Source organism: Thalassophryne amazonica, chromosome 10 (genome assembly GCF_902500255.1).
Source record: "Thalassophryne amazonica chromosome 10, fThaAma1.1, whole genome shotgun sequence".
Taxonomy (NCBI): domain Eukaryota; kingdom Metazoa; phylum Chordata; class Actinopteri; order Batrachoidiformes; family Batrachoididae; genus Thalassophryne; species Thalassophryne amazonica.
The window spans coordinates 57,629,090-57,773,268 of NC_047112.1; the positions used below are offsets into that span (position 1 = coordinate 57,629,090).

The 144,179-nt window shown below is 42.4% G+C and overlaps 1 protein-coding gene across 1 annotated transcript; it reads right to left on the minus strand.

Annotated features, from left to right (window-relative positions):
* Positions 1-3,744: 3,744 nt before the first annotated feature.
* Positions 3,745-106,500, minus strand: slc5a5 (solute carrier family 5 member 5). Its single transcript, XM_034179171.1, has 15 exons — positions 106,138-106,500; positions 97,618-97,683; positions 97,365-97,416; positions 82,900-82,967; positions 81,554-81,708; positions 69,384-69,524; positions 61,658-61,787; positions 61,455-61,543; positions 43,291-43,403; positions 34,504-34,574; positions 33,937-34,023; positions 18,306-18,502; positions 11,430-11,527; positions 10,930-11,015; positions 3,745-3,810 (listed from the first exon to the last, which is right to left on the minus strand). Exons 1-15 carry the CDS (start codon positions 106,498-106,500, stop codon positions 3,745-3,747), a joined length of 1,782 nt encoding a protein of 593 aa, XP_034035062.1.
* Positions 106,501-144,179: the final 37,679 nt, after the last annotated feature.

Below are 144,179 nucleotides of genomic sequence, written 5' to 3' on the forward strand. Positions count from 1 at the left end.
TTCTTCGCATCAAATATTAAATCATGTCTATTTTTAATGATATGTTCACATATTTTAACAGTGGTTCTCAACCCTGTCCTCAAGCACCACCAGCCTACATATTTTCCATCTCCACCCTGCTCTGCCACAAGCTGATTCAGGTGTCTGTTAGTACTTCTATATATAAATAGCCAAGTGGCCTCTGTGTTCGTGTATGCGTGCATGTGTATGGCTTTGATCATAGAGAAACTGGGGAGAGCTGACATTTGCTGTTTGGTATGTTTATGTATTTTGGGTCAAGGATGAATGCCGCCAAAATGGAAAGCTGATAGGACCAATATTTTTTGGAGAAATTATGGATTAGTCAACAACACTGAACAATGGTCATTGATAATTACATTCTAAAATAAAATAACAATACTGATAATAACTAGCGCATTGCCCGTGGGGATCCACAGGCTCTATATTGGGCAGTGTTTATTAAATAGGTAGCTTACATTTTTCAAGTGTGGTTAATACATTGTGCAAAGTTTCTATAATGATTTTAACTGAAAGTGCAGGAAATAAAAATGAGAAAGTTTTGTGAATAATTTTATTTATCATTTGGCACATTTCGTTGATGTCATGTTTTAGAACAGGCAAGGTTGAGATATTGCCTTTGTTCAGAGCTTGTGTGGTTACCAGGGACTGATTCATGGTGTCATCAACATCCAATGTTCACTGTTGTTACCTAATATCTCTAATTTCTCCAAAAATATTAGTCCTATCAATTTGTTGTTTTTACTGTGTGTATCCTGGACCCAAAATACATAAACATACCAAAGGGCAAATGTCAGCTCTCCCCAGATTCTACGTGATCGATGTTATACACACACAAGCACACAGAGGCCACTTGGCATTATATATATATATATATATATATATATATATATATATATATATATATATATATATATATATGAGGGTAGGCTGAAAAGTTCTAAGGCTCACCAAGAAGGAGAAATGCCATTTCAATAAAACTTGGCATGCATTAAGTTCAACTCTTCTGATGACTGTGTTATTTTCTTCCAGGTTGTGAGGTAGTTTGTGGTTCATAGCCAAGTTTGAAAGTTCGTGGTAGAGGGAATTGGCAAAAATGGACAAAATCTGACACTGTGGTGTGATTAAGTACCTGCATAAGAAGGGGTTAAAGCCCAAGGACATTCATGCGGATATGGTTGCTACATTAGGTGATGAAGCTCCCTCCATATCTACAGTGCAGAAGTGTGCAGCTGAATTTAAGAGGGGCAGAGAGAGCCTTGAAGATGACCCAAGGTCTGGGCGGCCTGCAACAGCCACAACCCAGAAAAACATTGACACTGTTCATGAAATGGTGATGGACGACAGACGATTAATCAGCTAGCAGATGCTGTGGGAATATCCCATGAGAGAATTGAACACATTCTGCATGAAGAATTTGAAATGTCAAAGGTGTCAGCTCGGTGGGTGCCACGTCTTCTGACGCCTGATCAGAAACGCACCAGGCTAGTCATGTCGAAGGCAAACTTGGAGCAATTTGAAGATGATCCAGCCAGTTACATGGAACGTTTTCTTACCCAGGATGAGTGTTGGGTTCACCACTTTGAACCAGAGACAAAAAAACAATCAATGCAGTGGAAACACCCAAAGTCACCACCTCCAAAGAAGGCCAAGGTTGTTTTGTCTGCGGGGAAGGTCATGGTTTCAGTTTTCTGGGATGCCAAGGGCATTGTGTTTGTGGACTATCTTGAAAAGGGACAAACCATAAATGGACAGTACTATTCTAACCTACTGAGACAGTTATGCGAGGCTATCAAAAAGAAGCGACCAGGAAAGCTGACGAAAGGGGTCCTGTTCCATCAAGACAATGCCCCAGCTCACAAGTCAAAAGTGGCCATGGCCACTATCCACGAGTGTGGATTCGAACTGGTAGATCACCCACCATACTCCCCTGACTTGGCACCCTCGGACTTTCATCTGTTCCCAAACCTGAAAAAAAACTTGGCTGGGAAGCACTATCGGAGCAATGATGAGGTGATGGCTGCCGTTGAGGACTATTTTGACTCTCAAGATGAAAGCTTCTATGCCAAGGGAATCGAAGCACTCAAGCACCGCTGGAAGAAGTGTGTGGAGTTACATGGAGACTATGTAGAAAAATAACCCTGAATTTGTTCAATTCAACAACTGCATCATAGTCAGCCTTAGAACTTTTCAGCCTACCCTCGTATATATATAATTTACCATGTGAGTTCAGAATTTAATTATTAATGTCCATTGTTCACTGTTATTACCTAACATCCCTAATTTCTCCAGAAATATTCGTCCTATCAACTTTCTGCTTTCACAGTGCTCATCCTTGGCTCAGAATACATAAGCACCAAACGGCAAACGTCAGCTCTCCCCAGTTCGTTCGTGATCAAAGCCATACACGTCACACACGCACGCATACACGTACACAGACGTCATTTGGCTTTTAATATATAGATAATAATACTGATAATAATAGTGTATATATGACAACAAGAACCTAAATTTCTAAATGCATTGACAGTAAATTAACATTAAAAAAATTACATAATTAACAGGAAATAAAAGGGTTGAGTTCTTCCTCTAAAAGCTGTTGAGGTCTAAGGTTCTAAAAACATTCTGGACTCCCACCCCATTCTAAGTCATTGTCGAAACTTAGCATAATTTATTAACACCCTTGAAAAATGCCAGCTACTTGTTTTATAAACACTACCCAATCTAGAGCCCGTGGATCCCCATGGGGAATGTGCTAGTATTCCATAACTGTCCAGGCCAGGTCAGCCAGAGGTTAATCATTTGGGTAAAGGTGAAGGTCATTGGGGTCAAATGTCAGATTGCCATAGCCATTACTGCCTTCTTTCTATGGGAAGCTTTACCTCATCACTCCAATTTGGAAATTGTTTGCTGGTCAGACAAAACAAGATGATTACAGGGTCACTGTGGGGTTTTGAAAAAGTGTGACAAGAACTTTTTATGGTCTCTTCACAGGTTAACACAAAATAATGAGGATAGCTCATTAATGAGGATAGCTTCAAAGAAGAATTTATCTATGTTTGCTGCTGCATAAGTGAAAGTGAAAGGTAGACTGGGTGGTATTGCAGCAGCTCAAATCTTTGCTTCAGTATCCCCCGACAACCTTATTGTGAAAAATGTCAACCGGTAAAGAGGAAGCATGGAGGCTATGTTCAGCATTGAATGACTGTCTCACTGTCTCTTGTGCACTCATACACACTGCTTGCAATGCAGGTGTGCAGCAGAGATATGAAGACATACCAGAATGACTTCTCTGATGAATGAGTCTTTCACCTCGTCAGGGATTCAAACCACACACAAGTTTATTGCTATTTCTGAACACAAGACCTTCATAACCAAACAATCAGAGACACAAAAATGGTAGGGAAGAAAAAAAAAGAAGCATTTTCTGACTAACACTAAACAAAATAAACTAATAATAAAAGAACAAATGCTAATAGTAGAAAGTACACTACAACAATCAAAATCCCAAATTAAAGAGGTGATAAGACAGAAAAAAGTGCAACTTATACTTTGGAGGATACGACTGCTACATTTGCCATAATGAAAACATTATGAATATAAATGACTATTACTGTAGACTCAACAGTACAGGGTACAGGTCTTTTTAAATATTACTTTTTGAAAAATGAATGTTATTTGTCTGACATATTCGTGTTGAATGGCGCTTTGTTGTTTCCAATGCTTTCATTTGTCATTTTTGTGCATGGCCATCAGGGGCATCAGGTGAGGCTTTTCTGTCTTGTTGGCTTCCTGAAAAACAAATCAAGATTCTGGTCAGAAAACATTAAAACTGTATTTTTAAAATTAAATTCTCAGCCTGCTGTATATTTGTCAAGGACTTGATTTCTTTGTCACATTTTATCTTCTGTAGATGGAGATAAAGAGAGCTGTGAACACAATTGAAAGCACAGTAAAGCTTGCACTGGGGTTGTGATCAGTTTTGTTATTACACTCTGTAATAATAATCCAATGGGGCCCTTACTGGAATGCATACATCTGTTAGAGTGCTACAGGATCTTCAACCGTATAACAACCCCAATTCCAATGAAGTTGGGACGTTGAGTAAAATGTAAATAAAACAGAATACAATGATTTGAAAAACCTCTTCAACCTATATTCAATTGAATACACCACAAAGACAAGATATTTAATGTTCAAACTGATAAACTTTATTTTTGTGCAGATATTTTCGCATTTTTGAATGAATGAATGAATGAATTTTATTCAGCATGCACGCACAAGCAAAATCTCTCATTTACAAAAGTCAAGAGAAAAAAAATTAAAACGTATAGAACAAAACTCAAACAATTTACCAATTCAGTGTGGCTGAAAGGGTGTGGGCAGAAGCAAAAGCTTATAAACGCCCACCCCGTACATCAATTTCTGTGTACAAACAAAAATAAACACAAAAAACAATTACCAATCAGCAATGTAACGCAGTGAAACAAAGTAATACAACAGACAAACAAACAAAAAAAATAGCCACACAGTCAATTTACTTAATTACGCAAACTATAACAAGTTAATATATTATTTTTATACAGTCTTTTAAAACAAGCCAGTGTACTGGATACTTTAATACAATCCAAACAGTCATTCCACACACACTCTAACACCCTTTACGGAAATGCAATGACTTTTAGCAGTAGTTCGCATCTTTCTTCTATCAAACACCAAAGATTCACGCAAATTATAACTGGACTCTCTCATTTTAAACAGCTCCTGGACATGATGAGGCAAGAGTCCATTTTTAACTTTATACATGATCTGTATTGTAAAATAATCAACCAAGTCATAAAATTTCCAAAACTGAAGACGAACAAACAGTGAATTTGTTGGTTCATGATATGGTTTTTTACTTATCACTCTTATAGCTTTTTTTTGTAACAAATATTGGATTAGTATTTTTTTAATATGTATTTCCCCAAACTTCAATGCAGTAAGTCATATAAGGGACAAGTAATGAGTGATACAATGAAACCAACAGATGTTGGGGGAGAAAGTATTGTACTTTGTACAAGATAGCAATAACTTTTGATATTTTGGACTCAATATGTTTTATATGAGTTTTCCAACTAAGCTTGTCATCAACAAAAACTCCAAGAAATTTAGTTTGCGATACAATTTCAATTTCAATACCAGTACCATTCAGCAATAATTTACTGCTTAAATTTCTAGGCTTATTTCCACATATAATGCACTTAGTGCATTATATTTTTGAAATGGATTTTGAAATGGATGCCTGCAACATGTTTCAAAAAACCTGGGACCACTGTGTTACATCACCTTTCCTTCTAACAACACTCAATAAGCGTTTGGGAAAGCCCCGGTCACAACCCACTGTGCGTTTTTTTTTTTCGCTGTACGTTTTCTGCGGATGCCACGGCCACTACGTTTTTGTGAAAACGTACGGAGGCAGTAGCAAGAGGAGGGAGGGAGTACATTCAACGCACATCTCTAGGAGCGTAACGATAAAGAGAGATGACAATAATGCAGTGTGTATGTGTGTGTGTGTGTGTGTCTGCGTGCTCCTAAATTCGTACTGAGGCAGTACTTACGAAGTACGGATCTCCAAATTTAGCCCACGTTTTTGCAAGTAAACTGCACGCACGTGCAAGTACGGCAGGTTGTGACCACGGCTGAACTGAGGACACTAATTGTTGAAGCTTTGTAGGTGGAATTCTTTCCCATTCTTGCTTGATGTACGACTTCAGTTGTTCAACAGTCCGGGGTCTCCGTTGTCGTATTTTGAGCTCCATAATGTGCCACACATTTTCAGTGGGCGACAGGTCTGGATGCAGGCAGGACAGTCTAGTACCTGCACTCTTTTACTACAAAGCCATGCTGTTGTCACACATGCAGAATGTGGCTTGGCATTGTCTTGCTAAAATAAGTAGGGACGTCCCTGAAAAAGATGTTGCTTGGATGGCAGCATGTGTTGCTCCAAAACCTGGATGTACCTTTCAGCATTGATGGTGCCATCACAGATGTGTAAGTTGCCCATGCCATGGGCACTAACACACCCCCATACCATCACAGATGCTGGCTATTGAACTTTGTGCTGGTAACAATCTGGATGGTCTTTTTCCTCTTTTTCCAGAGGACACAACGTCCATGATTTCCAAAAACAATTTGAAATGTGGACTCATCAGACCACAGCACACTTTTCCACTTTGTGTCCGTCCATTTCAAATGAGCTCAGGCCCAAAGAAGGCGGCAGTGTTTCTGGATGTTGTTGATGTATGGCTTTCGCTTTGCATGGTAGAGTTTTAACTTGTACTTGTAGATGTAGCGACAAACTGTGTTAACTGACAATGGTTTCCTGAAGTGTTCCTGAACTCAAGCGGTAAGATCCTTTACACAGTTTTTAATGCAGTGCCACCTGAGGGATCGAAGGTCATGGGCATTCAGTGTTGGTTTTCAGCCTAGCCGCTTACATGTAAAAAGTTCTCCAGATTCTCTGAATCTTCTGGAACATAATACACTGGCAGTCTGAATTTAACAAATCAATTCAATTTTATTTATATAGCGCCAAATCACAACAAACAGTTGCCCCAAGGCGCTTTATATTGTAAGGCAAAAGCCATACAATAATTACTGAAAAACCCCATCGGTCAAACCCCAACACTGTCAATGTTAATTTAACACTGGTGATTTTTGCAATATTGACTGTGTAGCTCTATCCCTGCCTAGTCAGGTCAGGTCTGGGAGTATGTGTCTGGTGCCACTCGTCACCACGTCCACCACACTAAAGAACCTGGCAACACACACCCAGATAACCAATCCATCCCCATCTTTCAAACATGATCTATCTTCCACATCCAGTTGAAGTATGGGCATCATCTTGGCCTTCTCCAGACATTGGGGTCCTCAACACTGAGGCTGTACAGTATATATACACTGGACAATCCTTTCCTGACATCACACATAGGTTTCTAAAGAGAACCGGAAGAGCCATTTTTGAGATCAAAAAGTGCTGCTCTGGGTGTTGCCACCCTCTAAAAATTGGTCCGCCCTGCCTTCACTGCACATGCATCTGAGAGTGAATCTAACTCTCTACACCAAAAGCGATCAAAGGGAATAATGTGATTATTAACCATCAGATGACAAATTAGAACCTCTTAAATCATTCTAAAGTGAGTTTTAAGCAGAAACAACGTGCTAATCGGTGAATCGTTACTGAAGCTCCAAAATGATGTAGGCACAGCAGCACATCAGACTCGGACGCGCTGGTGTCATGCTCTGATCAGTCCCCTGTCATTCATTATGAAATAATGCTGAATTTATATGAAAATGATTGTTGTACAAAAGCTTCAGATATCTGTCGCTGAGACAGATGATGACTGGAGTGCAGTTTTAAGCAAAAACGAGGTGCTCATCAGTGAATCACTGCTGATGCTCAGATGATGCTGCTGATGCTCCAAAATGATGCATGCGCAGTGAAGGCAGGGTGGACCAATTTTTAGAGGGGACCGTTCAGTCGGCGACAACGGCTTAGTTTCTCAGTAATCCTGGATTGACTGGACCTAACATCAATCTATTGTTAGCTGCTGTTAACACCTTTAACATCTTCAGCCACAGACTGCTCCTTCTCAAGTGCAAGACCAACACACTGAAAAAGTCCTTTGTCTCTCAGGCCATCAGACTGTACAACTCCTCACTCAGAGGGAGGAGGAATAACAGGAAGACAGAGGACGGGAAGGAGAGAAACAGCCGTAGTAAGTAAACCCGTAGCAATTAGCATGTCTGGTATTTATAGTTATATCTGCAAACTGTTTTTTTTTTTTATTTCACTCTTGATGCTTTGTGTGCTTCTTAACCTGTGTGCCACTGTACAATGTTGCTGGAACCTCAATTTCCCTGAGGGAGTCTTCCCAAGGGATTAATAAAATTCTATCTAATCTCTAATCTATTCTAATCAAAATTAAATAGCACATAAATTTCACTTGAGGGACATACTGGAGCACAGACGTCTTAAATGATCTGCTTGGACAATTAACCACACAACAAGCTCTGTTACTGCAGATATACACACACACACACACACACACACACACACACACACACACACACACACACACACACACACACACACACACACACACACACACACACACACACACACACACACACACACACGCACACATCTTATCCAAGATGAGGTTGCAGGGATTACTGCAGATATTTGTGATAAAATGTCCACAATGGACAGACACAGTCCTCCACAAGAGTAGCAGCCATGGCTAATGGCCTCTGTGCTACCGGTGCTCTGAGTTTGAGCTCGGCTCAGCAGCACACATGAGCTGTCACTCAAAGCGACCTCATCCCTAATCATGCAAATCTTTATGGGTTGAAACATCTTAAAATAATGAGTTATGAAAATAGAAATCAGCCCCTGTACAGTTGCTATGGGGTTACATTTGCTGTTTTTGTTGTGTTTTATAAGTGTAATAAAGGTTTACAATCAAAAAATCAAAAATAAAGCGAAAAATAATTTTCCACACACATTTATTCAAAACACAGCAAATTATAATAAACAACTGTTTTGACACTTTATAAAGGTAATTTGAGGTCTTGTCTGAAAGGCTGTACAACAAAAAGGTTCAAACAATAAACACAAATGCACAGTTTGAACAATATATACAAAATGGTCTATGCGTTTTGTTTGATTCTTAGACTACGGGCACTTATTATGTCCTTTGATCATATTGTATGAAAAACAGAAAAAAGGGGAAATTTCACACTTTTATAGTTATCTTACAATGAAAGTGTGTTAAGAAATTTGTTCTAGTAGTCTATGATGACTTTTTCACCTTTTTTCAGCATCATTATATGCAAATATTACCGTTTTGTGCTTGTCCCACACCGAGACTTTTGATCTTCAATGATTAAAATGAATGGTAAAGAAATGTTTTTTCTAATGTTTTAAAATATCTCTGAATAAAATATCAGTAAAATAATCAAAACATAATTGGGGTATTCAATGTCATACAACTGTTGTGATTTTTTTAAATAAAATGTAGTTGTCCCACACTATTGCCATAATTTCCACCACAACACTGTAATGTCCCTTTAAACAGTTTGTATGAAAAATTGTTTGGGTAGTTTCTATGGAGATAAACAGTGACATCAGAGCACATGTATATAGCGCCAAATCACAACAAACAGTTGCCCCAAGGCGCTTTATATTGTAAGGCAATGATGTGGTGGAAATTACATTTACAAGGCCAATAGTGCCCGCTGTTAAAGAATCACCCTAATATGGTAAACAGTCCTTTACGCAGAGAAAGCAACAGAGTTATCCAGTAACATTCACATGCAAACTAGTGGAGCAATCCTGATAGTTACACACTCTTTGTTTGAGCACGTGAGATTGTCATCAGAGGCTCTCCGTCTGCTCCTGCTTTCACTGATCGCTGTGCGTAATGGTGCAGGGTGCACTGAGTATGTACCCAGGGGGGTATTCAAACGGGCCAACTAGTAACATATTACTCCTGAAAACGATCTTTGGCTTTTCACGTGAGGTAAATCTGCCCTACGATTGGATTTTGGAAAACCATGAACCAATTCTGATTGGACACTCACATTGCGCACGTCATCACACAGCTTCTATGAGGAGTATGAAGATGGCTGATGGCTGGCTCAAAAGTCCGCGGAGCTAGCTTTTCAGCAAAAAAAAAAAGTAAGTTTCTATCTCATATCATTCAAAAGTTATTTATAATTTAGTAAAGCTTGGTCTTAGCCATCGTATACGACGGCGTTGGCCCCAAAGAGTTAATGGATGTTTTTGCAGAAAGAGTTTTTCCTCCCCTCTGGATTCTATCTGCCTGGATTATCATTATCGCTGCTTTGTGGATTTTTTGTGTCTCCACCCTTTCTGTTATCTAATTGTGGCTCTCTTGTTCCTTGTAGTCTGCAGCTGGTTGCAACTCCACCCCCCTAGTGTCCTAGTCCTCCAGTGCTGTGGTTCCTCAGCTCCTCCTTCTGGCCTTCATTCATCATGCAAATATATTTGGTTCCTTGTACCATAATCTCATTCTCTGTGTAAATAAATCTTGTTATTCCCTATTTAACCTGTCCTTACTCTGCATTTTGGGTCCTATCAGTCAGATCCTTGATCAACTGTAACAGTAAAGGCTGTAAACACGCCTTTCTGCTCTAAAGTTGGACATTTTAACATGTGCTTCTATGGAATCTGCTCCCCTCTGGAGTCCGCCTCAACCGGCCATTCAAGGAACTACAACTTTTTCTCTTCCAAGTAGCTTCTTTTTTGTGGGGTGAAGGTTGAGACTTAAACACATGGTCAAAAAGTCAAAGCTGAGTGTTACAATGCAAATAATGCTCTTTATCTCAGTCTTCCTGTCTGTTTGTTTTGACACAAAGTCATTCCAGTGGTTCTTTGATGGTACCTGGTAACAATAAAATCCAGTTGGTCACTGGCTAGCATCCAAGTCTCAGAACCACACAGGAAGAGTGTCTATATGTAACGCAGGACAACAGGTGGTGCTGTGTAGAAGAAGACCATAACCGCTCCGTATTCTGTCTCTGTCTCCTCTTTGCACTGCAGTATTCATCCATAGCGTTCGGATTTGATGTCAAAAATTACTGTGAAGCTGGAGATGGTGAAAACTATTTGGATTATCCAGTTTCCTCAAATGATGAAACCATCTTCCAAAAGTAATTATTATGTCAAGACTGAATTTTCGGTAGTTGCCATTCAGGACCCAAGGCAGTTCTGTGGTATCGTGGATGCTCTCAGACTTGACTTGAATTCTGCATTGGTTCCATTATCATGGACAAGTGAAGTGGACGGATGGCAGCATCCTGTCCTTTGTTGTGGTCCTTTTAAGGTTGTGACAAGGTACTTACTCTGCACTTTGGTGAGAGGACTTCTTTGTTTTTCTTCAGATCCCACCACAACAATCCAGGTTTAATATGATTCCTTTTTGTTGGTCCTGTGTGCACAGAGAAATAAATAACTTTTTAATGCAAGGAAATACAATTCACCACCCCTGTCTCAAAAATAAACTCAAAAATACATAACACATTTGAACAATACTTACGCTTATGGTCCAAGTCCTATTAGGGAATAGGTGTGATTTGTAAAATTCACAATACATATTAAAATTAATCAGGAAACAACAGAAAACATTTAAAGTTAAAGTTTTATGCCAGTCATGATGAAATGTAGACCAACAATCTTACAGAAATCAGATCATTCAGTCTTACAGAATATGACAGAACATGCATTATTCAGTTTTTTATTTTTGTTTTTAAGTTGTTGATATGATAGTAATCCTGAGAGGATTACCACACACAATTTGAGTTTTATACCACTGCTTTAAAATGTATTGTGTTTATCTACTTGCCTGTTGCATAGCTCACGATCAGCCCGATTATCACAGCCGAACCTGTCGCCAAGGCACCAAAGTACAGGTAGGATATGGAGTAAAAATTATACAGGCCCCTAGTTTTGGAAGAGACAGAGGTATTATTCCATTTTATTTAAAAAAAATCTTTATGAGCTTGATATTTGAACATCTGAACATTTATCAACTTATTCAGAAACAAGTTCTTTTTGTAATATTTACAATCATCCATACATTCTCGACACTTTAAAAAATCATACGAGGTCTGTCCGAAAAGTAACAGACCTTTTAATTTTTTTCAAAAACTATATGAATTTGAATCACATGTGATTTCATCAGCCAAGCTTGAACCTTCGTGCGCATGCGTGAGTTTTTCCACACCTGTCAGTTGCGTCATTCGCCTGTGGGCAGGCTTTGAGTGAGCACTGGTCCAGCCCCCTCGTCGGATTTTTATTGTCAGGGAAATGGCAGAGCGACTGCCGCTTTGCTCCATGAAATGTTTTTCAGAAACTGTTAGAGACAGCCAGTTGGAAACCATTCGAAAGATTCAGATGGCTTTTGGTGAAGATTCTGTCAGCGTCACACGGATTATGGACTGTTAAAACCTTTTTAAAGACAGCCCACAGCGGCGAAGGGCACGCAGCACACCGAGCGGCCATCGACAGGCTGGAACGACCAGATCATTTCCAAACTGAATGCTGTGTTGATCCGGGACATTGCGTGACTACCACAGAAATGGCAAGAGAGCTGGACATAGCACTTTTGTGCCACATTCCACTGTTACAGGAGATTTTGTAATGAAAGATGTGCGGAGGAATTCGCATGTAGGCACAGAGCCGCTCATAGCGCGCAACTAAAAAACACCTCTGTGTTGGAAACCATTCGTAAGATTCAGATGGCTTTCGATGGCTTTTCAGTCGAGTGAGTATCCGAGAAATTGTGTAACAGCTGGACATGCCACAACATGTCCTGTGAGACTTCCAACACGGAGGTGTTTTTTGTTGCGCGCCATGAGCGGCTCCGTCCCAACGCGTGAATTTCTCAGCACGTCTTTCATTACAAAATCTCCTGTAACAGTGGAATGTGCCACAAAAGTGCTATGTCCAGCTCTCTTGCCATTTCTGTGGTAGTCACGCGATGTCCCGGATCAACACAGCGTTCAGTTTGGAAATGATCTGGTCGTTCCAGCCTGTCGATGGCCGCTCGGTGCGCTGCGCGCCCTTCGCCGCTGTGGGCCGTCTTTAAAAAGGTTTTAACACTCCTTAATCTGTGTGAAGCCGACAGAATCTTCACCGAAAGCCATCTGAATCTTTCGAATGGTTTCCAACTGGCTGTCTCTAACAGTTTCTGAAAAAAAATTTCATGGAACAAAGTGGCAGTCGCTCTGCCATTTCCCTGACAATAAAAATCCGACGAGGGGGGTGGACCAGTGCTCACTCAAAGCCTGCCCACAGGTGAATGACGCAACTGACAGGCGTGAAAAAACTCACGCATGCGCACGAAGGTTCAAGCTTGGCTGATGTAATCACACGTGATTCAAATCCATATAGTTTTTGAAAAAAATAAAAAGGTCCATTACTTTTCGGACAGACCTCGTATGCAAGCAATTAATATTAATAAGTGCAATGGCAAGAAAATTTGCATTTGTTGAAAGATATTTTTACCATTGTAGAAATGGAAACCATTCATTATTTGTATTGTACCTCTAATTGTTGTTTGTGCGTATGCACCAAACAGCAGTTCACAGTACTCAGCTTTCTTGGAGTCCTGTATAGGACGTTGGTGGGGGACTCCATTGTGTTGCTGGGGGACTTCAACACACACGTGGGCAATGACCGAGACACCTGGAGAGGTGTGAATGGGAGGAACGGCCTCCCTGATCTAAACCTGAGTGGCCGTTTGTTATTTGACTTCTGTGCTAGTCATGGACTGTCCATAACGAACACCATCATCGAAAGTAAGGATGCTCATAAGTGTACATGGTACCAGAGCACCCTAGGCCAAAGGTTACTGATTGATTTTGTGATCGTATCATCTGATCTGAGGCCGCATGTTCTGAACACTCGGGTGAAGTAAGTAAGTTTATTTATATAGCACCTTTCAAGAAACAATCGCAAAGTATTCACAGTAACATTAAAACAAACACACAAAGAATAAACAAACAAACAAAAAAAAAAGCAACAACACAACACTAAGTAAAAGCAATCCTGTACAGGTGAGTCTTGAGCTTCTCCTTAAAAGCTCCAACAGAGTCCATGAAGCGCAGATGCAATGGCAGTGCATTCCATAGCTTTGGAGCTACTGCAACAAATGTGCAGTCTTCCTTGGTTTTCAACCTTGACCTCGGCACAACCAGCCAGTTCTGGTCTGTGGACCTCAGAGACCTGCTTGGAGCATAAGGGTGTAGGAGTTCATTAATGCAGGGTGTCGTCTGACTGCGCAGAGCTCTGAATGCCAATGCAGGGAGGACAAAATTGGTGTTACGCGGGACCTCTTGGAAGATGTAGTAGGCTGGCCTTGCAGCCGCATTCTGGACCATTTGTAAGTGGTCCAGAGAGGACTTGCTGAGGCTAAAGAAGAAGGAGTTGCAGTAGTCCAGGTGCAAGGGAACAAAGGCGTGGACAGTCATCTCCAGCTTGGCTCTGGACACAATACTACTAAGGCGGGCAATATTCTGAAGGTGGAAGAAACAAGACTGAACAAGACGGGTGACATGTGTGTCCACAATGAGATCATGGTCAAACACAACACCCAAATTTCTGTCTGCTGAACAAACTAAGTTGGACAGAGGACTGAGGTTTCTAAGAACAAATTCCTCAGGGGCAAAAACAAAGACCTCAGTTTTTCCTGTACAAAGAGACAGATAATTAGCTGTCATCCAGCCTCTTATGACCTCAACACAGGACAGGAAGGCAGCCTGCGGTGAGAATCCTCTCACCCAAAATAAAAACATTAATTTCATGTGATAATCCAACCATCACGGTGTCCAGAGTTGCGTTGTGCTCCTGAAGTGGGCAAACAACAAAAAAGAAAGTTCCCTGGAAAGGTGCTTCGTCTGAGGGACTGAATGGCCCAACTGCCAGCAAACTTTGGAGCGAAGCTGTCCAGTGGCAGGCGCATGCCCATGCAGCGTTATGCGCGCGCGCGCACACACACACACACACACACACACACACACACACACACACACACACACACACACACACACACACACACACACACACACACACACCTGAGTGACAATTACAGCCCCACACGTGTGCATGGAGGGCACGTGCACCACGCACACGCGCATGTGCATGTAAGGAAAACAGCGCTCCGGTCTGCCATCCAGACATTTGGAGATCGGGCAGTCTGCAGCACCTTTTATGGTCATTTGACAGCAGTCTGTATCATCCGCCTGCTGTCTACATACGCTTTGGATGCCATCATGTAGGTGTGGACGAGGTACTTCGGAAGCATTCTGACAGAGCTGGCCATGCCTCTTTTCCTCCCCACTTCCCCGGATGATGGCAGTATTTGCTGTGTTGGGCATGGCTCTGGCAAATTCTTGCTATGTATTTGGTGCTTAACAAGTGGCAAACTGGGGGGGGTGGTCCCCATATTTAAAAAGGGTACCAGAGAGTGTGTGCTAATTACAGGGGCATCACACTACCTAGCCTCCCTGGTAAAGTCTACTCCAGGGTGCTGGAAAGGCGGGTTCAACCAATAGTCAAACCTTTGATTGAAGAGTAAAACGCGGATTGTGATCTGGGAGTGGAACAACCTACCAGCTCTTCATTCTCACAAGGATCTTGGGGGTGGGGGCTGGGAGTATGCGCATCCAGTCTACATGTGTTTTGTGGACTCGGAGTAGGTGTATGATTGGGTACCACGGGAGATACTGTGGGAGGTGCTGCTGGAGTATGGAATGAGGGGGTCCCTTCTCAGGGCCATCTAATCTCTGTACTGACAAAGCAAGAGCTGTGTTCAGATCCTCGGCAGTAAGTCAGACTTGTTTCCAGTGGGGGTTGGCCTCCGCCAGGGCTGCGCCTTGTCACCAATGCTGTTTGTGATATTCATGGACAGGATATCGAGGTGTAGTCAGGGGGTGGAGGGTCTTCAGATTGGTGGGCTCAGAGTCTCATCACTGCTTTTTGCAGATGATGTGGTCCTGTTGGCTTCATCAGCCTGTGACCTCCAGCACTCACTGGATCAGTTCGCAGCCAAATATGAAGCAGTTGGGATGAGAATCAGCACCTCAAAATCTGAGGCCATGGTTCTCAGCAGGAAACTGATGAATTACCTACTCTGGGTAGGGAATGAGGTCTTGCCCCAAGTGAAGGAGTTCAAGTACCTCGGGGTCTTGTTCACGAGTGAGGGAACAATGGGGCATGAGATTGGCCGGAGAACTGGTGCAGCAGGGACGATGTTGCATGTGCTCTGCCGGTCTGTTGTGATGAAAAGGAAGCTGAGCCCAAAGGTGAAGCTCTCAATCTACTGGTCAATCTTCATTCCTAGTTTTACAGTGGGGCCAAAAAGTATTTAGTCAGTCCCTGATTGTGCAAGTTCTCCTACTTAGAAAGATGAGAGAGGCCTGTAATTTTCAACACAGGTACACTTCAACTGTGAGAGGCAAAAGTGAGAAAAAAAAATCCAGTAAATCACATTGTAGGATTTTTAAAGAATTTATTTGTAAACTATGGTGGAAAATAAGTATCTGGTCAATAACAAAAATTCAACTCAATACTTTGTAACATAATTTTTGTTGGCAATGACAGAGGTCAAACTTTTCCTGTAAGTTTTCACCAGGTTTGCACACACTGTAGCTGGTATTTTGGACCATTCCTCCATCCAGATCTCCTCTAGAGCAGTGATGTTTTGGGGCTGTCGCTGGGCAACATGGACTTTCAACTCCCTCAACAAATTTTCTATGGGGTTGAGGTCTGGAGACTGGCTTCGCCACTCCAAGATTGAAATGCTTTTTACGGAGCCACTCCTTTGTGGCCTGAGTGGTGTGTTTGGAATCATTGTCACGCTGGAAGACCCAGCCACATTGCATCTTCAATGCTCTCACTGATGGAAGGAGGTTTTGGCTTAAAATCTCACGATACATGGCCCAGTTCATTCTTCCCTTAACACAGATCAGTCGTCCTGTCCCCTTTGCAGAAAAACAGCCCAAAGCATGATGTTTCCACCCCCATGCTTCACAGTAGGTATGGTGTTTTTGGAATGCAACTCAGCATTCTTCTTCCTCCAAAAACGACGAGTTGAGTTTTTACCAAAATATTCTATTTTGGTTTCATCTGACCACATGATATTCTCCCAATCCTCTTCTGGATCATGCATATGCTCTCTGGCAAACTTCAGACGGGCCTGGACATGTACTGGCTTAAGCAGGGGGACACGCCTGGGACTGCAGGATTTGAGTCCCTCTCTGCGTAGTGTGTAGCCTTTGTTACTTTGGTCCCAGCTCTCTGCAGTTCATTCATCAGGTCCCTCCATGTACTTCTGGGATTTTTGTTCACCATTCTCATGATCATTTTGACCACACAAATGACATCTTGCGTGGAGCCCCAGATCGAGGGAGATTATCAATGGTCTTGTATGTCTTCCATTTTCTTACAATTGCTCCCACAGCTGATTTATTCACTCCAACCTGCTTGACTATTGTAGATTCACTCTTCCCAGCCTGGTGCACATCTACAATTTTTTTCCTGGTGTCCTTCGACAGCTCTTTTGGTCTTGGCCATAGTTGAGTCTGACTGTTTGCTGTATATAGGTGTCTTTTATACAGATAACGAGTTCCAACAGGTGCCATTAATACAGGTAACAGGTGGACAGAAGAGCTTCTTAAAGAAATTACAGGTCTGTGAGAGCCAGAAATCTTGCTTGTTTATGGGTGACCAAATACTTATTTTCCACCATAATTTACAAATAAATTCTTTAAAAATCCTACAATGTGATTTTCTGCATTTTTTTTTCTAATTTTGACTCTCATAATTGAAGTGTACCTATGTTGAACATTACAGACCTCTCTCATCTTCCCAAGTAGGACAACTTGCACAATCAGGGGCTGACTAAATACTTTTTGGCCCCACTGTACCTATGGTCATGAGGGTTGGGTCATGACCGAAAGAGCTAGACCATGGGTACAAGCTGCCAAAATGGGTTTCCTCAGGAAGGTGGCTGGTGTCTCCCTTAGAGATAAGAAGAGAAATTCGGTCATCCGTGAGGAGCTTGGAGTAGAGCCACTGGTCCTTTGCGTTGAGCCAGCTAAGGTGGTTCGGGCATCTGGTAAGGATGCCCTCTGGGCGATCCCTAGGGAGGTGTTCCAGGCACGTCTAGCTGGGAGGAGACCCCGGGGAATACCCAGGACTAGGTGGAGAGACACTGGCCTGGGAACACTTCAGTATCCACCAGTCAGAGGTGGTTAATGTGGCTCAGGAAAGGGAAGTTTGGGTACCCCTGCTGGAGCTGTTGCCCCCAGTTCCAGATAAGCGGTTGAAGATGACTGATGAATGAGTGAGTAAGAGTAGTGGAGTAATCAGGATCAAAGGCCAGTGACCAGAATCAAAGAAAAGAAAATGTCAACACAGCCCAGATAAGCAGAGGACTTTTAGACCTTGAAGATGACTGATGAATGAGTGAGTAAGAGTAGTGGAGTAATCAGGATCAAAGGCCAGTGACCAGAATCAAAGAAAAGAAAATGTCAATAGAGCCCAGATAAGGAAAGGACTTTTAGACTTTGGGGGAGGCATGTAGTCTATGAATGCCCTACTACTCATGGAAGAATGAATTTCTTTTTATTATGTTGCCTTTTAATCACTTGAATACAAATGTCTTCTAATCATCACACAGTACTGGTACAGTGTGCGCCCAGGTGAACTCACTGACCCTTGGTTATTGGGTTGAGGTGGAGCGGAGGCAAGGTGATGGCAATGGCTGCTGTTCAGCGTGGTGTTGGTGTCTTCAGAGTTCCCTGGTGAGCTGGGCAGCATACCCATGGTCTCCGGGCTGGGTGGGTAAAGAGTTGAACCAACAGCCAGCCAAACAGAGAGACAGAAACTCCCCAATATTCCACAATAAGCCCCCTGGAAGAGCAGAAAAACAGCAGAATATAGTAGGTGGGTAAAATGTTGATCTGTTGCTTTGCAACACTCAGTTCAATTCAATTTATATAGTGCCAAATTACAACATAAGTCACTCCAAGGCGCTTCACATGGGTAAAGTCTAACCTCACCAACCCCCTGAGCAAGCACATAGGCAACAGTGGTCAGGAAATACTTGGTTTGGTCTTTTTAAGGAAGAAACCTCAAGCAGACCAGACTTAGAGGGGTAACCCAGTGCTTAGGCCATTCTAATAACAGAGATCAAATAAAGTACAAAGAGACATCAAACATGCAAAACAAAATCAAGTTCAAATCAAGTAAAAAGTGCAACTGTATATTGTTGTAAAACTCTCTCGGCATGGATTTGGGCAAGAGTCATAGATAAGTATGCATTTGGGCTTTCAGCCAGGGGTCCAGCAGGTGGCATCAAATTTTGGCTTCAATCGTAGGAGCACCTCAAACAGGATGAAAGACAGCAGAATCAATTAGCCAGAGCTAACAACACATAAAACACTAAATCACAGCAGTAAACCAACAGAATAGCACAGAGGTTACTAATTTGGTTGTCGACAGCCAGCACTTTGTTTCATCAAACAGGCTGAGAATTTAAATATAATGGGGCTGAGACATGCTCCAATGTTAATGAAACAAAGAAGGAGAGGAAAAAATGGTTCATATGCTAGTCACACGAAAGTGAAACCGAATGAGTCTTTAATCTGGACTTGAATGATTCCAGAGAATCAGACTTTTATCAGAGAATCAGTTTTATCTCAGCAGGCGGAATGAAGAACAGGTGTGTAATAAGAGTAAGCTCTGTGGCCTGCTGACTTCTTTTTAACCTTAGGGACATAGAGTAATCTTGTGTTCTGAGATTGCAGAACCCGGGACGGTACCTAATGCTTAATTAGGTCAGCCAGATAGGGAGGCACCAGTACATGAACGGCTTTATATGTTAGTCACAAAATCTTAAAATCTGACCTCACAGGGGCAGGAATCCAGTGAAGGCAGGAGCGGAGCTAGACTTTTATCCTTGGGGTGGCCAGAGGGTGGCTGAGGCTATTTCAGGAGGTTCACAGATTATTGGAACTAATTTGTTTCTCAGACAATCAATTGCAATCTAAATGCTGAAATATGTTAAAGTAGCTAAATATTATGCACATAGGAGATTAGATGTTTGTACATAATTTGCAGTTGATATAAAACTCGCATATAATGAATTCAGGTGGACCAGTGAATTTTGCCCGTTATAATCGAAATCCGTTATACGAGGTCTATTAGAAAAGTATCCGACCTTATTATTTTTTTTCAAAAACCATATGGATTTGAATCACGTGTGATTACATCAAACATGCTTGAACCCTCGTGGGCATGCGAGAGGTTTTTCATGCCTGTCGGTTACGTCATTCGCCTGTGGGCAGTCTTTGAGTGAGGAGTGGCCCACCCTCTCGTCGATTTTTTTCATTGTTTAGGAATGGCTCAGAGACTGCTGCTTTGTTTGAGAAAAATTTTTTCAAAACTGTAAGGCACAACTGAGTGGACACCATTCGATAAATTCAGCTGGTTTTCGGTAAAAATTTTAACGGCTGATGAGAGATTTTGGTCTGGTAGTGTCGCCGTAAAGACGGCCCACGGTGCCTGATGGCGATCTGCGCTTCGAGGCGGCAGTGTCTCACCGTTTCAAGTTGAAAACTTCCACATTTCAGGCTCTGTTGACCCAGTAAGTCGTCAGAGAACAGAGAACTTTCAGAAGAAGTCGGCATGAGGAGTTTATTCGGACATTCCATTGTTAACGGACATTTTGTAATGAAAGAACGTGTGGGCAGAGTCGCATGTCGGGCCGGACCCGACCGCGGGGGGTCGCGACAGGAAAAACACCTCCGTTGGAAACCTTAACGGACAAGTTGGAACATGCCCAAGCTGTTAAACAATTTCTCAGTTACTCACTTGTTGAAAGCCATCAAAAGCCGCCTGAATTTTACAAATGGTTTTCAACACGGAGGTGTTTTTCCTGTCGCGGCGCACACAGATTCGCCGAGTCGTCACGGAAGCGACTCGGCGAATTTGCGCACACATCTTTCATTAAAAAACGTCCTTAAACAGTGGAATGTCCGCATAAAGTCCTCATGCCGGCCTCTTCTGAATCTTCTCTGTTCTCTCACGATGTCCTGGGTGAATTAAGCCTTAAATTAGGATGTTTTCAGCTCGAAACAGGCCGACGACGGCGCCTGGAAGAGCTGCGCGATGTCCTGCTCCGTGGGAAGTCCTTACACCGACAGAAACACCCCATAATCTCTCATCAGCCGTTAAACTTTTCACCGAAAACAGCTTAATTTCTCGAATAGTGTCCACTCGGATATTCCTCACAGGTCCAGAAAAAATTTTGATAAAGCAACGCGCTCCGTCTCGAGCAGCGTGTGAAACAAAGGAATTCAGCCGAGAGGGCGGGACCACATCTCACTCAAGGCCTGCCCACAGGGAAATGACTTCACCGACACGCGTGAAAAAACTCACGCATGCGCACGAGGGTTCAAGCATGATTGGTGTAATCGCATGTCATTCAAATCCATATAGTTAAAAAAATAAAATAAAAGGGTCGGTTTATTATCTAATAGACCTCGTACGTATAAAATGGACAAAATCTGTTATACGTATGAAACGGACAAAATCTTTTATATGTATGTAACTGATTAGTTATAGTCAGGAGGCACAGAACAATCTATGAGGAATCCCCAGCTCCAATTAGGCTTACGTATTTTGTTGATTAAATGCCTGACCTTGAATCGGGACCTGCCTCATTTAATGACCAGGTCCAAAGTTTGTTTGAAAAAAATACATGCCTGCCTTAGATAAGCACCATGCATTTTATGCATTAAAGGATTACATTTAGTTGAGTCACTCTTTTTTCTACGTTCGCTGGAGAGTGGAAAATTAAAATCCTAAAGCCCAATTTATGCTTCTCCAGCTCCGTAAGTCCATGGCCATGCAATGACAATGACCTATGTATGACCCTTTTAAAGTTCTCTGTTGCGTCTTTATGCAAGTTACTGCAGAAACAGTGGCCTTTTCTGGGTTAATTTGTCCCTCAACAAGCTCCACTTCTTTATACAATCATCAACCTCCAAACCAATGGTACGTATAATTTCCCTCCATGAATTGCGGGTCATTTGAGCATGTTTTTCTGACTCTGTGTTGTGAAGTTGGTCATATTTGCGTATTTGATCCATAATCGAAATGTAATCGGAGTGCGCACTGCAAAAACTATTAAAATATGATGGAAAGGAAGGAGTACAACCAGAAAAGTGACAAATCACAGCCCTTTGTGGTGTCCGTCATTTAGCAGTTGCGCGAGTTTGCAGCCACACAGAGGGCTGTGATCTAAAGCAGTTTGGTTCGTCACACCCAGGGATATGTGTGAAATGTAACACCATTTTACAGTGCAGGCAGCAAGCAGCATTTTGCAAATAATCACCAGGCATGAGCATGGTGTCACGTTTTGACCCTGAGCAGGGCTTTGATTCTAGTTTTCCCCCTTTCTTTTTGTCACCATTTGCTCCTGCTTTGTTTTATTAATTGGTTATTTTCATCATGTGTTTATTCTTTGCTCCATTTTTGCTTTGCCACTTTCTTTTATTCTTTGGCCATAAGTTCAGTTCCACTCTAGTTTTCTTCAGCGGGTTTGTGTTTGCATTATTGATCGTTAGTTTATCACTTGTTAATTTTGCTTGTCTCATTTGTATTATCAGTTATGCTGTTATGTCAGGTTTTGCTTTCTGTTAATTAATTAGTCCTTGCTCGTTTTGTCATCTGGTCATCTTTTATTTTATACTTCAGTCATGAGTCAGTTCCTGTCTCGTTTCGTTGTTGTGTTTATTTTTCTTATTATTATTCTTTGATTTCAGGATTCAGAATTCATCATAGTACAGAAACAGCATTAGTGAAGGTTACAAATGATCTTCTTATGGCCTCAGACAGTGGACTCATCTCTGTGCTTGTCCTGTTAGACCTCAGTGATGCTTTTGATACTGTTGATCATAAAATTTTATTACAGAGATTAGAGCATGCCATAGGTATTAAAGGCACTGCACTGCGGTGGTTTGAATCATATTTATCTAATAGATTACTGTTGTATGGCTGGGGGGCCTGGCTGCCTTTTTGTTTCTGTCTTTTGTTTTTCCTTCCAGGTGGCTTGCATTTGGGACTGAGTGGCTGTGTTGCTGAGGTTATCAGGACCTCACCCTGATCACCTGCGGCTCGTCAGGACTCACAGCTGAGGTGCATCTATATGGATTGGAACATGGTGGCATTTAAGACTGGAGTATACAGTGTGTATTTGCCAGAGACTCGACCTTGTGACCAGACGGGTGAGATTGTCGTCTCGGGAGCCATCTCATCATCAGTGGATGCAGAGAACGTCCAGGGTTTGATGCACGGTCTGTGAAAGAGGAGGGGGTGAGGTCTCACGCTCGTCAGCACACTTCCTGAGGTATGTTAGATTTTGTGACTAACATTTATACAGTCAGTAAATGTGGTGTCCCTCACACCTTTTTATATTGAGCTGTATGTTAGTCATGTATCGGCTTCCACTGCAGTGGAGTTTTGTGAACTGGATGTTCCATGCCTGCATGTTGGGAAGCTGATTAGTAATCAAGCCAGGAAGTGTTTGCTGTTTGTACACCTTTAAGTGTTCTCTCTGTGTGTAGAGTGTGGACTCACATAATGGTTCCTTCTTCCACAGACTTGGTTTGTTGCGGCCACCTGGGGGGTGTCAGCGGGGTCCTTGGGTCCGAACAGCTTCTGGCTCCGGACCGTTAGCGCTGCTGGGAGCGCACCACGCCAGACCGCACTTTCTTTTGTTATTTTTTGTATCACTGTTATGTATTAAATTCAGTTAGCCTTTGTACCGTGCTCTGCTTATTTCATACTGGGTCCTTCAAACGCTGGTCGGTTCTCCGAGCTGCGTCCGACACATAACAGATTACAATTTGTTCATGTAAATGGGGAGTCTTCTTCACAGACTAATGTTAATTATGGAGTTCCACAAGGTTCTGTGCTAGGACCAATTTTATTCACTTTATACATGCTTCCCTTAGGCAATATTATTAGAAAGCATTGCTTAAATTTTCATTGTTACGCAGATGATACCCAGCTTTATCTATCCATGAAGCCAGAGGAGACACACCAATTAGTTAAACTGCAGGAATGTCTTACAGACATAAAAACATGGATGACCTCTAATTTCCTGCTTTTAAATTCAGATAAAACTTAGTACCATATCACCCCAATAGAGCGCTTCGCTCTCAGACTGCAGGCTTACTTGTAGTTCCTAGGGTTTTTAAGAGTAGAATGGGAGGCAGAGCCTTCAGCTTTCAGGCTCCTCTCCTGTGGAACCAGCTCCCAATTCAGATCAGGGAGACAGACACCCTCTCTACTTTTAAGATTAGGCTTAAAACTTTCCTTTTTGCTAAAGCTTATAGTTAGGGCTGGATCAGGTGACCCTGAACCATCCCTTAGTTGGGTGATTCTTAGACTATGGGCACTTATTATGTCCTTTGATCATATTGTATGAAAAACAGAAAAAAAGGGGAAATTTCACACTTTTATAGTTATCTTTACAATGAAAGTGTGTTAAGAAATTTGTTCTAGTAGTCTATGATGACTTTTTCACCTTTTTCAGCATCATTATATGCAAATATTGCTGTTTTGTGCTTGTCCCACACCCAGACTTTTGATCTTCAATGATAAAAATGAATGGTAAAGAAACGTTTTTTCTAATGTCTTAAAATATCTCTGAATAAAATATCAGTAAAATAATCAAAACATAATTGGGGTATTCAATGTCATACAACTGTTGTGATTTTTTTAAACAAAATGTAGTTGTCCCACACTATTGTCGTAATTTCCACCACAACACTGTAATGTCCCTTTAAACAGTTTGTATGAAAGATTGTTTGGGTAGTTTCTATGGAGATAAACAGTGACATCAGAGCACATGTATATAGCGCCAAATCACAACAAACAGTTACCCCAAGGCGCTTTATATTGTAAGGCAATGGTGTGGTGGAAAGTACATTTACAAGGTCAATAGTGCCCGTAGTTAAAGAATCACCCAGTTATGCTGCTATAGACTTAGACTGCTGGGGGGTTCCCATGATGCACTGAGTGTTTCTTTCTTTTTGCTCTGTATGCACCACTCTGCATTTAATCATTAGTGATTGATCTCTGCTGTCTTCCACAGCATGTCTTTTTCCTGATTCTCTCCCCTCAGCCCCAACCAGTCCCAGCAGAAGACTGCCCCTCCCTGAGCCTGGTTCTGCTGGAGGTTTCTTCCTGTTAAAAGGGAGTTTTTCCTTCCCACTGTCGCCAAGTGCTTGCTCACAGGGGGTCGTTTTGACCGTTGGGGTTTTTACGTAATTATTGTATGGCCTTGCCTTACAATATAAAGTGCCTTGGGGCAACTGTTTGTTGTGATTTGGCGCTATATAAATAAAATTGATTGATTGACTGTTAAAAGGGAGTTTTTCCTTCCCACTGTCGCCAAGTGCTTGCTCATAGGGGGTCGTTTTGACCGTTGGGGTTTTTCTGTAATTATTGTATGGCTTTTGCCTTGCAATATAAAGCGCCTTGGGGCAACTGTTGTTGTGAAATGGCGCTATATAAATAAAATTGATTTGATTTATTCTCATGTTTATGCTCTGCCCTGATTCTCTTCATAATTATACCATATTTGGTCCTAGTTGTCTGTTTGATCTTGGTTCTCGGTTTTTCCTTTTGCCCATCTGATTATGTTCTCTGCACCTGCTCACGTGTCTTTGTCTCTTTCATTACTCCACTCTGTGCTTTCCTTCCTTCACTATCTTGCACTGTGCACAATCTTTGTCTCCCCCGTCACACCCCCTTCCAGAGACTTCCACAAACCTGCTTCACATCACCCTGATTTGTTTGCTCCTTATTTAAACTCTCACAGTCTCACAGCTCACTGCCAGTTCATTGTCTTTTGTCTTACACATTCCAGCCTTTGTATTCAGTCCTGTTTTGCCTTGCTGTGTACCGTATTCTGCTCTGTGTTTTTTGTCTGTGCCTTTTGCTTCATCCCGGATAACTGTGTGCTCGTGCCACTGAACCCTGCTTGATTATGACTGTACCTCTGCTACGCTGCTTGATTACCTGTGCACCGAATCTAAGTCTGTAATAAAGATGATGATTTCTCTTACACCAAAGCCTAGTCTGGGAGTCTGCATTGCAGGTCCAGCCACTTTGGGTGGCTGGCAACCGCCCGGCCTTATACATGGTTTGAAAAAAATCGGAATTAATAACTTCAAAACAAATCGCGGCTTTAAATAAAATGACACCTGTTACAAACGTTGTATTACAGACAAGAAACTACAATCGACTAAAATGTTTTTTTCCTCCCAAAAATTAGACGTGCTGTATTCTTTATAAATTATATCCTGACGTGAAGCACAGCTGGCTGTAAAAGCTCAGCTCAGATATATGGAAAGACATTTATGCCAATAATGTCTGAAAGGAATTCCAGAGTACTGGAGAGGAGAATTCGACCGATGGTCGAACCTCGGATTCAGGAGGAGCAGTGTGGTTTTCGTCATGGTCGCAGCACACTGGACCAGCTCTATACGCTCCATCGGGTGCTCGAGGGTTCATGGGAGTTCGCCCAACCAGTCCACATGTGTGGATCTGGAGAAGGCATTCGACTGTGTCCCTCGGGGCACCCTGTGGGGAGTGCTCCGGGAGTACGGGGTCCTTTGCTAAGGGCTATCCAGTCCCTGTACGACCGCAGCAGGAGCTTGGTTCGCATTGCTGGTACTAACTCAAACCTGTCTCCAGTGCACGTTGGCCTCCGTCAGGACTGCCCTTTGTCACTGGTTCTGTTCATTATTTTTATGGACAGAATTTCTAGGCGCAGCCAGGGTGTAGAGGGAGTCTGGTTTGGGAAAGACAGAATCTCGTCTCTGCTGTTTGCGGACGATGTGGTTCTGTTGGCTTTGTCAAATCAGGACCTTTAGCGTGCCCTGGGGTGGTTTGCAGCCGAGCGTGAAGCGTCCGGGATGAAAATCAGCACTTCCAAATCCGAGGCCATGGTTCTCGAGCAGAAAAAGGTGCTTTGCCCTCTTCAGGTCGGTGGAGTGTCCTTGCCTCAAGTGGAGGAGTTTAAGTATCTCGGGGTCTTGTTCACGAGTGAGGGACAGATGGAGCGTGAGATCGATAGACAGATCGGTGCAGCATCTGCAGTGATGCGGTCGCTGTATCGGACCATCGTAGTGAAGAGAGAGCTGAGTAGGGGGGCAAAGCTCTTGATTTACTGATCGATCTACGTTCCGATCCTCACCTATGGTCATGAGATTTGGCTCATGACCGAAAGAACGAGATTGCGAGTACAAGCGGCCAAGATGAGTTTCCTCCGCAGGGTGGCTGGGCGCTCCCTTAGAGATAGGGTGAGGAGCTCGGTCACTCGGTAGGAGCTCGGAGTTGAGCCGCTGCTCCTCCATGTCGAAAGGAGTCAGTTGAGGTGGCTCAGGCATCTTTTCCGGATGCCCCCTGGACGCCTCGCTGGAGAGGTGTTCCGGGCACGTCCCATTGGGAGGAGGCCCCGGGGAAGACCCAGGACACGCTGGAGGGACTACATCTCTCGGCTGGCTTGGGAACGCCTTGGGGTTCCCCCGGAGGAGCTGGGGGAGGTGTGTGTGGATCGGGAGGTCTGGGCGGCTTTGCTTGAGCTGCTGCCCCCGCGACCCGACTCCGGATAAAGCGGAAGAAAATGGATGGATGGATGTCTGAAAGGAATTGCTTTTGACAAAAACTGCAGATTTTGTTTATTCCTATTTATGTCCAGAGATCAAGGATCCAACATGTAGAGTTTATTATGTCCAAAGTTTAAGGATCCAGTGACAATTTCATATTGATTTACTTTAAGACTCAGTAAAATGTTGTTCAATTTCAATTTAATTGGCTTATAAAGCACCAAATCACAACAAAATCCGTCTCAAGGCGCCTCACATAGAACAGTTCAACATAAAAAATTAAAATAAATAAATTAAATTTAAAAATTCAAATACATAATTAAAAACAGAAGTAAAAGAACAAAACAGATAAAAATAAAAACTATTAAGAAAGAGAATAAAAAATAAAAACTATTCATACGAAAGAGAATAAAAATAAGCTTTAAGTTTTGACTTAAAAATGTCCACGGACTACGACTGTCTCACGGTCGCAGGAAGACCATTCCACAGAGCGGGTGTACAATAAGAAAATGCTGTTTGACCTGCTGACATAGAAAACCTAGTGCACAAAAAATTCACAAGAGGTATCAAGGGAATCGATAATGAATCGGGTCGATAAGCAGAATCGATATTGTTATCGATACCCATCCCTAATAAACACAGGGGCGAAGTCGAGGATCATTGACATGCCAGTCTGCAACATCGGCACTGGCGAGGCGATTTTCGATACACTTGATGAAGTTCTGAGGTATGTTTCATTTTGTTCATTATATTCGATTTATTTTTCATTTTATTAATGTATTTCCGCTGACACACAGTTCTTGTTTCTGTAAAAAAACAACTAAATTTGACACATTCAGTTCTATAAAATTCAGCTTGACGCATAAATACTTGATCTCTATTGTTTGAAATTCAACTGCGGAGGAAATACTGATGATCCTGACTTTAATGTCATTGTGGCAACTCATAATATGCGGACAAAAACCCAGTTATGTGATACCGCTATACGGTTGTGTGTACTGTAATAAAACAGATTTTGGTGCGATTTGGAGGTTATAAGGATTTTGTGTTGATTTTATGGATTTTCTCACTTGGTTATACAGGTGGACCCTCAAAGGGGTTGATAAGTATGACAATGTAAAAAATTTAAAACAATTTTTCAGTAGCACCAACACCATGACCCCTTTTTGATATGAATAAAAATGCACACAGAGACTCACAGTAACACACACACAGACACTGGTGGGCTGGGTTGTGCCTGTGCCTGACACTGACTCTACTGTCTTTTCATTCTTAACTGACCCTATGAAAACAATAAGCCAGTCTTGTTACTCCCAGCATCACTTACAATTACACAATGTTATTAAATCCCCACTTCCAGCCTAAAAAATGTCAGGACAAATAGACCCTTGTGGATTTAAATTAATATTCAAAATTTTCAGCTAGTTCACAGTAGGGCTGCATGATATGGTCACATTATCATATCCCAATACTGAAGCCAAATAATATATCTCTATCGATATGATATACGATATGACTATGATTTCACACAAAGTGCAGCAACAGTGAAAATTAAACATTCTTAAACAAAACAGTAATAATACCACACACATTTTGCACATCATACAGTTAGGATACAGTGCCCCCCAAAAGTATTGGAACATTTGGTAGTTGAAACATTTTACTTTGTTTAAGTGCCTTTTCAAATACAAGAAATACAACAAATATAAAAAAAATAAAAAAATTCTAAAATTGTCTTCCTTAAAGTGTAGGTGACACAATATGTATTTTTTGAGTATTTCAGACTAAAATTAAACAACTGTTTGAAATTAATGCTATCCTGGTGTGTGGTTACTGAAGAGGTAAATATTCGGATTTTGAACCGCGTGCCACTAAAAACCAGGAATGTCCGGATGAGTCACAACATTGGAGAAGAAAAAGGAAGTGATATCAGTGGGAGAACCACTATCTTAACAGCCCCATTTATTTGGTTACCAAGTGCTTCATTTCTGGATTTATGCCGGCTCGATGTGATTGCTGCAGGCTTTTATTAAAACATTGTTGCAGGCAAAGTTAACTGCTTTCAGTTTCCTAAGGATCACGTGCATCAGAATGAGTGGATTAAACAGATAAGTGGGTCACCCACTTCTCTTGTAATATTTGTTTGGACTCTTTATTCCCCTCTGGTGCTCCCTTATGTTGTAGTCCCTGTCTGAGTCCACTACCTCCCTCCGGTGTTCATTTGAGGTCCCTACACGTTTTAGTTCTGATTATTTCCACCTGCCAAAGTCTACAGCTGTCTCTGATTTGTTTGTATATTTATTCCTGAAGAGAGATTATTATTCCTTTGTCATCCTGCCTCTGCATATGAACTTTCCTGTTTTTTGGAGCATATTTACCTCAGTTTAACTCACCCTTTTTGGAGAAAAGATTTCTGAGTTTGTCCATTGTGCTATTAAGCAGCTATTAAGCAGCTCCCTAAGTTTATCTACACTTTTAAGTCTTCTGAGTGTATCCCCTCTGCTATCAGCACCGTCCTAAGTTTGTTCACATCTGTAAGATTCCTGTGTTTGTTCACCTTGCTCAAAAGATGATTTCTGAGTTCATTTACACCTTTAAGAAAAAGATTCCTGAGTTTGTCTGCCTCTTTTAAGAAGATTCCTGAGTTATGTCTGCACCTTTTGAAGAAGCTTCAGTTAACTCTTGTCTGCACCCATATTTACTCTGTGTAAATAAACTAATCTTTTCTCCATCCTTGTCTGGGCTGTCCTGCACTTGAGGCTTCCTTGTCCAGTGCCACCCCCAACTGTAACAGGTGTCACTGATTTTAAAATGCAACTGGCTCCTTTTGACCAGATGCGTGGTGCCGTGACATGTAAATCATCTGGGGTGGCACCAGTGCAACCCCGGCCTCCCCTCTAGCTCCACCCTTGGTGAAGGGAGGTCAAAATTGGGGTAATATGGTCAAACCTTCTGGTCTTAGTCAGAGTTCAGCATTTTGATCCAGTTGGAGACCTCTAATGCTGGACTGCAGTGAAACAGACAATAGGACATTGCAGTAATCCAATCTACAAGAGGCAAATGCATGGATCAGAGTCTCCGCATCAGCTATAGAGAGGACAGGATGAATCTTTGCTTTTCAGAGGTGGAAGAAAGCAATCCTAGTGATTTCTCATTGTGTAGGTCAAAGGACAGTGTGGTATCAAAGATCATCCCAAGGTTTGCATTTTATCACTGTAATGTATGACACATGTTGAGGAGCTGAGGTGATGCAGAGATGATAAATTAGTATCTCCTCCCAGTGGACAAGGCAGTGAAACTGTTAATAAATGAGTGAGCTGACATAGTGCAGCATATACATGAAATAATCCTGCAAATGGTGATAGACTCACCAAATTCGGCAGAAATACTAGTCTTTTGAAAAAAAACAAAAAAAACAATCGGCCACTTGAATTTTCAGTAGATGGCTAGGTAGGGGTCAATTGATGAATTACACAGGGGTCCAAATTAAGAGATGCTCCAATCATACTGAAAACTATAATACATTATTGTCTGATCATAATTATTCCAAAAAGGTATAGTTTGGACTATCTATGACTGAATGTTATGGGGTAAAAACAGCAAGACAAAGGTGAATTTCAGTTTGTATACGCGTATATTATGTTATTTGCTGCACTAACACAACTGAGGTAAAAGAAACAATGTCAAGTCTTGAAACAGTAACACTACAAATGAAGTCTGATGGGTGTTTCTGAATGCACTGATCAAATCCCAGCATTTCTGTAAAGTCTATAAATGATAAGCTTATTTACTTGGAAACTGAAGTCACCAACAATCAGGATATCATCAGCATGAGTTGACAAATCAGAGATAAACTCAACAAATTCATCTAAGAATGTGGAATATAGGTCCAGGGGCTTGTAAACAGTGAGAAAGTAACATGCCTGATTTTTGTTCTTCTGATCATAACTGCACATGGCAGCCTGAATGGTGCAGAGAACAAACATTCAACTGATGTAAATCCGGGACTCTCAAGAACCATTAAGCAGAACCCATATTTATAAATTAAAGCAACAACTCTGCCTTGCTTTCTAGCACAAGTAACATGATTAAATGTGTATGCTGGTGGGCAAGCTTCATTTAACATACAATGACCACCATCATACATATGTGTCAAAAACATGCTCATCATTAGGGCCTGTGCCTTTCTCTACCCCTGAGCATGGCAGCAACTCCACATCTGAAGTCCTTGGACTGTGGCTGCCCACTGCTCCTAATAGTTGGATTGTGTAAAGTGTAATTATGATGGGTTAAATGCAGAGGACAAATTTAATTGTATGTATTCATATATGTACAGTAACAAGAAAAGCCCTTCTACATTATGAGCACTTTTTTAAAGATAAGATCATCTATTTAGCTACAATACATAAGACTGGCGCATTGCCCTCTTTAGACTGACCCAGTTTCTCCGTGATGAAAGCTACACACATGCACAAATGTACACAGAGGCCACTTGGCTTTTATTATACAGTGGAACCTTGGTTTTAGAATCTAATTCCTTCTTAAATGTTGTTCTTAAATGGTGTTCTTAAACAGTGCTGCTCTTAAACCAAAACTAATTTTCCCATAAGAAAGAATATAAAATGGATTAATCTGTTCCTGGCACCAAAACGAACACTGTTTTTACCTTTTTAACAGCATTTCATGCATAAAGGGCACACAAAAACAAAGAATATGCATAATATGTTAAATAAAATACTGTACAGTAATAAAATAGACAAATAAAATTATAATAAAATAGACAATTACATTTCACCTTACCTGTACAGAAGAGACTTGATGTCAGTTCCTCCATCACCTCTCTCTGCTGCTCATTTCTGAAGAAGTTCTAGTTCCTCGTAGACAGCTCAGGTCACTGGCTAACTGCTCTTCATTTATCCAGATCAGCAACTACTTTTCTTCCATCCTTGTCTGGTAATCATTGTCACTCCTTCGGCAATATTAGCTCCCTTTATCGCCACTTTGTTTTTCAGTATGGTACAGATTGAAGATTTTGCCATACTGTACAGTCACTTGCCCAGTTCTGGATCACTGCTGTAGTTTTTGCGCTGCCGTTTCTCGTAATCAGTACGAATAAGCTAATACTTGGTACCAATGGAAAGACTGATGTTTTGTCTACAAACGACCACAAGCTTGACTGGATCCATCCATCCTTGTGATCAGCAGAGGAATCAAAATAACCAGGTGTCTGCGGTGTGCGCGCTTTTTCTGACTCACTCATTCCTGCAAGTTTTAAAGTAACGATCTCTAAAACGTAACAACGGTGAGTTAGCCATTCGGTGTTTTTAGTTCTAGAGTGGGAAAATAATTACTTACTTGGGTAGAAAATGTCAGTGTGTTATGTCTTGCTGTTTAATTGCTGCGCGCATTTATCTCTGACGCGAAAACTTGCCGGTTGCGGATCACTGAAGCAGCAGCCTCGTATCAGTACTTGTGAGCCTTGTGGACTTTGGGGGTCATCTCAACATCACGAATGGGCATGAATGTGGGGGCTTTTACTTTTTAATTCCGGAGAAATCTCACCTCCACACTTCATTTTTTGCTCATAAAAACGTATAACAGTGCCTTTCAAAACTAAGTAAATTCTCATTTAATAAGTATAATTTATATCATTTTGTGTTCAAAACACATTCTCGGGCACAGTGTGCATCATTCTGCATTAGAACGGCTCCAGCCAGATGCCAGGAATGAACCCAAAGTGACGCAGAGTGTCGTGATTCATTTCTGGCAAATGTTTGCACCACACATAACGTGGCTTCACACTTTAAGTAGAAGGGCTACCCCATCCAGACTTTTTCAGCTAAATAACACCCAAATACCCAATACAACAATACACAATTAAAGGACATTCAGTTGCATTATAGCTCCGTATAGCAGGACTTTAAAAAAGGTGATCCGGAACTGGGCAACCATCTGTATTGCAAAGCGAAGTACGACACATGGACAGCATTTTCATGCTTCAAAATTATCTCTTTCTTCACCTTTGTTGTGGTTCTCACAACTTTCCTTTTCAGTTTTTCACCTTTGCTTTCTTTCTTTGGCTCCATAATGGCTTCTTTACGGGCAACACCAACAAAAAAAGAAAATCCAATGAGCATATTCCACAATCCTGTTGAGCATGTGTGTTCACAAAGCAAGGGCTGCAGTGTGACTGACACCCGTCTCTTGTCGGGAGCTAAACATTCTTTTTCTTCTTCTTTGGAATTTGTTGGCAGGAGGCTGGCAGTTGTTCATGAACCAAGACTATAAGAAAATTGGTGAATGTTTTGTTCAAAAACTGATTTGTTCATAAAGAGAGCCGTTCAAGAAGCAAGGTTCCACTGCTTAGATGATTTACCGCCCCCTGCTGTAATGCTGTGTGAGTCCAAAATTTAATTATCAATGGCCATTGTTCACTGTTGTTATCTACTATCCCTATTTTCTCCAAAAGCATTAGTCCTATCAACTTACCATTTTCGCGGCGCTCATCCTTGACCCAAAATACTTAAGCATACCAAACTGCAAATGTCAGCTCACCCAAGTTTCTCCGTGATCAAAGCCAAACACACGCACACAAACAGAGGGCACTTGGCTTTTAATATAAAGATATAGTATAAAAGATGACAAACTCAGTCAACTCACTGGCTTGTTTGTTGGTGGGATGAACATCCCCAAAATGAATACACCGAGCAATGGACCACTGGCGACACCCATGACTGTGAATGAGCCCTGAGGAGAGAAGACAAAGAAAGTTCTGGAAAGCAATAAACAAATCAGTCGCTAACTTTAAACACAAAACTACAGTAAATCTTTCACTGTGGATCATTCTGAAGTAGTATTGCTCATTAGTAGCTCAGATGTTGAGAATGGACAAAGTCATCTGAGGGGAAGTTTGGAGCCATTCTGACTTCTACAAACAGTTCAGGCTCCTGTTGGTGTAATAATGTGGGCAGCTGCATTCTGCTATAGCGTCAATAACGACCAAAATCCTTCAGGAATTTTTCTTGCACCTTGTTCAATACGTATATGCCACAAAGAATTAAGGTAGTCCCAACCACATGAGCAAGGTATACCTAATGAAGTGGCTGGTGAGTGTATATGTTGAAGCTGAGGAAGTATTTTATTTTGCAGTTGAATATCTTATAAAACTGCATTTTGACAAATAACAGAAAGGTACATGAAGGTGACGTATATAAAATAATAATATACCTGAAGAACTCCCCAGTTCAGGAAGGAGGAGAGAGAAGCTACGGTGATGCAACACACTCCATAAATGAAAGCTTAAAAAGACAACAAAATACTGTATGTTAAAGAATGCTGCTGTCAAAAAGGGTGCACTGTAACAGATTCCGTTTTAATTTACACTACTCTAATGGCAGCAAGCGTTGCTAGCAGGGTACTGTTATTCTGCAGTGTTTCTGTACTTTCGGTTGATAGTGTTCCTACTGTAACATACAATAGTTTATTGCTGTAAGAAGATTGCAGTACTGCCTCACTGTTGAATTACATTAAGTAGTTGCGGTTGCCAGACTAACTAACAACTAGTAACAGTAAACAGTAAAGCAACTCAATGAGATTTCATTGGGTTTTTTTATTGTCATCGCCATAGGATGTTTTGGATCCACATGTTGATATGGTGGGTGGCACGGTGGCTTAGTGGTGGCACTGTTGCCTCGCAGCAAGAAAGTCTTGGGATTGCTTCCTACCTGGTCTTTTCTGTGTGGAGTTTGCATGTTCTTCCTGTGTTCACGTGGGTTCTCTCCAGGTGCTCCGGCTTCCTCCCACCTCATAAGACATGCAGGTTAGGCAAATTGGAAACTTTAAATTGACGGTAAGTGTGAATGTGTTTGTCTGTTTCTATGTAGCCATGTGATAGACTGGTGTCCTATTCAGGGTGTGCCCTGCGTCTTGCCTTATGATTGCTGGAATAGGCTCCAGCTACCCATGATGCTTGACTGGAGTTAGTAGTATAGAAAATGACGGGTATAGAAAATAAATGAATGTTGATTTGGCCTTTCTAACAAAACTCCAGCTTTCCACATACAGTGAGGAAAATAAGTATTTGAACACCCTGTGATTTTGCAAGTTCTCCCACTTAGAAATCATGGAGGGGTCTGAAATTTTCATCTTAGGTGCATGTCCAGTGTGAGAGACATAATAATAAAAAAAAAAAAAAAATCCAGAAATCATTGTGTGTGATTTTTTAATAATTTATTTGTATGTTACTGCTGCAAATAAGTATTTGACCCCCTACCAACCAGCAAGAATTCTGGCTCACACAGACCTGTTAATTTTCTTTAAGAAGCCCTCTTATTCTACACTGTATTAACTGCACCTGTTTGAACTTGTTACCTGTATAAAAGACACCTGTTCACACACTCAGTCAATCACGCCTCCAACCTGTCCACCATAGCCAAGACCAAAGAGCTGTCTAAGGACACCAAGGACAAAACTGTAGACCTGCACAAGGCTGGGATGGACTAAAGGACAACAGGCAAGCAGCTTGGCAGAAGACAACAACTGTTGTGATTATTTATTAGAAAGTGGAAGAAACACAAGATGACTGTCAGTCTCCCTCAGTCTGGGATTCCATGCAAGATCTCACTTTGTGGGGTAAGGATGATTCTGAGAAAGCTCAGAAGTACACAGGAGGACCTGGTCAATGACGTGAAGAGAGCTGGAACCAGAGTCACAAAGATTACATTAGTAACACATGATGCTGTCATGGTTTAAAATCCTGCAGGGCAGCAAGGTCCCTCTGCTCAGGCCAGCACATGTCCAGGCCCATTTGAAGTTCACCAGTGACCATCTGGATGATCCAGAGGAGGCATGGGAGAAGGTTATGTGGTCAGATGAAACCAGAATAGAGCTTTTTGGAATCAACTCCACTTACCATGTTTACAGGATGAGAACAACCCCAAGAAAACCATCCCAACCGTGAAGCATGGGGTGGAAACATCATACTCTGGGGGTGCTCTTCTGCAAAGGGGACAGGACAACTGCACCATATTGAAGGGAGGATGGATGGGGTCATGTATTGCAAAATTTTGGCAAACAACCTCCTTCCTCATTAAGAGCACTGAAGATGGGTCATGGCTGGGTCTTCCAGCATGACAATGACCCCAAACACACACCCAGGGCAACTAAGGAGGGGCTCTGTAAGAAGCATTTCAAGGTCCTGGAGTGGCCTGGCCAGTCTCCAGACCTGAACTCAATAGAAAATCTTTGGAGGGAGCTGAAACTCCAAACCTGAAAAATTTTGAGATCTGTATGGAGGAGTGGACCAAAATCCCTGCTGCAGTGTGTGCAAACCTGGTGAAAAACTACAGGAAATGTTTGACCTCTGTAATTGCAAACAAAGGTTACTGTACCAAATATTAACATTGATTTTCACAGGTGTTGAAATACTTATTTGCAGCAGTAACATACAAATAAATTATTAAAATATCATACATTGTGATTTCTGGATTTTTTTTTAGATTATGTCTCTCACAGTGGACATGCACCTTAGATAAAAATTTCAGACCCCTCCATGATTTCTAAGTGGGAGAACTTGCAAAATCGTAGGGTGTTCAAATACTTATTTTCCTCATTGTAGATTCTCTTTGAGTGACAAATGCACTAATTGTGTTCACCACTATGCACTGTGCATTCTATTAATGTAATGGTCAACTTATCTCAGTTTTACTCTGATATAGCTTACACAATTCTAAATAGATATGATCTTTTTCAAAAAGCTTTATGTCAATATATAGAATTTAGAAACATACCATGTCTGTTTAGAACTGAGTAGGCTATATCTGTAGAGTAAAATAGATGAGCTAAACTGACCAAGACATTACCCCATTGCACAGACTATGGTGGTGCATGTACAGTAGGGAGTACAGAATATATGTCCCAGGTTCAAGGCTGGCCATGTCCCATTCTACTTGTACAGCTGGTATTGGTTTAGAAAAGCCAAATCAACATTTGGATCCCAAACTGATCCTCCTGTGGTGACTCAGAGCACAATGTGAGAAGGTCAGTGAAATCTTAGTGAAGTGTTTTGACTCTATTTTTTGCAAAATTAGTCTAGAATAAGTCTCAACTACAGCTGTTTACTGTAATTTAACACTGGGAGAGTACTATAATCTTTTTACAGTAATAAACTGTTGGCTGTGACAGTAGGAACACAGTAGAGTGTAACGAGAGACTGAACAGTCTGTACAAGATTTCATGAGTTTTGCAGAAACAAAAGGTCATAACTCCCTTTTTCAAAGTGGCTTTCAAGTCTACTCCCAAATCCTGTGAACATCAAAGTGACACCATGCTACTTCCTGAGCCCAAAACAACAGCCAGATGTCAAATACCAACTACTGTTGAATTAATTAATGACTCCTAAAAACATTATTTTGGGGCGTCTAGTGGTCTTTTATCAGTCATGAATCTGTTGTGAAAGTGTAGGAACACGGACCCACAACAAGGGGCGTAAAGAACGGGCAATGGATAAGCCAAACAGTAACATTTAATGTTGTAAATTGTGCACAACGGAATACAGACAACACTCAGTTTGGGACTATAGTCAATTACACGTGGGTGACGTGTGGGCAGGCTTGAGGATAGGAGACGCCCGTCCAGAACCGAGCCGGATCCCACACGGCCCTCACCCGCCAACGAATCTGAAGAACACCGGAGCCGCCAAGTCCTGGGTCCCCAGGTGGTCACCGTCTCCAGCTGTCAGACCTGGTACTGCTGGCAGAGAACAGAAACAGCACAGGTGAGTGTGAGTACGCACACTCAGTAATCCACAGTCTGTGTTCTTTTGGGAGGGAGCACCTCCACCTCCCGTCACACACTCGTGCAGCTCCTGTCTAACCACTTATCTGGTTGGGGTGTGAAGCGAAGCCGTCGCTGATCACACCAAACGCCAATCCCACAGATAAGGCCACACCACAGGAAAACGGCTCTGCAAAGAAGTTCAGATTATTACTCAATGTTGTAAGTCAGCAGAGAAATTACCTCCAAGGTAGCTGATTTCTCGGCGAGGAGGTGGAGTTGCAGTCTGGCCTTTATGGTGATGGTGCTGAGTTGACTGAGTGACAGCTGGTGCTGATGATGAGTGACAGCTGTCACTCCAAGTGGCCCTCTCCTGCTTGAAGCCCGCACTCCAAGCAGGGCGCCATCTGGTGGTGGTGGGCCAGCAGTACCTCCTCTTCAGCGGCCGACACAACAGAATCAGCCATTTGCTGCCAGACACCTCCCAGATGGCAATCAAAAGCCAAACAGAGTAAAAGCCTGCATGACATGAATAAAATCTGCCTATGAATAAAAAAAAAAACAAAAAAACAAAAAAAAACTCTGGTTAAATGATGGAAACCCCCATAGCTCTTTCCTAACTGCACAACACCTGGGGGGATCATAATACTGTTTGTCCAGTTAAATTTGACCCCAGAATTGCCAAATTCAATTTTTATGGATCTATAACTTTGCCACATTTCTCAAAAGGATGATACAACATCGACTCCAAGAGGACCAGTTTGAAATTGACACGGACTCCTTTTTCCCCTCTGGCTCTAGCCTTTAAAAAGAAAGAAAGAAAGAAAAAAAAGAATCCAATGCCTTTTTTCTGCTTTTTCCCTTTTTGTTCTGTTGTTTGGAAAAACAAAAACTTTTCTTCTGATGGTCTAATCAACCGAGCATAGAATCTTTAATCCAAATGCTCTCTGAATGTTTAATACTGAATGTAGCTAGAATTGCTTATCAAATTTTTGTATTGGACGGTATTGGTTGAAACAGGAATTTAAGGACGTAATAAATTATTTGTTGCTGGAACATGGTTAAAACTACATTACCCACAATTCTTGTGGGTGGAGTTAAAGACTTTATTAAAAGCCAGGGTCTCTCGGGAGATACTCTCTCTTTTGTACTCTTCGTTTTTGCTCATCTTTTGCCTTTTCACGTCCTTTGGCTTTTTGCTCTGTCATCTTGTTTTGTCCTTTGTTCAGTCTTTGACCATGTGTTTGTGGCTTTTGATTTCTTTGTACTTTGCATGCAAGAAATTACTTTTTCTTCTTTCAACTTGTTTTAACCTCAACATTTTGGTAAAGGTAACGTGTGCTAGTGAATGTTACTCCTTGTGCGACCTTCGAACATTTTTTATAAACTCCAGATCTACCTCTTTGAACAATTTTTGTTGTTAAGTTAAGGTTTTGCCTCAGGACTGCCCAGAAGACAACAGAAGATGGAGCTGTTCGTTTTTGGCCAATAGAAAATAAAGGCACCAAACCTGTATTCTGATAAGCTGAGACAGCAACCTCTCAGCACATCCGGATCAGGTGGAGCTGCTGCATTGAACCGCTGTCAAAATTCAACAAAAGCTCTGAACCACCGAATGCTATCCCTGGCGAACAATCTCTGACCCAGATTGGGCGACGACCAGCATAAAAACTCTGTCAAGGTCCATCAAAGTGAGCTGTTGGAGGCGGATGGATGAACGATGTTGGAAATGAGCGACCGTCAGCATCTGACCCCAGAGACATCCAGAACAGAGGGATCAAATTTGCCCCCGCAAAACTTTCTGACTAGAATATAGAGACTGATACGAGGGCTGTCAATAAAGCAACGGTCCTTTTTATTTTTTTCAAAAACTATATGGATTTCATTCATATGTTTTTACGTCAGACACGCTTGAACCCTCGTGCGCATGCGTGAGTTTTTCCACGCCTGTCGGTGACGTCATTCGCCTGTGAGCACTCCTTGTGGGAGGAGTCGTCCAGCCCCTCGTCGGAATTCCTTTGTCTGCGAAGTTGCTGAGAGACTGGCGCTTTGTTTGATCAAAAATTTTTTCTAAACCTGTGAGACACATCGAAGTGGACATGGTTCGAAAAATTAAGCTGGTTTTCAGTGAAAATTTTAACGGCTGATGAGAGATTTTGAGGTGATTCTGTCGCTTTAAGGACTTCCCACGGTGCGAGACGTCGCTCAGCGCTCTCAGGCGCCATCATCAGCCTGTTCAAGCTGAAAACCTCCACATTTCAGGCTCTATTGATCCAGGACGTCGTGAGAGAACAGAGAAGTTTCAGAAGAAGTCGGTTCAGCATTTTATCCGGATATTCCACTGTTAAAGGAGATTTTTTTAATGAAAGACGTGTGGACGGGTCCGCGCGTCGGGACGCAGCCGACGCGGTGCGGCGGCACAGGAAAAACACCTCCGTGTTGATAACCATTTGTAAAATCCAGGCGGCTTTTGATGGCTTTCAGTGGAGTGAGTATATGAGAAATTGTTTAACAGCAGGACATGTTCCAACTTGTCCTTAAGGCTTCCAACAGAGGTGTTTTTCCTGTGGCGGAGCGCGCGGACCCGTCCGCACGTCTTTCATTAAAAAAAATCTCCTTTAACAGTGGAATATCCGGATAAAATGCTGAAACCGACTTCTTCTGAAACTTCTCTGTTCTCTCACGACGTCCTGGATCAATAGAGCCTGAAATGTGGAGGTTTTCAGCTTGAACAGGCTGACGACGGCGGCTGAGAGCGCTGAGCGACGTCTCGCACCGTGAAAAGTCCTTAAAGCAACAGAATCACCTCAAAATCTCTCATCAGCCGTTAAAATTTTCACTGAAAACCAGCTTAATTTTTCGAACCGTGTCCACTTCGATGTGTCTCACAGGTTTAGAAAAAATTTTGATCAAACAACGCGCCAGTCTCTCAGCAACTTCTCAGACAAAGGAATTCCGACAAGGGGCTGGACGACTCCTCCCACAAGGAGTGCTCACAGGCGAATGACGTCACCGACAGGCGTGGAAAAACTCACGCATGCGCACGAGGGTTCAAGCATGTCTGACGTAAAAACATATGAATGAAATCCATATACACTCAACAAAAATATAAATGCAACACTTTTGGTTTTGCTCCCATTTTGTATGAGATGAACTCAAAGATCTAAAACTTTTTCCACATACACAATATCACCATTTCCCTCAAATATTGTTCACAAACCAGTCTAAATCTGTGATAGTGAGCACTTCTCCTTTGCTGAGATAATCCATCCCACCTCACAGGTGTGCCATATCAAGATGTTTGATTAGACACCATGATTAGTGCACAGGTGTGCCTTAGACTGCCCACAATAAAAGGCCACTCTGAAAGGTGCCGTTTTATCACACAGCACAATGCCACAGATGTCGCAAGATGTGAGGGAGCATGCAATTGGCATGCTGACAGCAGGAATGTCAACCAGAGCTGTTGCTCGTGTATTGAATGTTCATTTCTCTACCATAAGCCGTCTCCAAAGGCGTTTCAGAGAATTTGGCAGTACATCCAACCAGCCTCACAACCGCAGACCACGTGTAACCACACCAGCCCAGGACCTCCACATCCATCATGTTCACCTCCAAGATCGTCTGAGACCAGCCACTCATACAGCTGCTGAAACAATTGGTTTTCATAACCAAAGAATTTCTGCACAAACTGTCAGAAACCGTCTCAGGGAAGCTCATCTGCATGCTCGTCATCCTCATTGGGGTCTCGACCTGAATCCAGTTCGTCGTCGTAACCAACTTGAGTGGGCAAATGCTCACATTCGCTGGCGTTTGGCACGTTGGAGAGGTGTTCTCTTCACGGATGAATCCCGGTTCACACTGTCCAGGGCAGATGGCAGACAGCGCGTGTGGCGTCGTGTGGGTAAGCGGTTTTCTGATGTCAATGTTGTGGATTGAGTGGCCCATGGTGACGGTGGGGTTATGGTACGGGCAGGCGTCTGTTATGGACGAAGAACACAAGTGCATTTTATTGATGGCATTTTGAATGCACAGAGATACCGTGACGAGATCCTGAGGCCCATTGTTGTGCCATACATCCAAGAACATCACCTCATGTTGCAGCAGGATAATGCACGGCCCCATGTTGCAAGGATCTGTACACAATTCTTGGAAGCTGAAAATGTCCCGGTTCTTGCATGGCCGGCATACTCACCGGACATGTCACCCATTGAGCATGTTTGGGATGCTCTGGACCGGCGTATACGACAGCGTGTACCAGTTCCTGCCAATATCCAGCAACTTCACACAGCCACTGAAGAGGAGTGGACCAACATTCCACAGGCCACAATTGACAACCTGATCAACTCTATGCGAAGGAGATGTGTTGCACTGCATGAGACAAATGGTGGTCACACCAGATACTGACTGGTATCCCCCCCCAATAAAACAAAACTGCACCTTTCAGAGTGGCCTTTTATTGTGGACAGTCTAAGGCACACCTGTGCACTAATCATGGTGTCTAATCAGCATCTTCATATGGCACACCTGTGAGGTGGGATGGATTATGTCAGCAAAGGAGAAGTGCTCACTATCACAGATTTAGACTGGTTTGTGAACAATATTTGAGGGAAATGGTGATATTGTGTATGTGGAAAAAGTTTTAGATCTTTGAGTTCATCTCATACAAAATGGGAGCAAAACCAAAAGTGTTGCATTTATATTTTTGTTGAGTGTAGTTTTTGAAAAAAATAAAAAGGACCGTTACTTTATTGACAGCCCTCGTATATTATTTCCTATTTCCACATATTGACATTGTAACCTTGTTTTAAATCCTCAGACCAACTGATCATGCCCCAAATTAATCTGAGGTAAAATAAATGAATTTTTGCTACATATTTTGGTGTCACCATGTGAAGTGAAATGAACAAATATTAAAATTTGTAAAAAGAGTAACACTGTAGAATAACAGTACCCTAATCTACTGTAGCTGCTATTAGGGTACAGTGAATTAAAATGGAAATACATTCCTGTATGGTCTTTAGATTGCAAATTGACCAGTTCCTAAACAGTGACTCACATGAAGTAACATATCAAACATAATGGTTTAAAATGAAAGGTGTCATATTGTGCAAAATGCATATATTAAAGTTATTTGTAAGTGGTGACATTTTAGCTTTGAAGACCTAGTGTAGAATATGAGCACTTAAAAAGCATATTAACAGATCATGCAGATTAAAGTTATTTTCAGTATCAACATACACAGCCCCTTTGAGATGAGGATCAGCTTTTTTTGGTTCATGTTGCGCAGGCGAGGTCGCATCAGATCTTCCATTGTGACAGCAGCCATGGCGTTGATACTTGTTGACACTGTGCTGAGAATAAAAAACATTGGACACTGTTAATTACACTTGGTTACTTAGTGCATATCAAGCCTATGCAACCTACAGTATATTAACCTTTGTACATACATAGATCTTCAACCACTTATCTGGGATCAGGACCCCAAACCTTGCTTTCCTGGGCCATATTAACCACCTCTAACTGTTGTGTGGGCCGCCAGAAGAGGAGGTACTGCTGGCCCACCACCAGAGGGCGCCCTGCCTGAGGTGCGGGCTTCAGGCACGAGAGGGCGCTGCCGCCACGGACACAGCCGGGAGTGACAGCTGTTACTCATTATTTCCTGACAGCTGTCACTCATTCTTCATCATCTCACTCCATAAAACCCAGACGTCATCTCCACCTTATCGCCGAGATATCGTACTTCAATGGAGGTAATATCCTCAGCCATTTGTGTTTACCTATAATCTGTACATTGTGAGTGTTTGCAGGCGTACCGGTCCCTTGTTTTGTGGAGGCTGAGTGAGTGCAGGACGGCACTCTTTTCCTCTGAGGGATCACTGCAAACTCATCAGCATATTGAGTGAGAGGTGGAGGTGGCATTCCCACCGTTGTTGTTACTGGGTGTACACACACCCACACTTGACTGTCTTTGTTCTTTGCCGGCAGTACCAGATCCGACAGTTGGGGACGGTGATCACCTGGGAATTCGGGACTTTGCGGCTCCAGTATTCACCAGGTTCGGTGGCGGCGGAAATCGTGTGGTTCCGGCTCTTCTCAGGACAGACGTCTTCTATCCTCGAGCCTGCCTACACGTCACCTTTGTGGATTGACTGTAATCATATTCTGAGATTGTCTGTGTATTCGTTGTGCACCTTCACAACATTAAATTGTTACTTTTTGGCTCATCTATTGACCGTTCATTTGCGCCCCCTGTTGTGGGTCCATGTCACTACACTTTCACAACACTAACTGGGAGATACCGAGGCGTTCCCAGGCCAGTGTAGAGATATAATCTCTCCACTAGGTTCTGGGTCTTCTGGGTCTCCTCCCAGCTGGACATGGCTGGAACCCCTCCCGAGAGAGGTGCCCAGGGAGCATCCTTACCAGATGCCTGAACCACCCCAGCTGGCTCCTTTCTACATGAAGCAGCAGCAGCTCTACTCTGAGTTCCTCATGAATGACCCCGGCTGCGCCTCGCTGAATGGAACATTCCATCTTTCACGTAATGAAATATTCTTTCCATTGCACAAAGGAAAAAAACATTATTTGTTTTAAATAAAGTCTAAAATAGATCCTTGTCATTTGATATGTTATTAATTTATAAATGAGAAAAGGCACTTACATTTTGGTGTGCGTCACTGGTCCTTTGAGGTCAAGAGGTTCCAAACAGTCCAACATGATCTTTAAATAGCAATCCAATCCAAAATCGTTCTCAGTCAACTTGCAAAAACAGTCAGTTCAAAAACAATCCTAATGATGTAGTCCATAGCTGATGCCATGCATTGACTTCTTAGTGTATAGACTGCCATCTGCGTTCCTCAGTCCAGCAAAAAATCATGACAGAAATATGTCGAGCTCTTCATCTGACAGCGAATATTGCAAATGCCTCCAGACAGCCTACAGAGTTGTGGATTTGTTTTTTTTTTGTGTGTTAGAAGAATGAGCACTGTCCATGAGCTCGTTCAAATCCTCATCTGTCACCAAAATAACATGTCGCCATGTTTGTTTTTAAGCTAAGCGCTCTTGCCGCTTGTGTGAGCATGCATTGGTCCCAGCGTGCAATAGCACAGAACATATAGAACCAAAATTACACGGTAAATGGAACACAATGGCAAATGGTATGAATGATCCATCTCACGTGACATACAAACCACCAATCAGATGACAAGGATCTATTTAGGAATTCAATAATATTATTATATGGCTGCGACACTACACGTGCTCTGATTGGCTGATTTCCAGTCTGCTATTTTCCCATATCAGACCGTTACCATGACAATTGGTCTGGATTGCGTATCACATTCGTCAAAAACCAGTAAGCTAAAAAGACAATTATCAAAACCAAGTCGGACATGAACATACTCCATAAATATCTAAACAGCATCAGAAAAAACACAGAGATTGAAAGCTTAGCAGCTAACGACTGGGCCATCTATTATCAAGTTCTTCATAGAGGTGAAGCGAACAGGTCTGACTACGAGCCATCAGCAGATTTCATATTTGGGTGATACCGTACGTTCGTGTGTTTATATATAATAACCATATAATTAACGAATTATTAACCTCGCTTGCTCTGTTAATAATCCTTTATTAATCTCTGTAATCTCTCTCTGTAAACTCTGTATTTTTATTTATTTATTTACTAATTACTTTTGAGCCAGTAAAAATCTTTGTAAGATCTTCCTGGCACCTGGGTAGTTGTCTTGATAAAGACTGTAGATTGGATATCGAACATGCTAAATGTCATACAGCTTGACTTTGGACAATTATATTTGGGAAATCAGTCATGCTGGGACTTTGCACTTCTTCTCCTTAGAGCGAGCCGAGTAACCAACTAACCCACCGCCACTGCTATTCAGAGAGCACTCAACAAAAGCTATCTCCTGCAACAAAAAAATATATCACAAATGTGTCAATGAATTGTTCATTCTGAACAACATATATTACAGCATGGAAGGAAAAAATAGTTTTTTTTTGTCATGATAAACTGAACTCAGAAAGAACAGCTACCGTAAGTGACTAAGTGCTACAACCCCTGGCATAATTATGGAATCCACCGGCCTCGGAGGATGTCATTCAGTTGTTTAATTTTGTAGAAAAAAAAGCAGATCACAGACATGACACAAAACTAAAGTCATTTCAAATGGCAACTTTCTGGCTTTAAGAAACACTATAAGAAATCAGGAAAAATAATTGTGGCAGTCAATAACGGTTACTTTTTTAGACCAAGCAGAGGGAAAAAAATATGGACTCAATTCTGAGGAATAAGTTATGGAATCACCCTGTAAATTTTCATCCCCCAAACTAACACCTGCATCAAATCAGATCTGCTCGTTAGTCTGCATCTAAAAAGGAGTGATCACACCTTGGAGAGCTGTTGCACCAAGTGGACTGACATGAATCATGGCTCCAACACGAGAGATGTCAATTGAAACAAAGGAGAGGATTATCAAACTCTTAAAAGAGGGTAAATCATCACGCAATGTTGCAAAAGATGTTGGTTGTTCACAGTCAGCTGTGTCTAAACTCTGGACCAAATACAAACAACATGGGAAGGCTGTTAAAGGCAAACATACTGGTAGACCAAGGAAGACATCAAAGCGTCAAGACAGAAAACTTAAAGCAATATGTCTCAAAAATCGAAAATGCACAACAAAACAAATGAGGAACGAATGGGAGGAAACTGGAGTCAACGTCTGTGTACTCTTACAACTGTAAGAAACCGCCTAAAGGAAATGGGATTTACATACAGAAAAGCTAAACGAAAGCCATCATTAACACCTAAACAGAAAAAAACAAGGTTACAATATGCTAAGGAAAAGCAATCGTGGACTGTGGATGACTGGATGAAAGTCATATTCAGTGATGAATCTCGAATCTGCATTGGGCAAGGTGATGATGCTGGAACTTTTGTTTGGTGCCGTTCCAATGAGATTTATAAAGAAGATGTTTGGGGATACATTCTTGCCATAGAGCAAAAACTGTGAAAACATTCCTTGCAAAAAGACACATAGGGTCAATGTCATGGCCTGCAAATAGTCCGGATCTTAATCCAATTAAAAATCTTTGGTGGAAGTTGAAGAAAATGGTCCATGACAAGGCTCCAACCTGCAAAGCTGATCTGACAACAGCAGTCAGAGAAAGTTGGAGCCAGATTGATGAAGAGTACTGTCTGTCACTCATTAAGTCCATGCCTCAGAGAATGCAAGCTGTTATAAAAGCCAAAGGTGGTGCAACAAAATACTAGTGATGTGTTGGAGCGTTCTTTTGTTTTTCATGATTCCATAATTTTTTCCTCAGAATTGAGTGAGTCCATATTTTTTTCCCTCTTCTTGGTCTAAAAAGTAACCGTTACTGGCTGCCACAATTGTTTTTCCTGATTTCTTATAGTGTTTCTTAAAGCCAGAAAGTTGCCATTTGAAATGACTTTAGTTTTGTGTCATGTCTGATCTGCTTTTTTCTACAAAATTAAACAACTGAATGAACATCCTCCGAGGCCGGTGATTCCATAATTTTTGCCAGGGGTTGTATTTGCAGGGAACATGAAATAAGTCCAGTAAACTACCCACACTACACATCAGATCACCACATCACATGCATTTGATTTACTGTAATTTGATTTTAATTTATTTTAATTTCCATCTTTCTCTTTGCCTGAGGTGGTTGATTTTCTCTGTTAGCTCACATAAATCTGGGACAGCAATTTACTTTATGAACAGGATCAGTTATCAAAATGTCTCTCAAGTCAAACACTAAAATGACAACATTGTAATTATTTATTTTTATCAGTTTAAAAACTGATGAAAAAGCAGGTTTAGATATTGTGTCTGGCCAACAATGATGATTAAAACACCAAATTATTTTGTAAAATGTAGGATTTTGTTTGAAGTTGCATATTTTCAAAATGGTTACTGCAGGAACTAAATATATCAACTCTTGTAATGTTAATTTATGGGCACCAGGGTGGCATAGTGGTTCAGATTGTGGCCTCACAGCAAGAAGGTCATGGGATCAATTCCCACCTCCGGCCTTTCTGTGTGGGGTTTGCATGTTCTCCTCATGTTTGCGTGGGTTCCCTCCGGATGCTCCAGCTTCCTCCCACATCCAAAGACATGTAGGTTAGGTGGACTGGAAACTTTAAATTATCCATAGGTGTGTGTGCTGGTGTTTGTTTGTGGCCCTGTGACAGACTGGTGTCCTGTCCAGGTTGTACCACGTCTTGTGCCGTTTGGCTGCTGGGATGGGCTCCAGCCTCCTGTGACCCTTAGTTGGAGTAAGCAGCTGAAGATGAGTACATGAATGAATTTAATTTACCTGCAGGAAAATTTTGAAAAAATGAACACACTTAATTTTTTATCTTACCAAAATTTTGTTTTGTTTTTATGGTTTTTTTTTTTGTTTGTAATCATTGAATTTTTCACCTTTAATTCGCTCTGCAGCACAATTTTCAATTCAATTTCAATTTAATTTCATTTATATAGCGCCAAATCACAACAGAGTTGCCTCAAGGCGCTTCACACAAGTAAGGTCTAACCTTACCAACCCCCAGGGTAACAGTCAGTGGTGGGCACAAATAACCAAAAAATTAACTTCGATAACAGATAATCAGATAACTGAAAAGTTATCTGTGATAAAGATAAAATGATAAACCACCCAAAAATGTATCGGAAGTTACAGATAACTGATAACCGATAAATTCCAGTATTGTCTCTGGTACATCTGCAACTACTAACAAGCTGAATTTGAATTTTAACACCACGATCGCTTCTGGTAGCATCAAAAGCGACAAAAGACCCAAACAATGAGCCCACACTTCTGTCTTTGAACATCCTGCCCCCTGCTGGAAGCTCTTGTTTACTACATGGCTTCCAGCACAGAAGCCAGCTGAGAGGAGCCGCAAAGCTCAACTCTCTACCCAATCACAATGCTCCCGTCAGGCAGAGGTCTTGGAAAATAACGCAATGCTGAGTTATGGTTTGGTGTATAAATAAAATGAATACTGATAGAATAACTCCATTAATGTCAATTCTGTCATTTGTACAAAGTTAAAAAATAACATATATCTTTTAATGTTGAATAATGCACTAATTCTGAAGTTTTGTAACAAACAAACAGATCGCAAAGGATTCTGGGTAAAATGTGCCTCTGCTAAACACTGATTGGTTGAGTCATTCATTATGTAAACCAACATGTTAATGTGACGTGTGTCGTGTGTTGGTGTTTACAGATAAATGTGCTTTTGTAAAATATTCCCTTTTTTATTTGTAAAAACAGGCATTTTTTACGGAGCCCTGGAAGTGTCATCGCAAAAATGTTTTGCATGTGAAGAGAATGTGCGCTCATTTTATTATATTGTGCGCACGTTTTATGATTTTGTGCGCACATTTTATTATATTGTGCACACGTTTTATGATGTTGTGCGCACGTTTTATTATATTGTGCGCATGTTTTAAGCATCATTTGAGTAAAACAAGGGCACAATCTACTTAAACGTGGTCACAATTTGTAAAATGTGCACTCAATATTGTCCTGACACATAAATGTTTCACTATTAGCCAACAAACAGGAGACAGTGTAATACATTTCCCCATTAGAAATGGATCTGGTCAGAGTGTATCATCATGGTTTGGGCGCACAAGGACATATAGAGAACTCCAGCTACCCAGCATGACATCATCGAGAGTTTAAGTACATTAAAAAGGATGCTGAGGGCGAAGCGTCTTCCCGTCGTGAGGATGACAATTTAGGTCATATTATGAAGTTCATTTTGAATGAAAGGAAAATGTGCGCACGATTTATTAATTCGAGGGCTCAATTAAAGGAAAACGTGCGCATGAATTATCACGGCCAGGAAAACGTGTGCACATTTTATTAATTTGAGAGCACGTTTTATTCATTTGTGGGCTCAATTAAAGGAAAACGTGCGCAGAAATTATCATGGCCACAAAAAAATATCACTTTAAGTGACCTCTCCCGGGTTCCGTACTCCCATCGAGAGTTTCTGTAAATCAAGTTTGAAAAAAAGCTTCTGTTTACATTTTGCCTCTGGAAACACGAGTCCGATGTGTGGTTTTTGAATGTACAATGTGTGTGAGAACATAAATCGTGCACTCTAAACTTTTACACCGTGCGGTTCTGTGGTACAGTTTGAGCTGTAGCCGAGTACAGTGATTGAAAATATATCAGCCTAGCTTCAGGGCCAATACTGCCATGAAGACTACTGGCCAGTAGATGGCAGTAGAGACCTTGAAAATTTGCCAAAACAAAATTCCAGATAATCCGTGTCTGCTACATTTAAGATGCGTGGAATTTAATAAACGCAGACACAATAATCACGTTTATAAACCCAGAGAATATATATAGTTTTAGGCACTAGAGTTTAATGCTATTGTCTGTAGAGCCTGATCAGAGTGTTTCAAATGCATTTCTCATGTCGTGAACATACTGAGATACCCATAATGCACCTGGACACAGCATGTCAACACTAAAACCTTAAAAATTAGTGCATTACTTTAAAACTAAAATATATATCTGATATTTTCACTTTATAAAACTTTAGACATGACATTCATTTCGATAACTTGTCCGAAATTAGTTTGGTTAAAACTTGAAACCATAAGTTAAAATGCATTCCTCTGGATGACTTGGGTGATATTGCCCTCGCATTAGTATGGGGTTAAAAGAAATGAGTTCTCCTTTGCCTGCAGAGGATAGAGCGGATTCTTCTTGAAGCAGCTCTTCTCTGTTTTGCAGAGGGTAGAACTACACATCACCTATGAAGCATTTAACAGGTAGGTGCTCAGCTGATTTTAAATATTATAAATGTTTGTAGCTGTTCATCTTTATTTACCACATTATCGGTCTCAAAATTATCAGACAAAAATGTATCGCAAGATAATTAGTCCAATAATGTTTTTTAAAGTTATCTAAAAATATAATCCGATAATGAAAACATCCATTCATCCATCCATTTTCTAGAAGTAGTCCCTCCAGCATGTTCTGGGTCTTCCTTGGGGCCTCCTACCAATGGGACATGCCCGGAACGCCTCTCCAGCGAGGCGTCCAGGGGGCATCCAGAAAAGATGCCCGAGCCACCTCAACTGACTCCTTTCAATGTGGAGGAGCAGCGGCTTGACTCCGAGCTCCTCCTGAGTGACCGAGCTCCTCACCCTATCTCTAAGGGAGCGCCCAGCCACCCTGCGGAGGAAACTCATCTCGGCTGCTTGTACTCGCGATCTCGTTCTTTCGGTCATGAGCCAAATCTCATGACCATAGATGAGGATCGGAACGTAGATCGATCAGTAAATCGAGAGCTCTGCCCCCCTTCTCAGCTCTTTCTTCACCACGACAGTCCGATACAGCGACCGCATCACTGCAGATGCTGCACCGATCCGTCTATCGATCTCACACTCCATCCGTCCCTCACTCATGAACAAGGCCCCGAGATACTTAAACTCCTCCACTTGAGGCAAGGACACTCCACCGAGCTGAAGAGGGCAAAGCACCTTGTTCTGCTCGAGAACCATGGCCTCGGATTTGGAGGTGCTGATTTTCATCCCAGACGCTTCACACTCGGCTGCAAACCACCCTAGTGCAGGCTGAAGGTCCTGATTTGACGAAGCCAACAGAACCACATCGTCCGCAAACAGCAGAGACAAGATTCTGTGGTTCTCAAACCAGACCCCCTCTACACCCTGGCTGCGCCTAGAAATTCTGTCCATAAAAATAATGAACAGAACCGGTGACAAAGGGCAGCCCTGGCGGAGGCCAATGTGCACTGGAAACAGTTTTGACTTACTACTGGCAATGCGAACCAAGCTCCTGCTGCGGTCGTACAGGGACCGGATAGCCCTTAGCAAAGGACCCCAGACCCGGTACTCCCGGAGCACCCCCCACAGGGTGCCCCGAGGGACACGGTTGAACGCCTTCTCCAGAGCCACAAAACACATGTGGACTGGTTGGGTGAACTCCCATGAACCCTCGAGCACCCGATGGAGCATGTAGAGCTGGTCCAGTGTGCCGCGACCAGGACGAAAACCACACTGCTCCTCCTGAATCTGAGGTTCGACCATCGGTCAAATTCTCCTCTCCAGTACTCCGGAATAGACCTTACCGGGGAGGCTGAGGAGTGTGATCCCCCTATAGCTGGAACACACCCTCTGGTTCCCCTTCTTAAACAGAGGGGCCACCACCCCGGTCTGCCAATCCATAGGCACTGTCCCCGATCGCCACGGGATGTTGCAGAGGCATGTCAGCCAAGACAGTCCCACAACATCCAGAGACTTAAGGTACTCAGGACGGATTTCATCCACCCCAGGAGCCTTGCCACCTGGGGTGGATGAACCACCTCGGTGACTTCGGCCTGGGTAATGGATGAGTCCGCCTCTGAGTCCCCAGTCTCTGCTTCCTCTTCGGAAGACGTGACGATGGGATTGAGGAGATCCTCGAAGTATTCCTTTTCATTATCGAAGATAATGAAAACGTTATCTTCGATAATTATCGGTTATCGGATTATCGGAACTGTGCCCACCACTGGTAACAGTGGTAAGGAAAAACTCCCTCTGAGGAAGAAACCTCAAGCAGACCAGACTCAAAGGGGTGACCCTCTGCTTGGGCCATGCTACAAACATAAATTACAGAACAATTCACAAAACAAATATACAGGAAATGCTGTTGGTGCACAGGACAGGAGGGTCACTAGCACAAATACAACTCCCATGTCTGGATGGAGCTGCACGTTAAACAGAGAGAAAAACAGAATCGGGCATCATAAAAAACAAGAAATACAGTATAATTTGCCAGCATTAATCAACAAGAAATCAGAAGAAATACTAAGGTGATCGCTGCCCACTGGCCCTAAGATTCACGAAAAGACCCAGAATTTAGGTAAAGCTGAGGCTGCTGCCCGCTCTGTTTCCTAATAAAATGAATTAAAAGAGTAAAAAGCGTAAAACAAAACTACGTCAGTATGCTAGCCATAAGAAAGGGAAAATAAGTGCGTCCAGGTGCTTTACTTGCTTGCCTCTACTGGTGGTTGGCTCTCACTGCGGTATTGTATCACTTCCTGTTCCAGAGCACAGCGGTGTTTTTCTGTATCTGTTAGCTGTTTAATCTGCGCAGTTAGATTGATCTAGTTATCTAGATTACGATTTGTTTCCCAGTGTAATCTTTACGTGCCTTAACTAAAGCACTCCTTCTGCTGAATCACCTCTAAATTATTTACACATTATTCACTTTGCGTGTTTTTAGGAATCCGCTAGCTTAGCGTAGCTACTAGCTCTTAGCCGATTTAGCATGGCGGCTTCTCCTGTCTCTCCCGCACTTTTCTGCTCTGGGTGTGAAATGTTTAGTTATTCCTCGGCCTCCTTTAGCAGTAACGGTACTTGTAATAAGTGTAGCTTATTCGTAGCTTTGGAGGCCAGGCTGGGCGAATTGGAGACTCGGCTCCGCACCGTGGAAAATTCTACAGCTAGCCAGGCCCCTGTAGTCGGTGCGGACCAAGGTAGCTTAGCCGCCGTTAGTTACCCCCTGGCAGATCCCGAGCAGCCGGGAAAGCAGGCTGACTGGATGACTGTGAGGAGGAAGCGTAGCCCTAAACAGAAGCCCCGTGTACACCGCCAACCCGTTCACATCTCTAACCGTTTTTCCCCACTCGACGACACACCCGCCGAGGATCAAACTCTGGTTATTGGCGACTCTGTTTTGCGAAATGTGAAGTTAGCGACACCAGCAACCATAGTCAATTGTCTTCCGGGGGCCAGAGCAGGCGACATTGAAGGAAATTTGAAACTGCTGGCTAAGGCTAAGCGTAAATTTGGTAAGACTGTAATTCACGTCGGCAGTAATGACACCCGGTTACGCCAATCGGAGGTCACTAAAATTAACATTAAATCGGTGTGTAACTTTGCAAAAACAATGTCGGACTCTGTAGTTTTCTCTGGGCCCCTCCCCAATCAGACCGGGAGTGACATGTTTAGCCGCATGTTCTCCTTGAATTGCTGTCTGTCTGAGTGGTGTCCAAAAAATGAGGTGGGCTTCATAGATAATTGGCAAAGCTTCTGGGGAAAACCTGGTCTTGTTAGGAGAGACGGCATCCATCCCACTTTGGATGGAGCAGCTCTCATTTCTAGAAATCTGGCCAATTTTCTTAAATCCTCCAAACCGTGACTATCCAGGGTTGGGACCAGGAAGCAGAGTTGTAGTCTTACACACCTCTCTGCAGCTTCTCTCCCCCTGCCATCCCCTCATTACCCCATCCCTGTAGAGACGGTGCCTGCTCCCAGACTACCAATAACCAGCAAACATCTATTTAAGCATAAAAATTCAAAAATAAAAAATAATATAGCACCTTCAACTGCACCACAGACTAAAACAGTTAAATGTGGTCTATTAAACATTAGGTCTCTCTCTTCTAAGTCCCTGTTGGTAAATGATATAATAATTGATCAACATATTGATTTATTCTGCCTTACAGAAACCTGGTTACAGCAGGATGAATATGTTAGTTTAAAGAGTCAACACCCCCGAGTCACACTAACTGTCAGAATGCTCGTAGCACGGGCCGGGGCGGAGGATTAGCAGCAATCTTCCATTCCAGCTTATTAATTAATCAAAAACCCAGACAGAGCTTTAATTCATTTGAAAGCTTGACTCTTAGTCTTGTCCATCCAAATTGGAAGTCCCAAAAACCAGTTTTATTTGTTATTATCTATCATCCACCTGGTCGTTACTGTGAGTTTCTCTGTGAATTTTCAGACCTTTTGTCTGACTTAGTGCTTAGCTCAGATAAGATAATTATAGTGGGCGATTTTAACATCCACACAGATGCTGAGAATGACAGCCTCAACACTGCATTTAATCTATTATTAGACTCTATTGGTTTTGCTCAAAAAGTAAATGAGTCCACCCACCACTTTAATCATATCTTAGATCTTGTTCTGACTTATGGTATGGAAATAGAAGACTTAACAGTATTCCCTGAAAACTCCCTTCTGTCTGATCATTTCTTAATAACATTTACATTTACTCTGATGGACTACCCAGCAGTGGGGAATAAGTTTCATTACACTAGAAGTCTTTCAGAAAGCGCTGTAACTAGGTTTAAGGATATGATTCCTTCTTTATGTTCTCTAATGCCATATACCAACACAGTGCAGAGTAGCTACCTAAACTCTGTAAGTGAGATAGAGTATCTCGTCAATAGTTTACATCCTCATTGAAGACAACTTTGGATGCTGTAGCCCCTCTAAAAAAGAGAGCTTTAAATCAGAAGTGCCTGACTCCGTGGTATAACTCACAAACTCGTAGCTTAAAGCAGATAACCCGTAAGTTGGAGAGGAAATGACGTCTCACTAATTTAGAAGATCTTCACTTAGCCTGGAAAAAGAGTCTGTTGCTCTATAAAAAAGCCCTCCGTAAAGCTAGGACATCTTTCTACTCATCACTAATTGAAGAAAATAAGAACAACCCCAGGTTTCTTTTCAGCACTGTAGCCAGGCTGACAAAGAGTCAGAGCTCTATTGAGCTGAGTATTCCATTAACTTTAACTAGTAATGACTTCATGACTTTCTTTGCTAACAAAATTTTAACTATTAGAGAAAAAATTACTCATAACCATCCCAAAGACGTATCGTTATCTTTGGCTGCTTTCAGTGATGCCGGTATTTGGTTAGACTCTTTCTCTCCGATTGTTCTGTCTGAGTTATTTTCATTAGTTACTTCATCCAAACCATCAACATGTTTATTAGACCCCATTCCTACCAGGCTGCTCAAGGAAGCCCTACCATTATTTAATGCTTCGATCTTAAATATGATCAATCTATCTTTGTTAGTTGGCTATGTACCACAGGCTTTTAAGGTGGCAGTAATTAAACCATTACTTAAAAAGCCATCACTTGACCCAGCTATCTTAGCTAATTATAGGCCAATCTCCAACCTTCCTTTTCTCTCAAAAATTCTTGAAAGGGTAGTTGTAAAACAGCTAACTGATCATCTGCAGAGGAATGGTCTATTTGAAGAGTTTCAGTCAGGTTTTAGAATTCATCATAGTACAGAAACAGCATTAGTGAAGGTTACAAATGATCTTCTTATGGCCTCGGACAGTGGACTCATCTCTGTGCTTGTTCTGTTAGACCTCAGTGCTGCTTTTGATACTGTTGACCATAAAATTTTATTACAGAGATTAGAGCATGCCATAGGTATTAAAGGTACTGCGCTGCGGTGGTTTGAATCATATTTGTCTAATAGATTACAATTTGTTCATGTAAATGGGGAATCTTCGTCACAGACTAAAGTTAATTATGGAGTTCCACAAGGTTCTGTGCTAGGACCAATTTTATTCACTTTATACATGCTTCCCTTAGGCAGTATTATTAGACGGTATTGCTTAATTTTCATTGTTACGCAGATGATACCCAGCTTTATCTATCCATGAAGCCAGAGGACACACACCAATTAGCTAAACTGCAGGATTGTCTTACAGACATAAAGACATGGATGACCTCTAATTTCCTGCTTTTAAACTCAGATAAAACTGAAGTTATTGTACTTGGCCCCACAAATCTTAGAAACATGGTGTCTAACCAGATCCTTACTCTGGATGGCATTACCCTGACCTCTAGTAATACTGTGAGAAATCTTGGAGTCATTTTTGATCAGGATATGTCATTCAAAGCGCATATTAAACAAATATGTAGGACTGCTTTTTTTGCATTTACGCAATATCTCTAAAATCAGAAAGGTCTTGTCTCAGAGTGATGCTGAAAAACTAATTCATGCATTTATTTCCTCTAGGCTGGACTATTGTAATTCATTATTATCAGGTTGTCCTAAAAGTTCCCTAAAAAGCCTTCAGTTAATTCAAAATGCTGCAGCTAGAGTACTGACGGGGACTAGAAGGAGAGAGCATATCTCACCCATATTGGCCTCTCTTCATTGGCTTCCTGTTAATTCTAGAATAGAATTTAAAATTCTTCTTCTTACTTATAAGGTTTTGAATAATCAGGTCACATCTTATCTTAGGGACCTCGTAGTACCATATCACCCCAATAGAGCGCTTCGCTCTCAGACTGCAGGCTTACTTGTAGTTCCTAGGGTTTGTAAGAGTAGAATGGGAGGCAGAGCCTTCAGCTTTCAGGCTCCTCTCCTGTGGAACCAGCTCCCAATTCAGATCAGGGAGACAGACACCCTCTCTACTTTTAAGATTAGGCTTAAAACTTTCCTTTTTGCTAAAGCTTATAGTTAGGGCTGGATCAGTTGACCCTGAACCATCCCTTAGTTATGCTGCTATAGACGTAGACTGCTGGGGGGTTCCCATGATGCACTGTTTCTTTCTCTTTTTGCTCTGTATGCACCACTCTGCATTTAATCATTAGTGATCGATCTCTGCTCCCCTCCACAGCATGTCTTTTTCCTGGTTCTCTCCCTCAGCCCCAACCAGTCCCAGCAGAAGACTGCCCCTCCCTGAGCCTGGTTCTGCTGGAGGTTTCTTCCTGTTAAAAGGGAGTTTTTCCTTCCCACTGTAGCCAAGTGCTTGCTCACAGGGGGTCGTTTTGACCGTTGGGGTTTTACATAATTATTGTATGGCCTTGCCTTACAATATAAAGCGCCTTGGGGCAACTGTTTGTTGTGATTTGGCGCTATATAAATAAATTGATTGATTGATTGATTAATTCTGCTCCTCTTTCCATGACAAAAACTCCTGTAACAGTGGAATGTGCCAATCATTTCTAAACTGGACGCTGTCTTGATCCAGTATGTCGTCTGACTAGCACAGGAATTGTGAAAAGACGTGGACATCAGCACTTTTTCGGCACATTGAGACAGACGTGCGGAGGAGTTCCGCTCATCGCGGTGGAGCCGCATGGCGCAAAGCAACACCATGATGAAGCCTCACAGGACATGTTGGGGCATGTCCAGCTCATGCTCAATTTCTCGGATAATCACACGACTGAAAAGCAACCGACAGCTGTTTGAAATCCACCTGAAAGCCGTCCTGTGAGACCAACACGGAGGTGGGTTTGTGCAACGTAATGAACGGCACCGTGGCGCATCCCTCCGCTTTTCTTTCCATGAAAAAGACTCCTGTAACAGTGGAATGTGCCGAGAAAGTCGTCCCTGAAAGCCATATTAATTTTCCGAACAGTGTCCACCTGGAGGTCTCTCACAGTTTCTGGAAAAAAATTGATGCAGCAAAGCTCCAAATCGTTCAGACATTTATTTGCAATAAAAAACAACGAGAGGGGTGGACCACTGCTCACTCAAAACCTGCTCACAGGCGAATGACGCAACCGACAGGCGTGAAAAAACTCACGCATGCGCACGAAGGTTCAAGCTTGGCTGATGCAATCACACGTGATTCAAATCCATATGGTTTTTGAAAAAAATAAAAAGGTCGGATACTTTTCTAACAGACCACGTAAATTATGCTAAGTTTCTATAATGAGCTGAAATGGTGTATGATTCCAGAATGGTTTAGAACCTTAGAACTCAACAATTTTATAAGAACTCAACCCATTTATTTCCTGTAAATTACATTTTTATGTTAATTTACTGTCTTAATGTATTCATAAATTGTTTAGGTTCTTGCTATCATATACATAGTATTACAGTTTTGCCGACTGCTTACGCACATTTTGCAAAATTTGGCTCGCTGTGTCACAACTCTACACATAAGCAAGATAAGACACAACACTTGTTGTAAAACCCCTCACAGCTCTGTCCAAACCCTGCAATCAAAACGTAACAATCCCTTCTAAAAATGTCATTCTAGCAACAAAATGATACACACATGCACCATTTTGAAACACTTTCAAATCAACAACACATTCATGTGTTTTACATAAAACACTGAAGTCAATATATTTTTATTTACTTTTTCTCAAACAAGAGCTGAAAGCTACAGTAGTTAGCAACAAAAGTGTTATTTACCTGTTTTTATTTATTATTATTATTTATTTATTTATTTATTTATTTAATTATTTTTTACAAAGAAATAGAAATTTCTTACAAATACCAAAAGAAAGATAGAGTACTTGTCATTATTGGGTCTGTGGAGTTTATTGTGTATTGCTTTGTCTTTCTCTTTTTGGTTTACTCTTCGGTTTTTCACTGGGGTTTGGTGGTGGGATTTCTCTTGTCTTATGCTGTGGTTTGGTGTTGGGCATGTGCCTCCTGCCCTTCCTCATTCTGGATTTTTCCTCACACACCTGCGGTGCATTCACTCTTGATTACGTCACTTTTATTAGTCACACCTTCTCCCTTTTTCACTTGCGAGATTGTTGAGCCTTGTGCCACTTTCAAGCGTTTGTCCTCAGAGTTATGCTGCGTTTTACATATAGGCAGGATGCATTATGAATGTCATATTTGCGTCATTCTTGGCACATTTCGGACATTCTTAACGTGACTTAACGCATCTGAGTAGGTTTCTTAATAAAGGTTTCTTAATGGAGCATGTTTTTGGATGTAAAAAATTCTTCCATGAATGTCACGCATCACCCTCATTTCGCTTCATGTCTTGGAGGTCGCAACTGAGCGTGTTAATCCATCTTGATTAGTGGTGATCCTTAATAGAGCGTGACAGCATTCTTCTCTGACATGCGCACAATTAAACCCTGCTGCACTGCATTCAGTTTCATTGCTGCAGTATGCTGAAGAAGGACAGTGATGCCAAGTCGGCTAAAAGCCTCTTTACAATGTTCATCAGCGCGCTCCTGCAGGTGTTCCACGTGCTGCATGTGCCTGATGCTTGGGAAAAAGAGCAAGATGAGAGCCGTCTGGAGCCACACATCTGGTTCTCTCAGTCTCCTCCTCCTTTCTGTGCCACTCCATGGCACAGAGTCCAACTCAGCATGCAGTCACAAAGTTCTTCTGCTGTGGATATTGAGGAGCAAACTGGAGCGATCTGAACTGTTCAGCAACTGATGGTAGGATGAATATGGGGGTGGGTGTGGAGACAAGTCCCTCATTCACAATGTGACAGAATGTAACGATGCGCTGTTACAAGCAATAGCGCGCTGTTGCACATAGCAGCGCGCAATAATGTGGAACATTATTCTTGACCGTGCGTAATGGTTCCTCATAATTCTCAAGCAACACGTGCCATTAATCATAACGCATGGTAACAGGTTGCAGCAGTTCCTGAGGACACCTGACGCCTTTGCCTCAAATAATCACATTCATCATCAGCGGCCAAGAATGTATGCTTTGTGGCATTCGTGACTTGTTGTCGTAATGTGAAAATGCAGCATTACCTAGTCCTGTTTTTTGCTTAATCGTGTATCAATCTGTCTGCCTGTTTTCCTGGCTCTTGCCTCTGTCTCATGCTTCCGCTTCTGTTGCTTGTTTTGGACTGTCATATTGTGTACCCATGCCTGCATTAAACCCTGTTCAGCTGACTCCCGAATCCCAGATTTGTGTCCAACCTTCTGGTTACATCAGACCTGTTGAACAATCTCACCAAATATGGACACAGCAGATTTGGATGCAGCCTCCCCAGTCTGTGTGTCCCGGTCTGCAGCAGGCTCACTCTGCTCTCCGTCCTCTTTGTAAGTTGTCTCCTCCCATGTGCCCTCACCGGTTTAGTAAGGCCGTTGGCCATCGGTTTTCTGTTGTTTCCTGTACTGAGACTGATCCCTATCCTCCCTCTGACCCTGCCACAGTTCCTGACCATTCTCATGGCCAACCCCCTGGCGTACCCATGCTTTTTGTTGGGCCTTATGGCCATCCTCCTGAGTTTTACTTTGTTTTGTGCCCGCCGCCCGGTCGCTCTCCTGGCATTCTGTTTTTTACTGGCCTTACTTCCGCCGGCCCTTTACTTCCATGACTGTTAATAGGCCTTGGGGACACCTGCCCAGTTACCCTTTTGGCTGTTTCCGCCATCTGGTCACCCTCTAACCTCCCATGGTTGGCTGTGTCTTGGTGTTGCCCTCTTTTTGGTCTTTGGGGGGTTCTGTTGGCCATCGTTGTTGAACGTTGCGGGGGGTGGGGGGTGTTGATGTCATGTTTTGCCCGTATCTGGGCTTATGTTATGGTGTATCCCATGGCTGTGTCCTTGTTCTCCTGCTTAGGTCTACCATGTTTGATTTTCTGTCACTGGTTTGTTTTATCTATTTGTTATTCTATTGCCACATGGTGAGTTCCGCTCTAGTTTAGTCTTTGCTTTTTATTTTCTTGTTGTTTTTTCATTCTGCTTTTCACTTTAGTCAGAAATGTGGAAACCGTGAACCTTTTGCACTAAAACCAATCGCACTAACCACTCGGTCACCACCGCTGCCAAAAAACATTGCGATTTATAATAAGTCACAATTGTGACTCAAGATACTCGGCCCACCCCTAGACTGCCCTAGTAGTAAGTGTATAATTACCTCAAGGTGCCGCTGTATGCACAGGCGAGGAAGAGACCTGAAAACCCAGGGAGATCTTTGAATATGTCCAACACAAAGTAGGGCACATACTTCATCAGATGAGAAAAGAAAGGAGAACATGTTATAGAAAGAAAAAAGCAGTTTTATTAATAAAGACTGATTTAACAATCAAAACATTGTCTTTTTAAAAGTATGTTGAGTACCAGATCAGGGGAAGAAATTCTCCCATACTTCAGTGGGTCACAGTTGATGTAGTAGGAAAACATGACAATGCCACAGACTGCTGCACTGCCAACAATGCAGTAGAGCCCTACTTGATTCACAAACAGTGCCCTGCAATCAAAAGCAAGCACAACTTATTCTAGTTTCAGTGTTTTGAGTTCTTATTATTGCAATAGACCTCTCATTAACAGCATGTACAGTACACCTTGGTGTGTTCTGCTCAAAGCACTAATGGGTCCATTGTTATCATGGGTAAAAGTGAAAACTATTACAGAGGTCATATTGTACCTCTTTTCATTAAAAAAATACCTGCCATTGCACAATAGCAATTTTCACAGCATATGTGAGTACATGCATACACTACCAGTCAAAGGTTTGGACACACTTTCCCATTGAACTCAATGGGATGAACTAAAACTGAACTGAAATTTAAACATAGATTTTCATTTTATTCTAATGTGCAAACGTCTTTTAGTATGACACTTATGAAACTGCTCATTTTAAACAGTTAGTTTTGAAATGTGTGACATTAAAACATGTTCCTATGTATTATATTGTGTCAAAAAAATGATGTTTTATTAATGTGTGACAAGATTTATTATTGATCGCTGATGCCATCCTGTCAGGCTTGAACAAAGGTGTCCTTGTCCTGAGGTGATGTGCGTATGACTACAGTTCTGTTCCACTTTGTCTCAATTACGTTTTTAACCATATCTTCTAGTGGCATGAAATAGTACGAGCGAAGTGTCGCGCAGAGGCACGAAGCTCGCTTATGGTACAGGGAGTCCCAAACAGGAATTTTGAGTCCACAGTGAAACAGGAAATGTCAAATGTCAAACACTTTGTGGATCGACACTTCCTGGATTGACAGATGAGATCTCAAGGAATCTCGCAGGAACTCATTGGCAAGTTCACACTGAAAGGGGAAATGTCAAATGTTGAACACTTCCTGGAATGGGTGGAGCTGGGTGTCACGGGACCACCTTGAAATCTGATAGGACACCCCAGGTACCACCCCAGATGATTGACATGTCACAGCACCGCAGGTCTGGTTGAAAAGAGCCATTTTAAATCTGTGACACATATTGACTGCTAGGTCTCTCCTGTGTAGTAGTTGGCACTCTCTACCACAAAATGTTCTAATCCACCTTATTAGAAGTAGAAAAATCATGGAAATATATTTGAACCTGAACACATTATTTGAACTGTGGACTCCTAATGACACCAAAGTTATATTGGTGAGTAAACAACCGTATTTTATGCCAGAAATGAGGTCCAGGTTGTTAAAAGCGGCATTTCTCCTTTAATTTGGGTTGCCTTATATATACACGTTTTCCCGGTGATTTTAATTTAATAAAGCTAACAGCAGCTGGTTCATGTTGGCTTATTAGTGCAGCAGATAACTGAAACAATCCTTCTATATGACTGGAGCATCTTGTAATTTAGATTCCTGTGTAATTCTTCAACTGACCCCTACCTGGCTGCCTATTAAAAATTCAAGTGGCCAATCAGTTTTGTGCCGAATTTGGTGCTTGTATCACCATTTGCAGGATTCTCTAAATATTCTCTTATCTGCTGCACTATATGTGAGATGTAAGATGCTGCTCCTCAGTGTTTCTCAATTGCCCTCAAAAGTATTGGAACACTTAGTATTTCACACATTTTCATTTGTTTATTCCATTTCAAACATTTTTTTCCAAACAATTTTTTTTTTCTAAAATTATCTTCGTTAAACTCAAACTGAAAGCAAATCTCTACAACTTGATATAAATTAATTAAAAATATAAAATCCAGCTTCCTGATGAAGTGGTGCAGAGAAGGATTTTCTTAAAAAGAAGACCTGCAGCTACAAATTGCCAGAAAGTACATTTGAGATGAAAGCCTAGATTTGATGTTTTGATGATATGATGTTTTGATGTTTATTTCTTCATAATTGTTGTAAATAAAGTCCAAGACGTATTCAGTGACTTGGAAATGTTCATGTTTCCATCCCCTGACTTGTCTGAAGAAAACTGGCAATAAAACTAATTATTATTTACAGCTATTATCAAGTTTTAGAGATTTGCTTTCAGTATGAGTTTGAGAAAGATAATTTTAGAAATTTTTATTCTTTGTATTTTGTCTTGTATTTGAAATGGCATAAACAAATTAAAATGTGTGAAATACTAAGTGTTCCAATACGTTTTAAGGGCACAGTATCCTAACCTTAGGGCCCTGTCCCACTGGCGTTTAGGAGGATTTGCATATGGATTACGCACAAAATTGGCCCATATTCGCCAAACATCCGCAATATCCGTGTAACATGCCTGTTTGAGTCGGCCGTCATCCGAACACGCCCGTGATCATCCACAGAGGCACGCATGTCCGCAGCCAGGATTTTTGAGCTGTTCAAAAATCTGGATGTGGATAATATCCGCCTTACATACTCATTTCAATTCATACACAATACATACTCACTCTATGCGCTGTATATCTGCCGTTAACCGCTGATATCCGCAACTGACGGGGATTTGCGGCTTGACAGCGGACTGGGACAGTGTGTAAAACAGATATATATCGTGCCCATCATGTCCACATCACAAACTAAAATATGTTGTAGCGAATGCATACAGATTGGCCACGAATAAAGTGTTTTTATTACATCTGCTTTGCGGACAATCTGTGAGTGCATAACAAACGCGTCACGTAAACCCAAAGTGTGGCAGAACGCGACATACCTGCCAGTCAGTGCCGGTCCGGCTGTGTAAATCCACAAAGACGTAGCTGCTGCAATCCAGGACTTTTATTTAACACCAACAAAAGGAAGAGTTGCTGTTTATAGTCACAACTCACGCTGAAGTCTGTTTTCTGTGACACTCTAAAAAACAAAACAAAAAAAAACAAAACAAAAAAACCCAAAAAAACCCACCGTCTCACACCCCGAGCGGCTTCCCCCCTCCTGCTCCCCAAACTCATGAACAGTTAACCCTCGCATGACAACATGAACATTGACTCTGATCAACTTGTCCAAGTCCAGCAAATGCTCCAGCGGCTGTATTGTTGGTGTGAATAGTGATGCCAATGGCCCGAGTGCGCTTCTTTTATGACCACAATGCAGATGCTGTGCATGCGCAACACATGCGCGATGCATTCATAATACACCCGTAATACTGCCGTGATAATCTCAATGTGTTGGATCAGTTTCCTCACTACATGCGTTATATAACCGTGATTGTTCATCATATATTCGCTATATATTATTAATATATCCGTAATTCATACTGGGACATTTGTCATTTTTGGCCATTTTTGTTGCGGACGACAACGAATGCCCGCAATTTGTGTACTCAATTCATGCGCAATTAATCCTCTCCCCAGTGGGATAGGGCCCTTAGAATGAGTGTAAAATGAGTGTGGTATTTTTACTGTTTTGTTAAGAATGTTTAGTTTTTACTGTTGCTGCACTTTGTGTGAAAACATGGTCATATCGTATATCATACTGATATGACAATATTGACATATGATAATTTGGCTATATTGTACAGCCCTACTGTGAACTAGCTGAAAACTTTGAATATGAATTTACATCTACATTTAAAAAAAAGCTTAAAGTGGCAGGGGGTTAAGAGGACTGTCATTAGGGTGACCTTGGGGGGTGTGGGGTGGGGGGAGCTCCCCCAGAAGGTGAAATCCCCCCCCAAAAAAAAGAAAAATGTGGAAAGGTCTGAAAGGTTTTAGCCATGCTAATGCTCCCCTGAAGCATTTGTTCAAAAACGTCTGAAGGACCTAAATGACATGGTGAGATGCTGAAGAGCTTCGCTCGTTCATGTCTGCGACATGTACATATTATAATCATTCCATTTACAGAGACTGATTTAAAAAATATAATGAAATGGAGACTCTTCAATGAAATTTGGATAAGGACCTGTTCCTTTAACCAGATCCTACTTGTATAAAATAAAGAAATAATAAATAAAATGAAATCATATTTTTTTAAATCATGGTTCTTGTCAAGCAGGTAGATGGAAAAACCAAAGTACAGTGAGGAAAATAAGTATTTGAACACCCTGCGGTTTTGCAAGTTCTCCCACTTAGAAATCATGGAGGGGTCTGAAATTTTCATCTTAGGTGCATGTCCACTGTGACAGAAATAATCTAAAAAAAACAAAACAAAAAAAAACACCCCACATTCCAGAAATCACAATGTATGAATTTTTTAATAATTTATTTGTATGTTACTGCTGCAAATAAGTATTTGAATACCTGTGAAAATCAATGTTAATATTTGGTACAGTAGCCTTTGTTTGCAATTACAGAGGTCAAACGTTTCCTGTAGTTTTTCACCAGGTTTGCTCACACTGCAGCAGGAATTTTGGTCCACTCCTCCATACAGATCTTCTCCAAATCTTTCAAGTTTGGAGTTTCAGCTCCCTCCTAAAATTTTCTATTGAGTTCAGGTCTGGAGACTGGCCAGGCCACTCCAGGACCTTGAAATGCTTCTTACAGAGCCCCTCCTTAGTTGCCCTGACTGTGTGTTTGGGGTCATTGTCATGCTGGAAGACCCAGCCATGACCCATCTTCAATGCTCTTACTGAGGGAAGGAGGTTGTTTGCCAAAATCTCGCAATACATGACCCCATCCATCCTCTCTTCAATACGGTGCAGTCGTCCTGTCCCCTTTGCAGAAGAGCACCCCCAGAGTATGATGTTTCCACCCCCATGCTTCACGGTTGGGATGGTTTTCTTGGGGTTGTTCTCATCCTCTAAACATGGTAAGTAGAGTTGATTCCAAAAAGCTTTATTCTGCTCTCATCCGACCACATGACCTTCTCCCATGCCTCCTCTGGGTCATCCAGATGGTCACTGGTGAACTTCAAACAGGCCTGGACATGTGCTGGCTTCAGCAGGAGGAATTGCTGCCCTGCAGGATTTTAAACCATGACAGCATCATGTGTTACTAATGTAATCTTTGTGACTGTGGTCCCAGCTCTCTTCAGGTCATTGACCAGGTCCTCCTGTGTAGTTCTGAGCTTTCTCAGAATCATCCTTACCCCACAAAGTGAGATCTTGCATGGAATCCCAGACCGAGGGAGATTGACAGTCATCTTGTGTTTCTTCCACTTTCTAATAAATACCGTATTTTCCGGACTATAAGTCGCACTTTTTTACATGTTTTGGCCGGGGGTGCGACCTATACTCCGGTGCGACTTATAAATGAAAAATATACCGGTAGGATCTCAATTAATTTACTGTAACAAAACAATTTTACGTGACAGAGTCGATCTATGTTTTAAAATGGCCACCAGAAAAGGAAATGCAATGCATCATGGACACTGTAGTATGGCGGCCGTCCTATAAGTCACGCTGGTCGCGATAACCAATCAGAGAACAGAACGCTGGACGCGTATTCCTCACCTCACCCACAGCGTGTGAAGCTGACGAATACGGTGCTTGCTGTTATTCCGGCATGGCAAACAAAACAGCTTCAACCCTTGGATATCAGTGTGAGCAGAGTGTTTAAGTTGACGCTGAGAGCTGCGTGGGAGCACCGGGTGAGCGACGGCGGAGGATTAGTGTGTGCACTTGGAAGGAGCTGGCGTCGAAGATTGTGAATAACGTTTGAAGCAGACGAACATGGTGTTTATTCCGGGACGGCTAACAAAACAGCTTCAACCCTTGGATATCAGTGTGAGCAGAGTTGACGCTGAGAGCTGCATGGGAGCACTGAGCGACGGCGGAGGATTAGCGTCTGCACTTGGAAGGAGCTGGATCGACACCGCTGGGTGGTGAGCTGCGCAGGTAGGTGCTGCATGGTTCGGCTCGCAATGTGGTCCGCAAAATACAAACATATCTGTAGGTAAATGCAGCTCACGAGAAAGCACTCAAGGCTTGTGTGACTGTTCCTGCGACTTCTGACTACCATAGAAAAATAAAAATTTCAACGTTACTGATAACTTAACAAGACAACGGAGAAGGCCCGAAAAAATGCCACCAAAAAGAAAATCATACTCTGCAGATTGTAAGTTACGACTGGTGAAATATGCATCTGAAAACGGTAGCCGTCACAATATTATCATCTGAACTTTTCATGTTAAGTTAACATACCTGTATGTCCATGGGACTTATAGTCCAGTGCAACTTATTTATGGTTTATTTTTCTTTATAATGATAAAGTGGCTGGTGCGACTTATACTCCGGTGCGACTTATAGTCCGGAAAATACGGTAATCATAACAGTTGTTGTCTTCTACCAAGCTGCTTGCCTGATGTCCTTTAGTCCATCCCAGCCTTGTGCAGATCTACAGTTTTGTCCTTGGTGTCCTTAGACAGCTCTTTGGTCTTGGCTATGGTGGACAGGTTGGAGTGTGATTGATTGAGTGTGTGAACAGGTGTCTTTTATACAGGTAACAAGTTCAAACAGGTGCAATTAATACAGGTAAAGAGTGCAAAATAAGAGGGCTTCTTAAAGAAAAATTAACAGCTCTGTGTGAGCCAGAATTCTTGCTGGTTGGTAGGTGTTCAAATACTTATTTGCAGCAGTAACATACAAATAAATTATTTAAAAAAATCATACATTGCGATTTCCGGATTTTTTTTTTTAGATTATGTCTCTCACAGTGGACATGCACCTAAGATGAAAATTTTAGAACCCTCCATGATTTCTAAGTGGGAGAACTTGCAAAACCGCAGGGTGTTCAAATACTTATTTTCCTCACTGTATCTGTTATGATTAGGCTGTATCTGAGTCAAACAGAACCCCAAATAAACAGGCAGCCAGGACACAAAACTGAGAATACAAACACTGTGTTGCTTTAATAATCCAAGACTCAGAACTAAAGTCAAACAAGCAGGTACAGGTATGAGAATACAACAAAAAGTCCAACACTAAAACATGGGGCGGAGAATGACCGGGAGGTGTGATTGGAAAGACAAACTAAAGACAGCTGACAACACTGTGCACAATTGACCAAAAGGAACACTTACAACACATAGCGAATATAAGAGAGATCAATAGACGTAACACCATGACATGAGCAAATGTAATGCCAACTGACCGGCAACGGAAAAACAAACGGGTGAGGCTTTGAGTGACAGGTGTAAAGTCACAACGGACTGGAAATGACAAAGACAAGTGGAAACTAAAAACACAATGGAATAGAAAAACAACATGATAAATCATAAACCCTCAAACACTGATCAATGACAAACCAAGAGACAAGAGTCAAAATAAAGAACTGATGAAGGTGACCAATCATGAAGAATAACAAAACAACACTGAAGAACAAAACCCACAATGTCCTGGGAAACAGGACGGGGGAACACAGAAACACGACAGAAGCAAAAACACTGAGACATGATGTATCACACACTGAAACGAGACACAGGATTGACAGACGCTGGAGAAACCACACACACACACACACGCACGCACGCACGCACGCACGCACGCACGCACGCACGCACGCACGCACACACACACACACACACACGACAAAGACACACATGGAACATGAACCAGCAAAACAGACACATACTTACACATACAACAGACAGACATAACCCACACATACACATAGAACCACAAGGGGGCATGGGCACCAGACTAAACACATGCAGACAAGGACTGGACACGCATTCAAACACAAAACACACAGACAGGGCCAGCAGAATGCACACACAACAATGTTGAGTCTCCAATAGAAGGTTAAAGTTAAGGAGTTGTCACTTACCACTGGGCTGCTCTCTCTGTTTTGCAGGAGATGTAGCGTTGGACCTGAGCTTGGTTCATTCCATACATAGACAGCCAAACCACTGAACCTCCAACCAAAAGGGTCCAAAATGTGTAGCGCTTCCGTGGATCCAACTCAAAACTGATAGAGAACATCATTAAACAAATTTGTGATTGTCACTACAGAGGTACTTCTACAGTGCAATATTTTGTTGTTTTATGTAATATTCTGTACATGTAAGGTCTATGGTGGAACTGATTTCTACTGCCTCACAATAGCACTGCACCTGATACCTCATTTTAAAACTGAAGCAACATGTGTTCTGTGCTGTTATGTAGTCTAATGCACTACATTTCCCAGCATGCTCTGTAGCATTTGCTGTAGCTCAAGATGGTGGCAGTAAAAGTTCACAGAGAGACTCATGCAGAACATCTCAGAGTCATCCTTTACAAGCACCACCAAGCATAACATGGTGTCAGAAAGAGGAGTCTGTAGAGTGTCAGATGACTGCACGCCGCTGAGTGACTCGTGAGCGAATTGTAGCTGGTCAATAATGCGAGTTCTCAAAGGCTATGAGCGAGCTAATTGATGCTAACGGCGGAAGGTAGCGTACCAGTGCTGGCTTCAGGGCTAATTCCACAGCAAAACTCCGCTATGGACAAGTTAAGTCTAAGTCCCCCTTCACCCATGCAGTTCAGTGGAAATCTTGCCAATAACTGGAAATGTTTCAAGCAGAGATTTTAAATATATCTGGCTGCAAGTGGAGTAGACAAGAGAGAAGGTACAAGCCCAAATCTTTCTTCATGTGTTAGGGGAAGATGCACTGGACATTTTAAGAGCTTTCAGACTGTGCCAGAAAATCTCACATTGGACACGATGCAAAAATTTGAAGCATGTTTTGTGCCAACTAAAGCCATAACATTTGAGAGATATAATTTTTTCTCCTGTGACCAGAAGCCGACAATTACATTTGAGCAGTATTTAGCCAAGCTGCACACAGTGAGCAAATCTTGTGAATTTCAAGACCTCGGAGACTCTTTAATAAAAGATCGCATTGATTGTGGAATTACAGATAATGGATTAAGAGAAAGGCTCCTGCAAGAGCAAAATTTGACATGGGACAGGACTGTGGATTTGTGCAGGGCCACATAGAGCTCTCATGCACAAACAATAGAGCCAAGTAAAGCAGAAATGACAGTACATGCGGTAAGAACAACCAACCATCGCAAGAAACATCATGCCAGACAAAAGAATGAGAAAGAGGCAATGATGAAATGCACTAAATGTGGAGGCAGTCATGCGCCAAGATCATGTCCTGCCTGAAGACATTAAATAATTGTGAAAGAATAATATTATGCAAGATGCTGCATAGCTGGTGTCACAAAGAAATATTTGCAATCAGTAGAAGAGGAATCAGAGGAACTTTTTGTTGATGTAGTACAGGCATCAAGTGGAAAAGAGGAATGGATTCTGTCAGTTATTGTAAATGAAACAATAATTCAATTTAAATTGGACACTGGAGCCCAAGTAAGTGCTGTCAGCAGCCGATTACAGTACACTCAAAGTGAAAAGCCAGATTCATCCTGTCAAAATGAAGGTGACGAGATACACTGGAGAAAATGTGCCAGTTAAAGGCAGCTGTATCACCACTTTTCAGCACAAGGGACAGATCTTAAAAGCACAGTTGCTAACTGCGTAAGACAGAGTGCAACCAATGTTAGGATAATCTGCATGCAAAAAACTCAGTCTTGCCAAAAGAGTGTTTGTTGTTGCCTTAGAGCCCAGCAATGATCAAGATGCACTAATGACTAATGACATGAGTACAAAGATGCCTTTGAGGGACTTTGCTGTCTACTGTCATATTTGCTGTCATATTGACGAGACTGTCACTCCAGTAGTGCATTAATGCAGATTCCATTCCAGGTTCCATTTGCGTTAAGAGAAAGACTCAGATGTGAACTAGCTCGCATGGAAAAGCTAAAAGTCAAAAAGAAAATTGATGTGCCAACCAACTGGGTGAGCTCATTAGTGTTAGTACAAAAGAACGGAGCATTGTAAACTTGCTTGGATCCCAGAGAGCTCAACAAAGCAGTGAAAAGAGAGTACTTTAAGTTACCCACACTTGAGGACATAATGTTGCAGTTTGCCGGTGCAAAGTGGTTCAGCAAAGTTGATGCATCCTCAGGGTTCTGGCAAATGAAGCTTGATGAGGGTATCTTGAGACTGCGCCCCCTTAAAACACCTGAGGGGAGATACCGATTTCTGTGCCTTCCATATGGGATTTTGTCAAACCCAGAAGTCTACCACAAGATGACACACACAATATTCGAAAACATGCCTGGAGCTACAACCCCAATTTCAATGAAGTTGGGACGTTGTGTAAAATGTAAATAAAAACAGAATACAGTGATTTGCAAATCTTCTTCCACCTATTCTCAGTTGAATACACCACAAAGACAAGATATTTAATGTTCAAACTGATAAACTTTATTGTTTTTGTGCAAATATTTGCTCATTTTGAAATGGATGCCTGCAACACGTTTCAAAAAAGCTGGGACAGAGGTATGTTTACCACTGTGTTACATCGCCTTTCCTTCTAACAACACTCAATAAGCGTTTGGGAACTGAGGACACTAATTGTCAAAGCTTTGAAGGTGGAATTCTTTCCCATTCTTGCTTGATGTACGGCTTCAGTTGTTCAACAGTCCCGGGTATCCATTGTCGTATTTTGTGCTTGATAATGTGCCACACATTTTCAATTGGCGACAGGTCTGGACTGCAGGCAGGCCAGTCTAGTACCTGCACTCTTTTACTGCGAAGCCACGCTATTGTAACACATGCAGAATGTGGCTTGGCATTGTCTTGCTGAAATAAGCAGGGACGTACCTGAAAAACATGTTGCTTGGATGGCAGCATGTGTTGCTCCAAAACCTGGATGTACCTTTCAGCATTGATGGTGCCATCACAGATGTGTATGTTGCCCAAGCCATGGGCACTAACACATCCCCATAACATCACAGATGCTGGCTTTTGATCTTTGCACAAGTAGCAATCTGGATGGTCTTTTTCTCATGTATGGCTTTCGCTTGTAGATGTAACGATGAACTGTGTTAACTGACAATGGTTTTCTGAAGTGTTCCTGAGCCCACGCAATAAGATCCTTTTCACAATGATGTCAGTTTTTAATGCAGTGCCACCTGAGGGATCGAAGGTCACGGGCATTCATTGTTGGTTTTCGGCCATGCTGCTTATGTGTAAAAAGTTCTCCAGATTATTTGAATCTTCTGATTATATTATGGACTGTAGATGATGGGATCCCTAAATTCCTTGCAAGTGAACGTTGATAAACATTGTTCTTTAAACTGTTACACTATTTTTTCATGCAGTTGTTCACAAAGTGGTGATCCTCACCCCATCTTTGCTTGTGAACGGCTGAGCCTTTTGGGGATGTTCCTTTTATACCCAATCATGACACTCACAATTAGTGTCCTCTGTTCCCAAATGCTTATTGAGTGTTTTTAGAAGGAAAGGTGATGTAACACAGTGGTAAACATACCACTGTCCCAACTTTTTTGCCTCCCAAGTTCAGAGGTAGTCACAGAACAACTTGCCTCCTCCGTTTTGCTTTTCAGGTCTGAGGGAGGATCCTGCTTTTTCCTGGCCAATGTTGTGGTTCCAGTGGAGCCATCTGCTGCTGCCCTGGAGGACAATGTGGTTCCAGAGGGGCCATCCACCCCAATGTCTGGTGATGTCAGTGACCCAGAGGAGCCAGCGGGCTCCATTCCTGATGGCACTGTGGTTCCTGAGGGGTCCTCTGCTCCTGCTCTCAATGACATCAGGGTCTCAGAGGGGCCAGCAGGCTCCTTGCTCATTGGCATCTGAGCTCTGAGGGAGCCGTCCTCCTCTGGGCTTGGTGACATCGCAGTTCCAGAGGGACCAACTGCCCCTTTCTCTGATGATGTCTGTGGTCCGGAGGAGTCAGTGGGCTCTGTTCCTGATGGCATCACAGTTCCTGCGGGGCCGTCACCTACCTCCAATGATGTCTGCTGGCTGGTGGAGACAGCAGGTACAGTTCTCGATGGTGCCGCAGTTCCAGAAGGGCCATCCACCCCTACCTTTGATGACATCTGTGGCTTGGTGGGGCCAGAGGGCTCCATTCCTGATGGCATCGCTGCTCTGGAGGGGCCGACTGTCCCTGTTCTTGATTACATCCAGGTCCTGGAGGAGCCGGCAGGCTCCGGGCTCATTGGTGTCTGTGCTGTGTTGGAGCCATCTGCCTCTGACTCAGATGACATCGGTGGCCCTGTGGGGGCATCAGGTCCTGTGCCAGATCACATCGGAGTTCCTGATGCGCCATGCGGCCCTCTGCCTGAGGAAGTTGGTGCTGCCCCTGACTCTGCTGTGGACTCCTGTGCACCATATAGCCACTCTCCTGATGCAGCTGTGGACTCCTGTGGGGTAGTCCGGCCAGCCTCCTGACTCTGTCGTGGTATCCTGTGGGCCATCCTGCCGCTCTCCTGATGCTGCTGAGAACTCCTGTGTGCAATCTGGCCACCCTCCTGACTCTGTCATGAACTCTTGTGAGCCATCCATCCACCCTCCTGACTCTGTTATGAACTCTTGTGAGCCATCCATCCACCCTCCTGACTCTGTTATGGACTCCTGTGGGCCGTCTGGCCGCTCTCCTGACTCTGCTGAGAACACCTGTGGCCTGCCCGGCCACCCTCCTGACTCAGCTGTGTGCTCCTGTGGGCTGTCTGGCTGCTCTCCTGACTCTGTTGGGTACTCCTGTGAGCCATATGGCCAATCACACAGTGAACTCCAGCCAACCATGTGACAGCCCTCCTGGCTCTGCTGTGGTCTCCTGTCGGCTGCACGGTCATCCGCCTGATTCTGCCACAGACTCCTGGTGGCCACATGGCCACCTTCCGGATGCTGCAAAAGATGGCCACATGGCCGACCTCCAGAGTTTGATGTCAGCTCCAACTTCTTGCAAGGCCGGCCTTTGCCTTTGGCTCCTGGCAGCCTTTTAGCCAGGTGTTTAGTAATGTCTTGTTACATAATTGTCACTTTAGTGTTCCCTCATTGTATAGCAGTGGTTACCGCCTTCTAGCCCCTCCTCCCATCCTGGCTGTTCTTTTGGGGGGGGGGGGGGGGGGTTCTGTTTTTTTTTGTCTTGTTGTTTGGGTTTCTCACTTTTGTTTTGGTCCCTGTGTGTTTTCCTCTGTTCTGTGTTGGGGGGGTTCTTTTATAGCCATCTGAGCTGGCCCTTGATTGGGGGGGGGGGGGGGGGAGTGTCCCTGTTGTGGTATTCTCAGTATCTGGGTCCTGTGGTTGGTGTCCTCAGTGTCCTGTCCATTGGCTCTCTGTGGTTAGCCCTTGGTCTTTGCTCAGGTGTTTATTGTCATTGTCTGCTATCCTTGTCCTGTTATTAGTTTGGTGTGTTCTCTCCCCTGTCCATGTCTGTGTTTTGGTCTTTCGTCTTCATTATGTGTTTCTTAGGGCTATCATGTTTTCTTATATTATGTATATGTTGTTTGTTTTTGGTTTTGTTATTTCCTACTCAGGTTGTGTTTTGTTACTATAATGTTTTGGTTCTACTCACCCCTAGCTGTCTGTTTAGTTTTGAGTCACCTTTTGGTTGTTTAGTCTGTCACGTGCATTTCAACCACGTCTCCCCTGTTCACACCTGTCGTTCGTTTGATCATTAGTTCCTACATGTATTTACTCTGCACCCTTTCCTTGTTTAGTTTGCCAGTTTCTTCATGTTGGTTCCTCCTATGTAGTCGTGATTTTAAGTACCTTGAGTTCCATTGTTATCCCGTTTGTAACTGTGTTTAGTGTTCATGTTTTGACCTTTTCTTGTTCCCTTTGGATTAGATTTTGCATTTTGTTGTTTTGGGACTCCTTTTTCCCCACATCCCATTCACACTGCTTGTTGGACTGGATTTTTGTTGTATAATCAATCACCTGTGTTTTCACCTCACCTCCAGTTTTGTGGCTGCCTGCATATTTGGGTTCCTTGTGACATTGTTAAAACGTAACAAAAATATACAACAGAGCCAGTATTGAGGTTTTACGACCCAAAGAGGAACAAGAATCTCCACAAATGCTTCACAACTGTTGTGTGGGTCGCCTGAAGAGGAGGTACTGCTGGCCAACACCAGAGGGCGCCCTGCCTGTAGACGGGCTTCAGGCACCAGAGGGCGCAGTTCGCCGCCAGGAGCTTCAGGAACCCTGACAGCTGTCACTCATCTCATCATGCCATCCATAAAAGCCTGGAGAAGACACCACACCCCTGCCGAGAAATCATCTGAAGTATTCAGATAAACTCACAGCCGTCTTTGTGCTTTGATCAGCTAAGCTTATTGTCGCAACGTATTTTGCTTCTAAGCTTGAAAAGCTGTTAATCTGTGTTCTGAGTTTGTAGACATATCCTTTGTACACTCGCATCTTGAGGCTGAGTTCCTGCATCGGTTCGTCTTCGTGTATCTGGACGATATTCTCATCTTCTCCCCGGATCCTGAGACCCATGTTAAGCATGTACGTCAGGTCCTGCAGTGGTTGTTGGAGAACCGGCTGTTTGTGAAGGGCGAGAAGTGTGAGTTCCACCGCGCTTCTTTGTCCTTCCTGGGGTTTATAATCTCCTCCAACTCCGTCGCCCCTGATCCGGCCAAGGTTGCGGCGGTGAGAGATTGGCCCCAACCAACAAGCCGTAGGAAGCTGCAACAGTTCCTCGGTTTTGCAAACTTCTATCGGAGGTTCATTAAGGGCTACAGTCAGGTTGTTAGCCCCCTGACAGCCCTGACCTCCACTAAAGTCCCCTTCACCTGGTCGGATCGGTGCTAAGCCGCGTTTAAGGAGTTGAAACGTCGGTTCTCGACTGCACCAGTTCTGGTGCAGCCTAACCCTGATCGCCAGTTTATTGTCGAAGTGGATGCCTCTGACTCAGGGATAGGAGCCGTGCTGTCCCAGAGTGGGGAGTCCGATAAGGTACTCCATCCTTGTGCCTACTATTCCCGCAGGTTGACCCCGGCTGAGAGGAACTATGACGTCGGCAATCGGGAACTTCTGGCGGTGAAAGAGGCTCTTGAGGAGTGGAGACACCTTCTGGAGAGAGCCACGGTTCCCTTCACGGTTTTCACGGACCATCGGAACCTGGAATACATCCGGACCGCCAAGTGTCTGAACTCCAGGCAAGCCCGTTGGTCACTATTCTTTGGTCGGTTTGACTTCCAGATCACGTATCGCCCCGGGACTAAAAACCAACGGTCCGATGCACTGTCCCAGGTGCATGAAGAGGACGTCAGGCCAGAACTGTCGGATCCACCGGACACCATCATCCCCGAGTCCACTGTCATCGCAACCCTCACCTGGGACGTGGAGAAGACCGTCCGGGAGGCCCTGACATGACACCCGGACCCCGGAGATGGACCTAAGAACCGGCTGTACGTCCCACCAGAGGCCAGGGCTGCGATCTTGGACTTCTGTCACGGTTCAAAGCTCTCCTGTCACCCAGGGGTGTGTAGAACCATGGCAGTGGTCCGACAGCGCTTCTGGTGGGCGTCGATGGAGACCGACGTCTGGGAGTACGTCCAGGCCTGCACCACCTGTGCCAGGGGCAAGGTTGATCATAAGAAGGCCCAAGGACTCCTCCAGCCGCTGCCGGTGCCTCGTCGCCTCTGGTCCCACATAGGCCTGGACTTCGTCACGGGTCTCCCTGCGTCCCAGGGTATGACGACCATCCTGACGACAGTGGACCGGTTCTCCAAGGCGGCCCACTTTGTGGCCCTCCCGAAGCTCCCGACGGCTCAGGAGACTGCAGACCTCCTGGTCCACCACATCGTGCGTCTGCATGGTATCCCCACAAACATTGTCTCGGATCGTGGTCCCCAGTTCTCCTCGCAAGTCTGGAGGAGTTTCTGTAGGGAACTGGGGGCCACCATGAGCCTCTCGTCCGGGTACCACCCTCAGACCAATGGACAGGCAGAGCGGACGAACCAAGACCTGGAGCAGGCCCTGCGGTGTGTCATCTCCGCACACCCGATGGCCTGGAGTCAACACCTGGCCTGGATCAAATACGCCCATAACAGTCAGGTCACGTCTGCCACTGGCCTCTCCCCCTTTGAGGCGTGTTTGGGGTACCAGCCCCCATTGTTTCCAGCCATGGGGGGAGAGGTTGAGGTCCCCTCGGTCCAGGCCCATCTCAGGAGATGCCGTCGGGTGTGGCGCACTGTCGTTCTGCCCTTCTGAATGCCCGGACGAGGGCTAAGGACCATGCAGACGTACCCCGGCGGTCTGCATACCAGCCCGGGCAGGAGGTTTGGCTGTCAACTAAGGACATCCCTCTGCAGGTGGACTCCCACAAACTGAAGGACAGATACATCGGACCTTTCCCTATCATCAAAGTCCTCAGTCCAGCCGCAGTGTCGCTGAGGTTGCCAGCTTCACTGCGGATACATCCAGTCTTTCACGTGTACCGGATAAAACCGTGTCACTCCCCCAACCTCTGCACTCCCGGACCAGCGCCGCCTCCTGCCCGGATCATCGATGGAGAGCCTGCGTGGACCGTCCGCAGGCTTCTGGACGTCCGTTGACGGGGCAGGGGGTTCCAATATCTGGTGGACTGGGAGGGGTACGGACCCGAAGAACGCTCCTGGGTGAAGCGGAGCTTCATTCTGGACCCGGCCCTCCTGGCCGACTTCTACACCTGACGCCCCAACAAGCCTGGTCGGGCGCCAGGAGGCGCCCGTTGGGGGGGGGGGGGGGGGGTCCTGTTGTGTGGGTCGCCCGAAGAGGAGGTACTGCTGGCCAACACCAGAGGGCGCCCTGCCTGTAGACGGGCTTCAGGCACCAGAGGGCGCAGTTCGCCGCCAGGAGCTTCAGGAACCCTGACAGCTGTCACTCATCATCTCATCATGCCATCCATAAAAGCCTGGAGAAGACACCACACCCCTGCCTTCAGGTAAACTCTCAGCCGTCTTTGTGCTTTGATCAGCTAAGCTTATTGTCGCAACGTATTTTGCTTCTAAGCTCGAAAAGCTGTTAATCTGTGTTCTGAGTTTGTAGACATATCCTTTGTACACTCGCAGCTTGAGGCTGAGTTTGTGGAACTCGAGAGGAGTTGGCGTTCCCGCTCCTCACTACTACATTAATTAGTGTGACATTGGATTCTGCACGAACACTGAGTTGAGAAACAGGAGGTGGAGGTGTTTTCTCCCCTTTATCAGAACTCCGCTGACTGTTTACTGGGTGTGTGCTCACACACCCACTCTTGATTGTTTTCTGCTTCCTGCCAGCAGTACCTGATCTGACAGCTGGAGACGGTGGCCACCTGCTGACTCGGGACTTGGCGGCTCCGGTGTGTTCCAGATCTGTTGGCGGTGGAAATCATGTGGGTCCCAACTCCTATCTGGACAGGCGTCTCCTATCCTCGAGCCTGCCCACACGACACCAACTGTATAATTGACTGTAGTATTGAATTGTATCTGTATCCGTTGTGCACATTTCACAACATTAAAAGTGTTACTTTTTATTTCCATTGACCGGTCATTTACGCCCCCTGTTGTGGGTCTGTGTCATTACACTTTTACACAACAACAACATGGCTTAGGAGCTGTTCTTCTGCAAATATATGAGGAGACATGGCAACCAGTGACCTATGCATCCAAGGTCTGAACTAGTGCAGAGGTCAACTATGTGCAGATCGAGAAAGAATTGCTGGACATAACATATGCATGTGAACACTTCCATCAATATGTATATGGAAAAGCAGTTGAAGTGGACACTGACCACAAACCCTTGGTCGCCATCATGTCCAACCCATTGGCTGACTGTCCAATGAGGAAACAGCGCATGCTGATAAGGCTACAGAAATATGATATACACCTAGAAAGCAGTGGACAAGCATGAGAGATTTGATGATGGAAAATGTGCTGATATTCAAGCATATATTGACATGATAATGTCACCACTTCCTGTGTGAAGTTAAAGACCAGAAAAGATTAAAAAAGAGACTGAAAAGGATGAAACAATGAGAGCTCAAAAAGATAATCACAAGAGGATGTCCTGAACACAAAAGTGACTGTCTGCGAAAAGTGCAAGACCATTGGATGTACAAAACAGAGCTGTCAGTTGCTGATGTCATTGTGTGTAAAGGTAGCAGATTTGTTATTCTAACCTCAGTGTGCGAAGACATGCTAAAAAACATACACGAAGGGCACTTGGGAGAAGAAAAATGCAAACGCAGAGCACACGATGTTATGTACTGACCTCGACTGACCCAAGACATTAGCCACACTGCAGCCTCGTGTGAAATATGTTTGAAATATCGACCTCAACAGCAAGCAGAGCTATTCATGACATACGTACCATGTGGCCATTACACCATTTGAAAGAGTGGGAGCAGATCTGTTCGATTGCAGTGGTATAAACCACATAGTAGCAACAGATTACTTTTCAAACTATACTGAAGTTGCAACACTCCAGACAACATCTTGCAAAATGGCCATTAAGCTCCTGAAAACAGGTGTGCCAAGTCAGCTGGTATCAGACAATGGTTCTCAGTTTGCATGTAGAGAATCTGCTGTTTGCCAGTGAATGGGGGTTGCAACATATAACATCCAGCCCACATTTTCCCAGATCAAATGGCCTCGCAGAGAGCTCAGTGAAAGTTGTCAAAGGTCTCATGAAGAAAGCACATGACGGAAAGGCAGATTTTCAGAGTTTAATGATCTATCGAAGTGCACCACTGCAGAATGGCCTATCACCAGCTCAGATGCTGATGGGACGACACATACACACAAACTTGCCAATACAGGAGCACCAGTTGACACCAAAAAGAACACACAAAGTCAAAACTGCTAAATTGAAATGAGCTGTTGTTAAAAAAACAGGAAAAGAAATTGTGAGATATTGAAAAAAAAGGAAATGTTATTTCTTCTTTAAAGGGAGAAGATGTGCTGTTATGTGTTGTAATGCACTATATTTCCCAGCATGCTCAGTAGCAGTTGCTGTAAACGAAGATGGCGGTAGTAAAGGTTCACAGAGAAACCCATGCAGACCATCTCAGAGTTGTCCATTACATGCACTACCAAGCATAAAAGGTTTTTCGTAGTGAAAATGACAACTACGTATATTGGAAACCAGAATTTACACTTCAGACGCACTGTGCACCACTTTGCGCCTGGTGAAAGATTGGGCCCTAGCTGGACTTAGACATACTCAAGTCGGGGAGAATGTACTTGTGTCACGCATCCCTGCATCCATCACACTACCAAACCATCTTGGGTCCTGGATGGCCAGCACACAGACAGACATCTGGTCCTTGAAAGTAACATCTATCTGCTCCAGCCACTTAACCTCGTCCCGCTGCTGTGGTCCTCAACACTGATGAATCAACGTGCTAAAGAGAAATGCACCATATGCCCAAAATGTTGTACTGACACAACTCCAGTTTTACCTGGAGAAACACGCACAGCCACTGGTGTTCCAAAGAGGTCTCCCATCCAAGAGCTGCAGAGCTTCTTAACAGGCTTCCTAAAGCTAACCTGCATTTATATAGCACTTTTCCATCTGCATCAGATGCTCAAAGCCCTTTACAAATAATGGGTGCTGCCATGAAAGGCGCTCACTACACACCAAGAGCAATAGGGGATTAAAGACCTTGCCCAAGGGCCCTTAGTGATTTCCCGGTCAGGCTGGGACTTGAACCGAGGATCTTCTGGTCTCAAGCCCAATGCCTTAACCACGAGATCATCACCTCCCTCCGCTTCCTGTGTTCAGTATTTGTCAGTATACACGTGTGTAAAGTTGTGAATGTCACACTGCCAGTGGAGGGGCGCCTCACCTTTTTAACTTCAGTGTGTATGCGCTGCTCTCAGCTCACAGCGTGTTGGCCTCACACACACACACGCTCCGTAGCTCCCATGAACATTTTTCCAGTTTCATGATTAACCGGTTTAACAGCCTACTGAATAAACTAACCCTGCGTGCCTCCATATGATTTACAGTCATCTATAGTATAATGTACTTTACTGAGACCAAAGCTTCTCAAGTAGTGTGATCAGAGTGTCCATTGAGGCCTATACAGTAAATGTATTTTTGTCAACAACACACCTACACTGCTACACACAGTGTGGTTGCTAAAATAAAGAAATGTGTGTTTTTACCTATTAAAATTAATGCGTGATCCATTTTGGGCTATTTCCAGTACCCGTGTGGGACCACCAACCAGAACTATACCACGGATGAAAATAGCCACAAAGCCTGACAACATAACGATAATCTGGAACACATCGGTCCAAATCACTGCTTTAATTCCTCCCTGTAAGACAAACAGTGACATACAAGAAGTTAAATTTTAATCTTTTGCTAACCCCAAATCAGGGGTACTTACTCCTAATAATATTTGACTATTTTAAGAGTCTGCATGAATATTTTGTTTTAATTTTAAGAATTAGTCAAATCAGGTACATCTGGCATAGTGGTTCTCAAATGGTTTGAATGACAAAGAACAGACATCTACCACTACCCAAATTGATAATTTAAGGAGTGTTATTGTGTAATTTTTTTTTTAAAATTCATCTCTTGTCTTTTACTATAAAATGTGGCTTGAAATAAGCGGTAGTTTGGAATCCTCAAAATGTCTGTGCATCTAGCAATTACCCTGCAATAAAAACAAATTTTGCTTCAGATGGCTAATTTTAGACTTCTATGAGTTGTTAAAGAAGTCCATATCTGAATTCCTGCTTCTAGCACAAGACACTCACTGAGCCACACAGCCGGTGTTAGAGAGATGGATTATTCACTTGTCTAATCTCCCCTCCTATGTAGAGGGAGCATGACCAGTGACAGCTCCTTTTCATTTATAGCAACATGAACAAAAGGTATCTTTTTATTACTAATTAATATGCATCAAGAAAGACACATGGTGACGTAGCGTATATTGTGATCCTTTTAATATTGATCAAATATTATCAAGGAAAGTGGCATTTTTTTTGTTTTATTTACTGAAATAATACCATCCAACTCCTTGAGCATTAACTGCTTTCCTTTCCATCAAAATGTGACCATGCATTAGAAGTCATATTTGAAAGTCGCTAATCTTTGAGTTTTGCAAATATATTCGGAATTTTCAGAGGTTATTGTGAGCACTTACTGTATTTTATTCTTGAGCTATCTACATTATGTCCAATGAACGGTCTATCTCCCCCCCCCCACCACACACACACTTTGGGAATCAATGCATTAAAATGATTTGTGCACTAGGTCATTCAAATTAATGATTTGTTTAATGTCATAAATTATATGTATCTACTTTTAATTACTCAGTTAATTATAATTTATAGATTACACCTGTGTTTCTAAAAACTGATGCAAACATTAATAATATTAATTCATATTTTGTCAATGTTGAATTTATTTTGAAAAGACCCATCATCAGTTTCAGAGATATTTGTATTTCAGATTTTGCAGTAAAAGATTTTGCACAAACAAAAGTAAAGCACATGCTTACCAGTGTAGTGTACAGAGTGCAAATGATCCCAGTAGAAAACAGAGATGCCCACATATTGAGTCCAGTTGCTGAATCCAAAACAAAAAATACAGCATTTCTCACATAATGTATGCAAGTGGTGTTAAATGTGCAAACATGAAATGTACATACATACCCATTAACCATTTTTAAGAATAATGATATGAAGGGGTTTGTCAAAGATGGTCCGATGTTAGTTCTGCACAATTACTGCAGATACTACACCAGTAGAGACTGTCACCTCTGACACCGTGTTGTCTTTTCCACCATTTTGCCATGTCTGTTGTCTCATCATGAGTTTAATCTGCTTTTTCAGATTTAATCAGACTACTCTGATTTATTTAACCCTCTAGAGTCCAGGGTATAATAGACCATTTTTGACTACTTTTGGTTTGACCTTCATAATTTACCTTAAAAAACAGTTCACTTTGCCTTGTTAGGTGTCATTTTTTAGCACAATCTCAACTGTGCGACTTTACAGTTTTTCTTACATTCTGACATACTGTATTAACACAGTGAACCTAAATTCACACAAAAACATAAAATCCGAGCAGAAAAAAGTTTGTTTTTTGACTGTGAAAACCACAAACATGTTTAATAAACATTTTTTTTAACTTAAAATGTAAATCTAAATTGTAACTTTCAAAAACATACAAATGTACAACCCCAATTCCAATGAATTTGGGACGTTGTGTGAAATGTAAATAAAAACAGAATACAATGATTTGCAAATCCTCTTCAACCTATATTCAATTGAATACACCACAAAGACAAGATATTTAATGTTCAAACTGATAAACTTTATTGTTTTTGTGCAAATATTTGCTCATTTTGAAATGGATGCCTGCAACACATTTCAAAAAAGCTGGGACAGGGGCAACAAAGAACTGGGGAAGTTCATGAATGCTCAAAGAACACCTGTTTGGAACATTCCACACGTGAACAGGTTAATTGGAAACAGGTAAGTGTCATGATTTGGTATAAAAGGAGCATCCCCTAAAGGCTCAGCCATTCACAAGCAAAGATGGGGCGAGGATCACCACTTTGTGAACAACTGTGTGAAAAAATAGTCCAACAGTTTAAGAGCAGTGTTTCTCAATGTTCAATTGCAAGGAAATTAGGGATTCCATCATCTACAGTCCATAATATAATCAGACGATTCAGCGAATCTGGAGAACTTTCAACACGTAAGCGGCAAGGCTGAAACCAACACTGGATGCCCGTGACCTTTGATCCCTCAGGCGGCACTGCATTAAAAACTGACATCATTGTGTAAAGGATCTTACCGCGTGGGCTCAGGAACACTTCAGAAAACCATTTTCAGTCTACAAGTGCATCTACAAGTGCAAGGTAAAACTCTACCATGCAAAGTGAAAGCCATACATCAACAACATCCAGAAACGCTGCCGTCTTCTCTGGGCCCGAGCTCATTTGAAATGGACAGACGCAAAGTGGAAAAGTGTGCTGTGGTCTCATGAGTCCACATTTCAAATTGTTTTTGGAAATCATGGACGTCGAGTCCTCCGGACAAAAGAGGAAAAAGTCCATCCACATTGTTACTGGTGCAAAGTTCAAAACCCAGCATCTGTGATGGTATGGGGGTGTGTTAGTGCCCATGGCATGGGCAACTTACATATCTGTGATGACACCATCAATGCTGAAAGGTACCTGCAGCTTTTTGAGCAACACATGCTGCCATCCAAGCAATGTCTTTTTCAGGGACGTCCCTGCTTATTTCAGCAAGACAATGCCAAGCCACATTCTGCACGTGTTACAACAGCGTGGCTTCGTGGTAAAAGAGTGCAGGTACTAGATCGGCCTGCCTGCAGTCCAGACCTATTGCCCACTGAAAATGTGTGGCGCATTATGAAGCGCAAAATACGACAATGGAGACCCAGGACTGGGACATAACTCAAAGTTCTTGTTGACACGGTGGCAACACTTATACATGGACAACCACCTGTAGTTCGCTTCTTTTACAGCACAAGATTTCCTGGATTACTTTGAGAAGAAAATAGAAGACATTAGATTCAGCATATCCCAGCATACCTTAACCCAGCCACTGCAGCCTGCTATTGAGGTGGGTGCCATTACTGAGGCATTACCTAGATTTACAGAATTAGTATCTCACTAGGCATGCTGACAAAACTCAATGTCTACAAAAAGCACAAGCTGCTTATCTGATCCTATACCAACAAAACTGTTTAAGGACCTGTGGCCCACTCTTGGGCCAACTGTGCTGGAAATTATTAATCTCTCATTAACTTCTGGATCTGTTCCTAAATGTTGCAAATCTGCAGTGATTAAACCATTACTTAACCATTACTTAAATCTAATCTTGGCCCTAGTGTATTGAAAAACTATAGGCCGATATAAAATCTATCATTTTGCAATAAAATTTTGGAAAAAGTGGTTTCACAGCAGCTTGTGGACTACCTTACCAAGAATAATCTTTTTGAGCCAATACAGTCTGCTTTTAGAAAATATCATTCCACAGAGACAGCTCTCACTAAAGTGGTGAATGATCTACTTGCAATGGATTCAGACACCACTACAGTTCTGGTGCTGTTAGATCTCAGTACTGTGTTTGGTACCATGGAGCATCACATTTTACTCGATAGGCTGGAGGATCATTTTGGGATTACTGGGAGTGCCCTTGCATGGTTGACGCCATACCTGACCAATCATTCTCACTGTGTTTTGTACAATAACACTACGTCTAACATCAGTGACATGAAATTTGGGGTTCCACAGGGGTCTGTCTTAGGCCTCGTGCTTTTCTCCCTTTATATAGCACCCCTTGGGCACCTACTGTGGCGTTTTGGGGTTACCATTCACTGCTATGCTGATGATACTCAGTTATACATGCCGATGATTGCTGGTAATCTCATCCACATAAAATCCTTAAAAGATTGCCTTGCATCAGTGAGAAGCTGGATGTCCAGCAATTTCCTACTTTTAAATTCTGACAAGACTGAAATGATGGTCCAGTGAGACATCAGCATCAATTTGACCAGTTAATGCTTGGCCTAGGCTTGTGTGTCATACATCACACTAACAAAGTGAGGAACCTTGGAGTAATTTTTGATTGTACGATGATATTACGAGGAGTGCTTTCTTCCACCTGCGAAATATAGCGAAGATTCATCTCATCCTGTCTATGGCTGATGCTGAGACCCGGATTCATGTGTTTGTCTATTCTAGATTGTACTACTGCAATGTTCTATTTTCTGGTTTACCACAGTCCAACATTAGGGGTCTCCAATTGGTTCAAAATGCTCCTGCCAGAGTTTTGACATGAAGCAGAAAATTCAACCACATTTACACCCATTCTGACATCTCTTCACTGGCTTCCTGTCCCAGTGAGATCAGATTTTAAGGTTCTGCTACTGGCCTATATCTCCCTACCTAGCTGACCTAATTAAACCCTACGTACCGGCCCGGGCTTTGCGTTCTCAAGGTGCAGGACTACTTAGTATCCCTTGGGTGAATAAAAAGTCTGCGGGTCATAGAGCTTTCTCTTATCGTGCCCCTGTTCTGTGGAATGATCTCCCTGCGTCAATAAAACAGTTAGATTCTGTAGAGACTTTGAAGTCCAGACTTAAGACACACTTATTTTCCCTTTCATATGGCTAGCATACTGGCATAGATGTTTCTATGCTTTTTACTCTTTTAATTCATCTTATTAGGAAATGGAACAGACTGCGGCCTCAACTTTAAATCTAAATTCTGGGTATTTTATTGAAGCTTAGGGCTAGTGGCCGGCGATCACCTTAGTATTTCTTCTGTTTTTCTTGTTTAATGCTGACAAATTATACTGTATTTGTTGTCTTTGATGCTTGATTCTGCTTTCTTCTTTTCTCTCTGTTTGAGGTGCGGCTTCATCCAGAGATGGGTGTGGTATCTGTTCCGGAAACCATTCTGTGCAGCGACAACATTTCCTGTATGTTCGTTTTGTGAATTTTTTTGTAATTTGTGTCTGTAGCATGGCCCAAGCAGAGGGTCACCCCTTTGAGTCTGGTCTGCTTGAGGTTTCTTCATCAGAGGGAGTTTTTCTTTATCACTGTTGATCTGGGGGTTGGTAAGGTTAGACCTTACTTGCCTTGAGGCAACCTTGTGATTGGCGCTATATAAATGAAAATAAATTGAAAAATTGAACAATCAGATGTCACAGCAACATTTAGAATGCAAATATAAATACAAATGTAGTGTAGGAAATGCTCATACTAATGCTAAAACATTTACAAAACAATCAAATGTCAAAATAAGATGCAACACAAATTATTTGTGCCACTCAAAAAACAATTCTTGTCCAACACAAGATACAGGGGCACATCACAGGCCTGACACTTCCAGCGTGTGTCACTCCTCCTGTTGTTCACCTGGAAGCACAGTTGGCACCTCAATTCAATTCAATTTCTGTAATTTATACAGTGCCAAATCACAACAAAGCTGCCTCAAGGTGCTTCACAGAAGCAAGGTCTAACCTTACTAACCCCTAGAGCAGTCTTGCATAAAGTACCTCAAAGTGATATTTGAGTGAAAGTACAAGTATCTTAGCATAAAATTACTTTGGTAAACGTTAAAGTCTCCTTTAAAAATATTACTTGATTAAAATTCTTAAAGTATCTGACATTTACTGTACTTAAGTATCAAAAGTAAATTTCTCATAAAATGTACTTTAAGTAAAAGTATAGAGTAAAAGAAAAATCCAAAATGAGTGGAGAGTGAAACAACTCAAAAAGAAAGCCACTGTGGTGTCTGGATAAACCAGGAGGGGGTCTTACTGATGCAAAGCAATCCTCTAAGATTTTTATGTGTATGAGATTACCAGCAGTTATTGGCATGTACAACTATCATCAGCATAGCAATGACAGGACAATGTGTGCCTAGGGGGTGCTATATAAAGGGAGAAAAGCCGGAGGACTAAGACAGACCCCTGTGGAACCCCATTAGTAAGGTTAGAAGTAGTGTTGTTGTACAAAACACAGTGTTTCTGTGTAGGCTCTCAGTTGTCCAGGTGGTTTCCATAGTAGAGAAGCTTGAATCTTCGACTGGACTGGGTTGCTTGACGCAAGGACGTTTCGCTTCAAATCGCAGAAGCTTCCTCAGCTAAAATTCTTGCTCTGGTGGTCTGACTTCTGTCTTGACTCTTGTAGAGAAGAATAATCAAGAAGTCACAAAAGCTGGAGTTTTAAACCTAACCAGACTGCTAAAAAGATAGCTAACTTTAGAAACCACTTAAGATTTAACCTGAGATGCAAACAAAACAATGTTATTCCCAAATGCATGAAGCAAAAGGCACTAGAAGCAGGTCACACAGCAGAAAAGATCCAGCACAGTTACCTTAGGAGGATTTTGGGTCTTAGAATTAGAAGACTTCATTTTAAAATATTACACCTCCAAAATAATCTTGATAGTCTGCACAAAATGTTAGAAACTTTAGTGGAAGAAGAGGCCCATAATAAGATCACAAAGTTCATAGTTAAAATTCAAATGGCTGAGCATTTAAAAAGTAAGGAGCGGCAAATCAGGAAGTTTCACAACCTTTTAGTGCAGAAAAGGAGTACTTTCAGTGGGAGTATTTTTAAAGATACACCCAGACAAATTAGTGACAACAGGGAAAATTGGGTAAAGAATCTCTCCAACAGGGTTCTTACACAGACAGAAAAGGATGTGCTCGCTAAAGGATTAAACTTCTCAGTGACCCCTAAACATATACCGACAGTAGATTACATCACTGCAGTAGAGTCAGCCATAAAACATAACAGTTTGTCAGAGTCAGAAGCTGGGGACCTCCGACTAAGAGTCACAGCAGTGGTGAACAGTGCTAAGCCTCGTCCTTCCAACATCACAGCAGAAGAACGGAAAGCTTTGTCAGCACTGCAAAAGGACCAAAGCATCCTTATCCTGCCAGCGGATAAAGGCAGATGCACGGTGGTCCTGAACACATCGGACTACGAGGCCAAGATCAACAACTTATTCAGTGACTCCAATACATACGAACGTCTGAAGAGAGACCCCACGAGCGGCTATAAGAAGAAAATCAGTAGCTACCTCCAACACCTGGAGAAAGAGGGACTCATCGACAGACAGACATACAGACTGTACCCTGGGGACGCCACTCCGTGCATCTATGGACTGCCCAAAATCCACAAACAGGACGTGCCACTCAGGCCTATTGTATGTAGCACATCTTCCATCATGTACAATTTGGCCAAGCACCTCAAGTGGATTTTGGCTCCTCTAGTGGGTAACTCAGACCACCATGTGGAGAACACACAAGATTTTGTGAACAAGATCAAGGGCCTGCAGCTGGAGGCAGATGAAACAATCGTGTCATTTGATGTGCCTTCGTTGTTCACCTGCATCCCCACTGCTGAGGCCGTCTCAGCTGTGAGGCAGAGACTGCTGGAGGATGTGTCTCTACTTGAAAGGACCAAACTCACACCAGACCACATCTGCCAACTCTTGGAGATCTGTCTTAACACCACGTATTTCCTGTTTAGGGGGAATTACTACAGGCAGATTCATGGTTGTGCGATGGGGTCTCCGGTATCCCCCATTGTGGCCAATCTGTACATGGAGCGAGTGGAGAAGGCAGCATTGACGTCTTTCACGGGCATCTCTCCCAGTCACTGGTACAGATATGTTGATGACACATGGGTTAAAATCAAGCAACAGGAAGTTGAGAACTTTACAGAACACATCAACTCGGTGGACGCCAATATCAAGTTCACACGTGAGGATGCCAGAAACAACCATTTAGCCTTCTTGGACTGTGATGTTACGATTGTAGAGAACAGGCAGCTCCAGACAGGGGTTTACAGAAAACCAACTCACACTGACCAATATCTGCTCTTTGGCTCAAACCACCCCCTTGAACACAAGCTCGGGGTGATCAGGACACTTCAACACAGAGCCCTACAGGTGCCTACAACTGCAGAGGGAAGGGCTAAAAAACAACAACTTGTCTGGAAAGCCCTCACAGTATGTGGGTACCCACGATGGTCCCTGGATAAAGTGCAGAAGTCCCAGAGAACAAAGAGACCAGACAGACATGAGACGGAGACAAGAAGAAGAGGAGTGTGTCTCTCCCTTATTTTGCAGGAGTAGGGGAAAAACTACAGAGGATCTTCAGACAGCACAAAATCCCAGTTTACTTTAAACTGGTTAACACCTTGAGACAGAAATGAGTTCACTCTAAAGAGAGGATCCCTAGTTACAAACAGAGCAATGTAGTGTATTCTATCAGATGTCAGGAAAACTGTAACGAACACTACATAGGTGAGACTAAGCAACCTTTACACAAAAGGCTATACCAGCACCGCAGAGAGGGCGCCAGTGGACCTCAGTCTGCAGTTCATCTCCACCTTAAAGACACTAACCACACGTTTGAGGACAAGGAAGTTAAAATATTAGCCAGAGAGAAGAAATGGTTTGAGAGAAGGGTCAAGGAGGCATTCTTTGTGAAACGTTTGAAACCCAGCCTTAACCGGGAAGGAGGTCTGAGACACGCTTTATCCCCTGTTTACAATGGGGTACTCAGGTCAAAGCAGTTTCAGTCTTTTGTTCATGGTAATGAGTCATTCACGTCAGCAGAGTCATCAAGGGAGCCATTAGGAGAGGGTCCGTCCCATCATTAGGAGGGACAGCTGCCCTGTTATTAGGAGGGTGCTAACTAGAGCACAATAGGTGCTAATTAGAGCTATTGTTTAGTCACTAGCCTATAGCAGTCTGCCTGTCGGTAGGAGTGGTCTGGTTAGGTTTAAAACTCCAGCTTTTGTGACTTCTTGATTATTCTTCTCTACAAGAGTCAAGACAGAAGTCAGACCACCAGAGCAAGAATTTTAGCTGAGGAAGCTTCTGCGATTTGAAGCGAAACATCCTTGCGTCAAGCAACCCAGTCCAGTCGAAGATTCAAGCTTCTCTACAAAACACAGTGAGAACAACTGGTTAAGTTTGATGCCAACCATGCAAAGACATTCCCAGTAATCCCAAAATGATTTTCCAGCCTGTCAAGTAGAATACGTTGATCCACAATATCTATCGCAGTGCTAAGATCAAACAGCACCAGAATCATAATGGTATCTGAGTCTACTGCAAGCAGAAGATTGTTTACCACTTTGGTCAGAGCTGTCTCACTGGAATGATATGTTTTAAATGCAGACTGCAGTGGCTCAAAGAGATTATTCTCAGTAAGGTGGTCCATGAGCTGCTGTGAAATCACTTTTTTCAGAATTTTAGAACAAAATGATAGATTTGATATTGGCCTGAAATGTAACTGTAAATGTAATGTTTAATTACTGCATATTTGAAACATTAATTCATCTTTTACCGCTTAGTCCAATCAAGTATCGCGGGGGGCTGGAGCCTATCCCAGCAGTCATAGAGCGCGAGGCGGGGTACACCCAGGACAGGACGCCAGTCTGTCGCAGGGCCACAAATAGACAAACACAGACACACCCACACACCTATGGACAATTTTTTTTTAAAGATTCCAATCCACCTAACCCGCATGTCTTTGGATGTGGGAGGAAACCGGAGCACCCGGAGGAAACCCACGCAAACACGGGGAGAAATGCAAACTCCACATAGAAAGGCCACGGGAATTGAACCCACGACCTTCTCACTGTGAGGCAACAGTGCTAACCACCAAGCCACAGTGCTGCCCATATATGAAACATTTAGAAACAAATCCAGAGGTTAAAGACAGATTAATAATTTCCAACACAGTAGGACCAAGATTGGGCCACAAGTCCTTAAACAGTTTTGTTGGTATCGGGTCAAATAAGCAGGTTGTGCCTTTAGCAGAATTACATGTTTTTTTCAGCACACCCAGTGAGATATTATTAAATTTGGTTATTCTAGTGATGGGACCCACCTCGATAACAGGCTGCAGTGGCTGAATTAAGGCATGCTGGGATATATTTAATCTGTGATCTATTTTCTTCTCAAAGTAACCTAATAAAAATCTTGAGCTGTAAAAGGAGAGTGGCATGCTTTTTGCTGATCAGAGTAGTAGGCCCGATTCTAGCCAGTAGTACTTGATTATAGTCTAGAATAGTGTTGCGCCACATGAGGTGGAGTTCTTCTAGTTTTGAACTATGCCATTTTTGTTCTAGACCTCTAGCCTTATGCTTGAGACCACGTAAGTGATCACTGAACCAAGGCGACTGTGCCTTGGAGGGGCGTGGCTTTAATATAGGTGGAGCGATCATGTTGAGTGTGGTTGTAAGCACCGAGTTGAAGCTGTCCAAAAGACAGGCTCCTGAATTGTCATTTTCCAAAAGTGCTGCTAAGATATCAGGCAGTCTGGCTCCAAGTTCAATTATCGTTGAAGAGTTGATGTGTCTCTACAATAATAAATAAGGTTCTTCTTCCAGTATACACGGTAGCAAGACTGTAAACTTAATAAGTGAGTTATCTGAGACCACTGACACAAGAGGCATGATGTCAATATTTGTGACAGCAATACTGTGAACAAGGACAAAATCCAGGGTATTTTCATTAATAAATGATTTGCAGAGAGGGTCAGAAGGCTTATTTATATGAATGTTGAAGTCACCAACAATGAGAATTGTTTCTGTGAAGGCTCTCAGTTGTCCAGGTGGTTACCATAGTCGAGAAGCTTGAATCTTTGACTGGACTGGGTTGCTTGACCCGAGGACGTTTCGTTTCTAATCACAGAAGCTTTCTCGGATAAATTTCTTGCTCTGGTTGTCTGACTTCCATCTTGACTTTTGTAGAGAAGAATAACAGAAGCCAGCAAGAGCTGGAGTTTTAAACCTAACCAGACCCCTCCTACCAAGAGGAGGTCTGCTATTGGCAATGACTAACAATTGCTCTAATTAGCACTTATTGTACTGTAGTTAGCACCCTCCGAACGCTGTCCCTCCTAACGATGGGATTGACGCCTCTCCTGACGACGTGAATGACTCATTACCAAGAACAACAGACTGAAACTGCATTGACCTGCGTACCCCATTGTAAACAGGGGACAAAGCATGTCTCAGACCCCCTCCCCAGTTAAGGCTGGGTTTCAACTATTTCACATACAATGCTTCCTTCACTCCCTTCTCAAACCATTTCTTTTCTCTGGCTAAGATTTTAACTTCCTTGTCCTCAAACGTGTTGTTAAGCCCCTTTCACATTGGCGTATTCGTAGAGCTGCTTATTGTGGCGTATCGTCTGCTGAGTTTAGCAGCTCTACGGCCACTTTTAGCAGCTCTATGTCAAGTTTTTTCTCCCCATGCAGCAGTATGGTGAGGGCTACGCGCATAGGATGGAAGAAATTAAACATGTTTAATTTTCTTCGGCGTAGACAGTTGGCTGGACACAGTTTTAAGCAGGTCTGCGCAGCACAGCATTACTGCATGCAAGTCTGTGCAACACGGCATTCCTGTACACAACCAAAAACTGAGTGCATGTATCCAGAGGATTCAGCTGAGAACATAATCACACAGCCCACAGCGCCTGTGTGTGCTCACAGCTGATGTAACTGATGGACATGTGTGTGCTTAGAAGAGGGAATTGAACCTCAACTCAGAAATCCAGAAACAGCAGGTCGCTCACTCTCTCTCCCTCTGTCACGCTCTTTCTCTCTCCCTCTGTCTCCTTCTCCATCTGTCTCTCTTTCCCTCTGTCGCTCTCTCCCTCTCTCTTTCCCTCTGTCGCTCTCTCCCTCTCTCTCTCTTTGTTGCTCTCTCTCCCTCTCTCTCTCTTTGTTGCTCTCTCTCCCTCTCTCTCTCTTTGTTGCTCTCTCTCCCTCTCTCTCTCTTTGTTGCTCTCTCTCCCTCTCTCTCTCTTTGTTGCTCTCTGTCTCTCTCTCTCTCTCTCTCTCCATCTGATCAAACCTGAATATGCGCTGTGACTCTTTAAAATAAAAGCCTCGTTGCTGCATGTCGGCGCGATCATCAGACACCCTGATCAAATCAGCGGACCTGATCGGAGCAACCAGAGCTTTAAAAGTTTAGAGTCACAGCGCTTCATTCACAGCAGCCTTTACCACAGCCAGACTCAGCAGCATCTGTACACAATGAAAATGACAAACCAAGACAAAAAATAATAATAATAAAAAATAATAATAATGTTAAATGACTGTTTCTGAGCCACACCACGCCGTGCAGTAGAGAACAGAGCACACTTCCACAGAGGCAGAATATAGCAGCTTTGGCTACATACATGGCAGTAATGAAACTAAAAACTTCAAGATACAGTCCACTGTTTTCCAAGAGCAACGATGTAACTGGGTTTAAATAGCGGCAAGGTCTACACGCGACTGTGTGTACACATTAAAAAGCAAACACATGCAGCTGCAAGTACGGAGAAAGGCTGAGTACGCACTGAATACGCATTTCGGGCAATATGCCGCTCTACGAATACGCCAATGTGAAAGGGGCTTTAGTGTTTTTAAGGTGGAGATGAACTGCAGACTTCTGCAGTTTATCCAGGGACCATTGTGGGTACCCACATACTGCAAGGGCTTTCCGGACATGTGAGTGGTTTTTCTGTAAACCCCCACTTACACTGACCAATATCTGCTCTTTGGCTCTCTCTCTCTCCCTTATTTAGCAGGAGTAGGGGAAAAACTACAGAGGATCTTCAGACAGCACAAAATCCCTGTTTACTTTAAACCTGTTAACACCTTGAGACAGAAATTTGTTCACCCTAAGGACAGGATCCCTAGTTACAAACAGAGCAATGTAGTGTATTCTATCAGATGTCAGGAAAACTGTAACGAACACTACATAGGTGAGACTAAGTAGCCGTTGCACAAAAGGCTATACCAGCACCACAGAGAGGGCCTTCCCCGGTTAAGGCTGGGTTTCAAATGTTTCACATACAATGCTTCCTTCACTCCCCTCTCAAACCATTTCTTTTCTCTGGCTAAGATTTTAACTTCCTTGTCCTCAAACGTGTGGTTAGTGTCTTTAAGGTGGAGATGAACTGCAGACTGAAGTCCACCGGCGCTACTTAGAGCAATTCTTAGTCATTGCCAATAACAGTCTGCCTCTCGGTAGGAGTGGTCTGGTTAGGTTTAAAACTCCAGCTTTTGCTGGCTTCTGTTATTCTTCTCTAGAGTCAAGACAGGAGTCACACTACCAGAGCAAGAAATTTAGCTGAGGAAGCTTCTGCGATTACAAGCAAAACGTCCTCGTGTCAAGCAACACAGTGCAGTCGAAGATTCAAGCTTCTCTACTAACAATGACAATGTTATCTGCATGGGTTGCCAAATTAGAGATAAACTCACCAAATTTATCTAAGAATTCAGAATATAGGCCCGGGGGCCTATATACGGTGAGAAAATAGCATAGTTGATTTTTATTCTTCTGACCTTGGCTGTGCAGAATGGAGAGTCAGATGTTCAAATGAATTATATTTTAGACCACCAACAGCTAGTAGGCTAAACCCAGATTTATAAATTTGAGCAACACCCCCATGTTGCTTCGTATCACGAGGGAGGTGACTAAATGTGTATGCCGGTGGGCAGGCTTCATTTAAGGGGAGGACAGCAGTAGGTTTAAGCCAGGTCTAACATAAACCAATCATATTTAAGTGGTGTTCCATAACAAGAATCAGCATGAATCTGCAAGACGAGGGCAGCGTACTTGCAGCTGAAGAACATATGGAGCTCTAAGATGGTATCAACTTGCACTAAGATCAAGCTGTTCAACTCCAACGTCAAGTCAGTCCTACTGTACAGAACCGAGCCACGGAGGACAATAAAGACCACCTCCATGAAAGTTCAGACTTTCATCAACAGCTGCTTGAGAAGAATCCTGCAGATCCACTGGCCCAACACCAATAACTCAGACCAACGTCTCCACACCATCTCACCTGAAAATGCAGAATGGATGGTGGCCCACACAGACACCTCCCATGTGTCCATCCACTTTACAAACACCAGAGGCCCCTCTCTGATCCATATCAGAGATTCTTTTCTACAGTTCTGTTGGGAACATTTGGCCTCCCTCTGGGACATACTCTTCTGTTCTCCCTGTATGTACCGCATGCTCCAAATTTCATCTTGGCCAGGTCCATGAACAGTCTGGGACTTGAATAACATTGTCCATGTAAATATGGTACCCAGTACCAAGAGAGGATGTCTGAATCAGATTCATGACCACGCCATAACACAGCCCATGCTCTCTTGTGGTCACAGTCTTGCCAGTGTAGATGGTAAACCTGATTGTGTAGCCATTGCTTGACTTAGCCAACACAAAAAGTTTCACCCCCCTCCCCCCACTTAATTGGCTTGTCCTTTATATGTCGTATAATTCCAGTTTTAGCCTTCATCTCCACCATTCTTTCATCCATTGCCAGCTTCCTCCTCAGGTGGTAATAAGCCTGGCAGGCACTGAGGATGTCATCATCGAGAGGCCTGACTCTAAACAGTTTGTCATGACCTGGTGTTCCCTTTTTTCTGTCATTTGTTACATCCTCATCTGAATCACTAAGGTGGATGTTCCAAAATATGGATCTAAACCTGTCTCTTGTCATTACTTTAGCTGGACATGCCATCCAATCCTCTGTGCAGATCTCCGTGTGCATCCACCTGCGCTTGTTGTTCATCCAGAACAATAGAGGGATCATCCTCAGAATCCTCACTCTCTGGTCCAGACTCTGATGATGCGCTCCACGTGTCATCTCTGTCCAGCTCAAAAAAAAGTTGAAGCGCCTGGTCCACATTCATAAGACGCCTCATTATTTTGATGCAAGAAAACAAAACAAACAAACAAAAAACCCAATAACACCACACAGTCCAAACACACCAAATATCACAAATCTCTCAAATATCAAAACTGATCGCTGTCTGCTTTTCTCTCTGTGCCAAAATCACACAATTTTCTTCCCTCAGCAACCAAATTATGTGGATTGAGGATGATAAAGAGAAATTTTTTTTTACAGATGGAAAAAAAACTCCCATTCACGTGCATCCTGCTCAAAGTGCACAAGCACTAGCAAAATCATGTGGGATCTGTGGTTCACGATCACGCACACGTGGGCTTGGTGATGTTTGATTGGTTTAGCTCGTGCATTTTCCACAAATGATAAAGGGGAAGTTGTGTTTCTTCCCACCCCAGCTTCTCCTGCAGCTAGACAAGGAAATGACACTCCTGTTTGCTGCCGGTTTATACAAAAACACGCAGCAAAAATATCCATATTATTCAGGAAAAAGCATTGCATAAATTATTCATCATAATTCAAATTATACTGGTATATAGGTTGAAGTCAACACGTTCAATACACATTCAAACGGAGCTTCAGGGTGGAGCAGATTGGGTATTATGTCCACTTAATTCAGTCATGTGACTGACGTGGAGGTGTGTCAGTTGACTCCAGAGGGTTAATATCAGAGTGAGACAAATGGTGGTCATAAAAAGCTAAAATAAATAACTACATAACATTCTAAATGTTGATGATGAGCAGGTAGCGTCATATACCTTGGCTGAGGATCAAAGCTGGTGCGTAGATTACAATGCCTGTGTAAAGTGTCTGAGAAAGACAAACAGTCAGCAAACATTTAATGTGAAGATGTGTTCGGTTTACACTTCAGTTGACTAATAACTGCAGAAAATAATTAATTCTGATTCACACCAGACATTTCTTTGCACAAAGCCCCTTAGGACTTTGCATGTGGGGGGGAAACCCTTTATACCACATTAGAGAAAACAGTAATGTATTTGTCTGTCTTACCGTCACCAAAAGAAACTGGATGCTCCCCAACAGCTGCATCCCTTTGCCAAATCTCATCTTCAGATACTGTGACAGACAGAGAGTGGCGAGAGTTCTGTAACATATCTTTCCACACATGCTTCATCCATCTTCACCTCTTTAATTCATCACATTCAATGACACACAGGTGCATTTCAGCTTCTTCTGTTTTTCTAATCAGAAAAGTCTAATTCTGTTTCTACACTCAATTTAAATATTATTTCTACCATTTGGTATTTTAATTTGGATTATTTTGCATTTACTTTGCTTGAATCGTCAGATTAAACAGATTCTTTTTCATGCACAAACCTCCAAGGCATTTTTTTTTTTTTTTACTTTACATTGTGTATAAGAAATGACCACAAATTTAAATGACCCAAAACAATTATTTAATTTCTTTGACAAAAATTTTTTTTGGAAATGTAAACATTTACTTATAGCACTGTGCAATTTTTTTTTTAGAGACCCTTGAATTTTATAAAAAAAACAAACTGATTTTTTTATGTGTTGAGCGAAAATCACAAATACTAATATGAAAATTCAACAATCCAACAAAAATCAAACAAGACTGTAAATAACTCTTTAAGAAACAAATCACATTTTAAAAACATTCATACATACACAAAGACAGTTCTTGCTGATCAGTCAACAATGATTCATTTTAAAAACTTAAAAAATAAAAACTACTGTTATTAGACATTGTTGGAAACTGCAATAACAAATTAAGCAGTTCTACTGGCACGGGTGAAAAATAGTGCCAAATGCACTGAAAAGCAATATAATATTACACTATTTATTTAGTTATTTATTTATTGCAACAGTTCAAACCCTTCAGCCTACATACATAATGCATTATGTTATCAGGTAAGTATCATCCACGTCAACTATTCAGTGCAAATTTGCACAGCCCTGACATCAAATTCTTGCTTGTGAGGTTCAGTGTTTACACATTCATAGACACATTCACACACCGATGTCGGTGCATGTCGGGAGCAATTTTGAATTAATTAACTTTGTGTTTTCTTGATGTAGCACCTGTAACACTATTTATCTCACCTGGATCACACTCAGCCCCACTGGGCATTGTTTGCCAGCCTTTTATTTGCATTTAACGTTCTTGATGGTCTCGTCCCGCCTTACCTCTCTTAGCTCTTCACCCTTACACTCTTGCTCGATGCCTCAGGTCAACTGATCAACTGCTCCTGGAGGTGCCGAGGTCGAAGCGGAAGCTCAGAGTGGGGTGAGCCTTCTCTGTCACTGCTCAAACTTTTTGGAATGAGCTTCCACTCCACATTAGAGAAGCACCCTCACTGTCCACGTTTAAAACTCGTGTTAAAACCCATTTCTACTCCCTAACTTTTAACCCAGCATGAGACTATTCTTATTCTTAATTGCATTAATTTGTCAATTCCTCTTTTTGTTTGTTTTCTTTTTTTTATTGTCTCATAAATTTTTCTTTTTCATAGTATTTTGTGTGTCATGTACAGCACTTTGTGACAGCTGTAGTTGTTTTGAAACACTATATAAGGGCCCCTTCACATATAACACGAAAGACGCAGAAACCAAGAGAACCGCGAACCAAAAACGAAATGGGGAACAGCAAAACATTCCACCTGCAGTCGGGAGGGACACACGTTTGGACAGGCGTGCATGACATCAGGGTGACAATTTCATGCATGCTCGTGTTTGCGTACACGAACACAGTGCGAGCACATGGAACATCGCGCACACAGCAGTGGAGCAAAAAAATTAATAAAACACCACAATTTTTTCCTGTTATAAAGAGTGGAGTTAGCCTCTGCCTAGATGTACACAGGAAGTAATGAAATGACGTGGATTAGCTGTTCTTTCTTTCATGTTTTACATGAATTACCTGATGCGCTCGTCTCATGAAGAGTCGGCTCTCGCATCATAAATGCACCAGCTCACATAGGTGATGTGACATTCAGAGCATCAGCTGAGTGTTCACATGATCAGACAGTCGCACTGCGCGGATGCTCCAGCCCGTGGCAAAAGCAATATATGTTTTTATGTAAAGATAAAATCGATAAAGGAGTGCTGCATGGGTCCACAAATTGTGAATCAAAAAGTTTTTAAAAAAATGTTTATGCACAGGTGCTCACTTACAAAACAGGCGTTTTTATCTTCAAATGGTGAAAAAATGAAAAAACAAAAAAAAGCTCTTTTGTGTGAAAACCTCAGGAAGACCAAAAACAAAGCTCCAAGGCACTCTGTGAAAATTGAATTAAAAAGCCTTTATTGTGGCATGGCTATATAATTAAAATACGCACCAACATGTTTCAGCCCAGCATGGCCTTCTATAGGATATCAAACAGGTTTTGCACAGGTGTCACAGGCCTCCTTTAATAAGGAGGAAGCTAGTACACGCCTACACTCAGACAATTAGAGGAGATTAGAAGTGCATTTTTAGAACAACAACAATGGAAAGACAAAACACAAAAATACAATACAGTATAGTCTATGTACAATATAATACTATACTATTTAAATCAACTGTATTATATAGTATTATTGTTATTACCTGTTGCAATTTCATTGTAGTTCTTAACTTATATATTTACTTATTATTGGGTGTAACCTGGTGACCATTTTTTATTGCTGATGTTTTAAATGTGCTTTAGAAATAAACTGAGTTGAGATGAGTTGAGCGCACTACTGAATGGAATGTAGACAAAATGCGGCTAACGTTAAAAATGGAGCTGCGGATCAACTGGAAAATGTACGTGTGTGATGTTGTGTCACGATGACTCTCATTTAAAGTGATAACTGTGTTAATTTCAAAGCAGTTGGTAACAACAGCAACCTCTCTCCACTGCGAGAGAACATGTTTCCCGTGCACGTGCAGCCTGTGAGACACTGTGCATCCTCTTAAGTGTTGCCATCGATGCAGTAACTCTGAAGAGTCTGAATGTAAAAAAAATGCATCTGCGTGTGTTCAAATAATCTGGAAAAAATATTGTGAGAGTTTCAGCGATATGTGCAGACAGCCGTGAAAAAAAAAACAGAGTTGTGGCAGAGTTTCAGCGATATGTGCAGACAGCCGTGAAAAAAAAACCCAGCGTTGTGGCAGAGTTTCAGCGATATGTGCAGACAGCCGCGAAAAAAACAGAGTTGTGGCAGAGTTTCAGAGATATGTGCAGACAGCCGCGAAAAAAACAGCGTTGTGACAGAGTTTCAGCGATATGTGCAGACAGTTGTATAAAAAACAGTGTTGTGGCAGAGTTTCAGCGATATGTGCAGACAGTTGTATAAAAAACAGTGTTGTGGCAGAGTTTCAGCGATATGTGCAGACAGTTGTATAAAAAACAGTGTTGTGGCAGAGTTTCAGCGATATGTGCAGACAGCCGTGTAAAAAACAGCGTTGTGACAGAGTTTCAGCGATATGTGCAGACAGCCGTGTAAAAAACAGTGTTGTGGCAGAGTTTCAGCGATATGTGCAGACAGCCGTGTAAAAAACAGTGTTGTGGCAGAGTTTCAGCGATATGTGCAGACAGTTGTATAAAAAACAGTGTTGTGGCAGAGTTTCAGCGATATGTGCAGACAGCCGTGTAAAAAACAGCGTTGTGACAGAGTTTCAGCGATATGTGCAGACAGCCGTGTAAAAAACAGTGTTGTGGCAGAGTTTCAGCGATATGTGCAGACAGCCGTGTAAAAAACAGTGTTGTGGCAGAGTTTCAGCGATATGTGCAGACAGCCGTGTAAAAAACAGTGTTGTGACAGAGTTTCAGCGATATGTGCAGACAGCCGCGTAAAAAACAGTGTTGTGGCAGAGTTTCAGCGATATGTGCAGACAGCCGCGTAAAAAACAGTGTTGTGGCAGAGTTTCAGCGATATGTGCAGACAGCCGTGTAAAAAACAGTGTTGTGGCAGAGTTTCAGCGATATGTGCAGACAGCCGTGTAAAAAACAGCACTGTGACAGAGTTTCAGCGATATGTGCAGACAGCCGCCTAAGAAAACAGCATTGTGGTTTCACGTGTGAGCTCACTGTGCCACTTTTTTTTTCCTGTGTTAAGAAAGCATCATCTTCCGATTCAGACAGCAGACTCATCAAACTTCTGAATCCAAAATCCAGCAGGCTCTCTCAAAAATTAAGAGTTGAGAGCAAAGTGTTTGTCTCGTTTTTTTGTGTGGAACACTGAACTGGGCAGCATGCATGACACTCATGCACATTCACGAGCTGCTACAAAGTCTCAAAGCTCCTAAGAACAACGTATTCCTGACTTTTTCCAAGCATCTGCTCACAAAGTCCACTGATATGAGTGAATGCTGAGCCATCACCTTCGTATGAATGGTCAGTAGTTTCATGATCTGATGATGCAATGTTTGTTTCACTCTTCTGGGTTGCCCTTGTGCTGTTTCTGCATTTTCTCTGCCTGATGTCACCCACCAACAAATAGAGTAAAACCTTTTCCAGAAATGTACCTGCCGATTCCTAGCTTGGCCAGGAATCAATTGCAGGCTTGTACGAGGTCTGTCAATAAAGTATAGGTCCTTTTTATTTTTTTCAAAAACTATATGGATTTCATTCATATGTTTTTACATCAGACATGCTTGAACCCTCGTGCGCATGAGTGAGTTTTTCCACGCTTGTCGGTGACGTCATTCGCCTGTGAGCACTCCTTGTGGGAGGAGTCGTCCAGCCCCTCGTCGGAATTCCTTTGTCTGAGAAGTTTCTGAGAGACTGGCGCTTTGTTTGATCAAAATCTTTTCAAAACCTGAGGCACATCGAAGTGGACACGGTTCGAAAAATTCAGCTGGTTTTCGGTGAAAATTTTAACGACTGATGAGAGATTTTGAGGTGATACTGTCGCTTTAAGGACTTCCCACGGAGCGGGACATCACGCAGCGCTCCCAGGCGCCATCGTCAGCCTGTTTCAAGCTGAAAACCTCCACATTTCAGGCTCTATTGATCCAGGACGTCGTGAGAGAGAGAGAAGTTTCAGAAGAAGTTGGTTTCAGCATTTTATCCGGATATTCCACTGTTAAAGGAGATTTTTTTAATGAAAGACGTGCAGACGGATTGCAGCGTCGGCTCGCAGCCGCCGCGACGCTCCGCCACAGGAAAAACACCTCCGTGTTGATAACCATTTGTAAAATCCAGGCGGCTTTGGATGGCTTTCAGTGGAGTATCTGAGAAATTGTTTAACAGCTGGGCATGTTCCAACTTGTCCTTAAGGCTTCCAACAGAGGTGTTTTTCCAGTGGCGGCAAGACAAGCTTGAACCCTCGTGCGCATGCGTGAGTTTTTCCACGCCTGTCGGTTGCATCATTCGCCTGTGAGCAGGCTTTGAGTGAGGAGTGGTCCACCCCCTCGGCAGATTTTCATTGTCAGGAAATGGCGGAATGATTTGGGCTTTTTTTCCATCAGAATTTTTTAAGAAACTGTTAGAGACTGGTAGCTGGAAACCATTAGAAAAATTTATCTGGCTTTCGGTGAAAATGTTACGGGCTTGGTAGAGAATAAGGAGTGATTATCCGAGAAATTGTGGATGTGCCTGGACATGCCAGAACATGTCCCGTGAGGCTTCATCACGGCGTTGCTGTGCGCCATGCGGCACCGCCGCGATGCGCGGAATTCCTCCGCACGTCTGTCTCAATGTGCCGAAAAGGTGCTGATGGCCACGTCTTTTCACAATTCCTGTGCTAGTCAGACGACGTCCCGGATAAAACACAGCGTCCAGTTTGGAAATGAAGGGCACATTCCACTGTTACAGGAGTTTTTGTCATGGAAAGAGGAGCGGAGCAATGGAAAAACCACCGACAGCTGTCTGAACGCCATCTCAAAACCGTCCTGTGAGACCAAAACGGAGGTGGTTTTGTCTCGCTCCAGTAGCGAATCCATCATGACGCGCGAAGCCTCCACTCGGCTTTCCATGACAAAATCTCTTGTTAAAAGTTAAATCTGCCGGAAAATGGTTGATATCCAGCTCTTGTGATAACCAGAGAAATGGCACACGATGGTCACAGATCCAGACAGCCATCCGTTTAGAAATGAAATGGTCGTTCAGCCTGTCGATGGCGGCTTCGGAGTGCGGCGCGCCCCACAGCCGCTGGGGGCCGTGCTTAAAGCGACAGTAACACTCCTTATTCTCTACCAAGCCCGTAACATTTTCACCAAAAGCCAGATAAATTTTTCTAATTGTTTCCAGCTGCCAGTCTCTAACAGTTTCTGAAAAAAATTCTGATGGAAAAAAAGCTCAAATCATTCCGCCATTTCTTGACAATGAAAATCTGCCAAGGGGGTGGACCACTCCTCACTCAAAGCCTGCTCACGGGTGAATGACGCAACCGACAGGCGTGGAAAAACTCACATGTGCATGAGGGTTCAAGCTTGTCTGACGCAATCACACATGATTCAAATCCATATGGTTTTTGAAAAAAATAATAAGGTCGGATACTTTTCTAATAGACCTCGTAAAGTCCGAAACATTTTCAGTGGCAGCTTCATCATCAGAGAGCCTCATCCATGTCAGGGCGGGAGGGAGCCCGTCACCAGGAGCGGCTTGACCCGCAATGCAAACCCCCAGACAAGGCTTTGGTGTGGGAGAAATCATGGTCTTTATTCCAGGCTTAGTTTCGGTACACATGTAATCAGTCAGCGTGGCAGAGGTACAAGCAGGATCAGGCTGAGACGCAGTCACAAACGAGCAGGGTTCAGAGGCACGAGCAAACTCAGACATCCGGGATGAAGCAAAAGGCATGGTCGAGGTACAGAGCAAAGTTCAGAACACGGCAAGACAAAAACAGGACTGTGATGGGCGCTGGAAAGAGTGCAAAGACTACAATCTGGCGAAGAAGTGAAGGACTGTGGAGTTTAAATACTTGAGGACTAATTAGGGAGAAGTGAGGGACAGATGGTGTAAACGAGGTGCACGTGAGAAACAATCTAGAAGGGGTGTGGCTTCTGGCTAAAGAGTAAGACAGGGCAAAAGTGTGAGGAAGGGAGTGAGCAAAGTGGCGTGATGTAATAGACAAAGACACGGGAGCAGGTGCAAGAGTGTGAGTGAACAGAAACAAAACAGGCTGCATCAAAGTGAGGGAAAAAACATAATGTCAGGTGCAGGGCGTGGAAACAAACAGCAAAAGCAGAACAGAGTAAAATGGAAATCAGGGTCAGAATGTAAAACAACAACAGGAACCAAAATCAAACATGAGCATAAATACAAGAGCAACTAGAACAGAACTTGACAATGGCTAAAGTATGGAAAGTAACAAAGTGACAGGAAAAACATAACAGAATAACTCATGATGAAAATCATTAGTGATAAACAGAAATTGCAATACATAACAAATGGAACATAATCAGATAAAAAACACTGACGATAAATAATAACAAAACCCTGTGACTAAAGCATAATATAATAAATGTGATAAACAATGAAACTAAGACTAAAGTAACTAAGGGACCAAGAGTGAAAGCAAATAATAAACAATAAAGCAAAACAAAATATGTGGCAAAGAAAAGATGCACAGAGAATAAATAAAACAAAAGCAAACATAACATGAACATGACAATGATAATAAGACATGGCATAGAGGCTCAGAACATGGAAAAAAGGTCCAAAATCATAACAGCTGGCCCCAAGAGGGCCAGACCATGACAGTCCACAAACTACACAAAAGACTCCAAGCTGTCATTGCTGTTAGGGGCAACACACGGTATTAAGAAAAGGGGTATATAAAATTTGGATCAGGGTCATTTGGGTAATTCGCTTGTCATCGTGATTCAAAAAGAGGAAACACAGTTGTTTGACAATAAATGGCTTCACCCAACCACTAACCATGAGTGGAAAAAAAGTTTTTGTGTTGTCATTCATATTCTCTTAAAAATGGCCCAAAAAAGCAAAAATTCTGCCAGGTATGCAAACTTTTGAGCACAACTTGTACCTGTTGTCTACATGCGCTTTGGATGCCATCGTGCAGGTGTGGATGAGGTACTCCGGATGCGTTCTGACACTGCTTACCACACCTCTTTTCCTTCCGACTGTGTCCGATTATATCCTGCACATTCTTGCTATGTGTGACGGGGCCTTAAAGATCATTGTCAGAATGCTTTTATTCTGCATGTGTTATACTACAATTCTCTGTCATAGGCAGCTGTCATGTCACTCACAAGTATGAAAAACAAAACCAGAGCAATATATTCTTCTCCACAGTCTCAGACCTTCTGTAGCATTTTAATCAGGTTTAAGATGAAAAAAACATTAATGGACAGAATATACACTTAAATTCATTAATGATCATTGGAGATATGGGAATTTTTTTTTATTTTGACTTGAAATTGGAAGCCACCTTGAAAAAAATTCTACCCATCTTTGATTTTCAGTTGGCTCATCAGAAAAATTTGAAGACTACCTCAGTGTGAATATTTACTCCACGTTTCATGGTTATATCATCATTTGACCAATTTTTCATTGTTTACTGGTATGTTAATTTATGTTCCTGTTTAATTCATGACAAAGTGTATAAAATGGTTATTACCTGATTTGTGCTGGTGATGCCAAGTCGATAGAAGACTGGCAGGAACAGGAAAGCTGTCATCAGGGCATTCAGGGTTTGTCCAAGGCACATGTAGAGGAATCTAAAGCCATAGCGAAATGTCTCAGAAGGAACACCCAAGACCTGAACTGCTGACATAAAACTGGCAGAGAGGGACAGTCCAACTGGCACGGCTGGCATATTCCGACCACCAACAAAGAAGTCATCAGCGGTGGTGTCCCTTGACTTCTTCAGGGCTTGGAAGAGTCCGATCCCCATAGAGACCAACAGCATGGCAGCAAAGACAATATAGTCAGCTAGAGCAAAGGCTGTTGTGGACGGGTCATTAGCAGACTGCTGTTCCATTGTTTTACTTTGATTTCCTTTGCCTTTATCTTGACAAATCTGGTGAATCCAGAACTTTAGATCTGTTGGAGCGGAGTTCAACATTAGATTAACTGTGATTTGTAGAAAAGTCTGAAATGACTTAAAGATCTTTCATAAGAAGTAAACTGTTTGCATATAAAACTAACTACACCATGCCATATGGTTGGGATGTAGTCGACTGGAAAATACCAGACCTATATTAAGTACAACTGACCATTAAAGCATATATCTAATCAGCCAATCATATGCCAGTGCAATGGTTAGTGCAATAGTCACCCAGTGCATATAGCTCCCAATACAAGCTGGTTACCACCTACATATTTCAGTAGAAAAGGGTCATGTATAACACCTTCATGCAACTCAACCACTATCATCTAATACAGATCTGGAGAATATCATTTCTTTGTATAAATATTTGAACCAGTTGATATGTGGACATCGGTTGAGTTTCTCAGGTAGATTATTCCATTTTTTAGGACCACAAATTTGCCCTACTGACATATCCCATAATCCCTTGTGTGCCAGAGAGTCGCTGCAGTCAAACAACACAGAGAATCCGCATGATGACAATTGTAAATGAATATTATATTACAAAAATGTAATTTTTTATGCTTTTCGTCACGTTAATAAGAGACTGCTGCATGATACCCTGAAAACTTGCTAAAACAATTCTAACAAATAATCCGTGTCTGCTACGTTTAATCTGTGTGGAATTTAATAAGAGCAAACCGAATTTCAGACATATTATATATATTAGTCTGGAACAAAGAGGACAAACAGTGTTGTAAAGGACAATAATCAAGACGTTAAAGAGCAAACTTCACTTTCCCCCAGAACGACATGATCAGGAAGCGAGTGTATCTCACAGTAGCTCCCATTGAAAATAACAGAGAGACAGCCTGTGATTCTCGCATGTTTACATAAAATAAACGCAATAACAATGTCTGTAAACCCAGAGAAAATATTCATGAGAGTTTTAGGCACAATATAAAAATAGTTTAATGTTGCAATGTTAATGGTGTTGTCCGTGTGCAGCGGTTAAAGTGCAGCCCGATCAGAGCGTCTCAATGCAGTTCTCAATGTTATTGAGATCTCGCAGAGCGGCGACCTCTTATCCTAGAGCTTCATTTTTCATAGCTGTTTACCAACCAAACCCAAACAGAAAAACATAGGGTAAAGGAAAGGAGGTGAAGAGAAAAAGAAGAAAAGAAAGGGAGGGGGGAGACCACTTCAGTATATATGGTTATAGGGCTACATCCCAGTCAGAGAAAGGATGCTGGCAATTTGTCACAGAGCAGAATTACCTTCTCTAGTCACATAATTATTGCATCAGTAAAGGCAGCACCAGTTCCCCTCTTTTAGTAAAGGTGGTTTTCTGAAGTCTTAGTGAGAATGTGATCTGCTCCATCTGATGTCCCAAACGTTTTGAATCCATGCGTTGTATGAGGGGGGCTCTGGCTTCAGCCATCTGATAGTTATGGACTTCAGGGCAGCAGTGGTTAAAATATTCAGGAGATATTTATGTGCCCTTGTGTCCAAGCCCACAGGTATTACTCCGAGGACGAGCACTGCAAGATTCTGCAGGATGTTCATTTTAAAAACCCCTTCAGAGCATTGAAAACCACCCTCCAAAAATCCTTAGCTTTGGGCATAGCCAGAATATGTGGGTGTGATTAGCTACATTTTCTCCACAGTTCCTCCAGCATGTACTGGGATGCTGTGGACCCATCTTGGACACTATTGCTGGGGTTGTAAAATATCTAGTAACTCTCTTCCACTTGAATTCCCTCCATGTCGGAATTAGTAACTAAATGTGCCTCAGTGCACACAGCCTGCCATGCATCCTGAGATATGTCCACATTTGCCTCCATCTCCCATCTCTCCTTGATATGTGATAAACTGTTTTGATTGATAGATGAGATTATGTCGTATAGTTTTGAAATTATTTTCACCTCCAGTTTGAAGCTTCCTCAAAATACTTTTCTAGGAGTGTGGGCTATAGAAATGTGTCCTGGTCCCTGTGAGCTGCCAGAAAAAGTTCTGAGCTGCAAGTATCTAAAAAAATTTGCATTAGGGAGATCAAATTAATTTTTCAGCTGCTCAAATGTTTTAAGTATACCACAGTAAAACACTTGGTGAAGGTAAATCAATCCCTTCTCTGACCATTTTTAAAACTACTGTCAAGATTATTTGGTGAAGAGCCTTCATATATCCAATACTTAGAAGCAGGATTGACTTTGGCAACTTAAAGGCACATTTTATTTTACCCCATATTTTAAGAGTTACTTTGGTCCAATCTGAGATCCTTCCAGAAGGGGCGTCTATGAAAGGTATGAATTCTAAGCGAATGTCACATAGTAGTTTTTCAATATTGACCCATCTTGTGCTTATATTATCTTGAATCCAATCTGTGAGGAGTTTCATTTGTGCAGCCCAGAAGCAGAATTTTAAATTTGGTAATTTAAGGCCTCCATTGGACTTGGATTGCTGTAAGCGTTTAAGTCTAATTCTGGCTCGCTTATTTTGCCAGATGAACTTTGAAAGTATTTTGTCCCAGTTTTCAAAAGAAAGCTTGGGAATATCTACAGGAAGTATTTGGAATAGATAAAGAAGTTGGGGCAGAACATTCATACAGATGCTTTCAATGCGTCCCAACAGAGAAAGAGGGAGCACTGCCCATTGGTCTAGGGCAACTTTTATGCACTGAATTGTTTAATTGTTTTAGTATAATTTGAGTCATACAGGTCTTGTAGGGATAAGGGGATGAATATACGAAGATATTTAAGACCTTCCCTAGGTCACTTAAACCCAGTGAGATGTTTTACACTTTGAGGTATCTTACCATTGATGTCCATAGCCTCTGTTTTATCCATATTTACAACGTACCTTATATCCAGAATAGTACTCAAATTCACTGATAAGTGAATCAGTGAGATGCGGTATAGTTGATGTCAATTCTGTTAGGTATAGCAGTAAATCGTCTGCATAGAGTGATATTTTATGTTCCTCGTTATTTATCGTAATTCCTTTTATCATTATCTCTAATGAGTTGGGCAAGTGATTCAATGCAAATGGAAAATAAAAGTGGTGAAAGGGAAGAGCCCTGCCTACAGCCGCATTCCAGTTTGAATCTCTGTGATATATAGCTGTTGACTTTAACAGAGGCTTGTGGGTTTGAGTAGAGAGTTTGTATCCAATTTATAAAGTTAGGACCGAATCCAAAGCATTTTAAGGTTTCAAATGAAAATGGCCAAGACATGTGGTTGAATGCATTTTGGGCATCCAAGGATAAAATCTTGGATTCCGATTTATTATCTTTTTGATACGATAGTATATTCAACAGGCATTCTAGATTATCCCCATAGTATCTTCCTGTGATGAACCCAGTTTAGTCTGGATGAATAATTTGAGTTATCTGATTTACTCGCCTAGCCAGAATTGCAGGCAATATCTGCACATATCCATTTAACAAGGATATTGGCCTGTAAGACTGGCATTTGGTCAGGTCTTTGCCTTCTTTGTGTATTACCATGATGATAGCGTCTGTCCAGGACAATGGCACAGTTTTAGAATACAGTGCATTGTAGCACGATGGCCTCGATTAGACCTGATTAAATAAAATATATTAATCCTCTCTCAACCACAAAAACCCACTGGATGCAGAGACTGCGTTTCCACCTCAGTGGAGAAATTCCTAAGTTATCTGAAGATCTTCAGAAAGGTGTTGGAGACATCACCCCATGGTCCAACACTGCTTTCCAGAGAAAAACAAGGTTGTAATTCGTGAATTACATGACATGATAATGGTTTAATGTCAGAATGTGAGCTTTTTTTTTTTTTTTTTGCCTTCTTGCTCTCGGCCGAGATGGTCGCATTTTTCTTCTCTCTCTCCCTCCCTCCTTATCTTTCCTGCTTCTGTGGCGTGTTGTCTGTGAGGCTGCCAGCTTTGCTCTTCTGGAAACAGCAAAAATGGATCTGATCAAGTGGTCTCTGAACGCAATTGACACTATTTTTTCTACAAGACACTCAGGATCGGAGGACCCGACCTGTCCTGCCGGGACACATGTGATGGGTTACGTGATGGACAGTTGGAGGAAATGGGAGGTCATGTGCCTGTACACGCTGTCCGTGGAGGACGTCGAAGATGTTTATATATTTGGCACGGTGGTGACCGGGTTTCTGCTGTGTGGAGCGGGCATAGCGCTGGTTTACCGGAAAATTAAGAAGGTGGAAGCGGCAATAATTGGCCCGTCCAGGCTGCCCCACATGATTGATTCGATTGGAAGGGCAGTGTCAGCTCAGTCGGCGGGTGTTAACCGCACGTTGGAAACCATTTCTGGGAGAATGGCTGCAGTGAAAAACCGCTTTGATCGTCAGTATTGACCACATCTCCTCTCCTCTATTCAGACGTATTGAAAGCCACTCTGTTTCAGACTGTGGAATCTTTCAGGCGTCTGCCAATCTGGATATCTATTCGGCTCTCCAAACACAGCTGCACTGAAGGCACTGAAGAAGAACAAAATTCATGCCTCACTTCCTGGTCTCTCCCCCGCCCTCAGCTTCTCCAGCTCTGACGTTGACTGTGGACAGTGGACTGTTCAGGGCTGGGCCCCTCCTCCCTCCAGGATGGATGGACAAGGCCGTTGATGGCGCCTAAGGCTGCCTCCGGAGTGTTCTGTCTGATAACTGGACTCATCCAAATCTCGGTCGTCTTCTCTCGTCTTGTTGTTGTTGTGTGATCATTGTTTATTGTGCTGAATGTTTTTTTTTTCCTTCATCACTGCTGTGTGGTACAACACAGCAGCTATGAAGGCTTTTCTCTCCCAAGTTTACCTTGTGTGTGCTTTTATATGTGTTCATGTACCAGGCCGGCTTATGTGTGTTATGTGTTACGTGTGTGTCGTCTGTTGTCATGAGGCCGGTCATGGTTTGCTCAGCCCTGCTGTTGACCAAGGCAGGGATGTACATCTGGAGCTGGTCCCCGGGCGCCTAAAGGCGACTTCTGCTCCTAACTGGCAATTAGGATGGGTTAAATGCAGTAGACACATTTCATTGTGCAGGGAACATGTTCCTATGTGCATATGACAATAAAATTCTCTTGAATCTTGAATCTTTTCCAAGACAGGAGGACACCTAATGTATGAGCCAACTAAGGCAAGCACCTCTCCAAAGTGCAAAACTTCCCCCACAACCAGACGGGTGTGCATCGTTGATTCTTCACAACTAACTTTTATCTTGAGTAAAGCAAAGAAAAGACCTTTGGTTTGAAATAAGAATTTACATCAGTATGTCTCTCATTTATATCAAAATACTTATAATGTTGTTACATTTATTATTCAAACGAAATGCTTTGCATGTAGTCATTCTATTTATTGATGTGCTCATGTTAACTGATTGTGTGTGTGTGACCTTTTTTCAGTATCTAAAATGCTGATGAAGTACTCTGTTTATCCAAAGGATGTGTTTAAATGTCTTGTAATAAAGTGTTCATTTGGGTGCCTTAGAACAAATTGTATTTCAAATTAATTAATGTGTTTAAATAGTTTAATCATTTCTGCCTGCTCTAAGACATGAAGTGTTTGAGATTACACACCCTCAATGGGCGGAGTTTGGTGATGTAAGTCTCCTTTAAAAGTTAGAACACTCTTCCCTCTTCTCTGCTCCCTTTTCTCCTCTTCCTCTTCTCCAGCCTCTCTTCTCTCTTCTTTGCAAACGCTTAATTTTATTTTGGGCCAAGAGCCATTGCTAAGCTAAGCTACCACGTGGCATTTATTCATTCATTCATTCTTTACCTTTGGGACAAACTCAAACTTTAACCTGACGCTTTTAAGGTGCATCAAGCTTTTGAATTTTTAAGAGAACGTCCGAGCTGAGCTTTTCAAATTAAGAGTGAATTTACAGAAAAAGCGACTTTTCCTTTTTCATTCAATTTTCAACGCTCTTATTAAAGTTTTACTTTTTCTAAAGTCACAAAGACTTTAATTTGGCTCCAATCATTTTTAAGCTACCAGGCACCATTTTCAACAAACACTTTCCACCTCTGGGTCACTGCAAGCTGACAACTTTGCTGATTCCACACCTGACTGCAGCAGCTGGTGAAACCAGCCGACACCAGCCCTGGGATCACCCGGGGACACCTCAGTGAACCCCTCCGACCCAGGTGAGGTCACGCTGCCCAATATCGACGCCGGACGGACGGAACCAGCCCTCCAACAGCAGCTAATCGACCCAGTCCAGGCTCCAGAAGGTTTGTTGTCAATGGATACAGGTGGCTCATCTCCTTTTTCTTTAAAGACGTTCATTGTAATGATAAGTTAATTAGTTGCAGTTTTACCCCCTGCCACTAGATGGCTGCAGATATGATGTACCCCCGGATGTGTGTCTGTGTGTTGGAAGTCATCAGTAGATGAAGAATGAACATACATATCACAGTGTACCTGTATCCTCCTGACTTGCTATGTTAATAAATAAGTTTAGTGATGAACCCAAGTTTCTTCCATAACATTAGAAACATTACATGGTACCAGGAGTGGTCCAACAGATGTCATGGAAAGTGTGAAGCCGCCTGAACCTCTGAATTGGACTGGAAATGTGGACTGTGAGTGGCGAACGTTCAAACAACGATTCAAGTTGTACCTGCAAGCACTGGGCCTGGACACAAAGCCAGACGCGTAGAAAACAGCACTGCTTCTCACCGTCGCGGGACCTCAAGCTGTCGAGGTATTTAATACGTTTGTATTTGCTGAAAGGGATCACCAGGAACAGTTCGACAAAGTTGTGGAAAAGTTTGATGAACACTGTTCACCAAAGAAGAACGAGACATTCGAACGGTATGTGTTTCGATCCCGCATGCAATTGCAAACTGAAAGTTTTGATGCTTTTGTGATGGACTTGAAATTGAAAGCAAGAACATGTAACTTCGGAGAACTGAAAGACTCAATGATTCGTGACCAAATAGTGTTCGGAGTGCACAACAAAAAAGTGAGAGAGAGGTTACTACGAGAACCTGAACTAAAGTTAGCTGAGGCTATTAAAATTGGCAACATGAGCGAACTGGCTAAGCAGCATGCAAAAACATTCAGTGGGCAGAAGGATCAGGAGAGTGCAACGGTGCCCATGGCTGCAGTGAATAAGCAAATGCAGAAACAGAAAAAACAGAGTAAACAGCAAAAAGACACGGAGACATTTTCATGCAAAAGATGTGGCAATCAGCATGCACCTAAACAATGCCCAGCATTTGGCAAAACGTGTAGCAAATGTAAAGGGAAGAATCACTTTGCTAAGCAATGCTTTTTCAAAGGGAAAAAGAGTGGCAGTGATCGAGTCCACACAGTGGAGGAAATGGAGCTTGCTGATTCGTTCTTTGTCGGTATGGTAGCGCAGGCTGAAGATAGCATGGCAGCACAGCCAAAAGACATTGAACAGTGCACAAATGCAACCTGTGTTGGAAAGGACAAGTGGATGGTGCCATTGGAGATAAACGGTGCAGTCATTCCGCTGAAGTTAGACACAGGGGCAAAGGCCAATTTAATCAGTGAGTGTGACATCAGAGCAATTAAGGTGAAACCACGCATCCATCCCAGCTCAGTGAAGCTCAAAGCCTACAATGGACACAACAATACCACAAAAGGCACATGCAAACTAAAAGTGAAAATTAAAGGAAAAGAGCATCACCTTATGTTTGTAGTTGTTCCGGATGGACATGACTCATTATTAGGTGACACTGCATGTGAAAATTTAGGCTTAGTGAAGAGGGTTTACTGCATTAACAATGTTAATAGCCAGACCAGTGTGGAGTCAATAGTGAACCAATACCCAGACATCTTCCAGGGGTTTGGAGTCTTACCATTCACCTACAAGATACAACTGAAGGATGATGCACAGCCAGTCGTCCATGCTCCCAGGCGCGTTCCAGCTCCCCTACAAGAAAAGCTGAAACAAGAACTGGATAGAATGATGTCACTGGGTGTGATAAAGAAAGTGGAAGAGCCCACGGAATGGGTGAATTCGATGGTGTGTGTCAGAAAATCGAATGGAGAACTACGTGTGTGCATGGATCAAAAAGATCTAAATAACAACATAAAAAGAGAACATTATCAAATACCTACCAGAGATGAGATAACAAGCGAGATGGCTGGTGCCAAATACTTCAGTAAATCGGACGCCTCTCAAGGCTTCTGGCAGTTAAAACTGCATGAGGACAGTACAAAGTACTGCACTTTCAATACACCGTATGGGCGCTACTGCTTCCAGATAATGCCTTTTGGCATATGCTCCACTTCAGAAGTTCCACACAACGATGGAGCACATCATAGAGGGCATTGAAGGTGTACGTGTGTATGTCGATGACTTGATCTTATGGGGATCTACTCTTGAGCAACACAATGAAAGGCTCATCAAAGTGCTTCAGAGAGTCCAGAAGTACCAGCTGAAGCTGATCACATCCAAGTGTCAGTTCGGAGTGAAGGAAATCACCTTTCTTGGTGATAAGTTGTCAGCAGCCGGTGTTGAACCAGACATAAGCAAGATCAAAGGAATACTGGAAATGCCAAGACCAGAAGACAAAAAGGTGTGCTGCGTGCATTAGGCATGATCAATTTCATTGGAAAATTCATACCGAACTTATCCTCAAAGACTGTGCACTTAAGAGAGCTACTGCGTGACAGGTGTGAGTTCAAGTGGACATCTGAACATGAGGCAGAATGGTCCCATCTGACAACAACTCTCACAACAGAGCCAGTGTTGACGTTTTTCGATCCATCTAAAAGGATAAAGATATACACAGACTCAAAGGATGGCATTGGAGCTGTTCTGCTGTTTACTTAATTGGAAGGCTAATAATCTGTTCGCTCTAATATATATATATATATATATATATATATATATATATATATATATATACACACACGAGGTCTGTGAGAAAAGTAACAGACCTTATTATTTTTTTCAAAAACTATATGGATTTGAATCACGTGTGATTACATCAGACATGCCCACGAGGGTTCAAGCATGCGAGAGTTTTTTCACACCTGTCGGTTACGTCATTCGCCTGTGGGCAGTCTTTGAGTGAGGAGTGGCCCACCCTCTCGTCGATTTTTTCATTGTTTAGGAATGGCTCAGAGACTGCTGCTTTCTTTGATAAAAATGTTTTCAAAACCTGTAAGGCACAACTGAGTGGACACCATTCGATAAATTCAGCTGGTTTTCTGTGAAAATTTTAACGGCTGATGAGAGATTTTGGAGTTTTGCTGTCGCCGTAAGGATGGCCCACGGCGCCCGACGGCGATCTGCGCTCCGAGGCGGCGTCGTCTCGCTGTTTCAAGCTGAAAACTTCCTAATTTCAGGCTCTGTGGACCCAAGACGTCGTGAGATAACAGAACTTTCAGAAGAATTCGGGATCAGGAGTTTATCCAGACATTCCACTGTTAAAGGAGATTTTGTAATGAAAGAACGTGCGGGCAGATTCACATGTCGGGCCGGACCCGACCACGGGGGGTCGCCACAGGAAAAACACCTCCATTGGAAACCTTAATGGACAAGTTGGAACATCCCCAGCTGTTAAACAATTTCTCAGATACTCACTTGTTGAAAGCCATCAAAAGCCGCCTGAATTTTACAAATGGTTTTCAACACGGAGGTGTTTTTCATGTCGCGGTGCAGACGGATTTGCCACGTCGTCACGGATCCAACTCGGCAAATTCGTCCGCACGTTCTTTTATTACAAAATCTCCTTTAACAGTGGAATGTCCGGGTAAACTCCTGATGCCGGCTTCTTCTGAAACTTCTCTGTTCTCTGATGACGTCCTGGGTGAACAGAGCTTTAAATTAGGATGTTTTCAGCTCGAAACAGCCAGACAGACGCCACCTCCGACCGCGCCGCGCCGATCCGCTTTGTGAGCTGTCCTTAAAGCGAAAGAAACTCCACAATCTCTCATCAGCTGTTAAACTTGACACCGAAAACCAGCTGAATTTGTCGAATAGTGTCCACACGGATATCCCTCACCGGTCCTGAAAAAATTTGATAAAGCAACGTGCGCCGTCTCCCTGCAGCTTCTCAGACAAAGAGATTCCGACGGGAGGGGGAGTCCACACCTCACTCAAAGCCTGCCCACAGGTGAATGACGTCACCGACAGGCATGACAAAACTCACGCATGCGTACGAGGGTTCAAGCTTGTCTGACGTAAAAACATATGAATCAAATCCATTTATTTTTTGAAAAAAATAAAAAGGACCACTTTTTTTTATCACAGACCTCGTATATATATATATATATATATATATATATATATATATATATATATATATATATACATACATACACACACATATGTGATGTGTGATGTGTCACGGACATGAACGAGCGAAGCTCTTCAGGGTGTCACCATGTCATTTAGGCCCTTCAGATTTTTTTTTTTTTTAGTAAATGCTTCAGGGGTGCATTAGCATGGGAAAAACCTTTCAGCTTCGGGGGGGGGGGGAGTCTGCTCCCCCAGACTCCCCACCTTTTTAAGCATGTTTCTTTATTTGCCTCTCACATGACATCTTATTGTTTCTTATTTGCCGGCTGATAATTACTGTCATCGTAACATCTTAAGAACTTTTTGTAAATATTGACATGTCTTAAGCAAGGATAGCTTCATGGGAATATACAGGATTCCAACATCTTCTTCAATGCTGTATTTGTATGTCCTTGAAGGGCAAATGAAGTGCAACCGACATTTGAGATGCTTGCACGCACGCACGGCTAACTGACTGTCTTCACGCTCTGTGATTGGCCAGTCACACACAGCGCCCGCCCCTCCCTACACAGACACCCAAAACAGCAAGAATGGTGACAAAGGTCAGTGTCGGTTTGTACAGGGGTCAAAACTTAAAGTTGCTCCACTTTTTGGCAAAGTACTAGTTGAGTTAACACGGTTTTAAAAAGGAATAGTTTGGACCATGCATCATCCTTACTTATGTTACGGGGTAACATATGTAACATGTCATAGAATCCAATAGACGTAGACCTTGTTTGACCTTTACTTTGGAGACCAAACATTCAACACTGTCAAAACTATTCCATTTATTAATCCTATTAGCTCAACCAATAATTTGCATGAAATACATGATGGCACATTTACAGAAAGCTTTAGCGAATCTTCATCAACTATGATTGGAAAGTCATGTTCTTTTTCTTCTTTATGAGTCAGAGCAGAGCTGTTTCTGCTGCAGTGTTAGTTGTTTTTTGTTTGTTTGTTTTAGCTTGGAATTTAACTGAAGTTGTGTAAAAAGTAATCAAAGGTACCAGAACACCATTCTGGACCACCGTCACCCCTGATTATGATGATGATGTTGATGATTATTGTTTTAACAATAACTGACTCATGTCTTCCATTATAACCTGTCAAATATGTTGTATCTGACTTGTGAGCTCCAAAATAAACAGGCTGGATGTAGTTATAGTTCAGTCTGAAATATGAAGACAGTTGAGAAAGAGAAGACAGAGCAGTGAGAGAACACGACGTCTTATTGTTTTTTGTTTGCCAGCTGCTAATTACTGTCAACATCTTAAGAACATTTATAAATATTGACATGTTTTAAGCAAGGATAGCTTCATGGGAACACATACAGGATTCCAACATCTTCTTCAAGGCTGTATTTGTATGTTCTTGAAGGGCAAATGAAGTGCAGCCAACAGTTCAGATGCTTGCACACACACACACACACAGCGCGCACACACACACACACACACACACACACACACACACACACACACACACACACACACACACACACACACACACACACACACACACACACACACGGTGCAGTGCCCTCCAAAAGTATTGGACCATTTGATATTTCATGCATTTTAATTTGTTTATGCCATTTCAAAAAATAAAAATAAAAATAATAATAATTCAGGTTCCTCAGTATAAAAACTTCTACAGTTATCTTCCTCAAACTCAAATTGAATCTCTCCAACTTGATATAAATGAATTAAAAATGTAAAAGCCAAGATGATGAGTTGTAATGGAACACTTTGGTATAATACTTGTAAATAATCAGTTTTATTGCCATATTTCTTCAGACAAGTCAAGGGATGGATACATGAACATTTCCAAGTCACTGAATATGTCTTGGACTTTATTTACATCAATTATGAAGAAATACAAACAGTATGACACTCTATGGTAAATCAGTTCTCAAAAACTGAGTGACTGTGCAAGAAGGAGTGACCGAGCTCCTCACCCTATCTCTAAGGGAGCGCCCAGCCACCCTGCGGAGGAAACTCATCTCGGCCGCTTGTACTCGCGATCTCGTTCTTTCGGCCATGAGCCAAATCTCATGACCATATAGGTGAGGGTCGGAATGTAGATCGATCGGCAAATTGAGAGCTTTGCCCACCTGCTCAGCTCTCTCTTCACCACGACGGTCTGATACAGCGACCGTATCACTGCAGACGCTGCACCGATCTGTCTGTCGATCTCACGCTCCATCCGTCCCTCGCTCGTGAACAAGACCCCAAGATACTTAAACTCCTCCACTTGAGGCAAGGACACTCCACTGACCTGAAGAAGGCAAAGCACCTTTTTCCAGTCGAGAACCATGGCCTCGGATTTGGAGGTGCTGATTTTCATCCCGGATGCTTCACACTCGGCTGCAAACCGCCACCTCAACATGAAAATAACCCATTTTGCCAATACACACTTTTCTTTACTTCAATGAACATAAATACTTGTTTTATAAAAAATTAAATAAAGACATCTTTCTTGACCTCATATTTAGCAGCAGGACCTCATATTTAGCAGCACATAAAGCAGCAGGACCTGATGGGATCTCCCCGAGGCTGCTGAGGACCTGTGCAGATGAGCTCTGTGAGGTCCTCAGCCACATCTTCAACAAGAGCATCAGCCTGGGGGTGGTCCCCACCCTGTGGAAGAGCTCCTGTGTGGTCCCGGTTCCCAAAACACCGCACGCCAAGGAACCAGCCCACTACAGACCAGTTGCCCTGACCTCCCACCTCATGAAGACCATGCAACAGCTCATCCTGTCTCACCTCCGCACCGTAGTGAGCGACATCCTGGACCCGCTGCAGTTTGCTTACAGGCCCAATGTTGGGGTAGATGACGCTGTCACCTACCTACCTCAGCGAGTGCTCACCCACCTGGAGACCGGCGGGAGCGCTGTGAGAGTCATGTTCTTTGATTTCTCCAGCGCTTTCAACACCATCAGACTGGCGCTGCTGTGGGGGAAGCTGGAGGACGCAGGTGTGGATGGACATCTCGCTGCCTGGACCATCGACTACCTCACTGACCGCCCATACCGCAGTATGTGCGGCTGCGTGGCTGTCAGTTTGAGGTGGTAAGGTGCAGCACCGGGGCCCCCCAGGGCACCGTCCACTCGCCTTTCCTCTTCACCCTCTACACCTCGGACTTCACCTACAACACGGACAGCTGCCATCTCCAGAAGTTCTCTGATGACTCCGGAGGACATAGAAACTGTGGACAATTTCAAATACCTGGGTGTTCACCTCAACAACAAACTGGACTGGACTCACAACACTGACGCCCTGTACAAAAAAGGCCAGAGTCGCCTCCACCTCCTGAGGAGACTGAGATCCTTTGGAGTGAGCAGGCCTCTGCTTAAGACCTTTTATGACTCTATTGTAGCCTCAGCTCTCCTCTATGCTGTCGTCTGTTGGGCCCCGGGCAGGACAGAGCGGGAGAGAAAGAGACTGAATAAGCTGGTCAGGAAGTCCAGCTCTGTCCTGGGCTGTCCTCTGGACTCTCTGGAGGAGGTGGCTGAGAGGAGGGTGTTAGCCAAGTTCAAATCCATCATGAACAACTCCTCTCACCCTCTGCACTGGACTGTAGTGGAGCTGAGCAGCTCATTCAGTGACAGGCTGAGGGACCCTCAGTGCAAGAAGGAACAAAACCGCAGGTCATTCCTCCCTGCTGCTGTCAGGCTGTACAATAACACTGTAAAATAACCACATGCAATAATATGTCCACAAATCACGTGCAATATTAATATGTCCACAAATCATGTGCAATAACAGCTCGTTTACAAATCCCTGCACTAATGTCACCTTATCACATCTAAACTCCACTTCACATATTGTAAATAAGATGTTCCTATCTCTTTTTCAATCCCAACCATGTTTATATATATGCATATGTACTTATATATGTACGTACATACAGTAGTGTTCAGAATAATAGTAGTGCTATGTGACTAAAAAGATTAATCCAGGTTTTGAGTATATTTCTTATTCTTACATGGGAAACAAGGTACCAGTAGATTCAGGAGATTCTCACAAATCCAACAAGACCAAGCATTCATTATATGCACACTCTTAAGGCTATGAAATTGGGCTATTAATAAATAAAAAAAAAAAAGTAGAAAAGGGGGTGTTCACAATAATAGTAGCATCTGCTGTTGATGCTACAAACTCAAAACTATTATGTTCAAACTGCTTTTTTAGCAATCCTGTGAATCACTAAACTAGCCTTTAGTTGTATAACAGCTGTTTTTCATGATTTCTTCACATCTGCGAGGCATTAATTTTGTTGGTTTGGAACCAAGATTTTGCTTGTTTACTAGTGTGCTTGGGGTCATTGGGCCTCATGTATCAACGTTGCGTACGGCGATATTTGAGCGTATATGGGGTGTACGCCAAAACGGCTGCGCTACTTGGCATTTATCAATGTGGTCGTTGGCGTACGCTGCGCTGAAAATATACACCAGGTCGAGAGGTGGTGTAAATTATACACCAAAATGAACCAGCGCTGGAATCCACATAGAAATGAAGATGATCAACATGATAAACAGTGCCATTATACAAATCAATGCATGTGTTACATAAATAACACTTTCCTGATTATACTACATAATAATCAATACAAATCCCGCTTTTGCGGGATTGTTATGGAGCACGATCCATGGTCACAGCGTTACTGCAAAGACAGTGCTGCTCGCCTTTTTCTCCAGACTTCAAGCCTGGAGCCAGAGCAGCGCTGATCTTAACTTCATGTGGTGTGATCGTTTTAGACTATGAAATTCAATCAATCAATCAATCAATCAATTTTTTTTTTATATAGCGCCAAATCACAACAAACAGTTGCCCCAAGGCGCTTTATATTGTAAGGCAAGGCCATACAATAATTATGTAAAACCCCAACGGTCAAAACGACCCCCTGTGAGCAAGCACTTGGCTACAGTGGGAAGGAAAAACTCCCTTTTAACAGGAAGAAACCTCCAGCAGAACCAGGCTCAGGGAGGGGCAGTCTTCTGCTGGGACTGATTGGGGCTGAGGGAGAGAACCAGGAAAAAGACATGCTGTGGAGGGGAGCAGAGATCGATCACTAATGATTAAATGCAGAGTGGTGCATACAGAGCAAAAAGAGAAAGAAACAGTGCATCATGGGAACCCCCCAGCAGTCTATGTCTATAGCAGCATAACTAAGGGATGGTTCAGGGTCACCTGATCCAGCCCTAACTATAAGCTTTAGCAAAAGGAAAGTTTTAAGCCTAATCTTAAAAGTAGAGAGGGTGTCTGTCTCCCTGATCTGAATTGGGAGCTGGTTCCACAGGAGAGGAGCCTGAAAGCTGAAGGCTCTGCCTCTCATTCTACTCTTACAAACCCTAGGAACTACAAGTAAGCCTGCAGTCTGAGAGCGAAACGCTCTATTGGGGTGATATGGTACTATGAGGTCCCTAAGATAAGATGGGACCTGATTATTCAAAACCTTATAAGTAAGAAGAAGAATTTAAAATTCTATTCTAGAATTAACAGGAAGCCAATGAAGAGAGGCCAATATGGGTGAGATATGCTCTCTCCTAGTCCCTGTTAGTACTCTAGCTGCAGCATTTTGAATTAACTGAAGGCTTTTTAGGGAACTTTTAGAACAACCTGATAATAATGAATTACAATATTCCAGCCTAGAGGAAATAAATGCATGAATTAGTTTTTCAGCATCACTCTGAGACAAGACCTTTCTAATTTTAGAGATATTGCGTAAATGCAAAAAAGCAGTCCTACATATTTGTTTAATATGTGCTTTGAATGACATATCCTGATCAAAAATGACTCCAAGATTTCTCACAGTATTACTAGAGGTCAGGGTAAAGGATCTGGTTAGACACCATGTTTCTAAGATTTGTGGGGCCAAGTACAATAACTTCAGTTTTATCTGAGTTTAAAAGCAGGAAATTAGAGGTCATCCATGTCTTTATGTCTGTAAGACAATCCTGCAGTTTAGCTAATTGGTGTGTGTCCTCTGGCTTCATGGATAGATAAAGCTGGGTATCATCTGCGTAACAATGAAAATTTAAGCAATACCGTCTAATAATACTGCCTAAGGGAAGCATGTATAAAGTGAATAAAATTGGTCCTAGCACAGAACTTGTGGAACTCCATAATTAACTTTAGTCTGTGAAGAATATTCCCCATTTACATGAACAAATTGTAATCTATTAGACAAATATGATTCAAACCACCGCAGCGCAGTGCCTTTAATACCTATGCATGCTCTAATCTCTGTAATAAAATTTTATGGTCAACAGTATCAAAAGCAGCACTGAGGTCTAACAGAACAAGCACAGAGATGAGTCCACTGTCCGAGGCCATAAGAAGATCATTTGTAACCTTCACTAATGCTGTTCTGTACTATGATGAATTCTAAAACCTGACTGAAACTCTTCAAATAGACCATTCCTCTGCAGATGATCAGTTAGCTGTTTTACAACTACCCTTTCAAGAATTTTTGAGAGAAAAGGAAGGTTGGAGATTGGCCTATAATTAGCTAAGATAGCTGGGTCAAGTGATGGCTTTTTAAGTAATGGTTTAATTACTGCCACCTTAAAAGCCTGTGGTACATAGCCAACTAACAAAGATAGATTGATCATATTTAAGATCGAAGCATTAAATAATGGTAGGGCTTCCTTGAGCAGCCTGGTAGGAATGGGGTCTAATAGACATGTTGATGGTTTGGATGAAGTAACTAATGAAAATAACTCAGACAGAACAATCTGAGAGAAAGAGTCTAACCAAATACCGGCATCACTGAAAGCAGCCAAAGATAACGATACGTCTTTGGGATGGTTATGAGTAATTTTTTCTCTAATAGTTAAAATTTTGTTAGCAAAGAAAGTCATGAAGTCATTACTAGTTAAAGTTAATGGAATACTCAGCTCAATAGAGCTCTGACTCTTTGTCAGCCTGGCTACAGTGCTGAAAAGAAACCTGGGTTGTTCTTATTTTCTTCAATTAGTGATGAGTAGAAAGATGTCCTAGCTTTATGGAGGGCTTTTTTTTTTTATAACAACAACTGTAGTTTTGTCATTCCCTTAATTCGCCCGTGCTGCATTCAGGTTTTGTCGTCTCCATTCGGTTGTCACAATAAAATAAATACAGAAATACATTTAAAAAATAAAGAAATCTGACAGATTAGGCGTGTCTTATTAATTGAGCGAGCAAATATCCACGTCAAGAATTATTGACATGTGAAAAGAGAATACAGTGGTCCCTCGCTATAACGCCGTTCACCTGTTGTGGCCTCGGAATCTCGGAGTATTTAGTCCAATTTTGCATGCCTTTTTTTTTTTTTTTTTACAGTGTTCTGTGTATCTTTTTATAAGAATCTTGTCGCCCAGAAGAGAAAAGAGTGCCAACAACTACTCATAACTGTGTTGTCACACGGAAACAAACACCTGCTGCAGAGAGGTGGAAAAGGCGCAGCGTCAGGACGCAGAGGCGCAATCTGTGGAATACTGGTGAGTCACTATTAATAATTTCTATGTGTCCGACCTCGTTCGTTGATCGTTAAAATCATTTGTTAGTTCTAATGCCATCATAATTATTTATAGGAAAACGTTCTATTTTTATTTCTCAAACAAATTGTGTGGGCCGCCAGAAGAGGAGGTACTGCTGGCCCACCACCAGAGGGTGCCCTGCCTGAAGTGCGGGCTGCAGGCATGAGAGGGCGTTGCCCGCCTACGGACCACAGCGGGGGGTGACAGCTGTCACTCATTATCTCATGACAGCTGTTATCCATCTACACTTCATCATTCCACTCCATAAAAACTGGACATCATCTCCACCTCGTTGCCGAGATATCATCTACCTGTGAAGGTAATAGTCTCAGCCTTAACACTAAACTGTGTCTTAGTCTGAACTCTTTTTGCAGCCGCTTTCCTGTGGTGTTCCTTATCTGAGAGATTGGCGTTTGGTGTGATCAGTGACGGCTTCACTTCACACCCCAACCAGATAAGTGGTTAGACAGGAGCTGCACGAGTGTGTATTAGAGGTGGAGGTGGAATTACCACCATTGTTGTTACTGGGTGTGCACGCACCCACATCTGACTGTTTGTTGCTCCTCGCCAGCAGTACCAGATCCGACACTCGGAGACGGTGGCCACCTGGGACTCGGAACTTGGCGGCTCCAGTATTCTCCAGGTCGGTGGCGGAGGAGAATTGTGTGGTTCCGGTTCTTCTCAGGACAGACGTCTTCTATCCTCAAGCCTGCCCACACGTCACCTTTGTGGATTGACTGTTTGCTCAAATTCTGTAATCCTGTGTATTTTGTTGTGCTCTTTCACAACAGTAAGTGTTCATATTCGACTCTTTCACTGCCGATCATTTACGCCCCCTGTTGTGGGTCCGTGTCACTACACTTTCCCAACACAAATGTTTGGACCTGAAAACAGTTTGGTATATTTTCCTACTAAGGTTTGAACTTTGAGAGTGTTTACACACGAGAGAAAAGTGAGAAAATGTTCATGCCTGATTGAGAAAGTGTATAAACTGTGTAGTGAGGGGTTTTACAGCTTTGAAACGTCTATAATAATTGTAAAAAATAACGATGCCTAACGTCGCGGTTTCACGTATTATGGGCTATTTTAGAACGTAACTCCCGTGATAAACGAGGGACCACTAACACTTTTTTGATTATACTACAAAACAATTGATGCGATGGCCGCTTTTGACGCTCTACTGGTACGCGTCGTGATTGGTGGAGTTCTTTTTCTTTGCCGTCTTCCATGTCGTAAAATGAGGGTGTGTCTGAAGCGGAGTCCGAATATTTATGGGCGTGTTTATTATAATTACGATTGTTTCCACCCGCATTTATCAAGATCACGTCAGGCGTACGCCAGAAATGGGCAGGTGCGCACTGCTTGATACATGTCACGGCGACTTTGTTGTATTTCAAGTTTACGCCGTAAATTTACGCCACAAGTGCGCAACTTTGATACATGAGGCCCATTGTCTTGTTGAAACACCCATTTCAAGGGCATGTCCTCTTCAGCATAAGGCAACATGACCTCTTCAAGTATTTTGACATATCCAAACTGATCCATGATACCTGGTATGCGATATATAGGCCCAACACCATAGTAGGAGAAACATGCCCATATCATGATGCTTGCACCACCATGCTTCACTGTCTTCACTGTGAACTGTGGCTTGAATTCAGAGTTTGGGGGTCGTCTCACAAACTGTCTGCGGCCCTGGACCCAAAAAGAACAATTTTACTCTCATCAGTCCACAAAATATTCCTCCATTTCTCTTTAGGCCAGTTGATGTGTCCTTTGGCAAATTGTAACCTCTTCTGCACGGCTTTTATTTAACAGAGGGACTTTGCGGGGGATTCTTGCAAATAAATTAGCTTCACACAGGTGTCTTCTAACTGTCACAGCACTTACAGGTAACTCCAGACTGTCTTTGATCATCCTGGAGCTGATCAATGGGTGAGCCTTTGCCATTCTGGTTATTCTTCTATCCATTTTGATGGTTGTTTTCCGTTTTCTTCCACGCATCTGTTTTTTTGGTCCATTTTAAAGCATTGGAGATCATTGTAGATGAACAGCCTATACTTTTTTGCACCTGCGTATAAGTTTTCCCCTCTCCAATCAACTTTTTAATCAAACTACGCTGTTCTTCTGAACAATGTCTTGAATGTCCCATTTTCCTCAGGTTTTCCAAGAGAAAAGCATGTTCAACAGGTGCTGACTTCATCCTTAAATAGGGGACACCTGATTCACACCTGTTTGTTCCACAAAATTGATGAACTCACTGACTGAATGCCACACTACTATTATTGTGAACACCCCCTTTTCTACTTTTTTTTACTAATAGCCCAATTTCATAGCCTTAAAAGTGTGCATATCATGAATGCTTGGTCTTGTTGGATTTGTGAGAATCTACTGAATCTATTGGTACCTTGTTTCTCATGTAACAATACGAAATATACTCAAAACCTGGATTCATCTTTTTAGTCACATAGCACTACTATTATTCTGAACACTACTGTGTATATATATATATATATATATATATATATATATGCATATATTATGTATATGTATGTATGTGTGTACGGGTGTGCATATGTGTATGTGTGCATGTATATATATATATATATATATATTATATATATTCTATTTATACCTCATTTTCTCATTTCATTGTACTGTTATTAGTATTATTATTGCTTATCTTTGCACACGCTGTTGATGAACATTTTCCTCTACTTGCACCCATCTTGTGTGTTTTTTAAGAGCTGACGTAACGTGAATTTCTCCTCTGTGAGATCACTAAAGTTTTATCTTATCTTATTTAACTAACGGCACTGTAATGGTAAAACCTACAATTTCTAACCAACATTGTTTATAAATGTAACGATTAGATTCTTTCTAACATTTAAATTCTTTCTTTCGTTGTTGAAATTTTTATTATTATTATTATTGTAAGTAGTATTAGTAGTAGTATAGTATAGTATCTGAGGCTGTTGTTGGGAACAGCACCCCTCCCCCATGTCCCCTTTCTGGTTTGATTCGCCCCTGGTTTGTTGTGTGAGAAGTATGAATGCATAACATTCATTTATGCAGAAAACGTGACCAGACTGACAGGTAAGAAAGTTGAATCAGCATTTTTTTCTTATGTCATGTCGTCCTCAGAAAGAGACTTTAGGCACATTTTGGTGGAAAAAAGCGTTAGTATTTACAACACGTCGCGGATCAGCAGTTTCTTGTGAGGACACACAAAGCGGCACAGTTTTAAAGGAAAAAAAAAGCGTAAAAATGTCTTTGAAAAATCATAGCTCTGAGCGTAACCGTGCTTTGAGACACACCTGCTGAACAGCGGATGAAAGGGTGGCAGCTCAATGAAAGTGTGTGAAGTGGGCAGTTCAGTCGAACCCTGACCTCCCCCTGCTCACAGGCCGGTTTTTATGCTGCGATCAACTCACAATACAAAGATAATAGTAACGCACAGTGACATGAAGAAGTGACTTTAATCAGATTACTGATTTGGAAAGATTAACGCATTAGATTACTCGTTACTGAAAAAGCGGTCAGATTAGGCATCATTGTGTATCAGGTGCAAGGTTTTCATTGAATCAATGATCAGAGCTGCTTTCAGAATGTTCTCAGCAGATGTTAACAGCTGTTTCAGGTGTGCGCCTTAAACTCCCCTCCTTAATGTGCTGTGGTTTGGTCTGGTCTAAACTAGTCATCAACAGAAAATTAACAGGAGAATTTTTTTATTTTGGGGTGACATTTCTTGCTTGTGCATGAGAGTGTGAGATTGATGCTGTGAAAGCGTGAGTGTCACGCCAGATGCGTGAGAGTTGGCAGCCCTGGCAACATTCTCTGCTCTGCCACTTTCCAGTCTATCCTCACCTAGCACAGAGCCAGCCTTCTAGATCTTCTCGTTAGTATCTGCCACTTTCACGCTACCCCGCTCCAGCATGCCACAGTGCAGAAGATGCCATCACAGATACGTAAAACATTTGCAGCATACAGCTGTAGGCCCTGAAGGATCTGCATCTGTGTAAAAAGTAAAACCTATGCTGACTCTTTTTATTAGTGGCCAGTGAGTTCTTAGACCAATCCAGTTTACTGTCAATGTGTACCTCCAGCTACTTGTAGTCCTAAATGGTTTCTACAGTGCATCCAGAAACTTTTTCACATTTTGTTATGTTACTGCCTTATCCAAAATGGATGAAATTCAATTTTACCCTCAAAATTCTACTCACAACACCCAAAATGACAATATAAAATTTTTTTTTTAATTTTTTGCAAATTTATTAAAAACAAAAAACTAAGAAACCACATGTATATAAGTATTCACACCCAATCCTCAATACTTTGCTGATGCACTTTTGGCAGCATTTTCTGCCTCAAGTCTTTTTGAATATGATGCCACAAGCTTGGTGCACCTATCTTTGGGCAGTTTTGCCCATTCCTCTTTGCAACAACGGTCAGTGCACAGCCATTTTCAGATCTCTCCAGAGATGTTCAATCCGGTCTGGGCTCTGGCTGGGCCACTCAAGGACATTCACAGAGTTGTCCCGAAGCCACTCCTTTGATATCTTGGCTGTGTGCTTAGTACCATTGTTCTGCTGAAAGATGAACCATTACCTCAGTCTGAGTTCAAGCGCGCTCTGGAGCAGGTTTTCATCCAGGATGTTTCTGTACATTGCTGCCTTCGTGTTTCCCTCAATCCTGACTAATGCCCCTGTTTTTGCTGCTGAAAAACATCCCGACAGCATGATGCTGCCACCACCATGCTTCACTGTAGGAAAATGGTGGCTGGATTTCTTCAAACATGATGCCTGGCATTCACACCACTTTGTCTCATCAGACCACAGAATTTGTCTGACAGTCCTTCAGGTTCCTTTTGGCAAACACCAGGTGGGCTGCCATGTGCCTTTTATTAAGGAGTGGCTTCCATCTGGACATTCTACCATACAGGCATGATTGGTAGATTGCTGCAGAGATGGTTGTCCTTCTGGAAGGTTCTCTTCTCCCCACAGAGAAATGCTGGAGCTCTGTCAGAGTGACCATCATGTTCATGGTCACCTCCCTGACTAAGGCTCCTTTCCCCTAATCGCTCAGACGGGCAGCCAGGTCTAGGAAGAATGATGGTGGATCCAATCTTATTCCATTTATGGATGATGGAAGCCACTGTGCTCATTGGAACCGTCAAAGCAGCAGAAATGTTTCTGTACCCTTCCCCAGATTTGTGCCTTGAGACAATCCTGTCTCAGAGGTCTACAGACAATTCCTTTGACTGCATGCTTGGTTTGTGCTCTGACATACACTGTCAACTGTGGGACCTTATATGTAGACAGGTGTGTGTCTTTCCAAATCATGTCCAATCAACTGAATTTACCCCAGGTGGACTCCAATTAAGCTGTAGAAACATCTCAAGGATGATCAGTGGAAACAGGATGCACCTGAGGTCAATTTTGAGTGACATGGCAAAGGCTGTGAATACTTATGCGCACATGATTTCTTAGGTTTTTTTTTAATAAATTTGCAACAAAACAAAACACAAAGTTTTTTCACATTGTCATTATGGTGTATTGTGTGTATAATTTTGAGGGAAAAAATTAATTTCATCCATTTTAGGATAAGGCTGTAACATAGCAAAATATGGAAAGTGAAGTGCTCGAAAAATCCAGGAATTGAAAAGTCAGCTAGCACAACAGTTCTTTTTTACCAGGCCCAAAACCAAGAATCATTTTTTAATTTTAATTTATTTTCATTTATATAGTGCCAAATCACACCAAAGTTGCCTCAAGGCGCTTCACACAAGTAAGGTCTAACCTTACCAACTCCCAGAGCAAGCACACAGGTGACAGTGGTAAGGAAAATCTCCCTCTGATGATTTGAGGAAGAAACCTCAAGCAGACCAGACTCAATGGGGCAACCCTCTGCTTGGGCCATGCTACCAACACAACTGACAAAACGAATATACAGGAAATGTTGCCGGTACACAGGACGGGACGGTTGCAGAAGTAGACACCACACCCATCTCTGGATGGACCCGCACCTCAGATAGAGTGAAAAAACAGAATCAGGCATCAGAAAGACAACAAATACAGTATAATTTGTCAGCATTAAGCAACAAGAAAAACAGAAGAAATACTAAGGTGATCGCCAGCCACTAGCTGTTAGCTTCACTAAAAGACCCAGACTTAAGATAAAGTTGAGGCCACAACGCATTCTCTTTACTAATACAATGAATTTAAAAGAGTAAAAAGCATAGTAACATACTATACCAGTATGTTAGCCATACAAAAGGGAAAATAATTGTGTCTTAAGCCTGGACTTGAAAGTCTCTAAAGAATCCGTCCATTTTATTGATGCAGAGAGATCATTCCACAGAACAGGGGCACAATAAGAGAAAGCTCTGTGACCCGCAGACTTTTTATTCACCCCAGGGACACTAAGTAGTCCTGCACCCTGAGCACGCAGAGCCTGGGCCGGTATGCAGGTGTCAGGATTTGCCCCTGCTCAGGTCTTGATCATTATTTTCTGTCAGTCTTTCTTTATTGATATCTTTTATTTGCTTTTTTGATCATCTGTTTATTTAGTTTTTTTCACAGCTTGTTTCTGTTCTTCACACATCAACCACACATTTAGTATCATTCTTGTTTAGTTTTCGATCCGTCTTTGATATTTGTTGCTTTTGTCACAGCTTGTTTTCTGTTCATCACATTTCAGCCACATACATGAGAGTGCCATTCTTGTTTAGTTTTGTTTTGATACACAATTTTTGATTGTTGTTTCACAATTGCTTGTGTCACTAGTCTTATTTGTCAGGGTTATCATGTTAGTCTTCGGTTGTATTATTCCTGTCAGTTCCGTTCAAGATTTGTCAGGATTTGAGTTTGGTTTGCTTTTATTGCTTTTGTTTGTTCTCTTGCTGGGGTTTCCATTTGGGTCTGTCTGTCCTTTTCTCTCTTGTCTGTCTCTGCTGGCTCTTGGTGGTGGGCATTTCCCTCTCTCTCTGGTCACGCCCTCTTTCTGGTGTGTTCCACGCACACCTGTTCCCAATCAGCACCTCATCACCTGGGTGTATTTAAGCTCCTCTTTTTTCCTTGTTCCTTTGCCAGATTGATGCGCCTAGCCAGCTCTGTTTTGTATTCTCAACCTGGTTGCCTCTCATGTGTTCCGATTACCTGCCTGTATCCTCGACCACGCCTTTGCCTGATGTTTTTGGTATTGTTACTCTTGTTGGACTGCCTTACTGTGTACCAGACCCCGTTTACTGCTATAATAAACTGCTTTTACCTACAGGGCTTGTTGTCAGAGTCCTGCATTTGCATCCAGCCTAACCAGTTACCCAGACCTGATAAGATTCAGCTTCGATTTTCTTGTTGCTTTTTATTCAGTCATTTCCATTTGTTGTCCAGTCTGATTCTGTTCATGTTTAGTTTCAATGCAGCCTTTGGATTTTAGTTCGTCTCTGTCTGGATATTTTAGTATTGTTAGTTTTTGTTTCTTAGTCATGTCCATGCTGTCACTGTACTCCCTTGTCTGTCCCTTCTCATCTCGGTTCTCATGTTTTCACGCCCAGTTTCATTTGTATCACTGTCACGTCCTCCGATCACTTCACCCTCTTGCCTTTCACCACTACTTCGTCATCTCTGTTAGCCACGCCCCATTTTGTTTGTCACCTCCTTGCCCACTTGTCACAGCACTCTTGTCTCAGTTGTCTCTCATCTGTTTCATCTGTTCACACCTGCTTCACATCACATCCTAATTATCCACTGTGTATTGAAGCCTTGTGTGTTTTGTCATCTGAGCTCGTTTGTTGATATTGTTATCTTCGTCTTCGCCCTTCTTGTCACAGTCTCTTGTTTACACTTTGTGCTCGACCTCGCTTTGTTGTCTGGATCTGGATTTTTGTCTTTGCCCTTGTTACACTGTTTTGCCTTGCTCTTGAACCCGCCTGTTTTTGACGACGCCTCTGCTAATCACCTGCCTGTACCTCCACAACACTGACTGCCATTCTGTGTACCAATCCACCTGCTTGAAGTATTGATAAAGCTTTTTTATTCAACCACCTGCCTGTGAGTCTGCATTTTGCACCCTGCCACCTTCTGTGCCCAGCCTCACTGTGAATTATGACAGTAGGGTTTTAGCTGGTCAAATTGATGCTGATATCTCACTGGACCGAGAACCATCATTTCAGTCTTATCAGAGTTTAAAAGTTGGCAAATTGCTAGACATCCAGCTTTTCACTGATGCAAGGCAATCTTTGAAGGATTTCATGTGGATGAGATTACCAGCAGTTACCAGCATGTATAACTGAGTTAATGATAGGTAATCCCAAAATGCCGCAATATGTTCCCAAGGGTTGCTATATAAAGGGATAAAAGCAGGGGACCTAAGACGGACCCCTGTGGAACCCCAAATTTCATGTCACTAAGGTTAGAGGTGGTGTTATTGTACAAAACACAGTGAGAATGACTGGTCAGGTATGATGTTACTGGCACTCCCAGTAATCCCAAAATGATTCTCCAGCCTACTGAGTAGAATATGATGATCCATGGTATCAAACGCAGCACTGAGATCTAACAGCACCAGAACTGTAGTTGTGTCCAAATCAATTGCAAGCAGAGATCATTCACCACTTTAGTGAGAGCTGTCTCTGTGGAATGACATTTTCTAAAAGTAGACTGCAGTGGCTCAGAAATATTCTCAGTAAGGTGGTCCACGAGCTGCTGTGAAACCACCTTTTCCAGAATTTTAGAGCAAAATGATAGATTTGATATCGGCCTCTAGTTTTTCAATACACTAGGGTCAAGATAAGATTTCTTAAAATGGTTTAATCACTGCAGATTTGAAACATTTAGGAACAGTTCCAAAGGTTAATGAGAGATTAATAATTTCCAGCACAGTCGACCCAAGCATGTGCCACAGGTCCTTAAACAGTTTTGTTGGTATCGGATCAAATAAGCAGGTAGTGCTTTTTGTAGATGTTGTGCATTTCGTCAGCATACCTAGTGAGATACAGTCAAATTCTGTAAATCTAGGTAATACCTCAGTAATGGCATCCACCTCAATAGCAGGGTGTAGTGGCTGGGTTAAGGCATGCTGGGATATGTTTAACCTCTATTTTCTTCTTAAGGTAATCCAAGAAATTTTTTGCTGTAAAAGGAGAGCAACTTACAGGTGGTTGTCCATGAATAAGCGTTGCCACTGTGTCGAACAACAACTTTGAGTTATGCTTGTTTTTGTTGATCAAATCAGAGTAATAGGCGCGCTTTGTAGCCAGTAGTAGTGCTTTACTGACTTTGCATCCATTGAGCCTGTTGTCAGTTTTCTCTGTTTTCCATTTGGGGAAAATATAGATGTGGATTGTATAATTTCCAAAGTGGCATCACGCGTCAGCCTAGATAGCTGTGCTATTGAGAATTAGATCCTCCCTCTGAAAAATTACATTGAGCTCAAATCCAGAGCAACACCTGACATGAATGTCCAATTCTGGAATGTAATGCAGAAAGAGAAGTACCCCAACCTCAGACAAACTGCACAGAATTTGATTGTTGGATCAACATATTTGTGTGATGTCACATATGAACATCATCAGGTCAAAATACAGATCCATCATGACTGATGACCACCTTGCGGCCTGCTTACGGCTGGCACTCAGCTCCTACTCTGACTACAAGAGACTAGCTTCCTCCTCTCAGTGCCAGAAGTCCCACTAAGGTCAAGAACAACTTTTCCAACTTGAATTAGGCATTGTATTGTTTGGGTTGTTTGTTGTTGTGTTGTTACAGGTCAGTCCTAGGACTAATTTTGCTTATTCTTTGCACCATGCACATCTAGACTGTGGAATCTGAAGAAAGAAGAATGCTGTGTAAAGTTCAGGGAGGAGGTGAGACAGGTACTAGATGGAGGTGAAGTGATTCTGGACAACTACTACAGATGTGAATGCACTGGGTATGACATCTGGACAGAGGAAGGAAGACAAGGAGACTTGGTAGTGGAATAAACAAGTACAGCAAAATGTAAGGTGAAAGAGGTTGCCAAAAAAGGATTGGGAAAGTCAGAGATATGGAGATAGCAGACATCAGGACAAGGACATGCAGTGTAAGGTGCCAAGTGATGTAGCAAAGGGTAATGAACGGGCATATTGTAAGCTGTACATGAAGCCAAACACTAAGGCAGGAGAAAAAGATGTGTATCGGTTGGCCAGACAGAAAGACCAAGTTGGAAAGGTTGTGCGACAGGTTAGGGTGATCAAGGATGCCTATGGAAATCTGCTGACATTCCAGTGTGTTGATAAGGTGGTGGGAGTGTTTTGAGATGCTGATGAATGAAGATGAGTGGGAGAGAAAGCTGGATGATGTGGAGAGAAAAAAAATGGGGAAATGCAAAATATGAAATGAGGACAGCTGGTATGGTTTAAACCACCAAAGAGACAAAGGTTGAACCCTAAGATTCAGGTAGATGGACAACATAGGGTTAAGGTGCAAAACAAGGTCTTTAATGAGTTCAACACAGACAAAAATACTTAAAGGGGCAAAATCCAAAACGTAGCACTGGCAGACAAAAAGAAGAAACAAAAAGAAAACCAAATACTGAAAAACAACTGTCAAAGAGACAGTGAGGAGGAAATATGTCGCAAATGTGACAAAAACCAAGAACTAAAAGACAACTGTCTGAAAGAGACAGTGAGGAGGACCTTACAACTGATGAATGCTGGAGAATGAGAACGAAAACACAAGGCACAGGAAACTGACAACACGCAAGTGAAGAAATCCAAATACAACATATTCAACTGGCAGTTGGCAACAACAAAGGTGTGACTTAGATGCAGAACAGAACTACCAAGAGACAGGTGTGATCAGTGTGAGGGAGGATGAACACAAGCACGTGGAGGACAAAGTGATGTCACAGAAAAATAAAACCATGATTGCAAAATACATAAAGAGAATAATATACACAAGAACAAAGTGGAACATTAACCCAACACAACGGCACAGTGGGAAGCAACAGAAATACAATAAGGAAAAATAAAAGACTTAAAATATAAAACTGAGACCCAACTGAATGCGCGAGAGGTGGAGCCGTCGCTGTGGACAGCTGTCAAACCACCGCACCCCGCTGCCAAGAGTTACCCTGACAATAAGCGGGATCGTGGAGCAGGAACAAATATTATTGTGTATTGTTGTGTAAATATTACACAACAATACAACCATATCCCCAGACACAGAAGTTGGAACTCTTCAGAGGTGAAACATAACAGATCCTAAGGACCCAGTAGACATGGCTGAAAGGCTAGACCATGGCTCCCATACATGGAAAACAGAGATCAAGACAGGGAAGGAATGCTCATTCAGAAACTCAGACACACCCACACGCAGGATACAGAAAGATAGAGCCGGACAGTGCAGGAGGACAGGGAGACCCATGCACATGCAGGAACAGAGACATGCACAGTCATATGCTCTCACAGATACACACACACACACAGAGGCAGACACACACATGGCACAGGGAGGTTGACATATACTTACATATTCCCAGAATGACAAATACACATGAAAGGATCATCCAGGAGCACAGATGACAAATGAGGGCTTCAGAGGACTCTTTGTCCCAGATTATGATGGAGGTTTTATTTCAGACATGAAAAACAAAACAAATATAGAAGAAAGCAAACAACAAAATGGAAAAGCAACAAATCACAAGATTTAAATACAAAAGGGCTAAACAACAAGAACAATGTCAATTAGGCATGTGAATCTCATCACTGACAACGATTCGATATGCACCTCGATACACTACCAGCAATACAATACATAAAGCGATACGATTTACTCCTGTTTTCAGTTCGATGCAATTTGATGGCGAGTAAATTCCTCACAATGCGATACGATGCGAATTGGGGCAATACGATTAATGATGGGTATTGATAAGATTTTATCGATATCGATGCCATTATCGATTCCGCTTATCGATCTGATTCTTTATCAATTCCCTTATCAATACCTCTTGTGAATTTTCTGTGTACTAAAAGTAGGGTTTCCAGGTTTTCTATGTCAAGAACATTTTATTGAGTCTTAAAGTAAAAAAATAAATAAATGTGAAATTGGTCACTGGATCCTTGAAATTAGAGCTGGGCAGTGATTAAAAATTTTAATTGCGATTAATCGCATGATTTCCATGATTTATCGCGATTAATCACGTTGTTATACGCAAATATGAAAATGGATTTAAAAGTAGTGCATAGCACAATTTTATTTTAAATTCTGCCATATAAAGGAAAGTGCCATAACATTTGTTCTGGAAACACTGCACAACAGCATTTTGTTTATGCAGTTGCAGTTAACAGGGTTCTCAACAGGGTTTTTTTTTCTCAGCGTAATGGGATGGAAAAATGACTTTAAAAAGCTGGGAGTTTGGGGGATGCTTAGGTGCCCCCATCCCCGCAGCTTTTGCATTATGGGATTATAAAGGGCCTTCTTTGTTACTCTAAATAATATACCAACATTTGAAGTCCAGATGGAAGAAGAGAACATCTCTGCATTTCAAAATGTGAGGAAAGTGTTTCCAAAAATGCCACCAATTTAAGGTTGAAGCTGCAGAGGAGACCACCTGGTTAAATGTGCTGAGAGTCCAGCTCACCTGTCGTCTCAAAACAAAGGCTCTTTAAACAGTAACTATTTTATTATTTGAAAAAAGTAAATGTCCAACTTTCATTATCAAGTTAATCTAGAAATCATCTCACCTGAAACAACAGAGGAGTTATGGTTTTAATTTATAGACAAACATTTCTAAAGAATCATTTTTTTTTTTTTTTACTTATAACTACTATTTTAATTACAAATTATTTAATGTAAGAAAAAAAAAACCCATAAGCCTTTTCTTGGATAAACTGCTGGGTATAAATTAGTAGTTCTGATGTTCCTGACACACATCTACACTTCCGTGCCCTTCTCCATGTCTGTGGCAGCAGTCAGTGACAGACTTGCAAAAAAACCAAAAAAAACATGCATTAACGTGTGATTAAAAAATGGTTGGCGTTAATTAATTAATGCATTAACGCGATTGAGATATTAATGACATGAGCCGAGTTCTTGTACCTGGCTGCTGCACGTCAGGATGTCATTCATAAAGAATAGAGGACATCTCATTTTGGAAAAATAACCCGGTTTTGGTTGGTTGTAGTTTATTGTTTGTATTATAATGTTTGGAAAGCGGTGTCATTTGATTTAAAACAACGATTTGCTCTGAAGTACAAATTGTAATCATGGTAGCCTGCAATGTTTTTTCTTTTTTGTGGTTGGCAGGTGACTGACAGATTTGTCTGTCCAGAGTGGGCTCAACTGCCTCCAAGGTCGGGCAAGGCACCCTAAGGCCTGCTCATGACGCCAGGACGGGTGTGTGAGTGGAGGCATGAAGTGTTTAGGGATGATGGCAGTGGAGTTTTTCACCAGATTGTTGAATAAAATTTTGGAATGCGAGAGGATGCCTGAGGAGTGAAGAAGAACTCTAATGGTTCAGATTATTAAGAACAACGATGATGTGCAGAGGTGCAGTAAATAGAGAACAGAGGCATAAGTTTGATCAGCCACAGCTTGAAGTTATGGGAAAGAGTAGTGGAAGTTCAGTTTAGAAAAGAGGTGAAGATCTGTGTGCAGCAATACGGTTTCATTCTGAGAACAAAACAAGCACTACAGATGTAATATTTGCAATGAAAGTGCTGTTGGAGAAGGCCAGAAGGAATGTGCGTCTGGGGATTTAAAGAAACTTTATGACAAGGTGCCAACAGCTTTTGATTTTCTGGCTATCACTTTGAATTTAAAAATATGCATTATAACAACATAAACATTGAGTGTATTTGTTTTGTGGGAAAAAAAGAGACAATTTTCAGGTAACTGAAAAATATGTTTTGAAATAAAGTGCTTAATTTATCATTTAATTTATAATTTGTTATGAGTGAATGATAAAGAATATTTGTGATTTTGGCCATTTTCTTTACCCTGTGATGTGCATGAGTGCATCATTTGCAGCAACTGATTTAAGTAATCAAAAAGTATTCAGATTATGGTACTTTCTTGTCATTCAAAGGATCACATTATGAAATACAAAAATGGTCATGTCATTTGCATTCAGTAACTGATTCCATGCCAAAGGTATTTGGCACAACTCTGCTGAATTTTGTGAATTGCTAAAAACTGGACTCATACAGGGCTGTATCCATGGGGGAATGGGGCGGGGTGGTTGGGATTACAGACACCTTGTAAAGACATTCAATCTGCACAGCCAACCTGGTTTATGCCAATGAACATGACAATCTTGTGTGACTGTCTGAAAAGCTGCCAGAGGCAACTGCTCCTATGCCAATAAGGTAGTTCCGTGTTACATCAAGAGCTGCTGACAAGGGCTGGCAACCAAATGCACCAGGAAAAATTCAACTGGAGAACAATTACAGCAGTCATAACTCAGACAACTAGGCTGCAAAAACTGGTCTGTGTACTGCAATCTTGCCACTGTCACCACAAGATGTTCTCATTTATACGAGGGCTGTCCATAAAGTATAGGTCCTTTTTATTTTTTTCAAAAACTATATGGATTTCATTCATATGCTTTTACGTCAGACATGCATGAACCCTCGTGCGCATGCGTGAGTTTTTCCACGCCTGTCGGTGACGTCATTCGCCTGTGAGCACTCCTTGTGGGAGGAGTCGTCCAGCCCCTCGTCGGAATTCCTTTGTCTGAGAAGTTGCTGAGAGACTGGCGCTTTGTTTGATCAAAATTTTTTCTAAACCTGTGAGACACATCGAAGTGGACACGGTTCGAAAAATTAAGATGGTTTTCAGTGAAAATTTTAACGGCTGATGAGAGATTTTGAGGTGACACTGTCGCTTTAAGGACTTCCCACGGTGCGAGACGTCGCTCAGCGCTCTCAGGCGCCATCATCAGCCTGTTTCAAGCTGAAAACCTCCACATTTCAGGTTCTATTGATCCAGGACGTCGTGAGAGAACAGAGACGTTTCAGAAGAAGTCGGTTTCAGCATTTTATCCGGATATTCCACTGTTAAAGGAGATTTTTTTAATGAAAGACGTGCGGACGGGTCCGCGCGTCGGGACGCAGCCGGCGCGGCGCGGCGGCACAGGAAAAACACCTCCGTGTTGATAACCATTTGTAAAATCCAGGCGGCTTTTGATGGCTTTCAGTGGAGTGAGTATATGAGAAATTGTTTAACAGCTGGACATGTTCCAACTTGTCCTTAAGGCTTCCAACAGAGGTGTTTTTCCTGTGGCGGAGTGTCGTGGCGCTGCGAGCCCGTCCGCACGTCTTTCATTAAAAAAATCTCCTTTAACAGTGGAATATCCGGATAAAATGCTGAAACCGACTTCTTCTGAAACTTCTCTGTTCTCTCACGACGTCCTGGATCAATAGAGCCTGAAATGTGGAGGTTTTCAGCTTGAAACAGGCTGATGACGCCGCCTGAGAGCGCTGTGCGACGTCTCGCACTGTGGGAAGTCCTTAAAGCGACAGAATCACCTCAAAATCTCTCATCAGCCGTTAAAATTTTCACTGAAAACCAGCTTAATTTTTCGAACCATGTCCACTTCGATGTGTCTCACAGGTTTAGAAAAAATTCTGATCAAACAAAGCGCCAGTCTCTCAGCAACTTCTCAGACAAAGGAATTCCGACGAGGGGCTGGACGACTCCTCCCACAAGGAGTGCTCACAGGCGCATGACGTCACCGACAGGCGTGGAAAAACTCACGCATGCACACGAGGGTTCAAGCATGTCTGACGTAAAAACATATGAATGAAATCCATATAGTTTTTGAAAAAAATAAAAAGGACCGTTACTTTATGGACAGACCTCGTAGTCCTTGATGTGAATGCTTGGAACTTAAGATTGTCACTACAGATGAGTGAGTACATGACTATCTGTATCTGTTGAACCATCTAAATTATCTGTATCTGTACTCCGACTAGGCAGGGCCTAAAGTGGAAGTGGGCATGATTTAACCAGAAATGGGTGGGTCTTAAATCGGTACATTATTTTAAGTCTGAAATTGATATGGATTGATCAGAAGTTGCTATATTTATTGTTGATTTGAAAACTATTTACACAACAGCCTCAATTTGAGATTCAAATCAATGATTTTGATCACAACAGTAAGATAACTATTTAGAGAACAAGTTTTTTATGAACTCAGAACATGAATATTCTTAAGTGTGAATTGACATTCAATGTGCAACCCCAATTCCAATGAAGTTGGGTCGTTGTGTAAAATGTAAATAAAAACAGAATACAATGATTTGCAAATCCTCTTCAACCTATATTCAATTGAATACACCACAAAGACAAGATATTTAATGTTCAAACTGATAAACTTTGTTGTTGCCGGCAACACATTTCAAAAAAAGCTGGGACAGTGGTATGTTTACCACTGTGTTACATCACCTTTCCTTCTAACAACATTCAAGCATTTGGGAACTGAGGACACTGATTGTTGAAGCTTTGTAGGTGGAATTCTTTCCCATTCTTGTTTGATGTACGACTTCAGTTGTTCAACAGTCCAGAGTCTCCGTTGTCGTATTTTGCACTTCATAATGCGCCACACATTTTCAATGGGCGACAGGTCTGGACTGCAGGCAGGTCAGTCTAGTACCCGCACTCTTTTAGTACAAAGCCACGCTGTTGTAACACGTGCAGAATGTAGCTTATCATTGTCTTGCTGAAATAAGCAGGGACGTCCCTAAAAAAGACATTACTTGGATGGCAGCATGTCTTTTTCCTGGTTCTCTCCCTCAGCCCCAACCAGTCCCAGCAGAAGACTGCCCCTCCCTGAGCCTGGTTCTGCTGGAGGTTTCTTCCTGTTAAAAGGGAGTTTTTCCTTCCCACTGTTGCCAAGTGCTTGCTCACAGGGGGTCGTTTTGACTGTTGGGGTTTTTCCGTAATTATTGTATGGCCTTGCCTTACAATATAAAGCGCCTTGGGGCAACTGTTTGCTGTGATTTGGCGCTATATAAATAAAATTGATTTGATTTGTTGCTCCAAAACCTGGATGTACCTTTCAGCATTGATGCTGCCATCACAGATGTGCAAGTTGCCCATGCCATGGGCACTAACACATCCCCATAACATCACAGATGCTGGCTTTTGAACTTTGCACTGGTAACAGTCTGGATGGTCTTTTTCCTCTTGTCCGGAGGACACAACGTCCATGATTTCCAAAAACAATTTGAAATGTGGACTCATCATACCACAGCACACTTTTCCACTTTGCATCTGTCCATTTCAAATGAGCTCGGGCCCAGAAAAGGCGGCAGCGTTTCTTGATGTTGTTGATGTATGGCTTTCACTTTGCATGGTAGAGTTTTAACTTGCACTTGTAGATGCAGCTACAACGGTGCGGGACGTCGTGCAGCGCTCTCAGGCGCCATCATCAGCCTGTTTCAAGCTGAAAACCTCCACATTTCAGGCTCTATTGATCCAGGACGTCGTGAGAGAACAGAGAAGTTTCAGAAGAAGTCGGTTTCAGCATTTTATCCAGATATTCCACTGTTAAAGGAGATTTTTTTTAATGAAAGACGTGCGGACGGCGCAGTGCGGCGGCACAGGAAAAACACCTCCGTGTTGATAACCATTTGTAAAATCCAGGCAGCTTTTGATGGCTTTCAGTGGAGTGAGTATATGAGAAATTGTTTAACAGCTGGACATGTTCCAACTTGTCCTTAAGGCTTCCAACAGAGGTGTTTTTCCTGTGGCGGAGCGTCGCAGCGGCTGCGAGCCGACGCTGCAATCCGTCCACACGTCTTTCATTAAAAAAAATCTCCTTTAACAGTGGAATATCCGGATAAAATGCTGAAACCGACTTCTTCTGAAACTTCTCTGTTCTCTCACGACGTCCTGGATCAATAGAGCCTGAAATGTGGAGGTTTTCAGCTTGAAACAGGCTGACGACGGCGCCTGAGAGCGCTGCGCGACGTCTCGCACCGTGGGAAGTCCTTAAAGTGACAGTATCACCTCAAAATCTCTCATCAGCCGTTAAAATTTTCACCGAAAACCAGCTTAATTTTTTGAACTGTGTCCACTTCGATGTGTCTCACAGGTTTAGAAAAAATTTTGATCAAACAAAGCGCCAGTCTCTCAGCAACTTCTCAGACAAAGGAATTCTGACGAGGGGCTGGACGACTCCTCCCACAAGGAGTGCTCACAGGTGAATGACGTCACCGACAGGCGTGGAAAAACTCACGCATGCGCACAAGGGTTCAAGCATGTCTGACGTACAAACATATGAATGAAATCCATATAGTTTTTGAAAAAAATAAAAAGGACCTATACTTTGACAGACCTCGTATATGGTAGTCAATAAGGCCTCACTTCTCTGACAGCCAAAAGATACTCTAGACACTCAGTCAAGTGCCCGGGTTTTGGCTGACTTGACAGAGTGGACTGGACAGAGCTCAGTTTGAGTGTCATGAGTGGGAGGAGTAAATAACACAACACAGAGGAAGCGGCTACACCAGATCTGCACTTTATAAACCAACCAGGCAAGCCGGATGGAGCTGTTTTAGCACTTTTGTGGAACGTGGGTGATCGTAATAGAACAGCTCCCTGTGGAATAAGCTGCGAGAGCCGTTCCTCCAGGCACTTAATGCTCCCTGTGCCAACAGCAGAGGTGGGAGCTAGATTTACGCACGACCAAGCATGTGCATTGAGAATGTAACAATGGTCTATTACCAAACAAGCTAAAAGGCTAACCTTGGTTGGGGTGTTTATTAAAGAATATTTTGGGGGATTGGACGGTGGCTTTCATAATGAATTGCTTGGGTGTGGTTATTCAAAATAATGAAAATCTTGTTTCCTCAGTAATCGTGGATTAACAGGACTTAACGTCATCGAGCAACTGATAGCTGCTGAATGTACTAACGCAGTTAACATATAAAATTAAATAAGAAAACTTCACTTAACAGAAATACTGGAGCACAGATATCTTACATCTCTTTGCTACTAGAGCTCTGTGCTCGGCTGACAGCACATACTGGCCATTACTCAAAGTGACTACACTCCTAATTATGCATAACTTAATGGTTTAAAATGTCTTAAACAGTTATTTAATAAAAATCACCCCTGTGCAGTTGTCAAAGGGGAAACTAGCTATTTAGAGACCAAATTCTTTTTTCTGCTGTAGACACGTTTTTCTCTCCTACAGATGGACATTTTAACATGGGCTTCTATGACAATCTTTCTATGACAATTTTTTGAGTCAGCCTCAAAACTCATTCAGGAGAGTGCAACTTTTTCATCTTCTGGGTGTACCTCAGTTTTGATGCATTCTGATTCTTGAAGACAGACATACATTCTGTGTCTGTCAAACAGTTTTGCCACCTGGGTAATTATCTTCAAAATGCTTAAAATATTATTATTAAAAAAAGAAGAATGACAAGAATGCATCCCCCTGAAACAAAGTCAACGCACCAGACTCCTAAACCAACACACTAAACCAGCTTGTGTAGGTTGGCATGAACTTCTATTTTGCATTTTTACTTATTTAAAAAAAAAAATTACCAGTAGTAGGTAAACAATTGATTCATATTCTGATGTGGTAAAAGTAAGAGTGAACTCACCACTTTTGTTCTTTCAGCTGCTTGCAGTCAGTGAAGTGTTCTCACTGGACTTTCGGTACCTGCTGCATCTTCTAAGTACTGCTTTCACGGCCCGTGTGCACGTCACTGTATGGCACGTGCGTGCCCAACGGAGCATGGAAGCACTTTTAAAATGTGTGTTCCCACCTTCTACTGTGACGTCACTTTCTAATACGCCACTAAACACACACACACACACACACACACACACACACACACACACACACACACACACACACACAC

Bases quoted from the DNA above. Each gene is read 5' to 3' on its own strand.
- slc5a5 (XM_034179171.1), bottom strand. From the start codon at position 106,500: ATGGAACAGCAGTCTGCTAATGACCCGTCCACAACAGCCTTTGCTCTA. The intron at 81,709-82,899 runs GTAAGCATGTGC...TTTGTCTTACAG, and splicing joins GCACTCTGTACACTACACTG to GGAGGAATTAAAGCAGTGAT. The intron at 61,544-61,657 runs GTACTCAACATA...CATCTGATGAAG, and splicing joins GAATTTCTTCCCCTGATCTG to TATGTGCCCTACTTTGTGTT.